We start from the raw sequence: 143,590 nt of genomic DNA on the forward strand, positions 1-143,590 counted from the left end.
CCCAGGCTCTCTGGTTCTGTGCTGGGAGGGAGAGGAGGTAGGGGCCTCGCTTCCAGGGAAGTCAGAGTCAAATCCAGCTTGTAGGTAGGGGAGTCCCACACTCACCCTCTGTGCTTCAGGGCCTATGTTGGGTGTCCGGGAAAAGGGACACGTGAGCTCTGACAGTATAGTCAGGTGGCTGACAACACAGTTGGGTGGGTGCTCCCTGGGAAAACTTTTCTCATCCTGCAGCCATTTCTCAGACAGCCTGGGGTTCTGTGGAAGGGCCCTGGCGGGGCAAAGCTTGCTCTTTGGAACCTGGATCTGCATTTTGGAAACAGCCCAATGTCATTAAAGTCACTTGGCTGCTCATTTGGGGAATGCTTTGGACGATCAAACTGGCTGATCATCTTTGGTGAAAGATGGCAGTGAAGGCAGTTTCTGAATGGTTGAATGAGCTCTGGAAGCATCACTCTAAGAGAGAATGGGATCTTAATCCCATCACCAATAGAGATGTCGCCCACCGTTTCTGCCCTAGTCCCTGCTTCTGAGCTCCTTACCACAGGCTCCCGACGTACGAGTTGGATGCCATGACATGGGAGGGTGCATTTGGGAACTGAGAAGGCTTGGAGTCCAAGGGAGCAGTTCCTGGTGTCCTCCACCCTCGCCAGGGGCTGGAATTGGCATTTGGGAGGGATTTGGGTCTGAGAACATGTGACACTGACCCACGTGCCCTTGTGTTTGGGTGTGGTAGGGAGCCTCCCGAGGCTGCTGCCCACTCTTTGGCTCTTCCCTCATTCGGCCTCCTGCCCCCCAAATGTGGCCCCTCCACCTGCCCTGCCTATAGCCCCTTCCTGAGTGCCTTGGAGGCAGGAACCCAGGTCACAGGCAGAGGCAGCTCTGGTGGGGGAGTGAGCAGATTGAAGTTTATATCCTGCTTCTGACCCTTGCTAGCCGGGACCCTCTTGGATCTGCTTTACAGGACCAATTTGAGGTCATCAAGATAGCAAACAAAAGTGGGACAAAGAAAGCAGTCTTGGCTGGGTTTTTCTTTTCTTTCTTAGGGAAACTGAGGATCATCCGTGGCCTCCTAGGCCCCAGAGCAGGTTGGTGCCTGGCCTAGAAGCTGCAGAGACGATTTTCTTGGGGCCAGTTTGCCTTTGGGGATTCTCTGAGCCAGAAGTGTAGCCTCACCTGGAAAGCAGCTGCCCTGGCTCCCCACCCCTCCCCTGCTAGCAAGTGCCGATCTCAGAGGGGAAAAAATGCTGGCAGGTTTTAGAGGCACACCAGCCTACCCTGGGGAGAGCGCCAGGCCCTGGTGGCTAGGGCCGCCTGGGCGTAGGGTGTTAAAGTGAGTTTTAATTGCTGCCCAAGGAACAACTCTAAATTATACTTTTTATATGTGTAACACTGTCTCCAAAGGGCCACTCATTCATTTTTTTAAAAACAAAGTTTATTAAATTTTTTTCCGATGACAGAAGCAAAACATGTTCATTGTAGATCACTTAGAAAATACAGAAGTAAATTTAGGCATTTTTAAAAGATAAACTTATTATTTTAGAATGGATTTATATTTTTAGATCAGTGGTTAAGATAGAAGTTTCCTTATACCCCACCCACAGTTTTCCCTAATGTTAACATCTAACGTTTGTAAGGTACACTTGTTACAATGAAAACACAATATGTTATTAACTATGTCCATCATTTATTCACATTTCCTTAGCTTTTACCTTATTATTATTTTTATTCCAGGACCCAATCCAAGATACCGTATTTCATCTATTCACCATGTTTCCTAGGTGCCTCTAGACCAGGGGTTCTTAACCTTTTTTTTGTTCCATGGACCCTTTTGCCAGGCAGGTGAAAACCATGGACCCCTTCTCAGAATGTAGGGGCAGATATGTTTATGGCACTCAACATCAGCAGTCAGAGAAAGTAAAGATAATAAGTTGAATTTTTTCAATTCAAGCTCATGGACCTCCTGAAATCTTTCCACAGACTCCCATGGGGTCTATGGACCCCTGATTAAGAACCCTGCTCTATACTCTAGGAGTTTCTCCGATTTTCCTTGTTTTTAATTTTGGCAGTTTTGAGCAGTTCTGGCCAGGCATTTTGTCCTTCAATTTGAGTTTGGCTGATTTTTTTTCACGATTGGAGTGGCGTTTTGCGTCCTTCAATTTGAGTTTGGCTGATTTTTTTTCATGATTGGAGTGGCGTTTTGCAGTTTGGGGGAGAAAGATGTAAAGTGTCAGTCTCATCACATTGTATTAAAGGTAGACTCTGTCAACATGACTTGTCACTGCTGGTGTTAACCTTGACCACCTGTCTGCGGTGGTGGTTGTCAGGTTTCTCCACTGGGAAGTTATTCTTTGTCTCCCTTTCCTTACTATTCCCTTTGGGAGGGAGTCACTGCCAGCATTTCCATATGTTACTTCCAGTCTGAACCTGGAGTCCTACCCCCAAAATAAAAGCAAAATTCCAACTAGCATTTGTTAATTCATGACGTCCCTCAATCTTGCCGGGATCTGGGTTCCAGTTTTGCCCCTTTTCTTAATTTCTGGGGAAACTTAGCATAGGCACATATTACCCCATTCAATGGGTCTGTATCTTGGTTTCAACCATTCATTAATGCATTATCAAGTATTTACTATGTGCCAGGCACATAGTAATGCTGAGTGCTTTCCTCACCTTATTAATCCACATTCAATCCTATGACAGAGGTGATGCTATTGTCTTTGTGCTATGAATGAGAAAATTGCAATTTGTGAAAGTGAAGTTAGTTGCCCAGAGTCACACAGCTTGCAAGTAGCAAAGCCATCATTCAAACCTTGGTCTGTGATTCCAGAACTCAGCACCAAACTGAGCTTAATTAGACTGGTTAAGTGTGGTAACAGAGAAGAGAGATTGAGAGTGCAGACTCAGGGGTTTGAATCATGGCCCTTCCACCTACTGGTTTTGTAACCTTGGGTAAATCATTCATCTCTCCATGCTTGTTCAATGGGGACACTAACAGCGTCTTCCTCATAGGGTCGTTGTGAGGGTTAAATGACTTAGAATAGTGCCTAAGCACTCAATGACAATTATTTCTACTCTTATAACTATTCTGTTTGTTAACTTCCTTATCCATCACCCATCTTTCCCTCTTCCTCTCCATCCATCCCTTCAACCATCTACCCATCCACCACCCATCTGTCCACCTGCCATCCACTCATCTGTCCTTCCCACCCTCTCCGTTTTTCCATCCATCCATCCATCCATCCATCCATCCATCCATCCATCCATCCATCCGTTTATCCACTATCCATTCTCTTTTTCAACCCCCTCTCTCCTTCCTCCCTTCTTCCATCCATCCATTCATCTTCTATCCATCATCCATTCATCTCTTCTCCCATCCTTTGCTCCTATTCTCCATTTATTCACCTAGCTATCATCCATCCAGGAAAGGCATTTCCTTCTCTGGGTCTTGGTTTGCCCGTCTACAGTGGGAATTGAACCAGAGTAGGGGTTCTTAACCTTTCTTATGTCATAGATTCTTTTGGTAGGCTGGTAAATACATGAAATACACAGGATTGCAAAGGAAACCAATTATACTGAGGTATAGTTATCAAAATATTAAAAAAATTAATTTGTACTACAGTAACACATAAGATTATAAATTCATTAAATAACAAGATCTAGGGGTGGCTACAATCATAATTACAATCTTGAGGTAGTAAAAAGTATAAAAAATATTCTGAGAGTTCTGCAATAAATGTAATGAAACATGAAAACACTTGTCATTACTCTTGATGACAAAGTCTCAGGTACTCCTAATTCTGGGATTTTAAAATTTTTTTCTTTTTTTTAAATTTTATTCTCTTTTATTATCTTGGGGTTTGTTTTTAAGTGCTAAATTAGCTACACATTAGCTAAAATGTTTCCCCCAGAACATTTCTTAACAGGAATACCAGATTGAGGCCTCCTCAATTGGAGGCAGCCGAGCAGCTCTCCTACCCTGGGGGCCCTCTGGGAGAAGGGGGGCATGCTCTGAGGATATTGACCCCAGGATGGGCCTCCTGCAGGGCTATTGGAGCCTCTGCCGGCTTTCCCGGATTGCTCTGTTCCAGAGGTTTCAGAGAAATTGGCTGGCAACTCCCAGTGGAAGCCTTTGCCCTCACTGATCAATGGCTGCTGCTGCAGATCTATTGACCGAGCCTTTTGTTTTCGGGAAACGGCCGGCCTTTCTCTTAACCCCTGCCAGCCTGGCTCCGAACAGGAACGGCAGGTGAAAGCTTGCATCTCGTGGACAGACGTTAGCAGAGGGGCGTTAAGGGCACCCACCAAAGGCCAGGTGCTGCGCTGGGCCCTTTCATCTAAATGCTTGGCTCATTTAACCTGTACGAGAGCCCCGTGGGCTACAGGCTCGCAGAGGTAGTCACTGGGGTCCCACACCTGGCTTCAAAAGCCAGGCCTGGCTGAACTCCAAAGACTGCTGTAGCTGGGGTACTGGAAGCCTCTAGCTCTGGTTCACCACACAGGTGAGTTGGGGTCTTTTCCACCCCAAGACACCAAGACACACATGTACCACCTTCACTGTCTCCAGCACGGACACTGGTGTACACACACACCCCTTCGGATTCACAGACAGGCCAGGGGCTGGTTTCACTCAGGTTTTGGGGTGCTAGAAAGGTGGGAAGGCCTCCTCTCTCCTAAGTCTAATTTTCAGCCCCAGCAGACTACTGCTGTCTTCACTGACAACTCCTATCTTTGGGTTCAGCTTTGCCCTACCCCAGGTATTTGTTTTAGAATATACACTGCCAAAAGCAATATGAACTTTTTGACCCTAACGCCCTTAGGGTTTGTGCAGGGAGCAGGGTGGAGTCCCTGAAGGGGAAGCTCTGGAGTTTGGAGATCCTGTCTGGGCAGGTTGAGGCACTGGGCAAACGCTCCAGTTCAGTCCCACAGACGGGCCGTCCGTTCTTGCTGGTGATGCGGCGATGAGTCAGGTACAGACAGACCCTGCTACAGAAGGTAAGTGAAAAAACAAGAGTCTTGGGGATTATAGTGGTTACACGTGCGGAGCCTGACTGTGGGGCAATTCGCTGCCTTGGGGAGTTGAAGGGAACATCACTGAGCAGTTAGCTGGGCTGGAAGGAAGCGTGTCAGAGGCTCAGAGCCAGAGGGAGGAGCGCCCCAGGCAGAGGGTGACTTGGGCAAAGGCCGGGCGTGAAAATGGGAGTTGGCTGTGGCGGTGGAATGGGGGTAGAAGTGGAGGAAATGGGCCACGGCGGGGTGTGGGGGTCAGACCAGGAGAGGCCTGGACTGTCACAGGCTTCACGGTTTGTCTTTTTTTTAATCTGACAAGGGTTTAGTAACCATGATACATAAGAACATCAAAAAACTCAGCAATAAACAAGTATCTGGTTAAGAAATGGGCAAAAGACTTGAAAAGACAACTGTCCAAAGAAGAAATACAAATGGTGAAGAAACACATGAAAAATTGTTCAACGTCACTAGCGATTAGGAAAATACAAATAAAAACTACAATGAGATCTTTTCACACCTATTAGATTGGCCACTATGAAAAGGTCAGAAAACTACAAATGTTGGAGAGGATGTGGAGAGATAGGAATGCTTATTCACTCTTGGTTGGAATGTAGAACTGTACAGCCCCTGTGGAAGACTGTTTGGCATTTTCCAAGCAATTTTTTTTTTTAAGAAAAAAAAGGTTTAATCATTATCTTTGCTCACAAAGGATTCACATTTTAGGACATAGAGGGGCCGGCTGGTGGTCTTGGCCCCAGGGGTCTGGTTGGGGAGCGTCTTCCTGGGGTATCTTCTTGTCCCCCAAACTCTGGTAATTCTGGGAGGGGTGAGAACTCTCAGGTCCCCAGGCCAGTCCTTGGGACCATGTCCAAGGAGGGAGCAGCACTGACCCTCTGCTCCAGCTCTATGGGAACCTTATCCCCAGCCCAGCTGGGTGGGTCCCAGAAGCTAATCAAATAGGAAACCCTCCCTGCTTTCCAGAAACTCCCATTTGGATGGACGTGGTTGCACAGCTAAACACCACACTAAGTAGAGCCTGATAGGAAACAGAGAGGAAGAGAAGATCTCCAGGAGCAGTGCAGCTGCCCTCGAAGGCCCTCACCATTCTGGGGGCATTGGAGGGGCCATATTCCCGCTGCGGAGCACGGGCCATCCTGGGCTGGGAGCGAGGGCTGTGTGCTGTCCCATGCTGCCTGCCAGTGCACCCACCGTTCCTCCACCTCAGTGCTTCCTGCTGTCTTCCATACATCGAGGTTGAAGACCAAAATCCCTGAGCGCCTGTGCCTTCTGGCACTGAGCCTGGAATTCTGAAACAGAGAAGGAAGTGGGGGCAGAAAGGCCAGAGAAGGAGGTGGAAACAGCCGCCGTCCCCAGGGGAGAGTCCCCAGGGAGACTCCACCATCTATCTAGCTGCTGGGGAGGCCTGAAAATGTGCTTTTCTGGGGTGTGTAAAGCTGGCTGGGGGCTGGTCGTTAGTCCCAGATTTGAGTCTACCAAGCCCAGGCACCTGACATGTGAAGGAATGAGCCCCAGATGATTCCAGCTCCCAGCAGTCAAGTCATTCCCCACCTTTGAGGCTTCCCAGTTGAAGCCCCAGACCTTGTGGAGCAATGACAAGTTATATCCCCCCACCTCAGGTGGCCCATTCACCTTTCACCTAGTCCTGTCTAAATCCGTGATCCAGACAATACATACACATTGTAAATGGTTGTGTTGAGTTGTTAAGACTTGGGGTTATTTGTTACACAGCAATAATAACTGTAACACAGAGTGAGAAGTGACTGGAGACTGGAAGGGCGAGTTCAGCAATACAATCTGGGAAATGGCAATACAATCTGCTTTCCTGAGTCCAGTTGCTGCTTAACAGCCTTAACTTGGCCTCATTTTCTGGTCCTATCTTCAGAGCTTCCCTTACTGGTTCCAGGCTAGTTGTCAATTCATCCTGTGCCTTCATCACCCCAGAAAAGCAAAAGGCATCTTCTGGTAAGGGTGTGATTCCTCTCATAGTCTATCAGAGACTCCTGAAGAAGGGAGCACATGCAATATTTGGGGAGCAAATTGCTTAACATAGCACCAGGCACATGGTGTTCAAGAGATGTATGTATCAAAATCATGGGAGTGGATGTGAGTGACTCAAGCGGTTGAGTGCCTGCTTCCCACATGAGAGGTCCTGGGTTCAGTCCCTGGTGCCTCCTAAAAACAAAAACAGACAACAAGCAAACAAATAAAAAACCAACTTAGGTGAGCCGATATGGCTCAATGATTGACTGCCAGCTTCCCACATATGAGGTTCCAGGTTCAATCCCCAGCTTCCCAAAAAAAAAAAAAAAAAATCATTATCCTTTCCCTCTCACTGCCAAGTGCCTTCTCCCTGGCCTCTGGATGGGGACAGCTGTCAGGGACACACTGCTTTGGCACCTGGCTCTTGGAACTCTTTCCTGAGGGCCCTGCTCTGTGCCTAGCTCTTTATCTACATTATGAAACATCATCCTTGCTACATGGATGGAGTACAGAATGGCACTTAAAATGTTGGATTTGGCATGGTGGCTCTGCCATGTCCTAGCTGTGTGACAATGGAGAAGTTGTCTGACCTTTCTGAATCTGGACCCCTTTTTCTAAAAAGAGGGCATAATATTTTGTATGATCTATGTGTCTTTAAAAAAAAGAAAAAAAAAAAAGAAAAAGGGCATAATAATAAATACGTCCGTCTTTGTCCAGGGCTGCTGTAGCAGTTTGGTATTATTTATGAATTCCAAAAATAGGTATTGGGTTATGTTTGTAAACTGGTCTGTCGGAGGTTTCACTTTTACTTGATTAAATTATGATTAGGGCTCTGATTGGGCACATCAGTAGGATGTTGAGTCTCCACCTCCTTGGTGGGTGGGGTCTCTTAGAGAAAATGACAAGGCACAGGAGTTAGTTGGAATTTGGAAGTGGAGCCCTGGACGTAAACACTCGGGAGAGAGCAGAGCAGCTGAGCCCAGAGAGAATCAAGCCCCAGGGAGAGAGACGAGACTTATCCCAGTGTAGAGCTGATATCAGGTGAAGTTGGGACCACAGAGCCTTAAGAGGAAGAGGAAGGCTGAAGGTCAAAAGCCATCTTGCTCCAACATGTGGCAACAAACTTTGGTGAGGGAAGTAACCTATGCTTTATGGCCTGATAACTGTAAGCTTCTACCCCAAACAAATACCCTTTATAAAAGCCAACAGATTTCTGGTGTTTTGCATCAGCACCCCTTTGGCTGACTAAAACAGCTGAAGTGAAGATGAAAAGAGATAATGCACATACAGCATTTCTCAGTGTGTAGTATGCCTCCAATAAACATTGGCAAAACAACAACAGCAACAAGAAAATAATGAGGGGAAGGGCTTCTATCCTAGCCATCCTAAGTTGAGTTTCTTAACAGAAGAAGGGCTTGAGGTCATAGAGATAGTAAGTGTAAGAGAGATGGTGCCTGGGTCTGTTGCCTCCTGCTCCCCCTGTTCTCTCTCTATTGTTAAAGCAGGGGCCTAGGGGGCTGGAGCTCATGCATGGCCTTGCAGAGCTATGTTGCTCCCTATGAGGTATGGTGACAGCCAACTACGGCATGTCCTCCAGCCTCAGTGGGTCTAGTCATGCCAGCCACTGCTGACAGGCTGCTGGGGCCACTGGAGGCCTGTTAGGCATCCCTGCCCTGCCTTCCAGAAGACTCTAGTTTTGTTTTTTGTTTTTTTTGTTTTCATTGTGATCCATACTGGAAACTACCTTTGCTGCAAGCAGAGTCTGACATTTTATTTTATATTTTATCTTATTTGTTTAATAGTTTTATTGAGATATGAATCCCATACTATACAATTCACCCATTTATTTATTTTTTAATACTTGTTTTTTCCAAGATACTTAGTTTACATAAATGTTACCTAAAAAATGAAGGAGATTCCCACATGCCCCATTCCCTACCCCTACCACACTTTCCCACATTAACAACATCCTTCATTAATGTGGTACATTGGTTACATTTGATGAACACATACTGGAGCACTGAGAGTTAAGTATGGATTATAGTTTACATTATAGTTTAAACTCTCTCTTACACAATTTTATAAGTTATGACAAGATATATAATGTGAGAAGCAGATGTGGCTCGACTGATAGAGCATCTGCCTACCATGTAGGAAGTAGAGGGTTTGGTACCCAGGGCCTCCTGACCCGTGTGGTGAGCTGGCCCACATGCAGTGCTGCCACATGCAAGGAGTGCCATGCCATGCAGGGGTGTCCCTTGTGTAGGGGACCCCCATGCGCAAGGAGTGTGCTCTGCAAGGAGAGCCACTCTGTGCAAAAAACACAGCCTGCCCAGGAGTGGCGCTGCACACACGGAGACCTGACATAGCAGGATGACGAGAATGCAAATGGACGCAGAAGAACACACAGTGAATGGACACAGAGAGCAGACAATGGGGGTGGGAAGAAATAAATAAATCTTAAAAAAAAAAAAAAGATATATAATGGTCTGTATCTGCCATTGCAAAGTCATTCTAAACAGTTCCAATGTCCTGAAAATGCTCCCATACTACATCTATTTTCCCCTCTCCCTCCCCTCAGAACCTCTAGTGGCCACTACCTCCACATCAATGATAAAAGTTCTTCCATTGCTAGAATAACAATAAGTCTATAGTAGAAGAACGATAAGTCTACTCAAGTCCATCGTTCATTCCCCAGTCCTGAATATTCTGGGATGCTGATGCCCACTATGTCTCTAATTGAGAGGGGGCTTAGATCCCATGGGGCAAATGAATGGGACTCTCTTGCTTGCAGTTGTAGACTCTCTTGGTTCTGTGGGATGGTCTTTGTCCATTATCATTTCCTTATTAGTTGTCCTGGGAGAGTCCAATGAACTGGGGTGTAGATGCTGCAACTCTCAGATTCAGGGCCCAACTGGCACATGGAAGGCCCCAAAATTTCCATCTCTTGGACATATACCTACCATTTCTAGTACTAACTATAGGTTCACATATAAGGGGCAGAAGAGGCATGTGTAGGGAAACCACAACTGAGTCCTGCTCTGTCACACTGGGGAGCATAAATTCCAAAGTATGGCCCACTGGCAGGGTGCCAAACTCCTGAGCCATCAGCCCTGTCTCTGGTGTCTGGATGTCTCCAGAGCCCTCAGGAGCCCTGCAATTTTAGGTAATATTTACTGTGGCAGTCAATGAGATCTTGCTGAGACGTCTATAAACGTAACCTCTGGAATAACCTCCTGACTCACTTTTAAGTCTCTTAGACATATAAACTCATTTGTCTTTATCTTTTCCCCCTTTTGGTCAAGGTCTTTTTCCAGTTGTATTGCTAGTTGGAGCTTGGTAGTAATCCCTCGACAATTCACCCATTTAAACTGTACAATTCACAGATTTACGAAACCATCACCAAAATCAATTTTAGAACGTTTTCATCACTCCAAAGAGAAACCTCTCACCTCTTAGCCATAACCCCCTCTCCACCCCCTCTCTGTCATTATTCTACTTTCTGTCTCTATAGATTTGTCTTAATAGATGTGATTGTTTATATACATGGAATCATACAGTATGTGATACAGTTTTTTGTGGCCAGCTTCTTCTGGTCAGCATGTTTTCAAGGTTCATCCATGTTGTACCATGTATCCGTATGCCATTCCTTTTTACTGCCAAATAATATTTTATTGCATGGAGAGACCACATTTCATGTATCTATTCATCATTAGATGGCGTTTGGGTTGTTTCAGCTTTTTGGCTATTATGAATAATGCTTCTGTGAACATTCATGTACAAGTTTTTGCATGGATATATGATTTCATTTCTCTTAGGTATAGTCTTAGGGTGGTTTTGCTGGGCCATTTGTCTTAAAGAACTTTCAGACTGTTTCAAAGCAGCTGTGGCATTTACATACCCACCAGCCATGTCTGAGGGTTCTGATTTCTCCACATCTTGGTTGATACTTGTTATTATCTATCTTCTTGGCTATAGCCGTCCTAGTGGGCATCAAGTGGTATCTCACTGTGGTTTTGATGGGCATTTCCCTAATGACTGATGAGGTTGGACATCTTTTCAGGTGTCTATTGGCCATTTGTATATCTGCTTTGGAGAAATATCTAAGCATTTTGTCCATTTAAAAGTTAGGTTGTCTTTTTATTATTGAGTAGTAAGTGTTCTTTATATATTCTAGATTCAGATGCCTTTAGGAAAGGCTACCTTACAACTTCAGTTTTAGTTTGTTAATGGCTGCCAATGCAAAAATACCTGAAATGGGTTGGCTTTCATAATGTGAATTTATTAGGGCAAAATCTTACAATTCTAAGGCTGTGAAAATGTCCAAATGAAGCATCATCAGAGATACTGTCTCAGCAAAGTTGACTCCTGGCAGATCATGGATTCCTGTCAGGCAAGATGGAAGTCAGACTCTGGTTTCTTTTCTAGGCTCATGTTCTCCCTGAGTTCAGCTGTGGGAATCAGGCGTATGACACGTCTTTCCCAGAACCTCACCTGCTTTGGGTTGCTCTGCTGACTCCACCCTCTGGCCTCTCAGCCTCTCAGGGTTTCTCTGTCTTTCTGCACTGTAGGCAATCCTGTAGTCTTCTCTCATGTGGCAAGGTAAAAAATGGCAGCTCTCTTTCTCTCTGTGTCTTCGCATTCAGGTCTCCATTTATGTAAGATTCCAGTAAAAGGATTAAGACACACCCTGGGTCCAGCAATCTAATCAAAGACCTTTAACTGAAGTGATCTAATTAAAAGTGATCCAATCAAAAGGCCCCTTAACTAAATCTAACCCAAAGGTTCTACATATAACAGGCTTACAAGGACAGGAATGGGTTAGCTTAAGAACATAATTTCCTGGGGTCTACAAAAAGCTCAAACCATCATTCCATGCTCTGGATCCTAAAAACACATGTTCTTTCATATTCAAAATACATTTATTCCATCATAATATTTCAAAAAGTCTTAAATCATTTCAGTAACAATGCTAAGTACAAAATGTCATCAAAATCAGTTATAGGCATGCAGTCTGTCTTGGGGAAAAATTTCCGTCTGGCAATAGACCTGTGAAACTTACAAAATAAGTTATCTGCTTCTAGTCTACAAAGGAGGACAGTCATGGAATAAACATTTCCTTTTCCACAGGGAGAAACTGGAAGATAAACAGGGGTCACAGGCCCCAAATAGTGCCCAAACCCTGCAGGGCATTCTCCACTAGATTTTCAAGTCTGAGAGTCATCTATAGAACAATGGTTTCTTCTCCTTGGGGCGTGGAGCAGGAGACCCACACATTTCAAGGGCTCTTCCAGTGGCCATGTACTTGGTTTTACCCTCATCCACATCTAGGTGGTGACTTGGCTCTAGGTCTCACCCTTCAAGAACAACAGGGTGATAGTCACACTCCCCAGTCTCCTTGGCTTGTACTCAACTCCCTCAGACCAGTGGGGTGGTACCTAACTCCCCCCAACTCCCAGGGAACGTGCTCCATCCACTCTAAAGGGGTGGCAGCACTCTCCCTCAACAACATGGAGGATGACCCACCTTCTTCAAATGCTGGGGCAAACTCACCCTTTCTGCACACATGGCTTGGGTTCCTCTCTTGGCCTGAGAAGAAGTCTTAAGTCCAGACCTCAACTTCCATGGTTTTGCCCTTGAAGTACTTTTTCCCCTAATCTTTTCCTTTTCCATTCCTTTTAGTCCAGGCTGACAGGTTTCATTCACACAGATCTCACAATGAAGCTTGTCAGTTTAGCATGCAGTTCACAGGGGTCGCAACATCAGATAACAGGACTTTCCACAACTCCTCTCTGGACAACTGCATTTCCAACTCTGACTTGCAAGAAAATGACTGATTGGTTCCAAGTTTAGTTAAGCCTTCACATGGGGCACTATTCTCTGGGGACTTGCTTTCTGGAAGCTCAGAATGTTCCAGACCATCAACTTCTGATGCCTTTATGCCCATGAGTTCAGTTCTCAGCTTATCTTTTCCTCTCACATTTTGCTAAAGCTGCAAGGATGTTGTAGCAGAGAGAAGTCAGGTGTCCACGGTATTGAAGGCCAGGACACAAGAAGCTGAGAAGGAAAATTTATTAACAGCTGGCTGGGCTCGGAGTACTCCTGTCCTAATGAAAAACCAAGCCCTGAATAGGATTTTTGGGTCCCTTTTATACAGACGATGTAGGAGTGGGGAGTCAAACACTGCTGATATGCAAAAGGACCTTTTTTATTAGTTTCTTAGAGTTTCAAGTGTTTTATGTGAGTACTAGATAGGTCTTGAACTAACACATACCCCCCACATTCCAGGTAAGCTTGAATTAACACATCCTCCCTGAAATCCACAGTCTATAGAGCTTGTACCTCTCAATTGGCTTTCCGGGACCTAGGCAAACTTGGATATAGAATAAACTTGAGTTTATGCACAGGCCATATTAAGGAGAAGCCAGGCTGCATTTTCCATTTAGTTTGGAAATCTCAGCTAAATGTTCAAGCTCCTCACTTTCAAATTCTGCCTTCAATCTAACATCCAGAATAAGTTTTGCCAAGTTCTTTGCAATGTTAAAACAAGGATCGCCTTTCCTCCAGTTTCCAATAATACATTCATCATATCCTTCTAAAGCGGGGTTGTTAACCTTTTTTGTTCCACGGACCCCTTTTCCAGTCAGGTGAAAACCACAAACCCCTTACTAAGTCCACACTATAATAATTAATAAATATATCACACCCACATCAACCAGTCCCCACAAGAATAATGTGTTTTTTTGTATTTCAACTCAAGTTAATGGACCCCTTGTTAAGAACCCCTGTTCTAAGGCCTCATCAGAAGTAACTTTAGGGTCCATATTTTTACCAATAGTTTCTTCAAAGAAATCTAGGTGGATAGAATGAGATGGTAAATATTGCAAAATGTTCAAATTGACAGATTTAGGTATCTGGGGAGGTGGGGGTATGTTGGTGGTCTCTGTATGTTTTGTTTTTTTTTCATTATTATTGCAACTGTCCTGTAAGTTTGAAATTATTTCAAAATTAAAAGTTTAAAATAAAAAGAATAAAAGCAGACAAAAACATGTTATTGGGAAAAAAATCCAGGCCTTTTCTATCAAGCATCTCACAATTCATCCAAAATCTCTCCCTTACCCACTTGTAAAACTGTTCCAAGTCCAGTCTCTGACCTCTCTCTCAGGCTTTCTGGGCTTCTCTAGCTTTCGGCGGCTGGAGTCTTCTCTTTCATGGCAGGGTAAAAAGTGGCAGCTCTCTTTTTCTGTGTATCTCTGCCTTCAGTTTTCCATGTATATGAGACTCCAGTAAAAGGATTAAGAACCACCCTGGGTCCATCAATCTAATCAATGTCCCTCAACTGAATTGATCTAATAAAAGCATGATCTAATAAAAATGTCCTTTAACTGAATCTAAGCAAACGTCCTACATACATGAGGCTTATGCATACAGAAATAGGTTAGCCTAAGAACCTAATTTTTGGGGGCCCATGATAGTCTCAAAGCAGCACAACTTCCCTGTTCCCAAAGTTACTGACTGGAGAGTTATGGCAGAAACAAAACATTGACTCATCCAAAAGGCAGAGCTGATACCCTGGGAAGCCTCAGCTTATCAACATTTCTGGTACTGGTAAAAATAGACGGGATTCCTCCTGGTTCCCCTTTCTCCTCGTTTTTCTTTCCTTCAGCTTTGCTGAAGTCAGTGGCTCTCAAGTGGCACAGAGTGGACGGGCATCAGAATCACCTGCAGGACTATTTCAACACTCATATCCCTCAGTATCCCCCAGTCTGCTGTATTTTCCTCCTCCCACTTTCTTTTCGAAATCCACTGTCCTAAGAGGAAAATTTTTGAGAGTAATGTTGGCACAGCACAAAATGGCCCCTGGGTGGCAGCAAATCTGAAATGAAGTCCCAGGGACTGGTGGCAAAGATCAGTGCTGATTCTCCGACAAAGAAAGGAACGTTCCCTTCTCATGGGTGATGGTGGGTGAAGCGGGGACAGAAGGTCAGATTGTTCTTTGCTGAAGCCAAGAGTGTCATGCAGCAAGACGGAAACGTACACTGGGGGAGGGAGGAGAGGATGGTGGCATGTATCTGCCTCCAAGGATCTCGACAGCACGATCCACTGTCCACTAAGCTCTAACGATGAGCCAGGGTTAGTTAGTGCTACGCATTTTATATTCCTTGTCTCATTAAATTCCCACGATAACCTTAGTGAAGTCAGATAAATTAAGTAATTTGCCAATTATCACCTAGTTAGCAGCGGGCAGAGCTAGATTCGAACCTAAACTGTCTGCCTTCAATACATGCACTCTTTTTTTCCCCATGAACCAGTTTAATTTTATTTGCATTTAACTTGATTATACAAATTCATGTGTTTAACAAGAACTACACTGTTACATTAAAATATAGCACAGCTGGGAAGCAGATTTGGCTCAATGGATAGAGCATCTGCCTACCACATGGGAGGTCCAAGGTTCAAACCCAGGGCCTCTTGACCTGTGCGGTGAGCTGGCCCATGCACAGTGTTGATGCATGCAAGGAATGCCGTGCCATGCAGGGTGTCCCCCGTGTAGGGGAGCCCCATGTGTAAGGAGTGCGTCCTGTAAGGAGAATCACCCTGTGTGAAAAAAGCACAGCCTGCCCAGGAGTGGGCCTGCACACATGGAGAGCTGACACAGCAAGATGACACAACAAAAAGAAACACAGGTTCCCAGTGCTGCTGACAAGAATACAAGTGGACACAGTAGAACACACAGCGAATGGACACAGAGAGCAGACAACGGGGGATGGAGGGGTAGGGGAGAGAAAAAAAAAAGTACAGCACAGGAGCAAATGTGGCTCAAGTAGTTGAGTGCCTGCCTCCCACACGGGAGGTCCTGGGTTCGGTTCCTGGTTCCTTCTGAAAAAAACAAAAACAAAAAACAAATGGAAAAACCAACTCAGGGAAGCCGATGTGGCTCAGTGGTTGAGTGCTGACTTTGAGGTCCCAGTTTCAACCTCTAGTTCCTAAAAAAATAAAATTAAATTAAAAAATACAGTACAATGACATTCATCATGAGGTACTTAATATTTATATATATTTTCCTTTGTAAATAATGCTGTAAGCTACTAAATTCAAGCAGCCTTATGCACAAGTTGCTACTGGGTTCTGAAATTTGCTAAGCTTATTTAAACACCTTAAAAACAACAACAAAAAAGAGAGAGTTCAGTGCAATAACTAGGCAGAAATTAGACCATTTACTTAAGTACTATTTTAAGATATGCTTAAAGACTGTTACGTTAGAACTGCTAGTCTAGTTACCCATTATCCTCAATATTTATGACAAAAATGACAAAGCCTGCCAGATACATTGAGAAAAGCATCTATAGTATATTCTGTTTAATAAAGTTAACACCTGCATACAAACTCCTCTCTCTTGTGGGCCATGGCACCCAAGCTCTTGAATTCAAATCCTGTTGATGTTCATTTCCATATTGTCAATTTCCCCAGAAATATGCGTGGGAGGCAGCTGAGCTGAGAAAGAAAGAGCCCTGAGCATGCATTCAGAAAACCAGCCCTGAGAAGTACTCCAGCACTCACAGGTTCTGTGTGATTTTGGTCAGTTACATCATCTTTCTGAGATTAAATTTCCTCGCTGCACAATGGAGATAATACACCTACGTCATCGGGTTATTGTGAGGGTCAAATGAGATTATGACTGTGAATATGATTTGAAAACTCTAAAGTGTGAAAAGTCAGGGATTGTTATTCTTGTTACATTGTTCGCTTAATTCAGGTCAAATCCTGTAATTAATGACCCAAACCTAGGAAACAAGAGGTCCGGGTCTTAGCCAAGAAGTGCAGGCTTGGCTCACTTCTTCTGAGCGACATTCAAAACAATAGACATGGGGTACCACCCAAGCATTGTATTTCGGAGCTTGTGGGATTTGGCTAATCCCAGAATCCCCTCCATCCCTCCCCAACCCCACTGACGCCTTCCGCATGCCTGGGCTGCACTGTCGGGCAGGGCTGGCTCAGCCTTGCCCCCTTGCTTGTCTCTGGGCAGGGGCTGTGGGAGTCTTTGTAGCAGAGATAGGATGTGCTCACCAAATGTCCACACATTCTCTGTTTCTCAACCTCCTTTGAAATTGGGTTGAGGCCGATGAAATGTGAGCAGAAATGACATGTGGACCTTCTAAGTTGAGGCAGTTAAGAGCCTGTGTTCCCCTTCTATCTCTCCTTGTGCCTCTCCAGAGCTACCTCCTCCAGGCTGTATCTGAGAAGGTGGTGGAGGCCTGGCCACTGGTCTCACACCAAAAAATAAACCTTGAAAAAAAAAAAAGAAGATAAAGTCATGTGTGTTAAAGTATAACTATCTACTATTAACTAATGTACTTTTTTTTTTTTTAAGTTTTTTAAATTTATTTATTTAATTCCCCCCCTCCTCCCGGTTGTCTGTTCTCTGTGTCTATTTGCTGTGTCTTGTTTCTTTGTCCGCTTCTGTTGTCGTCAGCGGCACGGGAAGTGTGTGCGGCACCATTCCTGGGCAGGCTGCTCTTTCTTTTCACGCTGGGCGGCTTTCCTCACGGGCGCACTCCTTGCGAGTGGGGCTCCCCCACGCGGGGGACACCCTTGTGTGGCACGGCACTCCTTGCGCGCATCAGCGCTGCGCATGGCCAGCTCCACACGGGTCAAGGAGGCCCGGGGTTTGAACCGCGGACCTCCCATGTGGTAGACGGATGCCCTAACCACTGAGCCAAAGTCCGTTTCCCAAACTAATGTACATTAAGACTGAACACTGACGATAAGTGATGGTTAGATATTTGTTAGCATTTTATTCAAATTAATTACTCATACTAATGTGGTATAGAAATGGAAAAAACAACAATAAAATAGAAATGTCTTTGTTGTGGTAAGCACTGAGATTTGGGGGTTTATTTGTTAAGCAGTGTACCCTGACAAATACATTTCCTGCCATCACTCTGTATGGAGAGGAGGATGGAAGGCCCTCTTCCAGCCAGGGCAGCATGAGTGAAGATGAGGCATACTAAAAGGAGAATGAGAAAACCAGTGTGGATGGGGACACTGAAGTTCCTTGTTCACACGGCCCAATAACCTAGCAGTTAAGGCCCCGTGGTTTGAGTCCTGGCTCTGTCATTGACTGGCTGTGTGCCTAGCATGTTACTTTCATTGAGACTTGGTTTTCTTTACTGAAAACTGGAGACAGTAACAGCATCCGTACTGTGGAGTTGTGAAGACTGAATAAAGGCTTAACTCAGGGCCTCAAATAGGATAAAAGACCGATAAAAATGAGCCATTTTGGGAGCAGCTGTGGCTCAAGTGGTTGAACGCCCACCTCCCACATGAGAGGTCCTGGGTTAGGTTCCTGGTGCCTCCTGAAGGAACAAAAACATACAACAAGCAAAACAAATGAAAAATCAACTCAGGGAAGCCGATGTGGTTCAGTGGTTAAGCGCCGACTTCCCACATAAGAGGTCCTGGGTTCAGTCTCCGGTCCCTGATACCTAAAAAAAAAAGCCATGTTAAATATCAGTCATTGTTATGTTGAGGAAGGACTGGGGAACTGGTTCCAGGACAAAGAAAAGTGCTGTCTCTTCTTACATAATCTGGAGCCTAAAATGGTAAATATGAGAAGACAAGGAGATGAACAATCTGAGGGGATCCAGAATGTATTCAGCTACTCTTCGTTCCATTCAGCCATCCATCCTTCCATCCATCCATCCATCCACCCAACATACAAAAAAATTTAATAGATGGCATTCTCTGAATCTGGGGGAATTTCTCTAACCAACAGGGTGATAGAGCCTGAAACACCTAAACAGGAGCTAGAAAAAATAGAAAATTCAGGAAGGGAGCCAAGGCCAATAACGTCTTGTTAGGAAGGGCAGCAACAGGAAACTGGCATCAAGGCTAAGCACAGAGCTCAATGGGGAGGCATGGAGATTTTCCAGTCCAGTGCACCATAGCCAAGGGGTCTCCTGCTGGCAGTCCACTGGGCATCGGGACCAGTGAGAGGAGGGTGGGATGGTGGGAAACCAGGCTCTGCTTCAGTGAGGTTAAATCACCATTAATCTCTGCAGCAACCTCTCTGGAGGCCCACTGGGGGTATTAGAGGAACACAGGTGGGCAGAGCTGTAAGGACTGCTCAGAGTGGACCTGGTGAGTTTTGCCTGCCCAGTATTCTTACCCAGTGTATTAGTCAGCCAAAGGCGTGCTGATGCAAAGTACCAGAAATCTATTGGTTTTTATAAGGGATATTTATTTGGGGTAGAAGGTTACAGTTATAAGACCTAAAGAGTCCAACTCAAGGTACCAAAAGAGGTACGTCCTCACCCAAAGTCTGTTGCCACATGTTGAAGCAAGATGGCAGGCAATATCTGTAGGGGCTCAGCCTTCCTTCTTCCTCCTTTTTTTAAAAAGTTTTATTTATTTATTTATTTATTTATTTATTTATTTATTTATTTATTTATTTATTTATTTATTTATTTATTTCTCTCCCCTTCCCCCCTGCCCCATTCGTCTGTTCTCTGTGTCTATTTGCTGCATGTTCTTCTTTGTCTGCTTCTGTTGTTGTCAGAGGCATGGGAATCTGTGTTTCTTTTTGTCATGCCATCTTGTCGTGTCAGCTCTCCGTGTATGTGGTGCCATTCCTGGGCAGGCTGAACTTTCTTTTGTGCTGGGTAGCTCTCCTTACAGGGTGCACTCCTTGCACATGGGGCTCCCCTACACAGGGACACCCCTGTGTGGCATGGCACTCCCTGTGCACATCAGCACTGCGCATGGCCCAGCTCCACACGGGCCAAGGAGGCCCGGGGTTTGAACCGCGGACCTCCCATGTGGTAGACAGAGGCCCTAGCCACTGGGCCAAGTCCGCTTCCCCCTTCTTCCTCTTAAGGTTCTGTGGTCCCAGCTTCTTCTGATCTCAGCTGTAGGCTTGCATAAGGCTCATCTCTCTCCTCAGGCTCATTTCTTTCCAGGCTCAGCTGCTCTGTTCTCTTTACAGACTATGAGGCTCATCTCTCTTCCCAGGACCCCTGCCATATCTGATGAGCTATCTCTTTTTCTGTGTAAGTCTCCACCTACCAAGGGGGCAGGGACTCAGTGCCCTACTGATGTGGCCAAATCAAAGCCCTAATTTTAATAGAATCAAGCAAACATAATCTTTGAATTTAATACAATCAAAGGGTATCACACCCAGAGGAATCAACTAGTTTACAAACATAATCAATATCTCTTTTTGGAATTCATAAATAATATCAAACTGCCACAGAGGCCCACATTTTTATTTTGCCCTGGGTCTTACAAGTTATGTAGCTAGTTCTGCTATACAAAGAACACTCACCTATCCAAAACATAGCCAAAATAGCTGCAGGTGGAAAGTGGCTTCTGTATAGCTGGAAAAAAAATTCAAAGCTTAGGCACAACATTCACCGAATGATAAATTCACAGATCATCTATCTCCATAGCCTACTTACTCTTACTTTACACAAAATTTCAAGGAGCAACTGTGGTAATTTTATTGTTCAAAAATATTAACTTCTGCTTCCTGAAGAGACAGGGTTCTTCTTGTTCACTCCACTAACATTTGGCTTGATTTGCTTTAGCCAAGGAACTGTGTTTCTTCTGAGCAGAAGCTGTAAGACCCTGCACAAAGTTCATGGTGTTTTATTTTCCCTTCCTTACAAAGCCAGTAATGTCCCAGATATAAGCTCCTCAATCAACCAGGATCGTGGAGTGAAGAAATGCTGCAGGGAAGAACCACAGCTAGCCTGGGGTGAAAATGTAGAGTGAGCAAGGGTTAAGTTTTTGTAGCTTTAAGCTACTGGTATTCAAGGATTATTTGTTACTGCAACAGAACCTAACTTATCCTGACTAATACAAAATGACTTTTGTTTCCCAGGACCACAACAACTTAAAATCAGCACATTATGAGCTCCAGGAGGGCTTTCATCTTCTCTAACATACAGATCCTGGCTTTCCATCTAGATAAGAAAAATCTGTTGACTTTTCCTCTGAATCATATCCAAGCTCCATCTATATTCAGAATCCTCCACAGTTAACCTTTACTGTCTTATCTACCACTATCTGCTAAACAACTGATTTGCCCACTCATCTCCACATACTTCTCATTCATTCATTCACTCATTCTTGTGTCCAGTATTTACTGGTGCCTGCTCCATCCCTGGGATTGTATTAGGTGGAAAAATGTCTATGTAGACATGCCCACTCTGCCCTGGGGATTCCCAGGGCCCCAGACCTTGGTCACGTCATTTCCTTCTGCCAAGAGCACCATTCTGCTCCCTCCCTGCCTATTTAAGCTACTAAATATGCCCACCAGACACAACTCAAACTCCACCTCCTTCTGCTCACCCAACTTCTCTGGCGCACACTCTCCCTCCTCTCCTCCACCAATTATTTTCTTAAAAATTAGTTGGAATGAATTATATCCTGCCTGCTGGCCTCTCTCCTATTGAGTTTTGAAGGGCTATTTAAATCTCATTATCAGAATATTTACACTTTTTTTTTTCATGTCCTTAAATAACCCCACAGAAGCAGCACATTGCTTAATGCAGACGGAGTTCATTAAAGGTCAAATGAAATAGCCTTATTTATATTACAAGTCCTGTTTATAGTCCACCAACTTTTGACCTAGAAAAATGGCCATTTCCTATGGTTCAACCTAATAGTGCTATTAAGAAGAGCAGCCCTTGAGTTCCCTGAGTTTCCCCCTCACTTGGGTTTTGAAGGGAGAACGCTACAGCCTGTCCTTGCAAAGGTCTCACTCGCCCCCTCTTCTGTCATCCTCCACTTCCCAAGCCCTAGCACCCTATAAACTCGATGTCCCTGAGAGAAGCCATGTCTAGTATTGGGAAGGAGGATTGTTTTTGAGACAGCTTCTCCTTCCAACCTCTTCTCAAACCTTCCCTTCCATCCAGCACTAGAAAAGTTGCCAAAGATCCAGCTGGGGGAAAAAAAGGAAAACCCAGACAGGGAGTAGTGATATTTGCTGAGCATGTACACGGGGTCATTTAATACTCCAAGACAACCTTTAAAAGTGAGTATTCCCCATTTTCCAGAGTAGCAAATGCACTCAAAGACCCCAAGTACATGCTGCAGCTTAGCCACACACGCTAGTGTCCATTTGTGACATCCATGCATCCTACCTGTTGTTCTCTGGGAGCGTGTTGCGGTTTTGTGAAGCTGCTCATGGACTCCTCCCACCTGTCCTGTTGAGAGGGGTGGAGGGGAAATGATCTGTATCCCACCGAGACAGAGCTGGCCCTGAGAGGTTAAGCCAAACCTCCACAGTCACCCAGATGATGGCAGAAAGATGGCTTCAAAGGGGCACCCAGCTCAGCCTGGCAGCCTTGTTGGCACGGCTGTGCTGGCAAGGGGACGCTCATGCTGGGCGGCTGAGCGGCTGAATAATCAGAAGCAGCAAGACCTGAGCTCTAATCACTATCATTTTAGAGATTATTACTCGCAGTTATTTCAGCTAATTAAGCCTTGAGCACCAGCCAGCTGGGCTTCCCAGCTCAGAAAGAACACGCAGGAGCTTCATCTCTGCTTGCCCTTCCAGCTCCACTCTCTCTTATTGGGGAATCCAAACTCACAAACCTCAGGGACTGTGGAAGGATGGGGGCATCCCGCCACCTCCCATCAGGCAAATGATGGGAAATCCCCTGACCTAGCCTGTTCTTTAGAAGCTTGGCAGGAAGAGCTAGGAGAGGCTTAAGGTCAGGACAAGTGAGTTCTGGTTCCGGTTCCATGGTTTAGTAGCTGTGATAATTTGGATAATCCTCTCTCAGAGCCTGTTTTCTCCTCTGAATTGTATCTGAAATTTAACTTAAACACATAAATCAGAAGGCAGCTGTAGGAACTGGGCAAGGGGGTGGGGGGGTACCACCCCACCAAGCCCAGAAGACAGCTTGAAGCCAAGAGGGTTCTTCTCAGAGGTTGAAATCAAATGGAATTTGCCCTGCAGGGTTGCAGACTTGCTTGGAACCTGGGGCCCCTTTTGCCCTTTCAATATCTACTTTTTGGAATGGGAGGATCTATCCCATGCCTGTACCACCCCTGTCTTTTGGCAGCAGATCATTTGTTTTCTAGTTGCACAGGTCCACAGATGGAGAGGAATTTTGCCCTGGGATGAACCATATACCCCAACTCTCACCTGTAATAGACAAAGATGAGGTTTTGGACTTAGGCTGCATGGTGGAATGAGTTAAGATTTGGGGATGTTGGGGTGAATGTGTTTTGCACAAGGGAAGGGCATGGATTAATGTGGGGAGGCCAGAGAGCAGACTGTTAGGGACTGAAAGATATGTTGAATTCCTAATCGCCCCCCCCTTAGAATGTGATCTTATTTGGAAATAGGGTCATGGCAGATGGCATTCATTAAAATGAGGTCCTAATGGAGTAGGGTAGGCTCCGAAGCCAACACGACTGCTGTCCTTTTAAGAACGGGAGAAGGGGCAGACAGGGGAGAAGGCCACATGTCAACGGAGGCAGAGACTGAAGGGCTGCCGCTGCAAGCTAAGTACCGCCAAGGACCGCCTGCACCCCGCCAGAAGCTGGGGGAGGCAAGGGAGGATTCTCCCCGACCGATTTCGGGGGAGAGCTGCATCTTGCTGACTCATCGATTTCAAACTTGCAGCCTCCAGCCCTGTGACACAATACATTTCTGTTGTTTAAGCCACCTCATTGGTGGCACCTGGCTAGGGCAGCCCGAGGAAACTCGGAAGCTCTGCCCGACACAGTAGCTATGTTCCACGTGCAGCTACTTACATTAAATGTTAATTACTTAAAATTAAATGAGAGTAAATATTCAGTTCTTCAGTGGCACTAGCCACATTACAAGTGCTCCATGCAAATATGGAACGTGTCCATCATCCCAGAAAGTTCTGTGGTGCAGCACTGGTCCCGAAGCTTGACTTGTGGAGGCATGTCCAGCTTCACTGCTTACTGGCTGGTGACCTTGGACAAGCTCCTTAACTTCCTTAATGCTCTCTGTAGAGTGGAGAGTTACAGGGCCCAGCTCAGAGCGTCGGTGTAAAGCCTAAATGACAAATAGATGGAAAGCACTTAGAAGAATGCCAACAAATATCAGCTCCTATTATGTCTATGGGTATGTAGATACTAATTCACACTGGTACAGGGCTTTACCATTTTACAGAGCGGTTTTGAAATCACTGTCTCATTTGCTTCTCACCATGACTCTAGAGGCAGGCAGGGGCCTGAAGAGTCAGCTCTTCCATTTTACAGTGTGGCAGGCTGAGACCCAGAAGTTAAGTGACTCCCCAAACTGATGGCAGAACTAGGACTGAACTAAGTTAAAAATCTGACAACGAACATCCGTGGAGCTTTTTCACACCCAATGTCTATTTCAGCCTTAGCATAATGCGGTGAGGCCAGGAACACTCTCCCCATTCCAAGAGTGAGGTTCTGGGAGGGAAGAAATCCTAACAGTCGCACTTACTCCATGCCAAGCACTGTTCTGAACTCTCTCGTTGAATCCAGTGGGGATTGTTCTCATTTTACTTGTTCTCATTTTACTCATGAGGAAGATGCAACACAGAGAGGGTAAATAACTTGCCCAAAGTCACACAGCCAGGCAGTGGTGGATTCAGGACATGAAAACCCAGGAAGTCTGAATCCAGCCTGATTTGAGAGCTCTCACACCTCACTCACCCATATCCGAGTCCAGGTAAAGGAAGCAGGAGGAGGACAAAGCCCCTTTCTTCCCAGGGGCTTTTTCTCCTCTCCTTCCCTCACCCTCCACCACCTGTGTCCAGGGAGAGAGGAGCGCAGGTTCCTCTCCCAGTCCCCTGGGGACGCTGGGGGCAGACGGTGCATTAAGTACCCAGGGGCCCTTTGTCAGGTGTGTGGCGTGAGTCCATAGGATGGCAACTACCCTGGTGGCAGGTGCCTCTCTGTGCCTCTCCCTATCGCCCAGGCTGCCTCCATCCTGCCCTCTTGCTCCAGGAGGCAGATCAGGGCAAGAAGCTGCAGGAGAGCACCAGGATCTGTAGCCAGGCGTTCCAGAACGTGCCCTGGCACTCCAGGCACACACAGCTGCCTGCTCTTCTCTGAACACACACTCTTTTGTCCCGCTTTGCTTTGCACATGCTGTTTCTTCCTCCTGGCCGGCCCAAGGCCCTCCACCCCCTCTTAAGTCTCACTTCAAGGACATTGCAATGGCCTTTGGGGTCCGGGGCTGACTCAGGTCTATTTCTGCCGAGCTGCTTCTCACACTGCACTCTCCCTTTTCTCCTTGCTCCAGACACACGTGCTCTTTGAGTTCTTCAAACGTGTCTGCCTCTTCCCAACCACAGGGTCTTGGCAGTTGCTGTTCCCTCTGCCGGAGATGCTCCCCCATCTCCACACCCCTCTTGGCCTACTTCATTCCTGCTCCTCCTTCCACTATCAGCTCAAACGTTTTGTCTTAGGAAAATCATCCCCTAAGACCTCAAAGCCACGTCTGGTTCCTTTGTCATTTTTTTCTCGTAGAATAATGCTCCTATTCTAGCCCACATGTTATTCTGAGAAATCTGGAGCCACAGCTCCCATTAGACTTCAACTCCTCGAGGCCAGGGACCATATCTGTTTGGGGTCACCATTACATCCCCAAGTCTAGCACAGTGTATGGCACAGAGCAGATGCTCAATAAATACCTATTGAATAAATGAATGGGTGAATGAATGAATGAATATTACCTCCTTTTACCAGCCTTACTTGACACTCCTCTTTCCCTGAGAGTCAGCCTTCTTTTTTCCTCTTAGTTCCCATGACATTTTATTTTTGTTTTCTTACACAGAACTGCTCTAGTTATATTTGTCACTCCCTTTAGACTCCTTGAGGGTAAAGCCCAGCCCTTACTCATTTTCCTATCCCAGGAGGCCAGCTCAGAAGCTGGTCCAGAACAAGTTTTCCATAACTGTGTGTGGATGGAGTAAAAGAATGGAGAGTGGAAATGCATCCTGGTGATGAGATCTCCTATCTAACTGTTCAGCGAGTTAACATGCTCTTTGGAGAAGCAGGATATCAATAGGACTCAAAAAACTTGAGATCTCAGGTGGGCTTCAGGTATGGTTGGATCCAGGGGCTCACAGACATGGCCTCTGTCCTCTCAGCACTATGTTTTGCTGTGTCAGCTTCACTCTTAGGCAGACTTTCTCCCTGTACTAGCTTCCAGAACTACAGGTCTATATCTTCCCAGCTGTGGGGCCAGTGAAAAGAGAGATTCTCTTACCCAATAGTTCAAACAAAAATTCATAAATCAAAACCCGTTGGACACTTTTGGCTCATATACCCACCCCTGAACTGATCAAGTGGCCGGGAAGAATTGATGCTGGGGTTGGCCAGGCCTGGCTCGCGTCGGTCCCACTGAGCCATGGCTTTTAGATGCTTAGGAACTAGGAACCAGGAACCAAGGTGTGGTAGTTTGATATTATTTACGAATTCCAAAAAGAGGTATTGATTATGTTTGTAAAGTGTCCCGTTTCTCTGGGCATGATACTCTTTGGTTGGTTTAAATTCAAAAGCTTTACATTTACTTGATTAAGTCAAGAATAGGGCTTCACATGACCACGTCATTAGGGCGTGCAGGGGTGAGTCCCTGCCCCCTTGGTGAACTGATAAAACAGACACTTACACAGAAGCAGATTCACAAGAAAAGAGAGAAAACTCTATAGACAAGGAAGAGGCTCCTGTGGCCCTGGAAGAGAGGTGAGCCATTTACCTGATAGTTTACATCTGAAGATAACAGAACAGCTGAGCCCTATGCTGGCCTACAGCTGAGATTGGAAGAAGCTGGGACCATGGAACCTTAAGAGAAAGGAGGAAGTCTGAACCCTTGCAGACATCTTTCCAAAGTAAACTTGGAGAACGTGGCTTGGTGTCTCCTTGAAGTTCATTAGTAAAATGCTAGACAAGTCAGAGAAGCTGAGAACTGAATTGTTGAGCACAAAGGAAACAGAAACTGATTCTGGAAATTTCAAGCCTCTAGAAATCAAGCTCCCACATGATCATGTCCCATTTGAGGAATTAACTAAACATGGAACTTCTAAGTCAGGATAAAAAATGCAGTTATCTAGGAAAGACTTGTAGAAAGTCTTACTGTCTGATGGCTTGTACCCATGCTTCCTGCCTGCTAAACCAACAAACTTCTTGTGAAAGCTGTGTGAACAAAACCACTATCAGTTTGGTCTAAAAGGGACATGGAAGGAAGATATGGAAGGGAAAACAACTTTTTGAAGAAAATCATGGAAGCTGAGATCTGGAATTAAGACATCTCCTTGGGCCAAGAGAGAAACCCCACCCAGTTTGCCCTGGCAGTTGAAGAGGGTGGATGTTCCAGCCCAGTGTTCAGGTAGAGTTTTGCCACCCCAGGCTACAGAGAGGGTGGAGCATATTCTCCAATGGTTGAGGAGAGTGAGGTCAACACCCCATAGGTCTGAGTGATGGGCCTTCCCCGCATATATCAGGGAAGGCCAGGTCACCAACTCATTGTTCTAAGAGGGTAGGGCCTGTATGCCTGAGATAAGGGGGAATGCTGCTATCACCTCACTGTATTAAGAGGGCTGAGATTGTATGTACCCCAGGGACTGGCAGAGGTATGGCCATCACCCCAATGTTCTTGGAGGGTGAGGTCTGGAGCTCGGTCACCACCCAGATGCTTGATGAGGGGGATCCAAGAAAATGGCTGTTGGGCAAGCCTGTGAAAAGGGAGGGCCCCCATGAGACCCCAGGAAGAGAAGAAACCATCATCTTAAGAATGACTCTTAGACTTTGAAATTTAATGGAGTATGCCCTGAAGGTTTATGGAACTGTAGGGGACCCAGGACTCATGTTTCCCTCCCAATTTTTCCTTATGGTAACGCAAATGTTTATCCTTTGTGTGTCCCTTGGTATACTGGAAACAGATAAATTGTTTTGTAAGTTTCAGAGGTCTATGCCAGATGGTACCTTGCCCCAAAACAAACTCTATTTCTTTAAACTGATTTTTTAAAAAAGATTTATTTTTTATTTATTTCCCTCCCCTCCTCCCTCCGCCAGTTGTCTGCTCTCTGTTCCATTCCCTGCGTGTTCTTCTGTGTCCATTTGTATTCTTGTTAGTGGCACCCAGAATCTGTGTCTCATTTTGTTGTGTCATCTTGCTGCATCAGCTCTCCGTGTGTACGGTGCCATTCCTGGGAAGGCTGCACTTTTTTTTTCGCAATGTATGGCTCTCCTTAAGGGGCGCACTCCTAGCACGTGTTTCCCTATGCGGGGACACCCCTACATGGCACGGCACTCCTTGCGCGCATCAGCACTGCGCGTGGGCCAGCTCATCGCACGGGTCAGGAGGCCCTGGGTTGAACCTTGGACCTCCCATGTGGTAGGCTGACACCCTATCTGTTTGGCGAAATCTGCTTCCCCACAATCATTCTTTTTTTTTTTAATGTTACATTCCAAAAATGAGGTCCCCATATACCCCCCACTCCCCTCCCCCCACTCCTCCCCCCATTACAACAACCCACAATCCTTCTTAATGAAGCCATTCTGGGCCCATCAGTCCTGAAAAATCAGCTGAGTATGTACATTGACTTGGCCAACCTACGGGACCGTGATCCTAGTTGTGTAAACTGCCCCTGGGAACCAGTCCCCTGGGAGAGAAAGAGGGAAGAATTTCTCCATTGGCTGCTGTCTCCCATTGGTCAAAAGTTTGCCCCTGGGGCACTCCCTCTTCTGCCCTTTTGGGTTGTGCAGGCGCCAAGCAGGATCCAGCAATATCCACAGGGAAGCCCCAGATGGAGGCAAGATGAGTATGGCATGTGGTGGGAAGCTGCCAGACTGCTTTTTTTTCCATCCCATCAGAGTCTCCAATGAGCTGGATCAAAAGGTAGATGAGCCCAAGAGAGGCTCTGAAGTGGTGCCTAAGAGGCCTGTGACGCAATCACTAAGGGGAGAAGGAGAAAAGAGACGCTGGGGTTCAATGACCAGCTTTTACCATGCCGTTTCAGTGAATGACATGCCTATTCATTTAGTTCCAGCAATGGGGAAACCTGAGAATTCCTGACAGCTCCCTTTTCCTTATGCCAGAGCCCATCCAAAATATCTCTCAAATCACTTTGCTTCTATCCATTTTGACCTCCATACCCTTAATCCAAGTTCCTCACAAATCATGGGGCCTAATGGCTCTGAATTGGCCTCTGCATCCACGCTTGTCTCCTTCCTATCTATTCTCCACACACAACAGGATCATGTGACCAACTGGAACACCAACTGGATTATGTGACCACTTCCTGGCTACTTAAAACCCTTCAACAGCCTCCCATTTTGGGAGGACAAAGAGAAAACTCAAGACAGCTCATAAAGCCCTCAGTGGTTTGGCTGCTGACCTCTTGTAACACAGTCTCCTTTGTCCTCTCTTTCAGACCATCTGCCTTCTTCAGACCTTCAGCTTCTCCATTCTATAGGCTGCTGCAGGACCTTTGCACATGCTCTGCCCAATGCCTGCCATGAATCTTTGGTCGCCGTTTTCACTTACCCGCCTTCTCACTGTGCAGCAATCAGGGCAGCTGCCATATCCATAGGAAACCTTCCTCGGCTTTCTGAACTAGTCATACCCCTATTATATCTGTTTCTGGTCCTGGATTTCCCAACAGGCAGATTAAGTATTCATTTTGGGCATTAACAAAGCAGGATCACTTAAATATATATATAAAAAAATGCTATTTGATTTAAAAAAACAAAACAGTATCAAAGAAGTCATGGGAAAAATAAGACTTTTTTTGGATTTCTTTATACTTATCTTTTTTAATCTGTTTCTTTTTATTTTAAATTGACTATGGGAATGTCATATTATTTTCAGTACCTACTGCCCCTAAAAGTCAGACACTAAAACTCTGTATGTGGATATAACCCTCCTTGTAATATTTTCCACAGTTGCAGCTTTACTTTTTTTATGTCATTAGTTAATAGATGTCTTTCTTTCTAACAAGGCTCTAATTCTCTCGAGGGGAGAGGCCTTGGTGGTGTTTTGACTCACCCCAGGACCTAGCACAGGTTTTTTCCTTACAGAAGAGACTCTCAATAAACATTTATTGAGTGAGTGAGACTCAGGTCTGTCCGCTCGCCTGTTGGTGCTGAAGTTCACCCGTCTTGTTGGAGTGGCTAGTTCCCAAGAAATGGAAACATGTATTTCCAGAGTGGAAAAGCAGGAAAGTGAAAAGGCACAAACACATGTTTAGAAGACAATAAGATTAACTATATATCAGGGTCCCAGGGCTAAGACCGGAATAACTTGGAGGGGGGCCACGGAGAAAGAACATTTCCATTTACATGTTTCTTGTCTGGGTCAACCCAACTGTGCTAAAATTAGCAGGAGAGATTTCATTACAAAGCTCGTTGAGGAAAAAAATTCCAGATAAGGGGCTTACGAGAGGCGCTGAGGTGATGGGGCATATAGGAAATGCCCTACAAGCCTTAGATGGAGGATGAAATGAGCAAGGGTGGTCTAGGAATTGCTATCGTGCAATTAGCCACAAGGTGGCGCTGAGGCCCAGCAATAAGACTGCTTGTCTTCAGGGACGTGTCAAAAATTAAAAAAAAAAAAAATCAATTGCAGTTTTTCCCTAGTCCATAATTTCCCTTATAAAACAGAGTGACAAATATTTTCCCTTTCATGAATTATCTTTACAGGGTGACATGTCTGAGGAGCAGTCATGAATCATATTGAGGTTGATTCAGTCTCTGTCGTTTTTACTCCTGCACCACCCAAAGAGAAAATGACAAGAACAGTTCTTTTCCTATTTTCATGTCATAATATGATTATGGATTATTACAGTGTAGTGGTTCTAACCACCTTGTAGGAGAGAATCTGTAGCTCAAAACACCCAGCTGGGCGGAGGGGCCTCGGCTTGATTCTCTAGTTGATTCTCTAGGAGACCCGGGGTGGCGTGGTGGGGGGTCCCGCGCCGGGTGCCTCTGGGGCTCGTTCAGCCTCAGGATCAGCCGGTTTGACTGCGGGTGAGTGCCCTTTGCTAAGGGTTCTTCCAGCCGCAAAGCGGTAGGATTCCGCGGCGGCAGATTCAGAGCTCAGGGGAAGGAGAGGCCAGGTTGGGCTGCGCCCCTCTGGAAATTCAGCCTGTGCCTTGGGGACGGCGGTGGGCGGCGGGCGGTCCGCCCGAGGCTCAGGGGAAGGCCGAGGAGGACTACCGGCCCATGGCCACCAGAGGGCAGCATTGCCAAGGGTCAGTCCGGCCTAGGCTGCACCTTGGAAGAAAGCTTTGAGCTCCCATCTGTCACGGCTCCTGTGTCCTGTTTATTTCCACCTCTTTAACCAGAGCTAGGCCCCAAGTGGTCGCAAGGGTGGGAGATGCTGCAGCACCAGTGCCGTGCCTTCGGGGCAAGGGTAGATTGGCACTGAATACCTGGGGCATCTGGAGGCAGCTACCCCTCTGCGCTCACACGACGCAGCTGATTATTGGACTGGCTGCAGCCAAGAAACTAAGAAAACTTAGAAAAGACGGAGAACAGAAAAAAACATGGCATCACAAACTGTTCAAGGTCATGACCTGTATACCCTTGTGGCTAAGACTGTGGGCCCGGGAGCCTGCCCTCTTATGTTTGAATGTCACATCCTGTTCTTAGAAATCGAGGAACCTAGACATGTTTCTTAGTCCTTGTGCCTCAGTTTCCACGTCTGTTAACTGGGAATATTAACATTTGCATTTATCATTATCAATACTCCCTATCCCATTGGATTAATTGTGAGGACGACATGAGAGAATTATTACAGGCAGTGCTGACTGAACTTTATTCTGTGCTAAGCATGGACCTAAGCCTTCCAGGCTAGTATCTTATGATTCTGATGACCGTAGTATGTTATCACCCCATTTTTACAGTTGATGAAACTGAGGCTGGGAAAGGTATAGTACACTGGAGCCAGATTGGGAACCAGGTATTTTGCCTCCAGAGTTTACTCTTTTAGTCACAACCTTCATTAGAACAGTACCTGGTGACATGGCGTAAGCATTCAATTAAAAACATTATTATAATTATTACTACTACTACTATTGCTATTATTATGGCATTGTTTGTGGCTCGAGTGCCACGTCTACAAGGCACAACCACAAGGCATGTTGGTCTTGCCAATTCTTCTTTTACCCCGATAGCCATGAGTCCTAGGCTGGCAGCCCAGGTGAATTTTTCTTTCCTCATCCTGACAGTCCTGCAGATGGACTGTTTAAAAATGGGCCCATGCTGTGCTGTGGGAGAAAGCCTAGGAGGTCCCTCTGATCTCCCGCTTCAGCAGAGCAATAGCGGGCCGTCTTTAGGTACAGATGATGGCCCTGCCTAGGGAGAGCACATGCTGGCTGTAGCGCTCTTGGGCTTCTAGTGTCAGAGTCAAGGGTTCGAATCCTCCCTCTGTTACTCAAAAGCCACTTGAGCCTGAACCCACAATGTAACTCTCTTTACCTTGGTTTAAAATAGGCATTGAAATGTAATTTACCTTATGGCATTTCAGTGAAAAATAACTTGGGAAGATGCCTTTGAACGTGCTTACCCAGTACCTGATGATAAAATTTGCCTCTTTTATTGCGATAAGCTTTACCTGTTACTAGTTGCTGTGTTCATGTGGGGCTCTAGTTTCCGGAGGAGAAAGATCACACCTCTCCCTGATGCTATCTTGTGACAAGCTGCCGCCGACTGGCAGATGTAAATCTGAATTGTCTGCTCAATAGAGTCTGGACAACCGCATCTGTTTCCTAATGAGCCTCCAGTTCCAACCCACCCTCAAACAGGCCTCCAGAATGAAATTCCTAAAGCTTTGATCAGATGCTTTAGCTCAGTGTCGTCCAAAAGGAGGATGATGTGAGCCATGCATATAATTTTAATCTTTCTAGTAGCCACGTTAAAAAATAAAAAGCAGCCAAAATTAATTTCAATCATGTATTATGTATCCATAATATCACTTTGACATGTTATCATTAATGAGATGTTTTGCATTCTTTTTTCATACTAAATCGTTTAGACCCAGTACTCATCTCCATTCTCACTGGCCATGTTTCCAGGGCTCAAAAGCCACAAGTGGTCAGTGGTTAACGTCCTGGGGGGAAGGCCTAGCTATTTAGTGACTTCTTATGGCAACAAAATGGTGGTTGACTTCTCTAGTCATATGTAATTCTAGTCCCTGGATGTTTTAAAGCCTTTCTCATCTCTCCACCTTTGCTCACACTTCTCATGGAATTCTCCGGGTGCTGTTGGATGCTTTACCTCTATCCTCTTGTTGAATCCTCACACCAGTCCCATGAAGTAGCTACTATAGTGACTCCCAGTTTACAGATGGGAGAACCAAGGCTTGAAATGATGGGTGCTTTGTCCAAGGCAACATGATGGATAAATGGCAGCACTGATCACCTGATTCCAGCACCCTGTGCTCTGAACCACTCTGCTCTAGGGAAGGTGACGCTTCTGGATGAACAGTGATGTTCCAATGTGGAATGGGCTGCCAGGGGTAGGAGTGAGTATCTGGTCAACTGAGCTCTTCAAGAGGCTGCTGGATGGCCCTCAGAGTGGGGTGCGATCGAGAAATTTCCTGAGCTGGCATGGGGTGGGGGAGGCAGACTGGGGACACATTCTACAGCTCAGTGAGCCTAGGATGTCTTCCCTTCTCCAGAGGGGGCCTGTTCTGGGCAGCCTGGCTGTGTCCAGCACCCGCTCCAGCTCAGGGTGCAACTCTTGATTTCCTCCCTTAGCTGTGCAAGGCTGGCCTTCACACTCCAATCAGCCCCGTGCAGCCCTGAAGGCTGATGGTGTTGATCTTCTCCCCTGGAGGGCCCAGCCCCACATCCTCCCATTGTCAACCCTGATCCACTACCTCATTAATTTAGACTCACTGTAAATATTTTTGGAAACGGCCCCTTTTCTCTCCTGAAGACTTGTAGGGCTGGGTGTGAGTTGGGCCAGGTCCCATCCGCCTCTTCCTGACCTCCTTCCTGCCCCCTGCTTCCTGTCCTGGCTGCCCCTGCCCAAGCCCCTCCTCTCAGCTCCACAAGGGTGGGCGCCCAGGAGAGAGGTTTCCCCTGGATGGAGTCTTAGTGGATGGGGTGGGAGGAGACAGAGTGGCACAGGGGACGGCTGGGACACCTGGACAAATCCCTTTCCCTCTCCCAGCCTCTCTTTCCTCGGCAGTAAAGTCAGGTTGTGTGTAGTAGATTGGCAGTTGTGACCTCTTCTCCATCAAAGTCCGCTTTGCTTGATTTCCTGACCCCTGCCCCTGCCAGTCATCTTTTTGGAAGGCTTCTGCTTGCTTATCTAACCTACCTGTTTATTAAATAATAATCCATCTTCTCATTTTTTATTCATCAAAGGCATTCTTAGTGGCATGAAGGAACCAGAGTCACCATACCCCGAGCAGCTGAAATCCAAGCATCAGGGGCCAGCTCTTGACATTTAGAGGCTGGGCTATCTTATTGAGGGGGAAAATGGGCTCTTTCAGAATATGCTATGAAGTACTGATGCTGGCACCAGACTGCCTCCTCTTCCCCTCACCATTACAGTCTTCTGGGGTCTAGGACCTTAGCCTGGGGAGTGCTGGCCTAAATGAGTTTTAGGAGTCTTTCCAGTTCTAAGTGAAGGACCCTAGCCCTGCACCGGGAGTCTCGATGAAGCCCTGACTGCTTCTGAGCTCCTGGGAAAGGTGGTGACTTTTACTAGAGGCCCATCGTGGACAGTGTCCTGTGCTAAGTAACGGGGTGGGTGGTGGGCGAGGGGGTGAGGGGGAGAGGATGGGTGAGGGGGTGAGGGGGTGTGGCGGGTGAGGGTGGGTGGGTGGTGGGTGAAGGTGGGTGGGGGTGAGGGGGTGAGGTTGGGTGAGGGGGTGAAAGTGGGTGGTGGGTGAGAGTGGGTGGGCCTGAGGGGGGGAGAGAGGGGGAGGGAGATGAGGAAAGTCTTCCAGCCCTGTTGCTCATGGTCCACGGTAGAAGAATGGATTCCGTTCTGACCCTACCTGTCCATTGACCTGCTCCACCGAGAGGGCTCCGTTTGCCTCTCTCTTTTGACTCTATAGCAGCAAACCCAATTCTCTAACCATTCCTGTGGCCACAACTACAAATTTCCAGAACCACAGAAAGCTAGACTCGGCTGGTACAGGTAGGGAAACCGAGGATCAGAGAAGGAGAGAACCTGGTCCCGGGGCACACAGCAAGCAGATTACTCACTCAGGGTTCAGCTCCACGTCACTGACCCCGAGGCCTCCCCAGTGGACCCATCCTGAAAACACCCTTCCTTTCATTCTCTCCCTCATTACCAGGTTTATCTGTCTTCGCACTGCTCATCACGAGCTGGGCTCCTGGCGTTTATTTATTTGTTCGTGTGTTTTCGTCTCCTCCTCACCTCCAGAGGTAAGTGCAGGAGTGTGGGGACAGGGTCTGAATCGTCCCTGTACCCGGGTGGGTGGCAGTGGCTGGTGCGTGGTGGCTGCTCGATAAATATTTGCCGAGTAAGTGAATTAGTAGGCAAGATGGAACTGGAACTCGAGGTTCCTGGGCCAGTGGGCTTGGCAGTATTTCTCTGAGTTTGAAGTGGTGCCAAATGGCTCCGGATAAGGGGTTGCCGAGGGGGAGCTTCTTTAATTGTCAGGAGGCAGCTGCCCATTTGTTTGTGGTCAGATAAGCTGCTAAAGTGTGTGTTTAGGGCTGGGGGTGGGCAGTGTGTGGCTGGAGAAAGGGGAGGGGGGATTCCAGATTGCGGGGCTGGGCCGCCCGGTTTCAGGGGCCTCTGTCCGCGGCCCCCTTCCCCTCAGATAACACGGCCAGCTGTTAGGGACCACAGCTGTGGCTGCCTCCTGGGAAGGCGCGAAAAGGGCCCCGCTAAGCTACCCGGGTGAGTTCCGAAGCTGTGCAGTTCAAAGCAGCGCTGTGAAGTGCGGGGGCCGCGCGGAGGGCTGGGGGGAGGAGGTGAGAAGCCAGCCAGGGGCAGCGCGAGGCCGCCTTCCGCTTTGATGTCCACAGCCCGGGGTTTTGGGCGAAGTGCGAGGTCTGGGAGAGGAGGTCCGGGGGCAGAGGGCTTTGGCTTTGCTCCCCGTATCCCAAAGCCTCGGGGAGATCCAATTAACCACCCCTTCCTGTCCTCCGCGGAGGATGCACGCGAGAGTGCCCCCCACCCCCCCCCATAAGCGAGTACACCGGTGCAAGCGCTGGCACGCGCGGGGCCAGGGCACACTCACGCCCCCACGCGCACACGCCGGGCTCGCCAGGCCCTGCAGGCTGCGGCCGGAGCCACCACACCGCGCACACACGCAAAGCGCACACAGACACACACATCCGCAGGCCCGGGGCCAGGCCAGGCTCTGCTTTCCAGGCCAGGAATAGATCTGGGGGGCAGCGTGGGGTGAGGCCTATTGAATCACTGACTCCAGCAGCCTCCAAGCAGTCTGGGCTCGCCTCAAAGGGCACTGTGGCAGGCCTGGAGCACTGTTCTGCCAGGAGCTGTTCATCTCAGACTCACCGCCATGCTCTGAAGAAATCACCCAGGAGAGAGCGAAGTCCCCAAGGAAACCCATTCAGGGTGCTCCAGGGCAGACCAGCCCTGAGGAAGCTGGCCAGCAGTCCTGCCTTAGCTGGGTAGATCATTCTGGTCCAATTTAGCAAAAAAAAAAAAAAAAAAAAAAGTCTTTGTTTTGCCATGAATGAGTCTGGGCGAAGACCCAGACTTCCCCACCCTTCTTCTCCCAAGTGAATCTCTATCCCTTTAATTCACCAGGTGACAAGGAAAGGCAGGTACCTCTGGGCCCCCTGCCCCCCCCCCCCCCGTCCTCTCTAACTACTGAGCCCTGGAGCACATGCTCAGCCTTCTGCCAGTCCTATGAGTCTTTCATTTTCCCCCTTGGATGGTGCAGCAGGGACTGAGGAGCTTGGGCTAGGAGGGAGGCTGGTGGATTCTGCTTATTCTGCTTATTTTCAGCTGCCAAAGCTGGGGGCCAGTTGGCTCTTGGGTCAAGGTGGGATCTTACCAGCGCTCCATTCCCTCTGGCCCCAGTCAGTAGCCTCCCAGCCCTGGCCCCATTTCCCTCCTTCTTTAGCACCTCTGGGGTTGAGAGTCTGGAGACCAGAGAACTAAAAAGATTCATCCTTATCTTCTCCTACAGGGTGTCCCGGCTCCCACCTGACATGGGATCCAAGCGGAAGCAGCTTCAGGGAGGGAGACCCTCCAAGTCACTTGCTCCCCTCCTTTCCTTACTGCAAAGGGCATGGGTGCCTGCATTTTTCTGGGAGAAGCAGGGGAAATGTGGTACCATGGGGGGACTCAAACTTGGCTCTAGTCTTGAGATGTCCTGAGTAGAAAATTTCATTTGTATTAGGGCCACCTATTGTGACTTGACCTGAGCCAAACTTTTCCTGCACAAGTCTGAGGAAGAGAGAGCCACTGAGCGCTAACCATTTCCACCCAACCTTGTGGTCGGGTAAGAATGAAAGCCACCTGCCACCTGCCACCTGCACAGACTCCTGGTAGACATCATGAAAGCAGGTCCCAAACAGTTCCTACCACATGTTCTGGGAGCTCCGTGAAGCCCCAGCTTTGGGTCCTTTTGGGCGCCTTGACCACCATTTTGCAAATGGCACAGATTCCAGTGGGAAGTACTGTTACCCTCCCGGCTGGCATCAGGCAGCCAGGAGTACTCATTTCTAGTGGCCCCACACAGGGCAGTTTCCAGAACAAGCTGAGGGCGCTAACTCTGAGGGCACTACCTCTAAGGGCGCTGACTCAGCAGACCATGTAGCTGGTGGGGAACACCTCTAAAATATTTTAGCTCATCTGTTTTGAGTTTCACCCAAGAGCGCTCACTCAACAGTAAATCACAGGTATCCTAGCATCACCCCACATTTCTATAATTTAACAGATGATAACACCCTACTTGTGACAAAGGGTTGGGATTTTTCTCTTTGGGGAAATAGTGGTGTAGTCCATGGGTTCAAACTCTGTCCTGGTTCAAACTGTAGTTCGGTCAATTACGAGCTGGTTGAGCAAAGTTACTTCACCTCACTGTGCCTCAGTTTCCTCATCTGTAGATTGAAGCTAATGAAAGTACCTACCTCCTGGTGGTGATGTGCCAACTGAAAGAGATAATAAATGTCTGACACACAGTAAGTGCTCTGTCCTGTAATCTTCATGAGAATCACTGATTTGTTAATCTATTCATATTACCTTTAGGATAAAGGCCACCCGAGGCTCTCAGGAGCTTTCTTATTTTTCCTTTCCATCCTCCTGTCCTGTATCTCCCATTGGCTTTCCTGCTCTATTCTTGGCCGACTCTTATTCAAAGGGAACCAGTTGGGGTCCTGAGGACACGTGTTACTTGTCCTGCTTTATTTTCTTTTTATTGAATTAATTTCCCAAGTTAACGAATAAGACATTTTCTCATAAGCATCCAGAATTTGAAATTCTGCTGAAAAATGCAAAAGCATGCTAATGCTGGCTTCCACGTTTCTGCATGGCACCCAAAAGCTGGAGCTGAGGAGGCCTCCTTGTGATGGAGAATGCATGCTCCAGATTGACACAGTCTCCCCCACTCCCTATTGCCTCCAAACTGGCTTCTTCCTATCATTTACATACTCAGCCCACAACCCTGTGGGCACTTGGGTTTGAGAACGTGGCTTTAAGATTTCACTGCAAGATTTCTGGCCAGCTCTACCTCCAAACAATGGCTTCTAGATGTGTAAGCCCTTTGCTTTGTATGTGGCTAATACTCATCTCCTGATTTTGCTCCATATCACCTCTGTCCAACGTTAAGTGACCTCTGCCACTTTGGAGGATGGTGGAAAGAGTGCTTATTCTTTATCTTACCTCATGCCTCTTTCTTTCCTCCTTGGCCAGAGGTCCTGGAGAGATGACCCATGGGGCAAAGTGAGTTCTATCTAGGGGCCTGGGTCCATAACAGCTGCTCAGAGACGTCCCTTTCCCTGTCTCTTCCTGCAGCCACAACCTCCTAACCTCCACAGGATCTTATAGAAAACCTCCTGGTCTGTGAAGAGCAGAGGCGAGGAGTTGGAAGAGGGTCCTAGAGAGAAGTTGGGTCTGGATGGGGGTTGGGACTGCATGAGGGGAGCAGAGAGGGGCCAGACCTGCCCGCCAGGAGGGCTTGCCAGATGCTTGGCTCCTCTTGCGAAATCTCACACCCTCCTTCACCCCCACCCATCCCGGCTCCAGTTTAGGCTGGATTTCAATCTGCATAATTTGACCCATTTAACAGGATGGGAGGGGGCGGTGAGAACAGTTGGGTAATGAGGACTGAGGAGGGGGTCCCCCAAAGGATAGGTGTGGGATGGTGACCAGAGGAGATTCTCAGGGGTTGGGACAGAAGCTGGGCTGAGGTGGGTGTGGTGGTCAGAGGGAGGGGGCGGGGTCCGAGAGGACAGCAGTTACGCAAACCACAGATAACATTCTGCCCGGCACGGCAGGGGTCAATTGGGTCCACTTTGCCCAGTGACAAGAAGGGAGAAAAAAAAAAGTGGGCTGTAACTTAAAGATCTTAAGACTCACAAGTGAGGGGTTGGTCTGGAGGTGGGAGGAGAGAGTGACAGCCAAGGAGGAGACAGACACTCCGGAGGGTGCACGGCGGTGTCTTAGCTAAGGCCAGGGCAAGGCAGGAGAGGTTGGAGGGGCGTCTGCACAAAGGAGGCGTCCTCCGGGGCCTGGGGACCCCAGAGGCAGATCCTCCTGCACTCCGGGAAGGGCTTTGCCCGCTCTGAGCCGCCCTGAGCCCTCCTCACCCTCCGAGGCTCAAGCTGGAAGCTCAGGGTGCTTGCTGAGTTGGCGACACAGCCACCGAGCTGGTACCCCCGGGGTCCCCTGCCCAGCATGGAGGAAGGTGGCGATTTCGACAGCTACTATGGGGCAGACAACCAGTCCGAGTGTGAGTACTCGGAATGGAAGTCTTCCGGGGCCCTCATCCCTGCCATCTACGTGCTTGTCTTCCTGCTGGGCACCTCGGGCAACGGCCTGGTCCTCTGGACCGTCTTCCGGACCAGCCGGGAGAAGAGGCGCTCGGCTGACATCTTCATCGCCAGCCTGGCCGTGGCCGACCTGACCTTCGTGGTGACCCTGCCGCTGTGGGCCACCTACACGTACCGGGAGTACGACTGGCCCTTCGGCACCTTTGCCTGCAAGCTCAGCAGCTACCTCATCTTTGTCAACATGTACGCCAGCGTCTTCTGCCTCACCGGCCTCAGCTTCGACCGCTACCTGGCCATCGTGAGGCCGGTGGCCAACGCGCGGCTGCGGCTGCGGGTCAGCGGCGCCGTGGCCACGGCCGTCCTGTGGGTGCTGGCTGCGCTGCTGGCCACGCCGGTCATGGTGTTCCGCTCCACGGGGGACCTGGAGAACACCACCAAGGTGCAGTGCTACATGGACTACTCCCTGGTGGCCACCTCCAGCTCTGAGTGGGCCTGGGAGGTGGGCCTGGGCATCTCGTCCACCGCCGTGGGCTTCGTGGTGCCCTTTACCGTCATGCTGACCTGCTACTTCTTCATCGCCCAGACCATTGCCGGCCACTTCCACAAGGAGCGCGTCGAGGGCCTCCGGAAGCGGCGGCGGCTGCTCAGCATCATCGTGGTGCTGGTGGTGACCTTTGCGCTGTGCTGGATGCCCTACCACCTGGTGAAGACGCTGTACATGCTGGGCAACCTGCTGCACTGGCCCTGCGACTTCGACCTCTTCCTCATGAACGTCTTCCCCTACTGCACCTGCATCAGCTACGTCAACAGCTGCCTCAACCCCTTCCTCTATGCCTTCTTCGATCCCCGCTTCCGCCAGGCCTGTGCGTCCGTGCTCTGCTGGGGCCAGAGCAGGTGCGGGGGCGCCTCCCCCAGCAGCAGCGGGGAGAAGTCGGTCAGCTACTCCTCCGGGCACAGCCAGGGGCCTGGCCCCAACCTGGGGAAGGGTGGAGAGCCGACGCAGGAGAAATCCATCCCCTACAGCCAAGAGACCCTTGTGGTTGACTAGGGCCGGGACCCCTGCCCCGCCTAGCCTTTGTCCCCTGTGCCCTGAAGATCAGGTAGAGTGACCGCGCTTTCCCCCTTGCACTTCTCCCGCTCAGTCCTGGCCTCCCCACTGGGACTTGCGGGCTCTCGCTGCTTTCTCTCTTCCCACAGCTGGGTGGCATAGTGGAGGAGGCTGAGCCTGCAGCCCAGGGCTGCTCACTACCTGCCAGGCTGACCTCGCCTGAGTCCCTTTTTTATCTGCTCTGAGACCCAATTTCTCCATTTGGATAAAATGGGGGTAGTCGTACTGACCCTAAAGTGTGGAAGTGAGAGTCCTTGGCTCAATGAGTTAGTTTCCCTCCACCCCTTTTCTTGTATCTCCGGCACTCTCTCCGCTCTCCTTTCCTTTAAAAATCTCCCTCACTTCTTCCCCCTTCTCTTTTCCCTCTGCCCTTCCCTTCTGGCTCCAGTCCCCTCTTCCACAGCTTGCCCCCAGCCCTCCATCCCTTCTTCTCTACGTTTACCTCCTCCTTCTGAAGGGCTCCTAAAGGCTGAGCGTATGGAAGCTTGCCAAGGCTGACCTTGTTTAAGCTCTTTATCCTGATCCCTGAGACAGAGTTGGGGGGGGGTAGGGGTGGTGGTGGTGGTTGGTGTGTGGGCTGTGTGCCAGCAAAGAAGTAGCTCTCTAGTCCCTGAAGCTGGCAGCTCCAGACTGTTCCCTAAAATCAGATCAAGTCACTGTCATTTCAGGCCCTGGGGCTAGAGCCATCTCCAGCTCCTTGGCAGGCAGCCCCCCTGTGATGCCAGTTGGGTATCCTTTTTGCCAATTTCCTTAGACCCTTTTATTCCATCCTCTGTTTTTTGTGGGATTGGGAGGCCATGGGACTGAAGAAACTATGGGCCCCTTGGCTTCCTTATTGAATGGGACTTTGGAAAGAAAGGAGGGAAAGGGGAAGGAGGGGTTTGTGGGTTTGGCTTTTGTATTCTTGGCTCCCCTCCCCCAATCCTCATCCCTCCAAGTTCCTTTGAAACTGTGGGCTGGGGGCCTTTCCCTTGTCACTGCAGCCCACCTATCGTCTGGTGCCATTTTCCTTGGGCACTGGCGCTTCTTGGTGCCAGGAATCACTTTTGTGGGGATGGGAATGCGAGCCGTGCCTGCGTAAGCCCTAGCTCAGTCCTCCTGTGTCCCCTTTCTCTACTCTTTTCCACACCTCACACAGTATCCTCGAGGGAAGAAGGGACATGTGCAGGCAATCTAGGATAGATATGAGTCCACCCCCCACTGGATTTGGGGGCTCCCGCGGCTGGTCCGTGCTTGAAGGGAGAAGTCTGTGTTTGTGCTGGCCTCCCCGTAGGACTGCTCTTCCAAAAGGGGCAGGCGTCCAAGGCTCGGGGGAATTCCTGCCCAGCTGGGTGTTCGTTCCTTCGCTGGTTCTAGGAGGGAGCTAGGGCTGGGCCCCCTTCCCAAGCCCCCCCACCTTGCCTTGAATTTCTGAGCTTTTCCCCCATCACTCTCCCTTTTTCCCTGGGGCAGTGGCCTGATCCCTAAGGAAGCCATCTCCCTGCTGGAGGGTGTGGAAAGCACTGGCTGGTTTTGCTCTTGCTGTCAGGCTGGGACCTCTTGGCTTCTCCTGCGGGTTGAGGGGCTGGGAAGGGTGACTGCAGTGGCCGTCCATAGCGCCAGAGAGGCCTTGAGGAAGAAATGGATGGTGGGGACGTTGTGAGCTGGGGGCGGGGAGTGTATATTCCAGGTTTTGTTCTTGGAGGACTTTGGACATGAAGACAAGACATGAGCTGGGCGGCAGGAAGAGCCCAGCTTGATGGGTAAATGGACGTCTTGACCGTCCCTGGCAGAGAGCCAGGGGAAGGGGGAGGGGCTCCTCTCAGCTTAGTCTTCCCACCACATGCTGGAATCTTCCATAGACTCACTTTTTCTGCCCAGGGCTGGTTTCAGAGTATCCAGTCAGGAACGGCAGAAGCTTCTGCAGGGGAACAGGGGGTCCCTCTGAGGCCCTCCTGGGCAACCTCCAGAGACTTGCTGCCTGGAGCTCACCGGAGTGAGCTTCTCAGGAGAGAAGGTGAGGACGCTGGCTGCTGGGATGCCCCTCATCTCCCCACCTGCCCCTTCTTTGGAACGTCTGTGCTATTTTCTGACCCTGTTAGTCACTGTGGTTCACCAAATAAATCGTTTTGTGTACCTCTTGTGTTCAAGCTTCCTCTCACTAAAGTGTCTTGGGAAAAGGAAAGAATCCTCTGTTTGCAGATGTTACACTGAGGTGGTGGTGGGGTGAGTGTGGCTGGTTGGAGGAGGCAGCAGGGAGCAGTGGGAACTAAAAGGAGGGAGAGAAGTGGAAAACTGGAAGGGAAATGGGGGAAGGGAGAGGGGAGAAGATGGAGGAAACAGATCAGGAAAGGGAAGGATGGGGAGTTAGATCACAGGAGGGCAAAGGAAATAAAGGACGAGGGGAGCAGCTGAGTTTTATGCTCTGAGGAGCTATAGAAAAAATGGCACATATTTTGGAGCCCTGAGCACAGGTCTGGGGAAAAATCCCAACATTCCTTCCCTTTATTGCTTTATTCATTTGTCACACCCTATTGACTCATTCATTCCTTCATTTAATATCCAGTGAGCATCCACCCAGTTGGAATCTAGGCCACAAGTTCAAATCCCTTGCCTCCCAACAGAGTTACTCTGGATGTTTTTGAAAGTAGCCTTTCCTGGATGTCCATTTTTCCCTTTGGAACTAGAATCTCCTGGACTGGCCTTGGATTCGACGATTCCAAAAAGTCCCTTAGATGATCCCTGGGAGAACCGGCTTTGGGGATAATATCATCACCGATAGGTACTGCCCAAATGGAAGTTGCACAGGAGACTGGAGAGCCAGAGCCAGAGAGGAGTGGCCCTGCTTGATGAACTATTTCTGGGAGGAAGGGCTGAGATGATTCTTGGGGGAAATTCTCAGTCCAGAGGTATTCACAATCTCCAGTAGGAACCTCCTGAGTTCTAGGAATGTTTGCAGAGAACAGACAGTAAGGAGAGAGCTAGCAGGGATTGAGTTTTCCCACCGTGTTAAGCATCTTTAAAGCCCTACTTCATTGAATCTTTGCAGTTGTCCTCTGAAAGGAGCATTTTTAACCTACTTTGCTGATAAGGAAACTGAGGAACAGAGAGGTTAGCTCGGTTCCTTGACCAAGGCCACACAGCTAGAACATGGAAGAGCCCGGCCTGGGACCAGCCGAGTCTGCACAAAACCCATGCTCCTCACCACTGCTCGGTGATGCTTCTGCCAAGCACAACAAAGCAGTACTGGGTGGCTGGGGAAAAAATATGAGGTTTCATCTGTGAGGTGCCTGGCACACATGGAAAGCCCTCCCAGAACTGGGGCTGGGGAAGGAAAGGAATGAAGAGGAGTGGTGGGAAATGCTTGAAAGACAGAGAGAAAGAGAAAGAGGAGAGAGACAGGGAGATCAGACAGTAAAAGAGAGAGAGAGAATGAGGAGTGAGAGAAACAGGACAGGGGTAGAGAGACTCAGAGATAATAACAGAGACAGAAAGAATGAGGAGAAAGGCAGGAAGAAATTGGGAGGCAGGAAGGGAGATTGAGGACAGCTATCTATGCTTGTTTTTCTTCTTTTGAAACACACCTGGGAAATCCCTGCAGGAACGCTTAACAACAAGCTGCTTGAGCTTTTTCCCCCACAGATGCTGCCAAACTCTTACCAACTCTCCTAGGATATTTGAGGTAAGTTATCAAAAAACAAACAAAACAAACTGTAAGTACGGAGCACTTAATAATCCATTTGTTATATATTCACTCATTCATTCATTCCCTCATCCAACAAGTATTCATATATTACTTACTATGTGCCCAGCACCATGCTGGACACTGAGGATCAAATGATGAGTAAGATGTGGTGAGCTCACAGCTGGTGGTGGAGACAGGCAGTTAAATGAGTGATTATAATCAAGCATGATGAGTGTAAAGAGAAGGAATGTACAAAGTGTTTTGAAGGCCCATGTAGAGACCATGGAAAAAATGTAGGGAAGGCGCCAGGGGACACTCTTTGGAGACAGTGCATGCCAGGAGCTTGCTCTCTGAAGGGTGGAGGTCTTGTGGACAGTGGGGGGATGGTCTGAGCACAGGGACTACCCAGGGATGAGAGCGCAACCCCTCCGAGGTGCTGGGAAGGGTGCTCAGAAGGGTGCTCATCCAGGTTTGCACCTTGCCCACAGCAATGGGAGGTGGGCCATCCAGAGGCACAGAGAAAAACTTGTCCAGGTCTCAGAGCATGGATGATGAGCAGATTGGGGGCTGGAACTAGGATTGTGTGTCTAAAATTGTGGTGGGTCAGGGCTACTTTTGGTTTGTTTTCAGTGATTTCAGTTTCTCCTCTCTCTTGGCTGGAGATGTAATGTACCCTCCAAGGTCTGGGAGACCTGAGCTTTTTGGAGAAAGATGTTAGCAAGAGGCAGATGGATCCCTTGGGAAGACCAGCACTTAGAAGCCAGATGACACCCAACTTGATGGAATCTGAGAGTGATGCTTATGAAGTTATCAAGAGCAGGGGATAATGTGGTAAAAAGACACAAAGATATAACTCAGAGTTTAAAATCAAGTGCTCAAGAAAAGAAGTTCTGGGACATTGGACAAAGTCTCCAAGTTTCAATTTATAAGTAGAGTGTTAGATTATCAAAGCAAAGTGAATTTATTTATTCATTCAACAAATTCATCTCCAGTGTCCACTAGGTGACTGGCACTGTATTAGTTGCTTGGGGCACTGTGATGAGGCAGCCACCATCCTTGCCTTCAGGGAACAAATTAAAGAGCCTTCTAGTCTTACCCACTTATTGAATAGATGAATAAACTGAGACGGTGAAGGAGGAATGATTTATACAATGATTTATAGTGGGATAGTGGCAGAAATGGACTAGAACCCTCACATCTCATTGCCAGATGAGAGTGTGTTCTGTGGCTCCAGGCTTAGAAAGTAGAAAAAGTCTTCTCTTGTTGAGGATATGAAGAGCAAGTGGAGTGATAAATGCTTCATTTACTTTTTTTTTTTTTAAAGATTTATTTTATTTATTTCTGTTCCCTTCCCCTCCGCCCCAGGTTGTCTGTTCTCTGTGTCTATTTGCTGCGTATTCTTCTTTGTCTGCTTCTGTTATTGTCAGCGGCATGGGAATCTGTGTTTCTTTCTGTTGCGTCATCTTGCTGCATCAACTCTCCGTGTGTGTGGCTCCATTCCTAGGCAGGCTGTACTTTCTTTTGCCCTGGGCGGCTCTCCTTATGGGGTGCACTCCTTGTGCGTGGGGCTCCCCTACGTGGGGGACACCCCTGCGTGGCAGGGCACTCCTTGTGCGCATCAGGACTGCACATGGGCCAGCTCCACACAGGTCAAGGAGGCCCGGGGTTTGAACCGTGGACCTCCCATGTGGTAGATGGACGCCCTAACCACTGGGCCAAGTCCATTTCCCACTTCATTTACTTTGAATAGTTATTTATTTATTTTTAAAGAAGCTTTAGATTATGTAAGTGTTACATCGAAAATACAGGGGATTCCCATATACCTCAGCCCCTCCACCTCCCACATTTTCAGATGTGGTACATCTGTTACAATTGATGTACACATTTTGAAGCATTGCTACTAACCATGGCCTGTAGTTTACATTATGGTTTACACTTTGCTCTGCACAATTTTATAGGTTTTGACAAAATGTTTAATTGCCTGTATTTGTTCATTGCAATGTCATGCAGAACAATTCTGATGTCCCCAAAATGCCTCATGTTACACCCATTCTTCCCTTCCCTTCTTCAAAACCTCTGGTGACCACTACTTTTGTATCAATGTTACATGTTCTTCCATTGCTAAAATAATAACTCTACTTTAGTCCATAGTTGCATTCCCCCCTTACATTTGTTTATTCCTCAATCTTGAGGATGAATAGTTTTAGATATAAAAATTGCTATGATGGCACAGAGAGTTCCCATATACCTTACATCCAGTTTTCCCTATTCTTAACATCTTACATTAGCATGACAAGTTTGTCACAGTTTATGAACCGATTAGTAACTAAAGTCCATACTTTTTTTTTCAGATTTCCTTACTTTTTACCTAATGTTCCTTGTTTTTCTGTTCCATGATCCCATCCAGGGTCCCACATTACACTTACTCATTCTCTCTCCTTAGGCTCTTCTTTTCTGTGACAGTTTCTCAGATTTACCTTAATTTTGATGACCTTGACAGTTTGGAGGAGGGCTGGTCAGGTATTTTCTTTCATAAACTTATTTATTTGAGAAGTTATGAACTTACAAAACAATCTTGCATAATCGTGCAGAATTCCCATATGTCACTCTCCACCAATACCTTACATTGTTGTGGACCATTTGTTACAGATTATGAAAGAACGTCATCAGACTATCCCCATTAACTATGGAGCACTGTATACATTTGGTACATTTTTTCCCATACACCCTGTTATTAACACTATGTATTAACATTATACATTTGTTATAGTTCGTGAAGGAACATGCTCACATTAACCCCAGTCCATCCTTCACCACTTGTGTTTCATATACTTATTTTTTTTAGAAGGTACTAAGGATTGAACCCAGCGACCTTGTATGTGGGAAGCCAGTGCTCAACCATGAGCCACATCAGCTTTCCTGAGTAGGTTTTTTTTTTTTCAGGAGACACTGGGAACTGAACCTGGGACCTCCTATGTGGGAGGCAGGCACCCAACCACTCGAGCCACATCTGTTCCCCTGTTTCCTATAATTTTTAAACAAATATTTTGAATTTCTCTGTAGCATGTGCTAGGCAATGAGGATAGAGCAATATATAAAATACAAGTGATTTCTGTTCTGCTAGAGTTTAACAATCTATAATAAAGTATAGTTAGCAAGTGGTAGCAAATAATGAAGTGTTTATTGCAGGGGAAGCCTGAGACATCATGGACACAAGTACCCATCTGCCAGGGTGCACCACAGAGTGATCTCAGGACTGAGTTATTCTCAAGGGTATCCCTTCAGTCCCTCCAGGGTCAGGCATTCTCCCATGCACAAAGCCAACCTAGTGCTTTTTTTTCCTGCTTTAATATCTGGAAACTGGGAGACATGAGGCAAAGGACTCTGCCTGCTTAATGAGCATCTGACTCCATATCAAGCTGCACCTCATGATTTAGTTGTGTGATACATCTCTTGCCTATCTGGGGTTGCTTCCTATCTGGATGATGGATAACCATATCAGATTCTTCAAAACTGTATGGAGTACCCTACTCAGCCAGAACTCTAGTACTCTCTCACCCTATGTTCCTGAGCACTGGGAAAGCACTTCTAGAAGAGTCGAGATTCTGCTGCTCTGTACTGGCTCTCTGCTTCTGTTCCACGGGCAGCTCCTCTAGTGTAGGGTATGCTTACACATCTTTCTATTCCCAGTTGCAGCATGTGTCAATGAGTATTTGCTTAAACAACTCAGTGACTGGATAAAGAAGGTGCAGGAGGAGGAGTGAGAGAAACTAGTTTTTGCTTAAAACAAATAACTTGATTGCTTTGAAAAGAGCCCAGAAAGATGGAGTAGAGATTGGTGCCACGAGAGAGGCATTGGGATGGATAAGTGCTAAGTTATTAACTGCTGGCCCATTTAATCCAAGTAGCCTAGTCCTTTTGGAGCTGCCCTTTGGGGACCACAGAGTCAGAACACAGGGCTAGTTGGATCATATTCTTATAAGGAGACTTCCTCACGTTACGGCTTTGTTTTGGCCAATTCTGTGTTTTTGCTGGAAATGGTATGCAAGACTGGTTGGCTTCCTGGGGAAGTTATCAGTGAGCCAAGTGGAGCTGGCCCCAAGTCAAACAGTTTCTGGAAATCTGTGTCTGGGCTCCACTGCTCATTGGAGGAAAGAGTCTTGTGATGTTGGGGATGTACCTATTAAATAGAAAATAAAATCCTAGACTCCCCCTCTATCAAAATACTCAGAGGAAACTTCTCTTCCGGTTCCTGTGAAAATCTGGACCAAGTTTAAGGGCATCCAAGAGGATCTGGTCATCTTCCTTCTGGGTCTGGAATATGTCCATAAGTGCATGAAGTCTAACTCTGTGGTGGAGGGAAGTGGCTTCTGATGAGTAGACAGGGACACAGGTTTCACTCTAAGTGGCTGTGTCAAGTCCCTTTGCAGAAAAAGAACTTTGGCAGCAGGAACAACAGTGATCCAGAGTCTGGGGATTGTCATCCCAAGGCACCTGGATTGAAGAGCATGGACACAACCCTTGTACTTAGGAAGATGGATACACCAATATGATGGTTAGTTGGTTTCCAGGATGAGATGTACAAGTCCCTGAATATCCTTGGGATCCAGCTGGCTGCAAGCTCTGAAATGGGGGTGCTGCCAGGCTGTCAGGGCCCCTGGAAGGTGGTGGGTTTTTTGCTGTGCTAATAATAAGTCATGTTTATGTTTGGTAAAAGCAACTCAGCAATTACTAAAGGAGTTGACTAAAGATAGACATTGCAGGCTGGAGAAGGAAGTGGTTTCCACTGTGATTGGGTCAGGAGCCCAGGGAGCCCAACCTGCTGGCGTGAGAAGCACAGCGTAATCGAATTGGAAAGGATTGTTCCTCCCCTCTCACTTCACCAGTGAAAAATGGTGAGGCCCGGGAGCTGAGGTCACTTTCTGAAGGTCATTGCTAAGCAGTGGCTGAGTTGTTTGACTTGTTACTCCTGACTCCAAGGCCTGCTGCTTTTCACGTCTCTGAGGGACCTCCTTTCTATGTTGCTGATGGTTTGGGAAGAGACATTTGTCAGAATAGATGGACAAGCAATGAAATGAGGCTTTAACTTGCCCAAGTGTGTGTTAGCAATGACTTAACTGGTCTTCAGTAAAACCATGGTGTTTAGGTCTCTGTTGTTCATTCTGTTCAGAACACAACCAGGCAGATTTGGTTTGAATCCCAATTCTTCCACTTACTTGGCTGTGCCATCTAGACCAGTGCTTCTCAAACTTTAGTGTGCAGAAGAATCACCCAGGGATGTGGTTAAAATACAGATTCTTATTCAGTAGGTCTAGGATGAGTCCCAAAAATCTTATTTCAGAAAACTCCCAGGTAATGCTAGATGCTGTAGGTCCATGGACCATACTCAGAGGAGCAAATATCTAGGGCAAAATATTCATCAGTGACTGTTTCCTCATCTATGCAATGGAATAATGAAAAGAGTTATTCCTTAGGACTCTTTTTTGAAGGTTGAATGAATCTTGTACAGTCTCTGGAACATAAGAGGAAATCAGTAGGCTTTGATTTTCTTCCTTTATTCCTTTTCACCTCTAGTGTTAGAGAAGGAAAAGTGATTTGATGAACTCCTTTTCACTACAGAGAATTTGGGGGAGTCTTTGCATTTAAACAGAGGGCCTAAGGGAAAAGGGTGTGCCCAACCCAGAGAATGTGGCAGTTGATGATTCTTCTTCTTGTATTTAAAATATTTTCATCTCGGGTGGTAACAACAGAGTAAAACTAGAAACATTTGACAGAAGTTTGCATATAAAATTAATCTGGTCAAGGTTTGCTGGAAAGAATGATTAAAAATAATGTGCTCCTAGTTTTTTCTTTTAATTTAAGATTCACAATGTCAGTAGTTGTTCAACTCTGTTAGCCTTAACTTCTCTGTCTGGCGGTGGCCCTGAAATAATTCCACACTGGTAGTCCACAGGCACGAGTTCTGTTCCTAGCCCTGCCTCCAGTTAAGAGAATGGCCCCTTGGAAGTCATGCCACTTGCCTGGACCTCAGTTTTCCCATCTGTAGTGTGAGGGGATTGAACAATATCAGGCAAACCACCCTTGTTCCCATTGTCATGGAAGTCTTTCTTGTTTCATTGAAGTCCTAGACCTCAGAATCCTGAGGATGAGAGCAAGAGCAAGCCACAGGGATGTGGAGAGGGGATAATTGAAGTCTTTGAAGGGAGAGGATGGGCTCTGTGGAAGGACTGACCTTTACTAGACAGAAGAGAAAATGTTCCTTCAGTATGTCAGGAAGGAAGTAGGAGAGGATGGTAAAGAAAGTTTGGTGGTGAGAAGAGGGGGCAATCCTGGTTTTATGACTTCTAGTGTCTAAGTGAATTATAAGATTAGGTTATCATTTAAGCATGAGATAGGGAAAGGGGTATGGAAAGGTTTTAAGGAACAAAAATATTATCTTGGAGTATGGAACAGCAAAACTCCTAGTGAAACATTCAGTGCAGATTCTCCACTTGATGTGTTCATGAATTTTAAGTGAAACCACTTAACCTGGCTGTGTGATTTTCTCTGGCAGCATTCAGCTGGTGTGGTACAGGCACAGGGAAGGTGCTGGAGTTTTGGAAGGTGGTTGTGACAGAGGACAGAGATGTAAGGGCGTCTGGGGTGTTGCAAGAGAGTAATTAGAAAGAATTTATGTAAGGATCTAATTTATGTAAGGAAGGAAGCAACGGCAGGAGGTGGCAGCCGAATGGTGATATGTGGTGGGATCAGTGGAGTCATGGTTAGGATAAAAAATGAGAAATGTGGGAGTGGGGGCTACTAGAGCAAGAGAGATGGAAGGACAGGAAGTGGAGGTCAGAGAGCAAGCTTTCAGAATAGAGATTTCTGGTAATGACAAGTTCAATAGTGTGACTGCTAAGTGGGTGACTGTAGTAGAGTGGAGTAAATGGTTGTTGGGGCGGAGGACACCAAGGAACTGAGAGAACAATTTGCTGGTGAGTCACAGATATAGCTAGCAAAAATTTTGAGATTATGATAGGAAGTGGGCAGTGCATATGACTGTAATTAGGAGCTAACATCTATATTGAAGGAAGAGGATGACCAAGAGGTGCTTAGAAAGTTTACCAGCAGGAAGACAAGGGTAAGAAATAGCTGAAAATGGGGCATGGCTAGCCCATATGATGCCTTTGTGCAAATTAGGAAAAGAATGTCCCTCCTTTAGGAAAAGCAGCCCGACCTCAGGGTACACAGCTTGGAGAGTGTGGGTTGGATTTCACTAACCTGCAGGTAGGTGTCTGTGGCCAAGGCTCAACCCACCTGCACAGCCTGTACAGCCATGCCCCATAGCCCTGGTTAAATAGCATCAGTGTCAAAGGAACCCATTTTTTCTTTTTTTCTTTTGGCAAGAGAAATGGCCTGAAAAAATTATTGGGAGAGCAAAGACCAACCCTCTGATTTTAGAAACAGGGCAACTGAGGCCCAGAGAACAGAAATAAACTCTAATATATAGGAGATGGGTAGCAGAATTGGATATAAACTCTGCTCTCTGGACTCTCAGTGTTTTCTGCCACACCACATAATGGAACTGATGTTTTAGCGAGCACTGTAAATCACAAATTCTAAAACATGCTGTCCCTCAAATTCACTTCTGCAGGAGGTGACAGACTTCTTTCTAGTGATGCTGCCATTGTTCCAACCATTTCTGGAAGCTCCTTCAGATCCAGCTTCTGAGTCACAAAAGACAGCCCACTGCACCATAGAAACTTATTTAATATGTGGTATCAGAACAGTCCTTTTCCTACTCTAGTGTTGGGTCTGAGAGCCCAAGATGCAGCCTGGGAACAAGGTCTCTCACGGCCTTTCTTCATTTTATTTCAGCCACTCTTAGCCCATGGAGATCCCAGTCTAGGTGGGGGTTCAGCTTTGCTGTGAGGTATGTTCAGTGTGTAGAGGTTTTGTTTTGCAAGCTGGCATGTGTGAGATTTTGCATCCATCAGCCCTCTTAGATGCAAACATCGCCCAGCTTTTTATGCAGAGGATGAATTTAATAAGGATATTTGGTAGTTCACAGAATCTCTGAAGAATGAGGCTTGGGGAAGGAGCTGTCCTCAAATTCCCAGGCTCTAATAGGGACCTTGTTATTTGCACCATAAAGTTCTTCCTGGGCTTGGCCACCAGCATTTCTGCCACTGACATTCCCCAGACCTTGACAATTCCCTGCTGCACTCCCTACTTTAGCCCAAAACAGGACTCCACGAAGCTCCTGTACCCTCGGGTCATTCTCTTTCAAAGTGAATTTTCGCATGTATGTGCGAGATTGGTGGTGCGCTGGCCACATGTTGACAGCTGCAAAGGAGCCTGGGAAGGGGGTTCCAGCTTCTAACCAGGGAGGCAGTACTCAGATTGCAGGAAGATCCTCAAATGCAGGAAGTTGGTTCAAAAGAGAGTAGGCACTACAGATATGGATTCCAAGTCTGGTGGCTTCCTTGGGCCCTTATGCCTAGAATTTGGGAAAGCTGGTCTGCATCCTTCTTGGTCCATTGGCTAAGCTTCATGAAACATGAGTACCAGGTGAGTGATCATAGCACAGTTATGCTTGTTCTATTAAAAATGTAGAGTTCTCTTTAAAACTAATGTAGTTAAGAGAGAGACAGAAAGTCATATATTCAGTCCCCTGCAAACGGTTGTCAAGGTCAAATCCTCCCTCTGAACCTGTCTCCATGAAGAAAACTGCAACATTGTGCCTGGAAATGCTATTCTCAATGACCGAGAATCCCCTTTCTCTTGTCTTTAGAATAGTCAGAAAGATGACCCAGCAGCTCCCTGTGAAGGCTGAGAAGCTTTCACTTGATAATGTCATAGACTTATGACAATAACATATTGAATGCTTGCTTGGTGTCAGACACTGGGCTTGAGCCTGGACAGAGGGTCCAGGTTGTTTCAGAGTTGACTAGACTCTGTCTACAGGAAGCTCAGTCTAGTGTGGGAGACTGACAGGCACACAGAATGCAGAGAAAAAGGGCCTTGGAGTCTCTCAACCAATGGGATCATATTCTGGATCTTATGAATTAGTTTTCTCATCTGCCAAGTGAGGATAAGACTTAGCTCCCGTGGTTGTTTCAATGGGTAAGTATGTAGAGCAGCTAGTGCCTGGCACATAGGACATGCTCAGTAAGCAAGCGCTGCTGCTTCTCCTCCCCTCTTCTCCCTGCTCTTCAACGTGAAGTGCAAAGGGACCATAGGCAAAGTGTGGTTAGTTCTGTTTGATGGATTCAGGGAGGGGTCCTAATGATGACGGGATTCTTTGGGTGGAGAGGAGAGGAAGATACTTCAGGCGGCATGCTGAAGGCATGGAATACTGTGTTTGGGGAATGGTGGGCTGAGTGATTGGTTGGAGATGTATGAGCTGGACAAAGGACGGCTGGATGTAAGGTTGTAGAGGGAGTTAAAGCCATACCGAGAGTCTGAGTATTCTCATCTGAACACTGGTGCTCAATGAATAGTTTTAAGGTAAAGGACTATTTGGGTTAGTCCAGAGCAGCTGCTATTTGACTGGTGAAAATGTCTTTCTTTTATTTACAACTGCTCTGGACTTGGAATTTCCCATATTTTTGCATTGAGAGAGAAGAATGCCCCTTTACTTCACCTTGGGGACATATATGGTTGGATGTCTTAGAGAAGTTCTTAACAACATCATGATTTAAAATAAGAACAATGGTAATACCATTTGTTGAACATCTCAATATACTGGTAGGTATTTTACACAAAGTATCCTGAATCCATTTAACAATCTTGTAAAGGAGATATTATCATCTCCATTCTGCCATCGAGGAAACGGAAACTCTGAAATGTTAGGCAATTTGCTCAAGGCTGTGTAATCAGAATATGACAGTGCCAAGATTCAAAGCCAGGTTTGCCTAATTATAAAACCTGTGTTGGTTCCATGCTCCTGAGTCTCTTTATATTACTTTTTTTTAAAAAAAAGATTTATTTTTATTTATTTCTCTCCCCTTCTCTCTCCCTACCCTAGTTGTCTGTTCTCTGTGTCCATTCACTGTGTGTTCTTCTTTGTCTGCTTCTATTCTTGTCAGCAGCACCAGGAATCTGTGTCTCTTTTTGTTGCATCATTTTGCTGTGTCAGTTCTCCATATGTGTGACGCCACTCCTGGGCAAGCTGAACTTTCTTCCGTGTTCGGCGACTTTCCTTACGGGTTTCACTCCTTGTGCATGGGGCTCCCCTATGCAGGAGATGCTCCTGCGTGGCATGGCACTCCTTGGGCGCATCAGCACTGCGTGTGTGCCAGCTCCACATGGGTCAAGGAGGCCCGGGGTTAGAACCGTGGACCTCCCATGTGGTAGGCAGATGCTCTATCCATTGAGCCAAGTCCACTTCCCTCTTTGTATTACTTTTTAAATTGATATGTAAACTCATAATATAAATATTCTATATCTATATACTTCTATATATCTTTATAAATCTCTTTTTATCTTTTTAAGGAGGTACAGGGGATTGAACCTCATACATGGGAGGCAGGTGCTCAATCACTGAGCTACATCTGCTCCCCATATAAATCTCTATAGCTATCAATTATATATCTCTATAATCTATCAATTATCTATCTATCTATTAATCTATCTCAAAGAAATGGCAGAAATTTACCAAGAAACTCAAAATCTCTTGCCATTCCAACATCTCTGGGAAGTTAGGTGTATTCTCCTTTCTGGGAGGACAAGTTAAAGTGAGGTTAACTGTTGTCATTAACGGTGTCCTACAGTGATGATATCCTGCCTGCCACCTGAAACACGGACAGATCCAGAACTGGTCCCATGAGAAGGATGTTTTGGGGGCTGACTTTTAAGGCATGATAGACATTCCTTGACCTTCCTGCCTCTTCCTGTAGATCCCTTTAATCACTCAGAGATGCCTGAAATCCCTTTGTCTTTCTGTCGGTTGTGGTATAGAGTGGTGAAATGCCTGCAAGCTTTGGATTCATGAGAGCTCTCCATCTCACCAGCAATTGGGGCAGCCTTGGGTGAGCCCCACTTGTTGGCAAAGTGGGGATGGTAACTGTACCTACTCTACAGGTTGTTGGTAGAATAAAACTCTGGGCACACAGATGCTTATCAGGTCTCTTCTTTAAACTTTTCTTTTCCTGCCAGCACTCCTGGGGTGGAAATGTATTAAAATTTATTAGATGGGAATTTTGGATTATTATTCTGATTCTTGTCTTAGAAAAGGCAGAAGGGGGTGAGATCTAAGGGCATTTGCCCAGCAATGACCTTGAGTAAAATTAGAGGGTAGAGGAAGGGAAGAAAGAACAAAGAAAGGGTTTATCAGAGGCAAAGTTCAGTGACTGCATAATTTATTCCGGATTTAGGCCCATGAAAGCAGGGAGCAGATGGCCTGGGCAGCCCCTTTTGATGTAGACTGTGTCCTGAAAAGGTTGGATGAGATTTTCATCAAGCCATAAATACATTCTGGGCTCCAAACAACAATCTTTCCTTAAAGGGCAAAATGCTCTCTGGTAGAGAAGCGACTTTACTTGGGTTTTCCTGGGGTGGGCGGCAGCTTCCAGAAGGCTCCTGGCAGGAAGTGGCCCTGGTGGCTCTTGGCCAGGCCGGTGGAGACCTCTGACCTCCTCTCTGGTCATCAGGAACTTCTGCTTCCCCAGGAGGAAGGTGGCTGGAAGGAGGGGAAGGCACCGGAGGAGCAATGAAGCCGTTTCCGGTCAGCCTTGGGCAGGCAGGGAACTGAGGTGTGTGGGAGGATCTCGATTGGACCGAGAGCCTTCCCGGCTCTTCGGTGCTTTTGGTTGTTGTTTGTTTCCTTTTAAACTTTGGTTCTTGAGCACATCTTGAAGCCTTTGAGTAACAAAGGATTGTCAGGTCTCATCGCCCTGTTTTGCTTTAGAAAGGGGAGGTGAGTAGTCCAGGATGAACAGTTATGCCCTGAACCCTTCTTACTACACTACAGTGGTCTGCTGGGTTATTTTGTGTAATTAGTTCAGACTTCAGCTTGATTGCTAATAATAATAATAAGAGTAACAGCAGCAGCAATTAAAATGAATTGAGCACTTTCTGAGCTAGACACTGCTGAGTACTTCATGGGCTTTATTTCATTTAATCCTGAGAGGCGTAAGTGCTATTTTACAGCCTGAAGCTCAGAAGACTAAAAATAACCTGCCAAACTTGAACCAATAGCCAGCAAGGGGTAGTTAGGATTTGAACCTGGGTGGATAGGATCCAGGGCCTGAGCGTTTCTCCATCACCATATGCTATGGCTGAAGGTGACCTACTGTGCTTTACTCAACTCCATGCCTTCTGAAAGGCTTTGGATGTAAAGATCAAGTTGCTCAGTAAATTATCTTACATAAATGATGAACTTTTTTTTTCTTCCATTTTATAGATCTGTTTGGGTCCTGGTGCTGAGAATGCATACTAGGCACTCAAAACTGGTTGATTCAGCAACAACAAAAACCCCTGATTGATTCAGTATTCCTTTTCATGGGCCACGAGGGACTGGTTTGGAAAGAATAGCCGTTAATGTGCATTTATAAGATCCGTGGCCTCCTTGAGTTAAAAAATCCGGCAAGAGAGATTGTCACTAACCGTTATTTCACATTCATTCAGTATGTTGGAGAAAAGTAAAGGGTATCGAACATGCTTGTGCCGCCAGGCATTTTAACATCTGTTTTCTCACAATCATTGCCTGGAGAGGGAGGGGCTATGTTATTACTCTCATGTTACAGGTTAAATTTAGAACTAACCTAAATAGAAGAGTCAGGTTAGGGACCCAGGAGAACTGCATCCCTAAGTCCACTATACCAAGAACTGCATGCCGGGTGTTGAACAAATGATTTTAAAGGGGGAGAACCAGATTTACTTCTCCCCGTGCTGGGATGAGACCTTAACAAAGGTAAATGAGAGGTCTCTTTTATTTATCTGTGTCTTCTGAAAGGAAGATAGCTACTGCAAACGAGAGGGAGAGAGTGTGCTTATGAGGACGTTGCTTGGATCCAAAATGAGGCAATGGGAGGTACTGTATTAAGGAGCTTGGGCCCGTGGACCCTAGCGTTTCCTTCTCCAAGGACCCACTGTGGACCGCTTTGTGCTCAGAAATATTTGGTCTCAGGCAGAGAGGGCTGAATAAGAACTAATGCCTAGATCACCTCATGTCACCGAAAAAAAAAAAAATGAGGCTGAAACAACAGAACGCCCACCAGAATTCTGGACTTGCCTGAAATGTCTGTTGAGAACAATGGGGACTGTTGTTACCCGCTCTAAAGGAGAGGGACTGCCTGTTTCTATTCACCTGTGATGCTTGAGCTGGTCCGGCATTCTTGGGCCATTTTGAGATATTGCAAGGACCTGAGGACCTCTCTCCAGCCCGGCTACACTCCTGGGGACCTGGATCTCCAAGACTGGGAGGTGAAGTGTTTCCCTCCTATTCTCATTTGTCTGCCCACTGTCCCTTGTCCTTTCAGGCAGGATAGATGGATTCTGCTGGGGTGAGGCAGGGCATGCGGAAGCCCACGGGAGTGTGGGGTTTCCAGGCTGCGGCATCTGTAATTCTCCTGTCATCAGGCATTTGAAGAAGCTGAGAAGCAAGTTTACAATCTGGGAGTCTTCAGGCCAAGGGGACTTGAGGGACCAGGGGGTGGGGGTGGGGATCCCTGAGGGCATGGATGGCACGGAGGTCGCTGGTAGGGTTTCCATCCTGGGAATGGACAGAGGTGGTTTTAAATGCAGGGCCATCAACTGCAGAAGTTAGCTTCTCAGTGGACTCAGTCCAGCCCTACTGGGGAGGGGGGGCTGGTGAGTGTGTGCGTATGAGTTTGTGTATTTGCGTGTGTGCTGCTCCTTTAGGGTTGCTAGGCCACGCTTGGACTTAACCCTTCAAAGCCTCTTTGAAGTGGAAACCAGAAAGCTCAGTGCCTCCTTCCTCTCAAAGCCGAGCAAGAACATGGTGGGGAAGGCATTTATAAGCTATTTTCTCACTTTCACATTGTCTCCTCTGTCCAAAACGGTGACACAAACTGTTTCAGTGAGAGACCCCTGGCTGCTAGGCCTCTCTGGTTTCCATGGAAACTATAAAGCCCACTTGAAGGGGGTTGGAGGGGGGGGGGGAGGGAGAGAGCCTGGAAGCTCCAGTGGGTGGGAGGCTTCCTCTCTAGACAAAGGGGAGGAACAAAGGTCTGGGGGGAGCAGGCAGGAGGGGTGTGTCATCGAGGATGGGATTTATGGACCTGTCTTGTGGCTGTCTAAACTGATTACAGAATCGTGGAGCCTCAGGGCCTGGGGAAGAAAAGCTGAAGGAGAATTGTGAGGCCAGGTCTTGGGTGAAAGCCTGATTCAAAGGTGGCAACAAAGGGGCTGGAGGAAGAGCCCGCGCCCACCCCATTGCGTGCAGGATACAGTCCAAACACTCTGGACCGCCATTCAAGGCTCTTTGGGTATCTGACTCCACCAGAGCTGCCTAGTTTCCTTTCCTGGTGGGACCCTCCTCGTGACTCAGATTTCCATAGGGCAGCGTCAGTCTCGTTACCGTAAGCTCTGCCAAAGGCAGCCACCTCATCTTACTTATTTCTGCACCTCCAGTGCACGGCCCCCAGAGCTTAGCTGTATACATTGATAACCTGTGCATGCTTACATTTGCTCTGATGGGGCTCCCTGCCTGATTCTTCTCCTCTCTCCCCAAATATATCTTACCCTCTTTTCAATGTTTACCTCAAGTCCTCCTTTGTCTCTGAAGTTTTCATAGCCTACCGTTATCATCAAGGTCTTCAAATGGTGAATATAGTTCCTCGGCTTGCAAGTGCATACTAAAATCTGATTTTTCTGAACACCTGTGTCAGTCCTTAATCAGGGTCTGTTTGTTTTCAAAGTGCAGGCTCTTCCCTCCTGTTGGAAAAGGCATGGAATTTGGATAACAAAACGAATAGTCAACTTTAATTCAGTCCCTAGCATGAATGTTTTGCATGCAAGGTATCATTTGAAGTTAAAAAAAGGCTTGAATTTGAGGCTTGGGTGAGACATTTCAAACCTTGGTTTCCTCATTTGGAAAATGGGAATAGTAACAATTTCCATGTCTACCTCATAGGGTTGTTTTGAAGTTCAAAGTGCACTGTTCATTAGGACAGTGTTTTGAAACTTGGCAGACGCCCTGGTGATGTGAGTTGTGGTCACGGGTAGGCGTTCTTTGAGTGCAGGGAGCATGTGCTGATTTTATGGCCTCTCTCTGCCCTCTACATGCACCACTGCCTCTGCTGCCTCACTGGAAACATGCAGTTAATGTCTGTTTAGTTGCACTCAAGATTTGTAGAGGAAATGGCGCTGGAAGTGTTGGCAAGGTCCTGGTGGACACTGGAGTTTGGGGATTAGCAGGGGATTTTGTTAGGGATTATTATTATTTTTTTGTTTGGGTAACGAAACTGCAGAGGCCAGAGATCACAGCCTGCACTGCAATTGTTAAAATTTGGGGGAAAGGGCAAGATGAAGAAATCCTAGGGAATGGGGGTTAGGTAAGCTCAGACTTTAAAAATACTTAGGCAGCTGCTGCCTGTCAGCCACTTTCATTTATTAATCATCATCTGGCATACATTTCCCCACAACCTGGTGAAGTGGGTGTTACTATCCCCATTTTCAGGGCAAAGACATAAAATACAGAGGATGCCTGGCCCAGATCTTTAGCACCTCCCTGTCCCTGCCCTGGGGTCTTGAGGTCCCCTCACCCTTGATGGAGCTAGTGTAAGGCCCCTTGAAAGATCCACTGAGTGGAGCGTCCCTGGGGGAGGGAAAACCAATAGGTGCGGTGACTGTAAGAAAACAGTTGGCTGGAAATCACGGCTTGTCGTCCAAGACTGAGCTCACACCAGGGAGAAGAAACCTATAGGAGCTTCCTGTGCTGCACTGCAGGTGGCCTGGTCCCTGTGCTCTCTGAATGAATGCCTGTCCAATTCAACTCATGAACATCCATCATCTCCGGCACAGGCTGGAGAGGCATGGAGGGGCAGGGAGTGTAGAGGGGGATGGGAAAGTCAACTGGTGATCACTGCCAGCTGGCCTCCCTCGGCCCCCTCCTCGCTTGGGCCCCAAGGTTCCCAGGGGCAGAGGTGAGTCTGATTAAGAGCCGTCTGTCAGGACGTGCCCACCAGCTGCCGGGCGACCTCAGAGGCTGTTTTATGTTCAGCAACACAATATCAGTCACAACCTTTGCCCCGGCTACTCCACTGGAGGATGGAGCGTTATGTCTAAGAGGAAAACATCTTTAAAATAGACACTGGTCTCCTCAGCCCACCCCCTGGCTTTTCCTGCAACTTCAATGCTCTCCTTGGAAGCCTGGAGATGGGTGTTTTCCCTGCTTCACTTGAGTCAAGAAAAGGGCCAGGTGGAAAACTGACCAAATAGAACAGACCGCCGGGACTAATTGTTGTCTTGGAGTCCGTGAAAATATTTTGATTTCCAATGGGATGTCTTAGAGAGCCTCTACTCTTTTAATAAAGGGGGGTCTTCAGTGGGGGAGGGCCCCTTTTATTTTCACTCCTCAGCTCCTGCCTGTCACCTTGAGGAATGTACAGTTAAATGTACATTTGCATGTGCATCATTTAAAATGAAATAAGATCAAACGTGCACCAACCATGTTTCAAGTGTTGAACAGCCACATGTAGCCAGTGCCTAATGGATACAGACCATTTCCATCATCCCAGAAAGCCCCTTAGGACAGGGGTCTCTACCCCGGCCAAACCTTGAAATCCCTTAGGGGAACTTAGGAAAAGTCCTTATGCCTGGATAATTCACTGGGTCTGCAGTAGGGGCTGGCACTAGGATTTCTCGAAAATTTCTCCCCAAGTGATCCCAATGTATGACCAGTGCTGGTTTGGTACATCCCCAAAACAGACTCCTAGGGCTCTTCCTCAAGGATTCTGATCGAGCAAATCTGGGGAAGATCTTGGGAACCTGTTTTTAAAAAAAATTTTTTTAGTAAGCATGCCAAGTAATTCTTACAGTCAAGCAGGTTTGGGGAAAATTGGTGCATACTAGAGACAGGAAGCACACCACTCACTGGCACCTACCAGGTCAGGAATTGTGCTGGGGCTTTACCCATGGCACCCTGATGGCCTCACGAGCCTGCAAGGCAGGCTTTTTCTGTGCTTTATGTCCAGGTAAAGAGAATGGAAATTCAGGAAAGCTAAAGTCACTCAGCTGTAAGTGGTGGCACTGGCCTTGTCTTAGTGTTTAAGAGAGGGAACTCTGAGGACCTTTTGGGGTTCAAATAACACCTCTAACTAGGTGTGTGACCTTGGGCAAGACACTAAACCTCTCAAAGTTGAGGTTTTATAGATTTTTCCTGGTAAAATGGGAATAATCACCGTACCTACCTCTTAGAAATGTGGTGGGGCTACCGTGAGATAACATATGCAAAGGGTTTTGATGGTGCCACAGGCATTGGATGTGTCCAATGAACTTGGCTCCTCCAGTGATCACAAAGATAATGCCCCTCCAGGCAGGCCTGCTCTTTCCATCTCTTGGTCTTTATTCCAAGAGAATCTCCTGTGCCTCTCTTTCTCTCCTTATCTATGCTTTATTCTTTGGTAGGGAGGTGTTGGGTCTGCTCCTTCCTGTGGTATGGCTAGAGCTACTGGGTGTGGGGACCAGGTGGAATCAGGCTACCTCCTAGCCCCAAGTCCTCTGCGCCACAGGACTGCAAATACAACTTCAGCAGAATAATAAAAAACAGTAATAGAAATGATAATAATGATAATTTATAATACAGTAGCAGCTAACAATTTCCTGAGCGCCCCTTGAAGCCAGGCACCATGCTAAGTGCTTTATATATCAGTGTTTTAAATCCTTGCAGCAAACCTACAAGGCAGATATAATTGCCTTCTCTTTGCACACCAGGAAACAGGCTTAGTGCCGTCAAAACACTCATCTGCAGTCACAAGGTAGAAACTAGCAGAACTGAGATTTGAATCTAGATTCTTACCCCAAAACTGCTACCCTATGCTGTCACCTGAACTGAAACAAGAGAAAACATCTACATAATGCAACCAGAATTTTGTATGTTTCACTCTATTAAGCAGGTCCGTGCACATGGAATCGCTGGATTCTGGATTCATGGAATTGCATACACGTGGTGTGATGGGGAGGGTTAGGCCCAATTCCAAGGTTAGGAAAATGGGATCTCTGGAAGGTGTGAAATACCAGGATTGCCTGGCTAGTAGGGATGGAGTCGGATGTTGAGGTCACCGTCTTTCGGTTGCTGCAGCTCTGCCCTTTCCAAAATGACTTTCCCGAAGGGAGATTACCTTGTCGTTGCTTCTAGTATGGATTATGCTTAACTTTCTTCTACCTAATCCCATGAATGATGAGGAGCCAACCGTTCCTCTCCTCCGAGGTGGAAGTGCCAGGGACTTGGGTAATGCCTGAGCAAACACAAGATGGGGGTTATTTCATTATTCCATCTTAGTTCTGATTCTTTCCTGGGAGTGAGAGAAGATCCTGTGACCTTTAGGGAAATGCTGGCTCCTGGGAGGGCCTCTTCCCCTTGGTTCACTGCAGCTCTCCATTTATACAGAATGAGAATGAGCTCATGGGCAGGCAGGCAGCACGGGGGCAGCAGCCAGAGAATGGGTACTGGAAGCAGGCAGATCTGTTTTTGAATCCCTGTTCTGTTGCCTTCTGGCTGGTTGACCTTGAACCATTTAACCTCTCAGGTGCCTTAGTTTGCTTTACCCTAACACTGAGAATAATAATATTTATTTTACGAGACTGTTGTGAGAGTTGGATGAGATAATGGCTGTCAATGCACTGGAGCCGTTGAAATGGGGTCATAGCCATCTCTCATCAGAGGAACTGGCCAGGCCAGAGAAGGGGGAGTTGTCCCAGGGCCCTTTCTCTTAGTGTTGACTGGGGACAGAGGAAAAGGGGGGTTGGTCCTGGAGAAAGGACAGAGGCCCTTTAATGAGCTCAGGAAAGCCATCTCCTCACAGTAACAGCCTGGGACTCTGCAATAACATCCTGCCAGCAGAGGCAGCGACAGGATATGTGCTGGGGGTGGGAGCGTGTGGCTGCCCCATGCCTGCCCTCCTGCCCGCTGGTCCTTGGGCTCCAAGGAGGCTCGGGAAGTAGCAGCCGGGGATCAGAGGAAGATGAAGACATCCCCCTCCGCAGGCATCCGGCACCGATATGGCGCCTGGAATATCGCCTCTCTCTGGGCAGATGCTCCTGCTGGGCAGGTTGCTAAGGCCTCCTCCGTAAGCTGCTCCCACCCCCATTGCTGTCCCTGCCTCAGCTAGAGCTGTCTTCTGGGTCCATGCTTAGTGGGTGTCTGTGGCTTCTCTGAGCAATGGAGCAGGATCAGTGAGGGAAAATGGTCCTCACTTGTCAACTAAAAGTCCATTCCCCTCCCAATTTTATTGATGCATATTAATAAAGCATGAATCCATCCAAAGAGTACAATCAATGGTATTTGGCGTAATGATGTTTGTGCATTAATCTCCTCAATCACTCCTGGAGCACCTTCATTATTCCAATAATAATAATGAAAACAAACAAACAAAACTCATTACCTCTCAATCTCTCTATGCCTCACCTGGTATACATAGCTGCTGTTCTTTTTCCTTCTCTCTAGTATATTTATATTTATATTTTGTAAAAACAGTCTTATATATGTGGTATCTCCCAAATTCATGTTTTACATGAGGTTTTACTATCTTATACAGTCCCATGCTACAATTTTTAGCTTTCCTTCTAGTAATATGCATGACCTTAGACTTTCCTTTTCAACCACTGTCACACCCATATAACAGCACTGCTAGTTACAAACACTATGATATGCTTTAACCATTTCTATTCACTTCCAAAAATTTGCAAACAACCTTTTTACCAATTCTGCGCAGATTAAAAATGTCCATTTTTGGTGAAGGCCTTCTGTGTGTTGACTTCTGAGCCTGGCTGTGGAAATACAAGAATGATGGAGAGAGATACTGTCCTAGCTTTGGAAGTTTAAGTTGGGTGGGGTAGAGAGATGATAAGCAATTACAACTGAAAGTGAGCCAAATGGAAGTCTAGAAGTCCAGAAGAGTGTTTTGGGGGTTTTGTGGGGCATGGGGGTGGGTGGTGGCAGGCTTCTTGGAGGAGGAAGATGGGCACTGCTAAAGAAGGATGAGCTGCAGTTGGCCCAGTGAAGGAGTGGGGAACAGGCCCAAAGTGAGAGGAGCTGAGAAGGGCTGAGCCGAGCTGTAGCTTGGAGTTCCAGGGCGCTGTGGCTGGAAGTCATGGGTCAGGGCATGAAAACTTTGAAGGCCTCATCAGGAAAGATGAACTTTATCTGCAGGGTGGTGGGAAGCCCTGAAGCCTTGTAAGTGGGGAAGTAACATGATCAGATTTGCATTTTGAATCTTGACATGCCCTCTCCCGTCAATGAACAAGACTCCTCTCTCTGCCTGGTGTGGATCCAAGAGAGTCCGGGGAAATGGAGGGCAGAGATCTATATTGGATCCCGGGTTGCTGGGCCCAAATGTTGGTTCTGTCCGTCATTCTCACTGTGGCCTGGACAAGTCACTTTTGCCCTCTGCACCTCATTTCCCAGATTATAAACCAAGAAGCTAGAACTAGGTGAATCCTAGAGGCCTTTTCAGAGCATCTATTCTTTGGTCCAAACCTCAAATAAACTTCTGCTCTCAAGGTTCGAGGGTGAATGGCTGAATGAGGCAGTAATACTCGGTGAGTATTGACTGACCTAGAGAGCATGAGATTACATCTGTTGGACAGGAGGTGTTGGGCTGGGGGAGGGAACAGAACTCTCCATCTCCTGGAAAGCAGATCTGCCTGCAGAGAAGGGGGGGCTTGCCACAATATACTCTTCCTCCTGCTGGAACTGAGGCTGGATTCCTCATTAATCCCAATTGGGAGGCAGGGAATACAACAGGCTATAGATTCCCTCCCCAGGGGAGAGTCCAGGAACTTGCTCTGGAGACCTTCTTGATGAAGAGGGAATTAGCCATCCCAAGAGTCTTCAGAGACCAGGGCCAATGGAGGTGTCAGGAGGACCCATCCCTACAAGGGTGGAGGCAAAGGGGAAAGATGCCAATCTGAAGTAGGAGACCTGGACTATACTTCTGGCTCTGTCTGGAAGTGACAAGCCACGTGACCTTGGATGTGTGTGTGTGTGTGTGTGTGTGTGTGTCTCTCTCTCTCTCTCTCTGGGCCTTTGTTTTCTTATCTATAAAACGACAAAGTTTTTTTCCTAAGTAATAGCTGTCTTCCAGGGCATAAAAGATAAGGTACTTCCTTGGGAGCCTTCAGTCAGATGGGGGAGACAAGTATGGAAACACATACAGTTGGTGCAGGGCGCTAAACATAACCCTAGAGGGATGTCCTGGGGGCGGGTGGTGGTGGTGTGGAAACACTGGCATAGGGCCCTTAGCCCAGTCAGGGAGCAGTTGGAGGGCTTCCTGGAGGACATGGCTGCATTCACGTTGTCTTGAATGATCAATACAAGTCAGTCAGTAGAAGGAGGTGGGGAGGCACTTTAGACACTTCCAAAGAAACGAGGACCCTGTCTAGTCATCATGTCATTCCTCAGCATAAGCTCCGATTCCCCAAGCTGCCAGTGCTCCTCGAATTCATCCCTCTGTACTGCTGGCTGGGAAGGCAGCTGTCACTGGAGAGCTCTGGGGGTGGACTTCTGAGCTCCCTCTGTCAGTGTGAACTCAGAGAACAGCCCACAGTTGGCTTTAATTCTCCAGCTTGCCTTTGGCAGTTTTCCAGCAGTCGGCAGCCTATCTCTTCGGGAGCATCAGAGAGTTAGGTCAGAGCCCGTTGAGCTTTAGTCTCTGTCAGGGTTTGCTGGAAGAAATGCCATCCTCCCCTCCAGGGCTGGCTAAGGGGCAGAACGGCCAGCACCACCAGCCCAGCTTGGGAATATTAATGAACGTAGACTCCTGGGTGGGTACTTGGCTAGGCACTGGCCCCTTACAGCCTGGAGGGCAGCAGGGAGAGACAGAGAGCAAAGAAATTCTCATCAATGAACCCACATTGAAAGACTGTCTGGAAGGCTATGAGGAAAGGGTCTAAAACTTATGGGAGGGTCTAACCAGGCAATTCGCGCTAACCTGGTGAGTTCCTGGGACCACCCCGAGGACCAGTACTTGAGGTGAGAGCTAGAGGAAAAGAAGCTCTAGTTGAAGGGGGTGGGGTGGTGTGAGGAGTGGCCTTCTCAACAAAAGGAATAGCATGGACAAAGGCTCTAGGCTGGGGAACGCTGTCCACTGAAGTGGCGAAAGAAGGCCAGGTGGCTGGTGTGCAGAGGGAAGGGGAGGGGATGTGACCCGATGCTGAAGACTTGGCATGGGTCAGCCATTCGTATCCTGAAGGTTGTGCAAGGGCTTTGGGTCTTTATTCTAAAAGCAATGGGGGAAGCAGATGTGGCTCAAGGGATTGGGCTCCCATCTGCCACATGGGAGGTCCAGCGTTCGATTCCTGGGGCCTCCTGGTGAGGGCAAGCTGGCCCACATGGTGAGCTGGCCCACGCTTGAAAGCTGGCGCAGCAAGGTGATGCAGCAAAAAGAGACACAGAGGAGAGACAATAAGAGACATAGGAGACCAGGGAGCTGAGGTAGTGTAAGAGATTGAGCACCTCTCTCCCACTCCAGAAGGTCCCAGGATCAGTTTCCAGTGCCACCTTAAGAGAAGACAAGCAGATGGAGAAGAACACATGGCAAATGGACACACAGACAACAAGCAGGAGGACAGAAATAAATAAATAAATAAATCTTTAAAAAGAAAAGCAATGGGACTGCATCTCAGCAGGGGCTCATATGATGAGATTTGTGTTTTGAAAAGGAAAAGGATACCATGAGAAGAATTTTTGTTGGAAGGGGAGATGCATGTTTCTGGACCACTCAGGAGGTTATGGCTGTGGTCCAGGTGGGAGATGAGGGGGGGCTGAACTAGCAGGTGACAGTGGAGAGGCTGAGGAGGTCCTGTTTTGAAGGTGACTGAAATAGGTGATGGAGGGCAGGCAGTGGGTTAGGGTGAGGGCACGTTAAGAACGTCTTCTAGTTTCTGAGATGTCAGCGCTGTGGAGCCTGAGACATCAGCTAGTCCAACTCCTCATCTAACTGCATAAGGAAACTCAGGCTCAGAGAGGGAGAGGGACTGGCCCAAGCTGGCAGAGTAGGACAAGCATCAGAGTCACTCATTCTGTTCTCTTCTAGTAGAATCCCAGAATTCTTTCAGGACAGGGAGTAACCTTAGAAATCAACTTGGCTAATTCTTACATTTTATCAATAAGGAAACTGAGGCCCTGAGGGGTGAAGGCTTTATCAGCCAAAGGCCACCCAGGAAGTCAATTAATTAATCAGTTGAATGGTCCAAGCAAGCATACATAAACATGGCTCTGTTGACATCTAGATAGTGGGGCTTGTTTGTTCAGGAGGCAGATAACTTGGCAGCAGTTCCTCCGAATGCATTCCCAAGCCTCCTTGCACCCCTGGCTCTTCTCTGAGCTGGCTGCCTGGGGCTAGGAATCCAGATGTTTGGGCTCTATAGATCATCAGCATGGCTGGAAGCAAGTATGGGTGCTGGGAAGGAGTGCCAAACTGTTCTTCCAGGAGGATCCCCAGCAGTGGAGTTTAGCAGAGAGGGCTGATTTCATTAGGGTGGCCTCAATGTATTGACACCCCCTGCCCCCCACACCCCCCTGTAGTTGGGCAAATCCTTGTGGCTAAAGCCAGAACCTGCCAGTTGCCAGTTGCACAAATACAGGGACCGTGCTCTTTGGAATAAAATAATGCAATGGGCACTGACAACTGTTATCAGATATTGTGCTGCTTCCAGATGTGAGAGATCATTTGGGAGATGTTGGGATTTTCATTCCAACAGGGAGAATGTTTGAAATTGGGATTGTACTAGGAAATTTCAGAGCATATGTTTTGGCAGCTGTCTGAACCGTCCACTGTCAGCCTGACCTGGCCTTGTCCCCGGAGAATTAATCCCTGGGGCCTAGAGAGACCCAGCGACTTGGGAACATTTAGGCAAGGGGGGACATGGCACAAGTGTTTGTGCAGGCTCAGGGGGCTGGGAAGCCTGGCAGGTGGAAAAGCACAGAGTCTTTGGGATGCCACAGCTTGGGGCTGGGGAGGTGGGATGCAGAGGGGGGCAGGTGTGTCCCGGCTTCACCACGTTTTACCTATGTGATATTAGTATTTGCCTCAGTTTCCTGTTTTGTCAAGTAGGGATGAGGATACCTATTCTACAGTGTCGTCATGAGTATGAAATGAGATAATTAATGAAAAGCACTTAATGGGTTGTCTAGCATAGAAAAAACCCTCAGTAAATTGTTCTGATTTCTTACTCCAGGATGTTGACATTGACAGAGATAGAGTCGGATTGATTCAGATCAAATGAACCTCCCTCTTTGGCTCTGACCACTCCCAGATGCCTCTTGGGGTTCCCTGCCATGGCAACAGATCAGTGAGGAGGCCATTCGGGGCAGACAGAAGGCTGCCTGGCCTGCTGGCGCCACATCCAGGGAGGGCAGCAGCCTGATTAATGGCTGCTTCGTCCTGCTGGCCTGCTGAATCAATATCACCCGGGGAGGGGTAGAGCCTCACTGAGTGGGATGTGCCAGGACCCTGCCCATGGGCACAGTTACAGGTGCCACAGAGTCTTAGAGCTGCCGAAGAGTATCAGAGCTGGAAGGTCTTTGGAAATGAGTTATTCCTGTCCCCTTTCTTTACGGCTGAATAAAGAACAAATGGGTAATGAATGCCCTGCAAGACTACACAGTATGACGTGCTCCCATAGGTTAATTTCTACCATGACCCTGTGGAGCAAGTATAATTATCCCCAATGGAGGTGGAAACCAGGGCCCAGAGCTGTGAAATCTTTTGTTCATGACACACAGCTTGCGTTTGCACCCAAGACTTCTCTCATTTTAGGTTCTGAGCTCTTTTTTTTTTTATTTCGTGGAACTTATTGTTTCTTCATCCCTTGGGAACTTGCCTCCTTTCACCCCTACTCTATACCTGGGGCCTCCCACAGTGACTTCTACATATTAGGGGATCAATACAAGTGGTCGAATAAATGCATTGTCATGGCCCATAGGAACATCGTTTTGGCAAATAGGTCCTTAAAGATGGCCTGGAGGGGAGCAGGTGTTTCTATCAGATGCTAAAGGAGTGAGGGTGGAGAGTGAGGGATTTCCTGCAAAAAGCCTCACTTAGCATCCCAGCTCCCCCAAGGGGCTGTTCTCCAACAAGTACCCTTTGTTCCAGTCTTCATATTCCACTCTGAACAGGTCCCCTTCCTCTCCTCGCTGCACCTTTCCTTCTACTTTCTCCCTTCCTGCAATGTCCCCATCCCTGTCTTGATTTGAGGAAGCCATATCCATCTTCTGGTTTCAGTTGTCCCCACTTTGTGAATTCTTCTTCAATGCCTTCCAGATTTCATTTCTTCATCCCATAGCACTTGCAGGTTTCAAGTCCCTCATGGCTTCTGCGTTGTGTTCTGTCTTCTTGTGACTGCCCATTTCTCCCCTGTTAGACCAGGAGCTGCTGGAGGGCCCTGATCCTGTTTCCTTCATCTTGGCATCACCTGGAGCTTCCAGTGCACGGGTACTCCCAGCAGCTGTGAGGAAAGTTTGTGGAATAGAATAGAATTAACTGGGTGCAGAGCTCTCTATTCTGGGTCCATTTCCACCCCTGTATGCTGGTGTTGGGCTGGATCAGAATTCAGCGGTGATGAGGGGATGGGCCCCTGCCTTTCTCCCCTCCCCCCAGCATAGGCTGAAAGCAGCCCCTCTCCAGGGACTTCCCTGACTTCAGCTGACCTTCTCTGGGGCTGTTTTCTCCCTCTTTTGGATCAGGCTGAGAAAAACAGGAAGGATCATTAAGAAACAGAGCCTTCCAAGCCAGCAAAATGACTGCAGATTCTTTTTACAGACACCGAAAGCTTTGTTTCTGTGTGGTGACAAAGGAGTGGACTTTTCCTGCTGGCCCCAGCGAAAAGCCTCTCTGGACCTCCTGGATCCACCCCAGGCACCACACTCCTTCATCTTTTTCCTTCCACAGAGTCCCTAGTGTTTTCCACACTTAAAAAACTGCAGAGTTGGAAGACCCTCAGTTGCATCCAGAAACTCTAAGAGACCACCTGACGCCTTGCTACTCAGAATGTGGTCTGTGGATTAGCAATGCCGCATGCTTATTAGGAACGCAATTTCCAGGCTCTCCCCAGCCTCCTGAATCAATATCAGCACCTTATTGAGGTCCTCGAGTGATTCTTTGCACATTAACATTTGAGAAGCTCTGCTCTAATTAGTTTTTTTTTCCTTTCTTTCTTTTTCTTTTTTTTTATAAATCAGAGGTATCATCTGAAGCCCAGAGAGGGAAATTGAGAAATTGACTTGCTATTTACTGGCAAGACTAGGACACTAATATGGTTTAAACAATATTTGTTGAATACCTGTTTTTTTTTTTTTTAAGATTTATTTATTTATTTAAACCCCCCCCCCCCCTCCCCGCTCCCAGTTGTCTGTTCTCTGTGTCTATTTGCTGCGTCTTGTTTCTTTGTTCGCTTCTGTTGTCGTCAGCAGCAAAGGGAAGTGTGGGCGGCGCCATTCCTGGGCAGGCTGCACTTTCTTTTCGCGCTGGGCGGCTCTCCTTATGGTGTGCACTCTTTGCGCGTGGGGCTCCCCTACGCGAGGGACACCCCTGCGTGGCGCGGCACTCCTTGCGCGCATTAGCGCTGCGCATGGGCCAGCTCCACACCGGTCAAGGAGGCCCGGGGTTTGAACCGCGGACCTCCCATGTGGTAGACGGACGCCCTAACCACTGGGTCAAGTCCGTTTCCCTGAACACCTGTTTTACAGCCAGTCCTGTGCTAGAAACTATGTATACAATTTAAAGTTGGGATTCTAGGTGCAGGGATCCTCTTTCCTTTAGTTTTCAGTAATTCTTTAATGCACCTAGCATTATCTTGCCTTTACCAGGGTCTTGGCAAGTGTTTGTTGAGTAAGTCTCTTGAATTCCAGCCCAGTGCTGCTTCTGCTTCACTACAGCTGCCTTCTGTAATTACCAGCTTCTTTGAGTAAAGTATAGCACTTTCAAACAGAAACAAGTAAGTTTTCTAAGGTGGATTCAGAGAGTGGGGCTGCATCCTGTCAATTCTGGGCAGCAGAGTCCCAAGACTCTAATAATGAGGGAAAGTTCCATGCAATCCAGAAATCCAGAGATAACAAATGATAGAATGGGAGGGTCTATGTCAAAACAAGGAACTGCTTACAATCAACTAAATGTCTATATACAGGATATAGAGTAGGTTCAAATACCATTGGTATGGTGACAATCCTCATCTTGTGGTTGAGGATCTGTGCAAGGTGAGTCATCTGGTGTTCCATGCTACTCTTCTTCCCTGAGAGCTGATCTCTGTTGGAATGTCTTTTTCTTCCTTCAGGGGCTTTATTATTGATTTAGCATTTGCATAAAGTCATATTTAGAAACGATCTTGATTCCTAAGGAAGGCTTTGCCTCTTCCTTATCTAGTCAGCCAAATGGTGACTTGTGCAACGCAGCTACTCGTCTCTCTGTAATTCTCCAGCTCAGTGTCTGCATCTTTGGCTGCTGTTTTCTTTTTGGGAGCTCAATGTTCTTCCACTATTGTGGAGTTGGATGGCGTTTTAAACTTTCTTGTGCATAAGGAGTCACATACTACTTGGCGTCTGAGGTGAAAATAACTTCTCTTTTGGGGAAAAACATCACCACTACCATACTTTTCTCTGTGGCTATGTTATTCTGCAGGAGTCAGAATGACTCTTCAAGCCCAGTGTGAGATGAGTTGCAATCTTCTTCTGTCATTAATGTTGTGTTGGCCTTGTATTTTAGTTTCCCGGCTGCTAAAATAAATACTGTACCATGGGGTTGGTTTAACAGCAGGAATTTATTGTCTCAAGGGCTAGAAGGCTTACTTCCTTCCCAGGGTCAGTATCTTCTGGTTGGTCCACAATCTTTGGGGTTCCTTGGCTTTTCCATCATCTGGCAGTGCATGTGGTGGCATCTTCTCCTTTCTCTTCTGGGTTCCATTAACTTCCAGCTTCTGGCTGCCTCCTGGGCTTCCCTCTCTCTCTGTCCAAATTTTATTCTGCTTATAAAGGACTCCAGTGACTTGGATTAAAGGCTATCCTGATTCAGTTGGGCCACATCTCAACTGAAGTAACATCTTCAAGAGATCCTATTTACAATAGGGCCACACTCACAAGACCAGGGGTTGGGACCTAAACATGCCTTTTGTGGTGGACATGAATCAATCCCCAAGACTTTGTTAAACTCTTTTAATAGTCCCATCTTTACAATATTGTATGTTGGCATTTCTAAAGCAAAGTGAAGCTAATTTCCAGCAGTGTCATTCCTAGGAAAGTTAGAAACATGAAGTAGGGATTTCATGTATTTCTTTGAATTGGCCAACTTAATTGTATCTAAAACAATTATATTATTCTTAGTAAAAATTAAAAAAATGGCAGTGCTAATTTTTATTGATTTCTTCCTATGTGTCAGGCACTACTCTAAACTCACTGACAGGGATTATATCATTGAATCACAACTACAACACTATGAGATAGGCAGTATCTCCATTATATAGAGAAGAAAATGAGTCTCTGAGTTATTGAGTCACTTATCTAGCTAGTAAGTGGTGATGGCAGGACTTGAACTTGGGTGATGTGGTGTCGGTGTTGTAACAACCAGAAAGCAAATTGAAATCAAAAGTAACAGCATTCGGAAGCAGGGTCTATATGGCTTCAGCTTAAATGATCAGTGCAATTTACTGACTTGCTTAATAGCAGCTTTCAGTACAGTCTCATGCACAATAACCAGGTCAGGGCACACAATACCTTTCTAGAGTAGAGGATATCAAAGTCTTTGAATCCACCTGCCCAAGAACTGTTGGATTGCTGGTGAATACTTTCTAAAGTGAATTCAAGAGGCAGGTTTGACGTGGCATCAGTGGACTAGCTAAAGCAATTGCGTGTAGAAGCCACTGGTCGGACCTGCAGGATGTCAGGGATAATGAGAAGCAAGTTTCTTTGTACAAAGCACAGGCATTATTGCATCTGAGAAGCAGTGACCTGAGGTCAACCTGCCTCAACCTGATGCTCACGTGGGCAGAATTTTCACTGAGTTTTTATAAGAAATGCCAGTCCATATCATTTCTTTGCACAAACATTGGTTATCACTTACTAAAAAACATGCTTCCCCACCCCACATTCTATCTGAGATCAACATGTTTATAATATTTTGATGTTTTTCTCAATTTGTTGACATTCTATTTTGTGGTCAAAACATGATTACATGATTGGGATTTGAGATCATTAATATCATTTCAATACACAACAGGTGGTTTGATGCCAGAGCATGGGCTGTTGGGCTCTATACAGTTGGCTCCTGGGACGGGATGGTCATTCTGGGTTTCAGCTTTATGTTGCTGGCATGTTTGTCCCCAGTATGTCTTTTCCTCATAGCCCAATGTTTCAGTTGTCTACTGTTGCACAGAAGGTCACCTTGTTATATACAGGCTTAAAACAGCTAATTATTTGTCACCCCTGGAGCTTAGCTGAAGTGTGCTTCTGCTGGTCTTTCTTGGGATGTCTTGTGGGCTTGTACTCAGAGGGTGGCTGGAGTTGGAATACCCAGATGGATCCACTGTAATGTCTGATTCCTGGGGGGCATGGCTAGAAAATCTGGACTCAGTTGGGTACACTGAAATGGCTAAGCCTCTTTTTTGCCCATGTGGTTTCTCTACATGCACTTCCTGTTAGGGTAGCTGGGTTTAATCCACGGTGGCTCAGGGATCCGAACAGGACAAAAACAGAGCTGCTGGACCTTCCTAAGGGTTGGTGCTGGAACTGGCACAGTGTCACTTTCACCACCTTCTTTTGTTTAAGTCGAGTCACAGGGCCAGTCCTGATTCATTGTGGGAGAGGACTACTTAGTTCCTCAAGGGCTTGGGAACTGGAGACCATGTTTGGAGATTAGTTGCCACAACCTCCTAACGTGGCCTAGATTGTCCGTGATAGTAGTTTAGCTCATGGGGTATGGAGGGCTCTGCTGCATTCCTGTCACCTGACCTTGGGCAAGGTACTTAACATCCCTTAGTTATGAATGATAGTAATTGCTACCATTAATTGAATATCACTCTTTGCCAGGCCTTGTTCCAAGCACTTAAATATATTACTTGATTTAATCTTCTCAGATACCCTATGAAGTGCTTACAACTGTCCTCTCAAATTTATGAAGACAAAGAGGTTGAGACACAAAGAGATGAAGGCCACACAGCTAACAAGTGGCAGTGCTGGGATTTGAACCCCCTAAGTCTGTGCTTTTAATTATGCTCTGTGTTTCTCAATAGTTGCTATCTCCTAGGGTTATGGTGAAACTTCAGTGAGATCTGTAAGTATCTGGGTATGGAAGCCTCCCTGGTGTTCTACCTTACTTTTTTCCCCACCTTTTGAACATTCTCTATATAGCATCTGGAAAGATCTTTGAAAAATATTATCAGATCACGTCAGCTCCTTGCTTAAAATACTCCCAATAATTGACTGTGGTTACGGACAGTCACAGAATAGCAACATCCTGAGATTCCCAGCTTGTCACAATCACCTTCCCTGCCTTGACTAAGAGCAGGGCAAGCTGTTTGTCTCCATTTTTCTTTATATGATTTTATGTAACATTCCCATTTCAAACACATTTGGGCTTATCTCAAATATATAGTTTTCCCCCTGGATTTGCTTCCTTGTCTGTAGCCGAGAGAGCCTTATACCTTTCTTCTAGGAAATCACTTAGATCAACGCTCTGCCTCTAACCTGTCCCTGTGGATAGAAATCTGTCTTTTCTGAAAATGCTGCTGAATATGTAGGTTTTAGTTCTAATTCCTGTAGCCTCATTGCTCTGCTTAAGATCCACTGAGATGCTTGCCTTCATCCTGCAGAGTTTTTAAACCAGTGCTATATGTTCATATTTTTCTTCCCCCGTGTCTGGGCCCTCAGGATTGGGCTGTTTCCTGACATTATGAATCTGTTTGTATATCTGCTTCCTCTTTCTCCCTTCCAACTTACTCATCAGGGTTTTCTGACATAGTGATTGTTGACTGTCTCTGGGTATTTTTTAAAATAGAATTAAGATAGCCTTATCTGCTACTTATGTCCGGCTGAGCAGAACTGTAGCTGAAGTAAAAAAAAAAAAAAAAGGCATTATCCTTGATTCTTCTTTTGTCCTTTCTTCCCATAGCTCATGAATCAGCAAGTCCCATTGGCTCTGCTCCCAAAATATATCCCCTGCCTGTCCCCTTCTTGCTCCTTCCACTGCCACTCCTTTAGAACATTTTTCACCTGGACTCATGGAGGGGTCCTCTTCCTGGTGACCCACCTTACATCCTTTCCCACCTTTTAAACATTTTCCATGTATAGCATCTGGACTGGTCTTTGAAAAATACAATCAGATCAAGTCATTCCCCTGTTTAAAATCCTCTGGTGGTTTCCCACTGCATTCATTTTAAATGTGAAGCCTGACCAGTGCCCCCAGCCCTCTTCCAGCTCCATTTTCTCTGAAGCTCCTGCTTCTATCTGGAATTACTTATTTTTCTTTTTTCTTCGCTGATCCCTCTCCCTTCCCTCTTCCCTACCTTATGCCTAGAAAGTAGACACCATGGGACAGGAGCTTTGTCTTGTTCATTCCCATATTCCCAGCACTTGAAACAATGCCTAGCACATGAAGGTGTGCAATCAATATTTTTGAATGTATGAAGGAATAAATTTCTCTCTTATAATCGAACTCTCGGCCACCTAGTCTTTCTATATCAACCACTGCCATAGTTTTGGCTTTTAAGTTACATGGACATAATGCAGGGATCTCTCTTGAATACTGGCTTAGATATAGGAATAGAGTCCCCATTTTAGTAAAATTTGGCCACATTATTATGCATTTCCTAGGACTTCATGCTGTGTTCTGAGCATGAGCTAAGTATAAAGCTGGGAGAAGACACTTGATAATATTCTTTTTCTCTTGACCTGTCACAGTGGTATTTTTATCTCTTACTAATCTCTGTCCTCCATGTTGAGCTGGTTGGGAGTAATGGTATAATATACACAATGTAGCTAACATTCTCCCCTTGAGTAGCCTCTTCACCACCACCAATCTCTCCAATCTTTCTGATGGCAGACTATCCCTGCCATATTATTTCTGGTAAACTTTCTGAAATCTGGATACAATGATCTAACTGTTTAGCTTGGTAGTGTTTTTTATGTTTCCTTGCTTCTCATCACAGCTACCATTTTCAATGAAGTAGCTCATTTTCTTCATGAAATTCATGTTGCATAATTGTTTCTGTGCCTTAAAAACTTTGGTGTCAGCCAAAATTGATCCAAATCAGGGTTTTGGTGCTTTAATTCGACCAACATCCACATTCTTCTGATGATGTATCACGATGCACAGCACACCTAGACCAAATCTTGTTAATAGAGTGAGTATTCTGGAATGGGCTGAGGCTTGTCTCATTTTTAACAGGTAGCCATAGACAGCAATGCTTAGAATGCTTTATTTTCAACCCAGGACTTTATGAAAAAAATAGATTGATTGAGATTGAGTCAACCCATCTCTGAAATGACAACCATACATATGCATTGACTGGGACAGAGGTTTCTATAGGTTCATTAAACCCCATTTCTTTTTCCTCCTCAACACATAGCTTGATCACATCTCTCATGTTTCTTGTGAATACAAGGGTCCAAATTGCAGATAGGTTCTGGCCAGTGAAATTTGGCTTTGGGTAAAGCATTCCTTTTTCAGGTGTGGCCCTTCAAAGTACCTCTGCCTGATTCTCCATACTTCTTTTATCTCTGATTGGATGCAGATGATTAGTGGCAGATTGGTGTCTGAGATTGTGGTCCTGCAATACTAATAATGTAAAATAAGGGCTTGGTTTAGCAGTTGAATGGCAGGCAGCAAGAAAACCGATATCAGAAGCTGGCAAGATGGAAACCCATGTTATAGAATGTCAAATATTTGATAACACTTTAATCTATGAAGACTTGCAAAGCATACCCTGGACCTATGGAATCTGTACTCTGGAGGGAAGTGGTTGGAATTAATCAGAGTTACTTCAGGCTGCCTACTACTGTTAGTAAGACAGATAGCTTAGTAAGAATTAGTCAGTTTGAAAGCAGAAATGAAAAAAGAGAGATAAGAGTAAAACATTGGGGGCATTAAAAAATTGGAAAAGCTGACTTTTTCTAGACCTAAATAATAAGAGATAAAATTGAAAAAGGCTTTCAGAAACAAAGTTTCAGGAAAAAATTTTCAGTTAAAGTAACTCAGCCAAGAGGAAACAAATACGAATAAGAATTGGGCCTGCATATCTATTGTTTCATATAATTGCAAGGTTGCCATTAAGTTAAGACAGAACGAGACTGGGGAAGAGAAAGAAAGGAATTAAGGTAGGCTTGAAAACACTTTTTGGGAAAGAACTTTGTGTGTGCACTGGAAGGAACTAGAATAGAAGTCTCCTAAGTTTTTAGGGAAGTAAATTACTAAGAAACCATGAACATGGATTCAAAATGCCTTTGACCATTGAGACCTAAAACAAACTTAAGATTCTCCTAACTGAACCAGAAGGAGGCTAGCTGTGGAAGCCGAGCATCACCCACGGAATGCGTATTCCCCAATACTCACTTTATACGTGGCCTTGTTAGGTAATAGAAAAGGAAGATCCTCCAAGAGGGAAAAATCAAGGGCTACAGAGAACAATGACTAAGAAATTCTTCCCAGAAAACAGAATCAGAATCTAATGAACGAATTTGGTCTGGGGCCTTCATAATACTCTCCCAGCAGGATTCAGAATTGCTATGGGCCATGACTACTGTGTGGTTTTGTTTTCCTTCTTCCCAACAACAGTTTTTATTTGCTCTTACCTTGTTCCTGTGCCACCCTATATTTTGGGCATGTGTGGATGGGGTAGGGTGTCTGTGTATGTGTGTGGTGGGGGAGGTGGAAGGGAAGGTAACTTTCCTTTTTAGTTCATAGACTACTGGATCACAAAGTGATCTGATGGAAACTATTGCGTCATTGGAGATCTTGAACGTTGAGCTGTATGGGGTGACAAACAGATAAGTGTGGAAGGAAGAGTGAAACAAGTATTTGGTGACCAATAGAGCAGATCATGACAGAGACTGGTGGTATTTACCAGATGCTGTTTCTTTTGCCCTCTAGGTGCACAGCTAGTTTACATTTCCCTGTCTCCTTTGAAGTTAGATGGAGCCATGGGACTGAATTCTGGCCAGTGAAATGTGGCTGGAATTGCTGTACAATACTTTCAGCACTGGCTCTCCCAAATATCCCTTGAAATCCTCCATATTTCAGGGATCAGTGGAGGATTCTGTGGCCTCAGGGATGGCTGAGCCACTAGATGGAATGATCCTGGGTTCCTGGATAACTGTGTGGAGCTGAGCCTCTGACATAACTTAGCATGTGACATGAGCAGGAATTAAAGCTTTACTGTGTTAATAACTCAGTAAACAAACCTTTCTAGGGTTGGTATTTTTGGGTTGTTTGTTATCACAATTAACTTACTTAAATCAATGCACTACTCAAAGCTACATGCAATAAAGCATATAGTACATGTGTTGATTTTAACTATTACCGTCTAATTCTCTTTTACCAAGTACTTGTAGAGGACCTCTCTGGCTAAAAGATTTCTTTTGATTGAGACTGACTTTCCATTTATGTGTCCTGTATTGTTTTTGTCCCCTGAAATTGGTCAGTTATTCAGTATTACTTAGTGTCTAAACCTGGATCTATTACTCATTAGCTGTATGACCTTAAGTAAGTACTTAGCTTTTCTGTGCCTCAGTTCCCTAATCTGTAAATTGGATATAAAAATAGTATTGACCTCAGGTTGTTGGGACCATTTTTTTTTTTAAAGATTTATTTTTTATTTACTTCTCTCGCCCCTCCCCAGTTATCTGCTCTCTGTGTCCATTTGCTGTGTGTTCTTCTATGACTGCTTCTATCCTTATCACCGGTACCAGGAATCTGTGTTTCTTTTTGTTGCATCATCTTGTTGTGTCAGCTCTCTGTGTGTGCGGCACCATTCTTGGGCAGGCTGCACTTTCTTTCGCACTGGGTGGCTCTCCTTATGGGGCGCACTCCTTGCACATGGGACTCCCCTACACAAGAGACACCCCTGTGTGGAACGGCACTCCTTGCGCGCATCAGCACTGAACATGGGCCAGCTCTACACGGGTCAGGGAGGTCCGGGGTTTGAACTGCGGACCCATGTGGTAGGCGGATGCCCTAACCACTGGGCCAAGTCCGCTTCCCTGTTGGGACCATTAAGTGAATCAATCCACATAAAGTGCTTAGCAGAGTATCTGGCACAAAATAAGCGGTCAATAAATGTTATGTCATCATCATCAACTTCATCATCATCATCATCATCATCATCAGTTGCTAGTTATGTGCTTAGCACCAGGAGTAGCAATGAATGAGATATACGAGGTCTGATCTTCTGTGAGATGTCTGCTTCTTATTTCAGGGCCCTTATTTTTGATTTTTCACTTGCTCATTTTAATCTCTGTTGAATAATTCATTTTAGGAGAAAGATTTTGCCTTCCTCCACTTTACTCCAGAAAACATTATTTATAGTTGGGGATTGTTTTCTGTCTATCTGAATGCTCTGAACCAGTATCTGTTCCCTTTAGTGGCTCTACTTTGTGAATGCAGTATTTTTCAGTACCCAGTGGCAATTGGAGCAAGAGGAGTAGGGGGTAGTTAAAATTCCTAATGGGGTTTTGTAAGAGCCACTTCCTACTTAGAGAACTGGGATAAAAATGGTTGTTATCATACTTAAAGAATTGTACTTTCCTCCTCCTATACTGTCCCTGTTCCCAAGATACACTGCCCAAACTTCTCATTTTCAATGTTGTGTAGGCAACACCTGTGGGATTCAGTGGGTTTAGATTCCCTTCTCTTCTCTATTAACCTATTAGAACACAAACAGAACATCTATCAGCAATTGCCTTTTTTTGCCATCCACTCTATGCATTTGGATGCCAGGTTTTCCTGTATGCCTGATTTAGTGCCCTTTTGCCCATGGTGCTGGCTGGGGCCATCTCCCTGGCACACGAACCTTAGTGATGCTAATTAGGCAGATACACCCACTTGCCTTGGCATGTTTTAAGGATGACCCAAGCTGCAAACACCAACATGTCTAAGACATATGCTCTCTTCTTTGTGTAATTTCATGCATCAAAATATGCCTACACACAGGGGTGTGTGCACACAGACACACTTGTATTCCTTTTTGCCTGGTAGAAATAGGCTTTTGCGATGTTCCTTCTACTCCCACACATGCCCCTCTGTGGCTGGCACCTCTCCTAATTACTCCCATCTACTCCCTCCCCATAGACCTTTTGTGGGTATATTTTGGCACACATTTGCTTGGTTCTGCCTAGTTCCTTTCTCTTTCTTTCTCTGCCTCCCTCCCTCTCCCTCCTCTTCACAACTCTTCAGAAAATTTGTTAAACTATACACTTTATTATTAATGTAACATTTATGAAAAATTCTTCACAGTTACAAAAGTACATGGTTATAAAATCACCTTCATACAAAGGTTGGCATCTTCCCTTTCCCCAGCCCTCCCACCCCCAGATATCAGCACTCCACTGGACAATGGTTAGAAAACCTGAGAGCTCTGTGGATCCAGAGCTCTCCACCCAGTGCCAGGGCAAACACAACAGTGATTTATGAAGGACCCTGCAACATGCCTCCCTCACTTCCCTTTTGCCTGCTTCTGGGGTAGGGAGAACAGACAAATTCCTCTAGGGGATGGTGTCCTTCTGAGGAATAGACAAAGGTGTCTTCTTAACCTCTTCATCATTGCTGCAGTGATGTTAACAAGGACATCTAGGGGAAATGGGGGCTATAAGTCTTCCCTGATAGTTGAAGAGAAATACCTGCCTTGACCTGTTCATATTCCAAACGTCAAGCTCCTGGAAAGGTGCCAGAAAATTCTACAGCAACTCTGGGGACCTATTTTTGCAGGGTTCCTTGGGAATCCTTGTAGGAATGAAGAAGCAGACATGAACATTTGTCTGAGGGAGACTAGAAGCAATAGTTCAGAGAGGTATGGTACAGATAATGGGGTCTTTTCTAAAAAACAGTTTTCTTGACCCAAAGTTGGCCATCATAGCCCTATTGGTTAGCTATATACTTGGTCCCAGTATAAAAGAAGCTTCTGTGACTAGGACATGTCTCTGAAGGGTAGAGAGTGGAGGGAAGCAGAGAGGAAGCCTCTCATTAGGTTGCTTCAGTCACTGATTTTTTCCTTCTTATATTTATTGAGCAGCCAGCACCACCCCAGCCCTGATGGGGTTCCATCTTGGTTTATCAAAAGATGTAACAGCCGTAAGGTTGAGAAGACTGTGTGTCAGATACCTGAACCCAAATTCCAGAGATATGTGCCCCACGTTAGCAGATACCCAATACACATGGAACCTCAGGGACAGATACACTGACTCAAAGATACCACAACACATACATGTTAACCAGTCTAGAAAAAATTAATGAAACTCTTTTGGAATACCAGTACAGGTTCTAGGCCACTGAGTGGTGGGAACTGTTCCAATACAACCAGGATTGTTAGATTACCTATAGAAGCATGCCACTAATTGCTTGCTTCTGACAGCCCAAACAAGGCTGTGGTGTTGTGGGAAGGAGCAGGGAATCCCTTGAAAGTAGGAACTTGAATGAGCCATGGCATTTCCCTCATTGTGCTTCAGTTAACTGGGGACTTTCTAGCAGCTGGAGAAACATCTGTTCTTTAAAAGCCCATGCATCCTTCTCAGAAAGGTTTGCTATTAATGGAGACCAAATTGTTCCACTAGAAAGGACATCTGATCTCAAGAGGCACTTGGCATCTTGTTTGGTCCTAGTTATATGCAAAAAAAGCACATTATCTTGAAATGTAACCTATACTCCAGCAAACAAGAGCCCCTAGGAGATTATCATAGGTGTCCCTCTGTGGGAGGTGTAACTATTTTAACAAGTATGTCTAAAACCTCCTTCTCAAATACTTGAGGCTATCAGCTTTAGTGACAGAGAGCAGCCTCAGGCCACCCCTCCCTGATCATGAAGAGATCAGTGTGAAGTTCTGCTCCAAAAGTCAGAGGAGCAGGGCCCCAGCCTAGGTGTTGTAATCAGAGATTCAGGGGACACAAGGTTCAAGTTCCCCAGGTCTAGCAGAGTCTCTAGGGACTCCTTTGATGAACTCAGGGAAGCATCAGGGAGGAAAGACTCCTTGGAAGATGATGCATTATCCTATGCCATACCTTGCATACTTTTCACAGGAAAGGATGGGGTGATGAACACTTGCTGGAGCTGGGGATAAGGTAGAAAGCCCCTGTCCTAATTCTGATCCCAGCTAGCCCTGCCAACATTTAAATTGTGCCATGAAATCCCCTCCCCATTCAGCCTTATTTCTTGTCTCCTTGGTCCCACTTTACTTCGCTTACCCGGCAGAGCTTTTCACCCCACAGCTTTCTCTGTACCCTTGGCATCTTTTGGGGCATAACACAGCAGGGCTGATTAAAAGAGCTTCCTCTCCTGTTTCCCAAAGATCTTATTTTTTACACGACTGCCACCGTGGCCTCCAGTTCTAATGATTTATGCACTGTAAGGCAGGTGTCTCTTAGTCAGATGTTTCCTGTGCTGCCTCTGTGTTTCAGAGGCTATGATTTGCCCTGTGGCAAGCATATCTAAATCTGTACAGTTGCTGGGTTTTACTGCCCTTCATTTAGCTGATGTACTAGCATGCTCATGGCTGCTGGAACCCAGAGGCCCTCAACCCAGCCCTTCAAGGCATTTTCTTTTCCATGCACCTGGGAATGCACTGGAAAGAGAAATGAGTTAGAGTGAAGAGTCTCAGTCTTGACACTTAGGCAAGCCATGCCCTCTCTGCAGCCTGCATTTTCCCATTCTGTAATATAGGATTATCAAGATTTGGGTTGTCTCTTGCACAGGGTTGTGAAAAAGCACTTCATTCATGAACTCTCCTGTGCTGAACACATACAGGGAAGGTAATGATGAAGCTGCTGAAGGTGATGATGAAGATGAAGAAGACAACGATGATGATGACATGATGATAATTGTGCTTTGCACACAAAGTTACTTAATTTTTGACTGACTGATTAGACAAGGTGTCCCTGAATGGAGCAGCAGTTACCTTCCTTCTAGGGTTTATCCAGATAACTTTGGGTGAGTCAGAGCTCCCCGAACCACAGTTCATTCATGCGCCAAATGGGAATAATAAGAACCACCAGGCAATGCTGCTGTGAGAGTCGAAAGAAATGAGCCAATATACGTAAAAGTGCCCAGTGCAGTGCCTGGCTCCTTATGAGTAGCTTCATCAGCACTACCTGATTTTTTTTTAGGTACAGGGGTGGGGATTGAACCTGGGACCTTTTATGTAGGAAGCCAGTGCTCAGTCACTGAGCCACACTGGCTCCCCTGAGTTGGTTTTTCCATTTGTTTGCTTGTTGTTTGTCTGTTATTTTGTTGTTTTTAGGAGGCACCAGGAACCAAACCCGGGACATACCATGTGGGAAGCAGGTGCTCAGCCTCTTGAGCCATGTCCGCTCCCTGAATTTATGTAACTTTAGAGGGAATAGTGATTGTGATGGGGTAGTGCGAAGAGCACTTTATTTTGCTCATTCAATTGCACATGACTTTAACCTCTCTGAGCCTTAATTTCCTCATCTGTCAAATGGGAACAGTCATGCTCTCCTCCAAAGATTGCTATATGCCCTGAAGGGCATTTTCTGTGGGGAGAGCCTACCACTGCCTGGCCCTGGCAATGCTTGGCATTTAACAACTCTCTCGCCCTTGTGCTCAAATGGATAAGTTGCTTCAAAGAAAGAGCAGGCCCTCCTACAGCTGTGAGTACAGTGGCTTTCTACCACTTCTGCCCTGGGTCCTGCCATGCTATAGGTCAGTAGCCCACAGAGCACTTTCCTGGTGAGATATCTTGGCCTGAGCACTGGGGCAAGAACAGGTGACATGGCTCAAGGTCCCAGGGTGCTGGGACTCTTGCTAGACTTTCTGCCTCGCTCTTCCAAAGCAAAGACTTGAGTGAGATGCAGGAGCCCAGGGGCAGGAGAAAGGACACTGTGTGTCCACCATCACCTTGCTGCCTGAGATCTCGCCTGCAGGATGCAGTTGTTGACATGGAATGTGGGAGCTGTCACTGGGAGGTGGCCTCACCTGGTGGCAGCTGGTAGGAGGAGGCCCAGGGGCTGGCATGGAGGCCTTCTCACTCTCTGGAGGCCGTGGTTAGCAGTGCCAAGAACTGATAGACTGGTTGTCCAAGGGGAAGTTTTGGTTCTTCTGTGCTGTTCCCCCTTAAGTCACAAGGGACTGTTACTGTTCTCCACCTGCCACGCATGTTCTAGGACTCTGCCATTTGCTTATGCATGCCTTTTCTGGTCTACTTGACAATTTCCTACTCATTCTTCATGACCCAGTTCACCAGTCCCTGTTACTATTATAATTTTCTTGGACTTTGCTTGGCACAATCAGTGACTCCCTCCTCCTAGCTTCCATAATTGTATGTTCAGAGTACTGACATATTGTCTTAAAGGGAAGAGTTTTTGAATCCCTCTTTCCTAGTAGAGATAGAAGCCTTGAGGGCAGGGACTGAGTCAGGTTCACCTGATATTCCTAGTTCCCAGCCCAGTGCCTGGCCCAAAGTGGAAGCCCACATGAAATTAGTTTTCCGACCTTGCTTGAACCATGACCATGGAGGCCAAGGTATTAAGGACCCAGAGTGAGGGCAATGGAGGAGGGTGTCCAGTGGTCAGCAACAGCAGTGAGCAGCATGGAGGACGTGTGGCCCTCACCTCAAATCTCTTCCTCTTCACTGGCCTTGCTCCAGCGGTGGCAGCAGTTGGCTGTGATGCCTAGGAGGAAGTTGGTGGCCACGGACGCGATGGAGACCACGAAGCCCACGAATGCGATGAAGAGGTAATCGTCCAAGGTCAGTGTCAGGTGGCAGGCCTTGAAGCTCTCTTCCGTCAGGGAGAAAAGCGGGGCACCCTCTACTTCAGGGGGGCCCCGGCACTCGGCCAGCTGAGAATCTGCAACACAGGACCCAGGGAGGGTGAGGACCAGGTGGGGAGATGGACTGGATTGGAGAGCCCCACCCCTCATATATTCATTGTGGTTTCTTCCATGTGCCAAATATGTTTGCTTATCTTATTTTCTAATAACCATTCAGGGCAGGTATTTTTATACCTCTTTTTATAGAAGCAGAAATCATTGCTTGGTGAGTTTAATAACTTACCTAAATTCCTCTTCCTAAACTAATAGTAGATCTGGGACTTTTATGGGTATCATTGTCTCTTACAATATCCTCTCAATTGGTCTCTGGGTTTCTGTCCTTAAACCATCTCAACACAGTGGGCTGCATGATTCTTTTAAGCCTCAAGTCCAGTCATATCACTCTCTGCTTGAAATCTCCACTGGCTTCCCACCTTCCCACAAAGCCAACACCAAAGTTCTCCCCTTGGCCTCAAGGTTTCTTCCTCTTTTGTTTACTCTGCTCTAGTCACACTCACTTCCAGACCATTCCACCATGTCCCCTTTCAGGAGGCCTTTGCATTTGTCCCCCTACTGGAACACTTCCCCCTCAGATATCTGCATGGCTCAGCCCCTCTCTTCCTTTGGCTCATTGCCTCCCCAGCCCACATTAAATAGTAATTCCCACTTCACCTGGTCCCAGGCACTCCCCATTATACCTGCTCTGCTTTATCTTGCTCAATAGTACTTAGTACTGTCTGACAATTGATTTGCTTCTTGTCCTCCTCCCATAGTAGCCTTAGCATCAGAACAGTATCCCACCCATGATAGTTGTTCAACGCATCTTCCTTAAATGAATGTGAATGAGTGATTCTGCCCAATACCAAAGCACTGGATCTTCCTATTACCCCATGTGGCTCTGGGTATGAAACAAGCTCTGGCTTCAGAGCAGCCATCCATTCCCTTGTCCACTGTATAAATATCAATCAACCTCTCATCTTGGGAAAGTTTGTTTTGCCTTTCTGGCTCTAGGGTTCTTCCTCTTTAAAAAGGGGATAATCCGCCCTGAATTGTCTAAGAGAGTTGGTGTGAAGATGTTTTGTAAATGGAGTAGTGTGTCAATGTTATTTATTCAATCTGTAGTTTTTAAGGGCAAAGAGAAAGTGGTGGATTTGGACTGACCCTTTTGAGAACTGGAGGAACATCAACATTGTAAGAGTCAAGCTCACAAGGAGGACACAACTTGCCCCAAACCCCAGGTTGCGTGTTCCCTGGAGGCTGGGTACCTAGGGCCCCTGACCTTCCCCAGCAGGCTGAGATCCTGTCTGGAGTTAACTATTCAAGGGACTTTCCTCTGGACACTGGGAGGCACTGAACCCCAAGTCTCTTGTTCAAGTGTGTGTGTGTGTTAGCAGTGAGAGAATGGGTGTCTGGGGGATGGCATCACATGTAGGGAACATCCAGAAGACACTGGGAAGGGAACCAGAGGGGAATCAGCGGGATGGTACTTGGGTGCAGGAAGGGAGTGGGGGGCTGACAAAGCTTCCTGAGGTTGGGTTATGTCCTAAGGGCTCCCTTAGTTGTCTCTCTTGGAGTTTGTCCAAAAAGCATGGATATTAGTGCGAATTGCATGAAGAAAAAAGGAGGAAGAAGTGAAAAAGGTAGTCCTGCCCACACCAGCTTAGAAGTCCAAGCGCCTTCTATGCAGAATCTGCATTTCTAGCTGTGGCCTGTTGGCTTTCTCCTGATGGGCCTGAGGACAGTTATCTTCCCGCTAGAGCTGGAGGCCCTCATCTGAACCGATGGCCTCTTGAACCGCTTTGCTGCTCTCTGGTAGTCTGTGATTCTCCCGCAGGGCAGCAGGGAGCTCACAGGAGGAGCCCGTGGGTGCAATGGAAGCTGAATGTCTGGGACTGCCCTTCTTGTCTTCAGTGCAGGGAAGACAGAGGGGAAGGCACAGCCTGCAGAGGTTGAGCAGGCGGGAAAATCGCTCCAGGCAGCCTTCCCCCTCCCGCCCCCCACCATCACCCCATCTAGGTCCCCAGCTATTTTGGTCCCAGAGAAGTTCCTCCCACAGCTCTGTGGAAACACTAGAATCGTGACCCACGGCCTCCTTAGCTATTTTGGTCCTGGGCTCCCCACTCAGTTCTCCTCTTCCTCCTACCTCATTCTGTAGCCCCCTTCTTCTGAACACAAAACGTGGAGTCCAGGCTCTGGGGAAGCGTCCCTAGCCCTTCCTGTCATTCTACTGCTGGGGGCTTGTGACCAGGTTCGGTGCTGTCACACTGATGACGGCGGTGGAGGTGGGGATGAGGGGCAGGGAGACAGAGCTGAACCCCGCCTGCCTCCAGGTCAGGCTCGGGCACCACCCGGTGGTTCCAGAACCCATCAGGCCCCGATTTGGCCTCTGGCTGGGATCGGCTGGTCAGGCTGTCACATCTCATTCCTCCTCTCAGCTCTCCACTCCTGCCACACCTTGCAGACCTCAGCTGAGGCCCTTTGACCAGCCTGGCACCCAAGCTCTCACTCTTCATGTTAGTCCAGAACCCGGCTCTTCAGGAAACAGCCAGAGGACAACCAGAATGCCCAGGTTGGAGTCCTGCCCCCAACACCCAGCAGCGACAGGACTGTGGGCAAGTTCCTGAACTTCTCTGCGCCTCCATCTCCTCCTCTCTAGAGTGGGGGCTTGCTTGGTTGTTGTGAGGCTAAAATGAACTAATGGTGCAATGCGCTTAGAATAGGGGCTGGCAGCGTAAGTGCTATAATAAGTAGTGCTAGCCCTGACTATTTCTTAGAGAGTTTTCTCAGTGCTTAAAAAAGCAGGCTGTAAAATAGAAGAAGGCTTGGAAGTCAAGTAAATCAGGTTTCTCTTCACAGCCCCGCCTCTTTCTAAATGAGTGACTCTGGGTAAGCCTCTCAATTGTTCTAAACCTCAGTTTCTTCAACTGTAAAATGGGTATAATAAAAAGCGGGGGTCTAGTGAGACAATGCATGGTGAGTTCGTAGGTCATGGCGAAAGCTCTGTAAGCGCCATCTATTGTTCGCTCTTCTTCCTCCTTTACTATCTGTCTGCTCCATTAGGTCATAAGAGACACAGAGGCAAGGGCCACCCCTGTTTCCTTACCAGTGGGTACCCGAGCCCGGCATGCCTACTATGTGCTCAGCAATACATGTTGAATGAGAGAGCCGATGGACAAAAAAGGGCGAGCACAGATCAAGGCACATAGGATGTGCTTGAGAGCTCGAAGCCTCTCCCTTTTCTTTGGGAATCTTGGCCATCGAGGAGGCCAACTCCCCCGCCTCCCGTCCAGTAATCCAGTCCTGCTCTCTGCCTTACCCGCTGTGCAGCGCTGGATCCGGTTTCGCAGCCACTTCAGCAAGGGCTCCATGGTGCAGCCGCACACCCAGGGGTTGCCGCCGATCTGCAGGGTCACCAGCCCCGGCAGACCCTCGAGGGCCTCGAGGCTGAGGAAGGCCAGGCCCCCGTAGCTGAGGTCCAGGTCTCGGAGCTGTACCAGGCCCTGGAAGGCCTGGGGGTGCACCCTGCGCAGCCACGGGTTGTGGCTCAGGTCGATGTGCACCAGCCCGTGGGCCGCCTGGAACATGTCCGCCGGCACGTGGCTGAGATTGTTGTAGCTCAGGTCCAGGTGTGCCAAGCGCTTGGCATGGAGGAAGAGGCCGGGGGGCAGCTCCACCAAGGAGTTGTTGCGCAAATCCAGCACCCGCAGCTCCATGTAGCATGTGAGATAGCCGGGGGGCACGGCGGCAATACGGTTGTGGGCCAGGCTGAGGTTGCGGGTGTCCATTGGCAGGTCTGGGGGCACCGAGAACAGCCGCTGGCCACTGCAGTCCACCACCTGGTGACGGCACGTGCAGAGGACTGGGCAGCTGGTGCCAGCGTCCGAGTGCATCACCCCCGCTGCCAGGAGGAGGGAGACCAGCAGCATGGCTGGGTGGGGGGGCCCGGGCCAAGGCCGCTGGGCCCAGGTGTCTCCCATCTTAGGCAGTTGGCAACAGTTGTGCTGAAGGGAGCTCACTGGAGCCCGGGCTGTGTCCATGGACTCAAGAGCCGCAGAAGGGCAGCTATATCAGGGGCTGGAGCCCTGCAAGGCGGAGATTCTGAGCATGTGGCATCGTGGTGCAAACCTTTCCTGGGAGCCTTTAGGCGCAGAAGGGATCCTTAGAGGGGACCCACGGGAAGTCCTTTTCTGCAACGTAGGGCTCAAGAAATCCAGCTGAGCTTCCCCAGGGTCTGAAAAGATGATCAAAACTTGAGAAAGGAACGGGGAGAGGATGGGGCTGGACCCGTCGCCAGCAGCTCCCGGAAGGGTCCCTGCAGGTCTTTGGCGTCCCTCTCACCCATGGCTGCTGGGAGCTTCCTCCTGAGAGGTGGGAGGGAGGGGGTGAGATGGATGACAGGTGCTCTATTAAAGGTCCTGACACTTGCCCTAAGAAACCTTAGGCGCTGCCCCAAGTCTGGGGCTGATAAGGAGGCCAGGGCGGCACCTGAGCCCCAGTATTCAAGGTCTCAGAGGTTGTCTCTCCTGGAGGCCCAGGGGGCTCAAGTCCAAGGGGGTCCTGGAGTGGGTGCTTTGGGAAGTGAGCCCGGGAGTAAGTGGGTCTCCATGGGCATCCTGAAAGCCCAGGGCCTCACCCTTGCAGCTGCTGGGGTCCCAGGCAGCACCCACTGTCTAGGCCTCCAGGGCTGGGAAGAGCCGAACGTCTGGGAGGTGCAGGGCTGGGGGTCAGCTAGGAGCGCCGTGGCCCTTTCTCCCAGCCAGCGCCTCCCGCAGGACCTTTCTGTATTCTGTATTCTGTATTCAGCAGGCTGAGGCCGAGGCAGAGTTCCCTCTGTCAACAAGGAAAGCACTCCGGCTGAGAAGTCCAGCACCCTCTCTGCTACCACGACCTCCTTCCCGGGTGCCTTTTCCCATCTCTCTCTCACTCCCCCTTTCTTTGTACCCCAAAGTGGCAGGCTCAGACCTCCTCCCATGCTCATCATGTTGTCACCCCCCCCACCTTCCCCACCCCACCCAGCGGCCACCCTCCTTATCCTTCTTCTCCTTAACACCCACCCCCGTCAGTGCAAAACACCCCACCTTGAACACCCACCTAAAACAGAACGCGGACCACTCCACACTCTGACACACTCTCAGCGCTCCTGCCTCTCTGGGTCTCACATACACACTTGCACACATGTGTGTCGCTCTTCTCCTGGGAGCCCCCCTCCCAGATTTTGCCCTGCCCTGTGCTCATGCCTCCCCAGTTTCCTCTCCCGCTTCCGTCTGCACACACGCTCATGCCAAGCCCCCTTTGCAGTCTGCTCTCACCATTGTTCACCCCCAGCACACACCCCTAATCCCAGCATCCCTCCCCATGAACACAGCACACCCCTGGCCGCCCCCCAGCACGAGCCCACGCCCACACTTGGTCCTTTGGTCCCTTCCTTGCAGGCTGAGGGACTGAGAGCAGTGACACACCTGCCACCTATCTTGGACCCTCCGTGGCCCCCAGCTCCTCACTTGTCCCCTCCTCACTGCCTCCTTCCAGCCCTGCCCCTCTTTCCATCCCTGCAGCCCCAATCCCACCCGGTGGGAAGTCACCCCAGCTACCCTTTATACAGACTTGTCTTTCGGAGCCCCAAGGTCTCCCCTCCCACTCCCACTCCCTCTTGGGTTTACTCACTCTCTTCCAAGGACAGAGCCATCAATCTGCAGCAGATGCGGGTCTCCCTCCCCCTGGAATCCCTGCTTGCTTCAGGAGAACAGATTGCCTCCCGGTCTCTTCCCCTCCCCCGGCCTCTCCTCTTCCGTGGCTCCTGGATCCCGGGGCAGCATCCTCTGTGGTTTCCCGTTCTGTGGTCCTCCTGCCCCTTCTTTTACCCGAAAGGGTAGTCACAGAGAGGATGCTTAGAAGAAAGTTGGCAGAATCAGGAAGCTTCTCTCTCAAACTCAGCCGGTGCTGAGGCTGCTGGGCTTTGTGGCTTCCGCCAGGTCTTCCCCTCCCTCCCTTTCCCTCCCTTTCTCCCCCCTCCATCCTTTCCCCTCCTCGCTCCCTTTCTCACTCCCCCCTTTTTCCTCGAGGGCCAGGTACTGACGTTTCACTGTCTCTTAGCAACTGCCTCCATATCTCTGAGCAACAGGAGAACTGGCTCTGGACCCCACCAAGATGAGCGAGAAGAGAAGGAAGCAGGCGGCAGAATCCACAGCCACACGCAGGATCCCGATGACAAGGCAACGGGAAGAAGACGAGAGGGAGGAGGCAGGGCAGGGCAGGGCAGGGCAGGGGAGGCGCAGCCGTGAGGGAGAGGGCCGGAGGGTCCAGGTGGAGGCCGAGGCACGGATCTGGAATGCAGACATAGCAGGGAGCGCCTAAGGGCATCAGATCCAGCCGGGAAAATTGGGAGGGCTTGGACCCGAGAAAGGAACTTCCGAGGAGGGAGAAGAAAAATGGGGGTAGGGGCGATGAAGATATGAGAGGGATGGAGAGGAAAAAGAACTGTGCGTGTGACAATTTGCCTACCTATAAGATTCAGTCTCAATTGATATGTGGCAACTGCTTCCCTGGGTCCGAACGCATTTGGTCACTAGATACCAAGTAACTGGCTCAGGGCTTGTCAGGGACAATCATAGGAAGCAAGGTCTTCTGTGTGTTCCTTGGTTTCCCTAAGTCCTGACCGCATCAGCTCTCTGGGGCTAGGTTTTGGGCTGGAACAGAGGGACTTACCCTGGGCTTAGGACCTGAGTGGCTTTTGGGATGCGAAGGGCCAACTGTCAGTTCCCAGTAGGGTACCCTGGCTCTAGAGACACTGGGGTCTGCCTCTAGGGGAGTGGGAGTTGCTGGCAAAACCTCGTGGTCCTTTCTTGTCTCTCAGTCCGCAAGAACTCTGCTATCCTGTCCCAATGGCTTCAAGTCTCCTGTCCCCCCATCCTCACCTCTACCGCAGACTGACTTCAGATGAGGGTGAAATCTTTGCAACACCTCTTTTCTTGATGACCCATAAAACATATCTCTAGCTCTTGCATTTTTTAAACTGGCTCGACTGGTTGGTTTGGTCAAAGAGCTGACTCATTTCTTCATTTTGATATTTCTTTGGCACTCACTGTGTGACCTCGGGACTCTTGTATTTAAGTCGAATCTTAGGTCTTTGAGGGAAACCAACAGGGAGCAATAGGGTGAAGTTATGCAGATTTTGGTCACTTACAAAGTTTGCAAAATCGTTGACGTTGCTCTCTCTATGGTTCTTTTCCTTACATGGTCACAGAAGGTCTGCCTTCCTTCCCACTAAGCTTTCACAGTTTGCTCATTTTGAATTTTTCATGTTCTCCAATGTACAATGTCTATGCAGAGTAACACGGTAGCCACTTAGTAAATATTTATATGTCAGGCTGACTTAGATAAATATGAGTTGCCTCCCCCTTTAGAAAATGGAATGGTGGTTCAATACCACTTATGAGCTTAGAAATGAAATCCTACTCTTAACCCACAAAATGCAACACATTCCAAAAAGTAAACCCATTATAAACAAGTTCTGTCAACTCCAGGGAAGCAAAGCTGGCATAATACCTTATTATCATATCACTAAATGAAAAATGGTAGAAAATATAATTATCTCATTAGAAGCTAAGAAATGTATTCAGCACAATTCAGTATTTTATGTTGACTAAAGGCCATTAAAAATAAAAAAGGAATGGAACTTTTTCTTTTATTATATGATGGGAAGATTATATTTACAATTAAAATGAATAATATGATAGAGGAGTATAATTAGTGACAGTTTCCTTAAAAAATAGAATCTTGGCAACATTGCCATCACATTGTTCAACAAGGGATAAAATTAATGGCACCTAACTCATGCAGTTGCTTTTGGTTATATGAGCTATTATTAATAAAGCACTTAAGAGAATACATAGTGCTGTAGTATGTATTAAATCATCAAATTGTTCAATTAGTTATGCAGAAAGGACAACAAATCAGTTGCATCAAAACAGGTAATAAGAGAGTATCGTATTTGCAGATAATTTGAATGTATTCTTGCATGAGATAAGTCTCAAAACCTTCGGGAAAACAAACTCAAGGGCATTTCACTGAGTGGAATGTCTTCTGAAAAAGTGAGGTTAATTGGAGCAGCCATCTTTTAAGTGAATTTTTACCCTTAATCATTTTATAAATTAAGTATTAAACCATTATTTCCCAAACTGGTGTCCCATGGAATACGGTATACAATGAGAAAAATGTTTGCTCTCAGATAAGTTTGAGAAACACTGAATTAAAGAAAATCAAACACTTTTTTTTTGTTGTTACAAAATTTCTCAGACAATTTAATACACAAATAAATGCTCACGGTGAGTCACCAGGGTGGGTGTTGGGGGTAAAATGTGTGTGTTATCCAGCATTTCCTAAGCGATCTATTATATATATATTTTGTCAGACCTCCAGATATTAATATACCTGGAGCATGGTTTGGGAAATACTAAATTAAATTCACTATGGACTATGCCTGGTTTAGATGGTGTGATGGTTTGAAGCTGTATTTACCCCAGAAAAGCATATCTTAAAACCAATCCGCCATGTCAGTTGGCCCTACTTTGGAGTTTGTGGTCCTGAGTGTGATGGAGTTGGACTCGGGTGTGATCTTTGTTCACAAACCTCTCCTGTCACTTTTACCAGATCTGTGGTTGGCACTGGGGTTTAGTGTATACTCAGGGGACCTGAATCTCTGGACTGTCCATGTGATAGCCAGGCCCTGAGCCTTCACAGACTTGCAACTCCTATCCTCTGGTTTATTGGACTTACCCCAGCCAGCTAACATGGAGGTGAAGAAAGTCAACCACCACACCAGGGAGCCAAGAGTGCCTACAACTGCAAACAGGAGAATTGCATCCATCATCCAAGTGGAATCGAAGCACCCTCTTGATACAGAGATGTAGTGGACATAACCATCCCAGGGTCCACAGGATGGTGGTATAGAGTATAGATTAGAGTGGACTTACTGATACTCTATTCTGGAACTAATGTGATTAGTAATGGAAGTAAATGTAGCACTGAGTTGGAGAAAGTGGCCATGGTAGCTGCTCAGGGTGTGAATGGGAAGAAGAGATGTGATGTGGGGGCATTTTCAGGACTTGCAGTTGTCCTGGGTGGTACAACAGGGACCGTTTCTGGACATTGTATGTCCTCCCATGGCCCACTGGGTGGACTGGGGGAGAGTGTAAACTGTAATGTGGACCATTGACCGTGTGGTGCAGCAGTGCTCAGAGATGTATTCACCAAGTGCAATGACTGTCCCATGATGATGGAGGAGGTTGTGGTTATGGGAGGAGTGGGTTGAGGGGGGTGGAAGGGGTATATAGGGACCTCATTTTTTAAAATGTAACATTAAAAATAAATAAATTAATTAATTAAAAAAAAAAAACAAACCAATCTGTTCCGGGGGGTGTTACCCCACTCTAAGTAGGACCTTTGATAAGGTTATTTCAGTTACGATGTGACCACCTTGATCAGGATGGGACTTAATCTTATTACTGGAGTACTTTATGAGCAGAATGAAATTCAGATGGAGAGAGAGTGCGCCACAGGAAGCAAGAAGCTGAACATCAAGGGGACCTGGAAGAGAGCAAGGCCAGGAGACACTGCCTTGTGCCAAGCTAAGGACCAAGATAGCCGGCGGCAAGCCCCAGAGCTCCAGTCTTTGGGAAGAAAGCATAGCCTTAATGATGCCTTGGTTTAGAGTTTATCCCAGCCTCAACCATGAATGAATAAATTCCCACTGTTCAACCAGACCCATTTTATGGCAATTGCTTGAGAAGACTAGGAAACTAAAACTGATGACCTGGATTTTTTTCCTTTCACCTCTAGCACTAGTAGTTGATTTCTAGAGAGTTGTTTTTTTTTCTTTTTTTAACACTTTATAAGAGTTATTACATATACAGATAACACAAATTCATGTTGAGATACCTTGGCCTGGTGGCTGTTCTCCTTAGCAGAGTGATTTCTCTTACACAGCAGTCTTGCAGTGGCAATAATTCAGTTTTGAACCCCAACAAAAGGATAAATTATTACGTATTTTGGCCTTTTAGGGTCTCTTGCAAATTTTTGAAACTGTGACTGTTCATGAATGTCAAGGGTTTATTCTACTGGGAAAATAACACAGAAATCAATCAAAGACTTGCAGAATTCAACTGAATTAAAAAGTCATTTTAATTATTTTGATTCCCTGACATACTTGGTAAATTTGTCATGATGACAATAAACTTTTAAATATATGAGCATTAGCGTAAATTTATTTAAGGAAAATTATGGAACTGTAGTAGAATGAAGATATGGAGAGATGAAAAACAAATCTCTTTAGTGCTGGGTAAGTCTTAAAATAGAAAAAATGACTCTTTTCTAAATCATAGTAAATTAATGAAGTATTTAGCAAACAGGATGAACTAGTAGTGAAGTTCATGTGGGGAAAATGAGCAACTAGGCACAGCTGATGTTAATAAAGAAATGATGATGATGATGATGATGTTGTTGGTGATAAGAAATACTCAAAAGTAGTGATTGCAGACTTACCTAACTCATAGATTAAAAAATATACTGCAAACTGAAAATCACTCATCTGCCTTACCCTGAGGTTCATCCAGATGAAAATATAACTGGCAAATATTGATACTTTGATTTCAGCCTCATGATGCTCTTGGTAGAGGATCCAGTTATGCTGTGCCTGTACTTTGATCTACAGACCTGTGAGCTAATAAATGGCTATTGCTTTAAGCCACGAAGCTTGTACTAATTTGTCATGCAGAAATGGAAAATGAATACAAACACCATGTAGAAGAAGGATGGTCTCTCTAGCAATTCAATACATGAAAATAAGAGCCAATTTGCAGTAATATGTTAAATCAGCAAATAAATACATTTTCAAAATTGCATGTTCTGGGTATGCAGGAATTAGCTACATGCTAGTTCCTGGCTGGAAGCAAGGGAACTGGCTTAGGGCCCAAACAAAAGGAAATGGTTCTTCCCTTTGATTTGGTAATTAATAAGAAATTAGTTCATACAAAAATATTCATAGCAGGAATATTTAGAATAATAAAAAAGATGAAATAATATGAATGCCAAGCAACAGAGAGTGCTAAGAAAACACTTTATTAATGTTAAAGATACACCAAGCAGAACATCTTTAACTATGGTGCTTGGATGGGCAAAGCTGCTGCCTGTAAAGCTTGTAGAAACATGTTCATTAAATAAAGCAGAGCAGCCATTAGCTGCTACTTACTCCCCCACTCACTGCTGTGTGGTCTTAGGCTAGTTACTTATTCTCATTGTGCCCATCTCTAACAGGGCATGAAATTAGTTCGCATCTCCTGGGGCCACTGGGAATTTTTTTTTATTTTTAACAACTCAGTTTTATTGATACCTATTATTAAAGCATAAGTCCATCCAAAGTGTATAGTCAATAGTATTTGATATAAACACATAGTTGTGCATTCATCACTCCAATCATTATTAGAACATTTTCATTATTCCAATACTACTTCTAAAAATAAAAAACAAAAAAACAAACAAAAAAACTCATCACCTCTCCATCTCTCTATGCTTCCCCTGCCATACATAGCTGTTTCCATCTCACTAGTTTATTTATATTTATATTTTATGAAATCAGTCTTATATATGCAATATTACCCATATTATATTTCACATGAGGTTTCATTATGAAGTTATATAGTCCCATGTTACATTTTTTTAGCTTTCCTTCTAGTAATATACATGTCCTTAGAATTAATTTCCCTTTCAATCACTTTTGCACCCATATAAAAGCTCTGCTAGTTACAAGGCCACTGGGAAATTTGGAAAGAGGCAATACATGTAGAACCTGGTTCTTTAAAAAATGTCAATGTATTAGTGATTACTATGACTATAATTATTAATATCATTACACAAAAGTAATTGAATGCTTTCTGTTTTGACTCTTTAAAATCTCGATTCAATCCGGGAGGCAAAATATTACATAGTGGGAAGTTATGTAACATAATGGCTATGAGCAAGGGCTTTGGGATATTAATAATAATAAAATAACTGACATAGGGTGGTTGTAAAAGTTGAATGAGCCATGTAGAATGTTTAGCATAGTACTTGGCACATAGTCAAATCCCAATAAACCTTAGGTATTATGATTACTATTTGGGGGGAGGTTGGCGGAAGTGAGTAGAGAACAACATCCCAAATGCAATAACCCCATTTTACCCGGGAGCAGCTCACATTTTTTCTTTCTGGTTCTTGGTTTCTGGGTCTGGCCCAGTTCCTGAGCTTCTTTTCTATCTGTTTCCTGTTCTTGCACTGGTGAGCCTTTAGGTCATCCCTTTGAATTTGGACATGGACATTATGCATCGTTTCTGACCATTTCAGAAGTTGTGTATGTATGTTTGTGTGCGTGTGCATGGGAGGGAGGGAGCTAGGGAGGGTAGATCTGGCTACATTGGAGGCAAAAATAGTAACATCTCATTATCACATGCCCCCAGATAAGATGAATTTATATATAGTGTGATTGGCAATTGGCTCCTATCCTCTGCTCAGCCCTGGATCCCCCTTGGAAGGAGCAAAACAAGCAGAGGAGGCAAGGCCAGATGGGAAACTGGGAGAACTATTTTGCTCCATTTTCACCCAGTGCTCTCTTGGCCCAGTCTTCCCTGGAGTCACTGCTGCTGTCTTGCCAGGCCCAGGCAGCCAAAAGGTGCAGAGTAGTCCCCACTGATATAAAACCAGAGGTGCCAAGTGCTTAATAGGTGTGCTCCTCTGAAAAGTTAATTTCATTAAAGTGAGAAAACACACTAAAATTTATTAAGGATTGCAATTCTCTGCCATCTTAAGTGTCTCTCCCTGCTCAGGAGTTCTCAACAGAATTGTTTACCTGTCTCTATTGCTAGACTGTGAGTGACTTGTGGGCAGGTACAGTGCTTTATTTATATTTTTCTCTAGGGCCCAGCACATCATAACTATGGAAACGTCACAAGTATTGGTTATATGAATGAGTGAACTCACTCATAAAGATCAGGCCAGCTGCACTCGTTGGTAGGCTCCCTTCTCTGGAAGAATATAACAGCTCAATGGCCAGGGCAGGCTTGCGCTGATGTTAAATGTATATCTAGGGATACTATTGTTGACCACTGGTGGAAATTTTCAGAGATGCTTCTGGATGTTGCTAGAAATAATAGATCCCCATTGACACTTAATTCCCAGCATGGTGGGAGGTGGAAACAGCAGAAGTCCATGGCTTTGAGGCCTGTGGAGCAAAATAAGATTTGCCCTGATTGGAGAGAGAGGCTGGGGTGGTCAGAGGAAAGGGAAGGCTTCCACATGTGAGCAGAGGAGCTCAGCCTGGGGGCAGAAAGGAACTGGTATATGCTGAATAGCTGCAAAGTGCCATTTTACAGACAGAGTGATTGAAAACCAGCCACTTATTTAACAAATATTTATTGAGCACCTATATATATTCCAGTCCCTGCCCTAGGTACTGGAGTACACAGTCAGGTTTGATATGCAATCAATATGTATCTGTATGGCACATGGGTCAATATCCATGCTGATTGGCCAGTGCCCAGAATGCCTCGTTGTTAGATATTTTTGACTGTCCCTTCTGTTGAGCAGTGAACAAAACAAAGTCTCTGCTCTTTTGCTGTTCACTTTCTGGCTGGAGGAGGCAGACAATAAACACACAAGCAAACACATATAGTCAGGCAATGATAAGTACTGTGAAGACAACCCAATTAGGGTAAAGAGGTAGAGGTTAAGCAACTTGCCTGAGATTTCATTGCTAATAAGAGGTGGAACCTGAATTTGATGGATTTGAAGGCTGTTTGACCTCTAATGAAGGAGCGTGGGAGTAACTAGTCATGAACCTTACTAGAGTCCTACCCAAGGGGAATGAGAAAGAGAGACCCTCCCTTATGCCAATAATCAGATATTTACTGAGCATCTATTAAGCACTAGGTGCCATGCTGGCCATTGGAGATGTAGCAGTGAACAAGGTCCATCCTCACGGAAGCAGTACATCTAAAATAATTGTACACTACAATGTAAACCATTATCCATGTAGTGCAGCAGTGCTCCAAAATGTATTCACCAAATGCAATGAATGTGCCATGATGATGAAAGAGGTTGTTAATGTGGGAGGAGTGGGGTGAGAGGGTGGGGGGGTATATGGGGACCTCTTATATTTTTTTGAATGTAACATTAAAAAAAAAATAAAGAGAGAGAGAGAAAAAAATAATTGTATAGATACAGAGTGCTTCCAAGGGAGAATACAGGATGGTACGGGGAGGCAAAAGCAGGGCTCTACCCTAATGTGAACCGGTAGGGGGAGATCTCCCTGAGGAAGCCATGCATTAACTGAGGGCTGAGTGTGTTTGTTTGGTGATCCTACTCTTGCCTCGTGAGGCAAAGTTCTCCATAAGCTTGCTGACTTTGAAGACCATGAGCCTTTCCTATCCAGCTCTGTATATATTCATTTCCTTGTGGGTTCCCGCTGAGGCCCTGTCCTTCCAAGCTCCTTTCCATTTGTGTTTCTGGTGCCATCCAGAGTGCCTGAGCTGTCCAGATGCTCTATAGCCTGACCACTGAGCTGCTCCTATTACCAGCCGCTGGCTCTGAGTCATCCTGCTGACCCATTCACTCAGGGTGGTTGCCTTCTCCCAGGCATCCTTGGAATTCTGGGAAGAGGATGGTGGGAGGGAGTCTACCTCCTGCCCTGGGATCTACTGGAAAACAAGAGCAGCAGTGACCCAGGAAGAAGAGATAAGGGGCAGGAACTAGAAAAGCTGCCGGATTCCTTCTCAGGTCAGGGGAAGCAGGACCTATTTATAGGATGATCTTCAATAATTTTGTCAAGCAGAGCTTCACCTGGAATACCCTGGAACTGCGATGAGGTCATGCCCATCTTTGGGCCCTGTGTCCTCTCTCTCTCTTACCTGTTTACATGGATAAGCGTGCTCTGTCTCTTGGATTATGCACAAAAACGCTGCCCTATTTGGAGTGATTTATTCCTACCTGTGCCAGCTAGGCCACTGTATTAGTCAGCAAAAGGGGTGCTGATGCAAAATACCAGAAATTGGTTGTTTTTTTAATAAAGGGTATTTATTTGGGGTAGGAGCTTACAGTTACCAGTCCATAAAGCATTAGTTACTTCCCTCACCAAAATCTATTTCCGCATGTTGGAGCAAGATGGCTGCTGATGTCTGTGAGGGTTCAGGCTTTCTAGGTTCCTCTGGGTTCAGCTCCTCTGTTTCCTCCACAAGGTCAGTTGTAGACTATGAGGCTCTCTAGGCTTTGCCTCTCTCCACAATGTCAGCTGTAGACTATCAGGGGGAAGGCTCTGTCTCTTTCCCTGGTCCTCCAGCTTAAGGTTCCAGCATCAAACTCTAACATCAAAACTCTATCATCAGAAACCCTCAACTCTGTTCTTCGCCATGCCTTTTATCTGTGAATCCCCACCCACAAGGGGTGGGGACTCAATGCCCTAATCATAGCTCAATCATGCCCAGGTACAGATGAGATTATAAGCATAATCCAATATTTCTTTTTGAAATTCATCAATTATATCAAACTGCTACAGCCATCAATGCTGATTTCTTTTTTTGCTCACCATTATCCCTCTTGCTGGTGGTGGTGGTGGGGGGTGTCTGCTGGATTAGAGCTAGATGACCTTGGTCAGAGCCAGACAACCTTGGTGGGAGCTCTAGCTCTGTCATTTCCCGGCTTTCTGCCCCTGGGGATGTCAATGCATAGCCAACATACATCGAACACCTAATCTGTGCCAGGTGCAAGGCTAAGTACATTACATGATTTATCTTATTTCATCCTTATGGCAGTTCTAGGAAGGAGGTGCTTCTTTTCCTTTTTAATTTTTTAATCATCATTTTACAGATTAAAAGAAACTGAGGCCCAGATAGATTAGGCAATTTGCTGAAAGTAACTCAGTCAGTTGATGGATGAGCTTATGGCTGTCACTCATTAAATGCTTGCTCTGTGTTCAGTACTCTGCATCTTTTAAAATCCTTTTAAAATCCTTGCCATAACTGGAGACATAAGTATGATAACTCCACCTTTACACTTGGGGAAATCGAGGTGTGAAGAAATTAATTAACTTGCCAAAAGTTGTGCCACTCCTAAGAACAAAGAAAGACTTTAGCATGGTCATTCTCCCGAAGCCCTAGCCTCTTACCAGCCCGTGTCACTGTCTCTCTGTACTTCAGTCTCCCCTGTTGGTTCAATGGGGCAAATGATTCACCTGGTTACTGCCCAGAACATCCTTGTAGGAATGGTAAAGTAGAGTGGAGACTTATCATATTTTGGAAATGGCACACCTTCCCTGTCCCAGGTCTGCCCCAGACTTTGGGGCCAGAGAGGGGCAAGAGCCTCAACAGAAGAGACAGAAAATATGGGCAGCGCCAGCGTCCCTGAATGCTGGTTACAGGGAGGGTCTTTTGGAACCATGTTGGGTTTTCTTAAAGATCCCAAAGGAGCTGGCATTAGAGAAACCTGCTCTGGACAAAGCAGCTCTTGGCAGATCCTGTTTGGTTAAGGGAGAGGGGGTTGCCGAGTCCACCTGTGGCCAATTAGGAGCGATGTTAACATGGCTTTTCTCCATGGCACCTGGTGGGAGGGCAGGACTCCAGTTCCAGGGCCAGCAACACTGACCCCAAATCCCTGGGCTGCTCTTTACCAACTGTGTGAACCTGGAGTAGTGTCCTAACCCCTCTAAGCCTTAGATTCCCTCTGTGGAAATGGGGGAAAAAAGGCTCTTCCTCTCTCAGTGAGTTGCTATGAGAGAGCATTTCATAAGTTATTAGATATTATATGTGATATTAATTTCCCCTCTGTTTGGTAATAAGCTAGATATGCTGAGGTCTCTTGCATGACAGGTTTCTAGATCTGGCTCCAGGATCTCATGAATGTGTCTTGAAATAGGGTATGTCAAAGCCTCCAGAATCCAAGAAACAAGAGATGAAACAGATACAGAAATTTCCAAGATGGCGTTCCTCCATTCCCATGAAAGTCATTGAACAGTCATTCACTCATTCAATTGCTAAAATTTCCAGCACCTCCTGTGCACCTTTTCCTAGGCTTTGCACTGTGAGGGGAAGAAGAAGAGTCATTGCCTTGTCTGAAAAGTGCTTAGGGATTTAGATGAGGAGACAATACTAACTCCAGTTCAGAATAATTAGACGTGGAATTGAGTGAAGCACTAAGTAATATGGGGAATGGAGGTATAGAAGTTCTGAAGAGGGGAACTGATGGAGGGATGAGAATAACCAGGGAGAGCCTCCTGGTGGAAGCAGGGCATGAGAAGGGCTGAGAGAAGCAGGGAAGGCAGTAGTGACTGCAATGACATTCGCCCTTGCTGCATGCTGCAGAGGCACTGCCATCATCCCATCACTAAAAATCACTGAGCTCTGACTATCCCAGGCATGTGTCAAGTCCATTCTCTCATTAAAGCCTCCCAACTCTTTGAGGGCAATGCTACCATTATCCCCATTTTACAGCCGAGAAAACAGGCAGGTGAGTTGAATTGTCCAAGTTGCACTGGGTCAATGGCAGAGCTGGAATCTAACTCGGGTATGTCTGGAATGTCCAGAGCCTATGACCCTAATCACAGAGTTGAACACGGAGGGTGTGAAACACTCCTCATTGTTGACCCAGGCTGAGAAGGTGGGTGGAATGGAGAGGAGGTTGGGATGTCTTAGGAGCAAAAGAGAAGGAATGTTTTTCTTATCCATTCTTTTGTTTTTCCCCTCTCTCCAGGGGGGTCATTTGGGGCCATGGTGTTTCTGCCTGGGAGGTGCCTTTGGCTCAGAGACCTAAGAACAACCTGCCACAGTAGATATCTGGGGTCTGGACACTCTGGGCTGGCTTGGACTCTGAATCTAGAAAAGAGAGGGGGGACCAGAGCTGTGTGTGTGGCCTTCAGAATGGCATTTGAAGGCAGGAAAGGGGGCTGTAGCAGGAATCCCTGCCTGCAGCTGCAGCATGGCCTTTGCCGGGGGTGGGGGGCATAGGGATGTGAAGATCAAAAGCAGATCTAGACAAGGAAGGCCAAGTTCAACTGGCGCCATGAAGAGAAAGCCTGGTCTGCCAAGAGTGAGGAGCAGATGGTTTCCTGATCCTAGGCAGCCCAGGTGAAGGAGTCCTGAGTTGAGAAACCATGCAATGCCCAGCTCTCCCTAAAATTGGCTGTGGGATCTGGAGCAAATCAGGACCCAGCCTTGGACCTCGGTTTCTTCATCCTTAAAATGGAGCACTTGGACCAGATGAGTTCTTAGGTAGGTTGAGTGACTTTAGAGTTCTAATAAGGACAATGACTAAGCATTTAGCATGACTGGAGGTGATAAATCATTTTCTTTTCTTTAAGGAGCTGATTTCCTTCTTCCTGACTGCTTGACTGTGATGTCTCAGGTTTCAGACTCCACATCAATAAGGAGCTAGAGATAGGGTGGGGGCTCCATGCTACCCTGAGGAAGGGGGGCAGGTTGGGGCCAGGGTAGTGGAGCAGCCGCTCCCGGCATCCCAGAATAGCTGCAAACCTCCTGGCATCTGCCATCCTAGCTGCAAACTCCCACCCCATGGACTGCTTCCTCTCCCTCTGGCAGGCGCTGCTTTCCAGGTTTTTGTGGCACTGACTAAGCAGCCCTCCTTACGTGCCGCAGCAATGCTGACTTCTTTCTCTCAGCAGCTGGGATCATAGCACCTCTTCTCTGGTTTCCTCCACTCTGCCTCACTTCACTTCCTGATGGCTGAGGACAGTGGGTAATTTAGGAGAGTGGAAAGAGGCCTGAGTTGGTGTCAGGTGTCTTGAGATTTTGTCACCAGTTCTCCATGTGACTGGGCACAAATTTAAACATATCTTTTGGCTTCAGCATCTTTACCTGTAAATCAGGGGCCATCAAGCCACCCTTCCACTGATTCTGAGTGCACATCCCAGTGTTTTGTGGCTGGGATCCATTCTCCTTGACCAGTGCCCATGCCATTCTGGTTGTTGAAGATTTGAATGTCACTCCAGGGGTATTGGCACCTGGGAAGGATGTATGATTTAGTGGGGGTAAATAAAAGATGAGAGCAAGTGCTGTGGGAACTGTGAAGCCATAATCGGATGTCTAATATACCTGTCTTCCCAATAGCTGTTTATCTCCTTTTAACTTGGGGAGCAGCTACACCATACTTTTCTACTCACCCATTGTTAAACATATGGCTCAAATGGAGCTTGTTCCATCCATAGCTGCAAGTCTGCATTTGGCCTAGGTCTGGGCAGCCAAGCAGTTCTTCCTCTGGACTCGGCCGCAGTTTGGGGAATGCACTTGAGATTGGAGCCAAACCAAGAGACCCTTTCAGAGCCAGTCTTGGGACAGGAACCAGACCGACCAATTAGAGTATGTATTTTCTTGCTGTAATGGCTCAGGGCTGGGCATGTGACCTGAGTTAGGCCAGCAGATTATTTCTCTGAGATTATTCTCCCTGGGGCTGGTGAGAAAGGTCTCTTCTCACTTAGGGAAGGATGTGACTTAGGCTTTTTTTCTTCATGTGGAGAAAGTCTATCTTGGCTGAAGAGAGTGGAAGCCTAGCAGAGACAAAGATAAAAGATGGGGAGAGAGAGAACTGGTTTATGCAGTTCTTCCTTAGAGGAAGGAAGAATAAAAGAGTAAAGAGTAAAGGATAGAGAGCGGTGAAAGGTGGGGTACGTGTTTGCTGTTTTACGTTGGTGATGAGAGAAGGCTTCTCTGAGAAGATTAGATATGATCTTAGGTCTGAATAAAATAAGGGAGTGAATCATGTAAAGGGGAAGCAAATTTCAGGCAGAGGGAATGGGAGGTGCAAAGGCCCTTTGGCAGGAGGGGGCTTGGTATATTTAAGGAACAGCAAGGAGGTTAAATGTGGCTAGAGCGGAGTGAGAAAATAATAACTTATCACAGACCCTCTTCCTGGGGTATGGCAGACACAGAGTTACTCTGCCTGAACCAGAGTTGATGCTGGGACTTGAGCCCATAACTTCAAGGGATTTGGTGCCTGTAGGCTGCCAGGGGCTAGGAAGATCAGTACTGAGGCCTTTTCAGGCCTTGTATTTTGCATCTGTCAATATCCAAGAGATATGACCTTCCTTCCAGCTTCCTCTAATAACCCACTAAGACTCTATCTTTAAACCACTCTTTTTACAGGGACCCAGAGAAGTTAAAGAATTCCTTGTGGCCAAAGTTGAGAGAAAAGCTTCAATGAGAAGGGTTTATTTCATTACAATCGCTGAGGTGTGACATTCCATGAACACACGTCAATTGGTTCGCTGTGTGTTTGTTCCTTTCCCCATTCATTTAACAAGAATTTATTGAGTATCTGGTATCTGCCAAGGTATATAGAAAGGCACTGAATCTACAAAGATGAATCAGTCATTTCTGCTCTCAAGGATCTCAGTCTAGGGTGGGTGTGGAGGAGGCAGACATGTAAACAGATAATTAGAGAGAAGCATGGTGGGTGCTGAAACCGAGGTAGGAACACAGAGCCATTGCCGGAGCCTGGAGGAAGAAATGAGAGTTTTCCCTAGAGGAGCCAGAGGTGGGGTGTGTGTGTTTGGGGGGGGGGGGGCGGGTGGTCAATACAGAGAAGGTGACCTCTGAAATGAACAGTGAAGACTGAAGGAAGTTTGAGCAGCGAGAGCAGCCATGGTGGGACAGCATAGGCAAGAGAGTGGAGAGCAAGCAGTTATAGGGAAGGATGGGGTTAGGGAATGGCAAACATTCAGCAGAGAGGGTTTGGGAGCTTAGGAACTGCAGGACAAGGCAGTGAGGGGGGCTGAGGTCAACCCAGACTGTACTGGGTGTTTAGACTTTGTTCTGTTGAGTTGGAGAAACATTGGGGATTAAAATAAGGGTGTAACGTAAACAGATTAGCTTGTTAAAAATAAAAGCATATTTCATATCCTAGCATATCATAATATAATTACTGAAGATGATCTGAAGAGTAACTGGTTTGTTGTTTGGGTTGAGACAGGGTCATAAACTCCAACAGGGGCCAGGTGGCTAAAGGAAAACAGAGAGATTGGCAAGTAGTGGGGTCCCTGCCCTGTCTCAAGAGGGGAGGTGCTAGTCAACCCAGTTGATTTTGCCCCAAAGGGACCTCAGGTCCACCGTTGCCAGAGTCTGATTTTTCAAGAGCAACTGGAAATCTAGAACTTTATGTAAAAAAAGATCACCATTTTTAAACATTGGCAACTAATTTAAATTTTTACAAAATGCTATGTAGGCCAAATATAACACATCTGTCAGCTTGATCTGTCTGCGGGCTGCTAGTTTGAAACTTCTGGGTTGAGAAAAGAGTTTTATTTCTTCCAAAGAGAGATGCAAGTGGTTTGGATCCCAAGGTTGCCTGGAATGACCTTCCCTCACTCTGGTAGCAAACCCCTAATCATTTTTTAAGACACGATTCAATTCTCCTCTGTGAAGTTTTCTCCATTATCCTCCAAACACCACTGCATCTTTTACATGGCCTGCTACTTGCAAGACAAAAGCTGCAGAGCAGTAGAGAAGCCAGGGCCAGAACAGACATAGAATTCTTGATTAATGGGTGGAATCAAGATTGTAGGAGAAGTAGATGACTCTCACCACACAGGTGCTCAGAGGTTATGGTTAACAGCCAAACAAGGCCCAAAGGAGTGAAAGGAGCATGTTCCATCTGAAAGAAAAGATGAGATGTTTGAGAACAGGTTGGACTTTGGGGACTTAGAGACCCAATATTGCTTGTTTTTGTAGACTTGATTCTTAAGCAGGGTTATGCACCGATCTTGAGTCTGGAATCATGTCAGCCTCTGGTTACCCCTGACTCTGAGATACTGAAGACCCACCTGGAGTTCCTGTGAAGGGGTTTAGGATACAGGGACGGTGTGGATATCTGCTGTTTCTGTTGCCTGCATTCCTTTCATCCTCCTCTTGGTTTCTCTGGGGATCCATTCTTCTCCCGCTTTTGGTTCATATGCTTCAGGCTCGAGGGTTGAGCATGTGACTCTCAAGCCTTCACATTCCCTTTTACACAGTGATCAGTACAGGGATGGTCACATAGCACAATTAGCATCAGGGAGAATCAGGTTCAGGACTTTAGGCTCGAGTGAGACAGTCTCTCTTTCCTGCTGGATTTGAACCTAGGAGGGTACAGGTCTAGAGCCACTGACAGCCACCATGAGGAGCCTAAGGAGGAAGCCAGGCACAGAGAAAAGAGCTGAAAGATGGAGAGACATGTGGGTACAGATGGTATCTTTTGAGCCCCTTGATCCAACTGTGAAGCTAGCTAACTCTGGATATTTTGGTTAAGTCCCCAGTAACTTTTTTCCTTCTTTAAATACTTAGAGTTAGGTTTTCTTTGGTCAGTTGTAACCCAAAGGACCCTTGAACCTCAGCGTAAGGCATGGAAGAATGATCACTCACGACCAGTGCTTTACCATTTGCAAAGCATTTTCTCATTCATTGTCTTATTTGATTCTCCTAAATGTTCCCAAGAATTATGTAAAGTGGGAATTACTCCTGTATCACAAAGAAGGTAACAAAAGCTTAGAGAGTTTAGGATCCATAGTCAGACAGCTAGGAATGACAGGATGAAAATCCTGTCCTTGTGAGTCTGGTTCCAGAGCTTCTCTGCACCGATAATGTTGTACTAAATTAAACTTGGATAATGCTGAACGAAATTACTCTAAAGTACCCCCTGGAAATAGCCTCTCAAGTCATAATTCACGCAGGGTAATTACAAAATTACTTTCTTCTCATTACTTTCCTACTTACATACCTCCAAGGAAAGGGTTGGTGATAAATGTCAGGGTTGGGACAATTTAGGTAATTATTTGGATGTCTGACTGAAGGATTCCTTTTATCATGGTGCCTCTGTCTCCCTGCTTTTAACATCTGCCTGATAATCAACAAATTGGAGGCTTTCCATTTGATGCCCCCTCCACAGTCACATTGTTTTGTAAAGAAGTTGTTGAGAGACTTCTTCAATGCTATTTCATCTTTCTGGAATGTTCCTCTCTCCACTCTTTGTCCACTTAGCTCCTGCTTACATTTCTGGTCTTTGCTTCCACGTCATTGACTTAGAGTATTGTTCCTTTATGAAAAAGTATTTTTAAAAAATTTTTATTATCTTTTAAAAAAAAGATACGTAGATAACACAAAATGTTAAATTAAAAAATATTAGAGGTTCCCAATATCACACTCCCTACCCACAAAAAATAGTGTTCTTTTCCTTCCTCACCCTCAATTTACCTCATCTTAGGCCATGTTAAATTCTTCATAACACTTTTTTAAACTTCCTAATTTCTAAAAATTTATTTAAAATGTCCTTCTTTACAACAGAATGCCCAATGGCATGCACGTTTCACTTCTCTGTCCCTAGCACCTAGTTGGGCTCCTGACATGTAGATACTCAGTAGATCTTTATTGATAAAACAAACCAATGAGTGACTGACACATCCAAGAGTATGCAAAGGAAGGTGACTTGAGGATTGTGGAAAACTCGGGGCAGATAGGGCTTGGAGGTTCTAGCACAGTGGTTAGCAACAGGGAAGCTGGGGTGGAAGGAGATGAATCCTGAGAAAGGACAAACCCTCCAGGAAAGACAACCTAAGAGAAGAGAAGCAGGGGTCAAGGAGCGAGTCCTAGGGCATGTGTGAGAAAGCAATGAGAAGCCAAGGGAAGGGGACAGGGGTGGCTGGAAACCAGAAGAGCACTGGACAGAAACCATGTTCTAGAAGCCAGGGCAGGAGGGGGCCCAGGAAGAGGAGGGGATAGATAACAGTGTTCCATCCCTCTGCTCAGTGCCAGGGCAGCTGATTCACACCTGACTTACTTCTCCAATTATTTTTACCCTGATTATAGCAGTTGGCAGGTTTCCAAGTGGCAGTGCAATTTTGTTTGCTGTCTGCAATTCCCACCTCTCTTGGTTAGCAGGCACGAGTCCTCTGACCTTGCTGGCGAAGGTGACACCTCTTAATTTAGCTCTATTTGCAAATGTCGCTGAGATACTGCACGCTCTCTCTTCCTGGTCTTTAAGAACATTTACAGTTCAGCAACATACACACACATTCCCCACAATATTTTACTCCCCATACCCTCTGGGCCCTCAGGAAGCAAGGGGATTTGCCACTGTGGCTTTCAGCCACTCTGCAACCCAACTTTTTGGTGGTTGTTTTTTTTTTAAACGAGCCTCTGATACTGTTGTGATAAAGGGAATATGGAAGTAATTTGTGGGAGGAGTCCTTTGTCTAAGGAACTAAAACATGGCAAACCTAAGTCTTTGTCCCTCTCCCAAAGGGTTGTCTCTAGAATTCTAGGAGTGGGTCAGAGCTGAGTCATCATACTCCAGAGAGTGACACATATTTGGATCCCTTGTTTCTTATTATTTTATTTTATATTTTATTTATTAATTTTTCCCTTGTTTCCTTTTGAGGAAACAAGACTTCTGCAGCCTGCCACATACCAATGATGGCTGGAGATTTTATTTTTTTTGAATATTACAATGGGCTAAGCATTGTGTAAGCCTTTTTTTTTGTAAGCAAAATTTTTTATTGTCTTTTTTTAAAAGATTCATAGATCACACAAAATGTTACATTAAAAAATATAAGAGGTTCCCATATACCCCACTCCCCCCACATACACTCTTTCCACATCAACAACCTCTTCCATCACTGTGGCACATTCACTGCATTTGATGAATACATTTTGGAGCACTGCTACACCGCATGGATTGTAGTTTACATTGTAGTTTACACTCTCCCCCAGTCCATTCAATGGGTTATGGCAGGATATATAATGTCCTGCATCTGTCCATGCAATATCATTCAGGACAACTCCAAGTCCCGAAAATGCCCCCATATCGCACTTCTTCTACCCTCTCCCAGCCCTCAGCAACTCCTGTGATCACTGTTTCCACATCAACGATACAATTTCTTCCATTGCTAGAGTCACAGTAGTTCTATAGTAGGATACAGTAAGTCCACTCTAATCCACATTTTGTTCCTCCATTCTACAGACCCTGGGATGGCGATATTCACTCTACCTCTAAATCAAGAGGGAGTGTGTAAGCCTTTTAAATACATGTGCATTTCAGTTACTCTTCCTTAGGACCTTGTCAGATTATTACTATTGGCTCCACTTTGCAGATGAGAAAATTTGAGGCTCTGAGAGGTGATATGACTTGCTCCAGGTCATACAGAATCTGCACAGGGAGTTGGGAATCAAATTCAGGTTGTGGCTTTTCTGGAGGAAAGCCTGGTAGTGGAGGCATTGAGTCATATTGATGGCTACTTGATGGCGATTGTCAGTGTCTTTTATGGTAATTGGCTAATGGGACCTGGCTCTGTGCCCAAATGTTGGCAAGAGTTGCCAACTGGAAAGCAGTGCCAGTTTCCGGTCAAGATGGCCTGATGCGTAGATTTTCTTTATTACCCTCCTACTTTCCTCTTAACACATTCAGGGTTGCTTCCTGGTGGAGGCTGGGAATTTCCCTCCTTAGAGGAAAAATGAGTTTTTCCCTCTTTATCACTGACACAAAATCCCTGGCTTCTGTCTCTCGTTGTTCCGTGTCCCTCAGCTGGGCTTACTTCCTTGTCAGCAAGGCTTAAGTTCACACAGGTCATTGCTGCCTTGGCTGTTGTCCATGCATCGTGCTCACCCTGCCCAGTTCCTTTAAGTGGCTAGGGCTTCTCTGTGCTACATAAAAACAGATCCTGGGTACCAGCATCCTGTTCCTGGTTCACCATTTGCAACTGGAACTGCCTGTTATTTTCCTGGCTTCTGGTGCAACCAACTCCCCTTCTACCGCCACCTCCATGGCTGGCTCCAACCCATGCAATTAGGAACCTCCCAAGGGGAAAAGCCCTGTAACATATCTACTGTGGCTTTCTCTGCTTGGTTTTCCAGACCTTTCTGAGGACCTCCTGATGATCAACTGTATTTCTCCACATTGGGAAAAGATGGAATAATCAAACCCAATTCAAATCCATTCCATGTTTCTCCAGCACCCCCTACTTTCTCTTTGGCAGTTCTTATCAGACTTACACTCATTCAACTTCAATTTTTCCTAATCTACTGCAACCACAACAGGAACAATGGAAACTAGTTTTTTATTGAGTATCCACTATGTGCCAGGCACTGTGATATGGGTCCTGTGTACATTTCTTTATTTCCTCCTCACAGCAACTCTGTGAAGTTGGTGCATTTCTTAATCCTGGTTTGCAGATGAGGCCCTGGAAGCTCAGAGAGGGTAAGTAAGCAGTGGAACCAGGCACAGGGTAAAAGCTCACATTCTCTTTGCTGAATGAATTGAATGAATGTGTTTGGGTGGACTAAGGATGGATGGGCTGGGCAGGTGTACTGGTCAGGGAAGGAGCTCCTGGAAATAGATAGTTTCGGACAACCATAAGGGAGAACTTTCCAGCAGCAAGAACTCTTGGATATGCCCCTTGGATGTTCAGATGAGGCAAAAGGCAACCTTGGTAAGAATGTTGGCACTGAGAGTGAAGCCCCAGGTGGGTACCAGGCAAGATGACCTTTAGGAGCTTTCCCAGCTCTGAGAGTCTAAGGTGCTCATATAATACTTAAGAAACTCATAAAATTCTGTGCAAATAGGAAGCATTTGCAGCCTCAGCTCTATGCTGTTATTAATAGGAGCTGAGTGGATATTCATGCGGAGACAATAAAAGCCAACACCGGTAAGGCCTCAAGCCCACTCAGTTCTGATCCAGGAATCGATCTAGGAGGGATGTTAACAAGAGCTGACATTTATGGAGTGTGTACTACGAATCGAGGAAGATTATAAGTCCTTTACATGCATCAACTTGATTCTCACAAAAAACCTCTGAGGTTTGTGAGTCAGGCAAGGCTGCTGTAAAAAATTAACCCTGAATCCTCTGTGGCCTAACACAATAGTTTATTTTTCACTTTCTCAAAGTCTGAAGGGGTTGGGCCATTTCCCCCCTTCCCTGTCTGAAACATGAGGCCTCCAAGGACTCTATGGAAAGGAAAGAGATGGAGGGGCGAGGCTGGGGCTTGCAATCCAAGAATCTTAAATGACATACCACTTACCCACACTGTAATTTGCCCACACAGTAAAGCATTGGAAGTGCCTGGCCAGTCACCTCCATACTTAAAATGTCAATTGTGATAGTTAGATGAAAAAACATGCCAGATGTGTTTTGAACTATGTCTGGCACAAAGCAAAGGCTCAAGGACGCAGCAAGATGACGTAACAAAAAGAGACATAGATTCCCGTGCTGCTGACAACAACAGACGCGGACAAAAAGAAGAACGCACAGCAAATGGACACAGAGAACAGACAACCGGGGCGGGGGGGGGGGGGGGGGGGGGGGAGGGGGAGGGAAGGGGAGAGAAATAAATAAAATAAATCTTAAAAAAAAAAAGCTAATGCTGATGGTGATAATCATCTATAAGGCCGGGAGCTGTCTAGGAGCCCCATGCTGCCTGAGCACAGAGGTTGGAAGGGGCAGGAAGGTAGAATCTCACACTAGCTGAGCCCTCCTTAGCTTGAGTCAGCCATCCCCCTGCCAGGAAGCTCAGGCCGGTCCAAGATTTAGAGGCTGTCTTGACTAGGGCTGGTATACATCTGTATCCTCAGCTCACTCTCTGCCAAGTTTACGGTACTTGGTGATTCGGCATCAGCCATGCCAGCCATATGCCTGATTCCTCATAGATGGCTCTGTTTCTGGCTAAGTGTATTAGTCAGCCAAAGGCATACTGATGCAAAGTACCAGAAATCTGTTGGCTTTACAAAAGGATAATTATTTGGGTGTAAAAGTTCACAATTATATGGCCCTTAAGAGTCCAACTCACGGCTGCTTTCTCACCAAAGTCAGTTGCCATGTGTATTAGTCAGCCAAAGGGGTGCTGATGCAAAATACCAGAAGCTAGTTGGCTTTTATAAAGGGTATTTATTTGGGGTAGGAGCTTACAGATACCATGCCATAAAGCATAGGTTACTTCCCTCACCAAAGTCTATTTCCATGTGTTGGAACAAGATGGCTGCTGACATCTGCTAGGGTTCAGGCTTCCTGATATCCTCTCTTTCCAAGGCTTGCTTCTTTCTGGGCTCAGGGTTCTTCTCTTCCCAGGGCTTGCTTCTCTTTCTTATGTGTGCTTACTTCCTGGGGCTCCAGCTTAAGACTTCAGCATCAAAACTCCAACATCATAGCTCCAACATTAAAAACCCCAGTCTCAAAAAGCACCAACTCTAAAGAAAAAAAAAGCTCCTTTGCCATGACTTTTATCTGTGAGTCTTCACCCACCAAAGGGCAGGGATTCAACACCCTACTGAGATGGCCCAATCAAAGCCCAAATCATAATTTAATCATGTCCAGGTACAGACCAGTTTACTAACATAATCCAGTATCTATTTTTGGAATTCACAACTATATCAAACTGCTACACCATGTGTTGAAGCAAGATGGCGGGCAATCTCTGCCTGGTTTCTCCTTCCTTCTTCCTTTTAAGGCTCTGTGTGCCCAGCTTCTTTTGATCTCAGCTGTAGGCTGGCATAGGACCCATCTCTCAGGGCTTCCTATATCAGTCTGGCATAGGGCTTGTTTCCTTCCAGTCCTTATCAGCTGCAAACTATCAGGTGAATGATTCATCTCTCCTTGGGCTTTAGCTGTTTGAGCCTTCTCTCCTCTGGCATCTATGCAACTCTCTCTCTTCTTGTGCTTCTTCTTGAGTGAGTGTCCTTTTATATCAGCCCACCAAGGGGGCAGGGACTCAACCCTGAGTCACACCCTACTGATGTGGTCAAATCAAAGCCTTACTTTATCAAGTAAACTTAAAACCTTTGAATACATTACAATCAAAGGGTATCACACCCAGAGGAACAGACCAGTTTACAAACATAATTTTTCACTTTCTCTGGGATTCATAAATAATATCAAATGGCCACACTAAGCATTTCCTTTGGCATTCTGGTCCAATACGCTATCTATCTATTTATCTATCTATCCATCCATTCATCCATCCTCTATCATCTGTCTATCATTATCATCTATCATCTATTAATCTCTATCTATGTATGCATGTACCTATCTATTATCTCTCTCCCTATCTCTCTATGTTTTTGCTGGGGTTGGAAACTTTCTTGAATCCTTGACAACTTGACATCCACCCTGTCTGGCTCTTGCTAGTGCCCAGAGTCATGATGCTGGAACCCAGGAGTTTGGATATGTGTCTGCTGGGGCTGACAAGCTCTCCCTGAATGTCATTTGCTGATTAAACCACCCCCTCCATTCACGTGCTCCATATCATCTGGCTGCCCTCAAGACAGCCAGGCAGTTGGTTTCGCCTTATCCTCATCTTTGCAAGTTGTGTCTTTCTACCTTTCCCTACCTGTCTAGTTGCCTCATGCTTGAGTTGGTCTGAGTCAGGGATTTGACAGATACAGAAGGCACTAACATTTATTCAGAGGTCATTTTGCAGAGGGTTTGCAAGCTTGGATGTGGAGTCAGAATGTTGGGTCAAAGTTCCAACTCAGCTGGTTTCTTGTGGGTGACATTGGCCAAGTTATTTGTGTCTCGGTTTTCTTATTATGAAATGGGATAATAATGTTATCTGAGGGTGTTGTTGAAAAGATTAAATGTGATAATACACATAAGGCGAATAGAACAGTAGCTAGCATATGGTATTACCTCAGCTTTAATAATAAAAGTAATTGTCATTATGATTCTAATCCAAGTCTGTCTCTTTCTAAAGCTTCTGATTTTCTACTCTGGTACACTTTACAAATGTGTCCCCTGATGGAAAGCCAATCTGGGCAGATTAATTTTTATTTATTTTTCTTTCTTCTGCTAAATTCACAGGGGATACTGGAGAAGGGTATTTTTAGGAGGCAATTCTGAGAAGCATAGTAGGTGGCCAGATGGCAATGACAGGAAACATGGAACTTTCTATCTGTAACTAGAGCTGAGTGGCATTCAAGTATGGTGTAAGAGAAATGACATCATACTAGATACAGAGAGAAGAAGCAGGCACTGCGGAATCTTGTCAGAAATTGTAAGTCTGAGGAGAGGAGCAACAAGAGATCATTGTACCCAATCTTGTACTCTATTAGTCCTTTCCTTGCCTTAGTGCTGACACCTAGGGATTTACCACCACCACCACCCTCTTTCAAGGCTCTTCTCCAGAGGAGGATGATGAGGTCATATCCTGATGATATTCTTCTGTGACTTGTTCTCCTAACAGTGCTGACTCCTTGTTTACTGAATCATTGGCCCTGCTAGAAAATTAAGTTATTCCATTGGTGATAATATGTCTGTGGGAAAGAAAATTTCCTTGGTTCCTGAGCTTCTATCTGGTGTCTCATTTATTCTTCTGCTCTTATTTTATTTTATTTTGCTTTTAGTTTTTGAGAGGATGAGATGGGTCTAGTGGACATTTGCCCATTTCTTGGCTGTTGGGAATGAATCCCTTTTCCCAACCTTATTGTCCAAATCTTCACGGAATATACACCCTCCACGATTATGTATGAAGTTTTTGATAGGAAAATGATTCCTAGTGTCCACATTCTTTCCTTAGGGGACGCCAAGGAGAACCAATTATTTCTTTGTCCACTCTTAGGAAAAGTCAAGAGTGGGCATATGTCTAACCCCCTTCTTCTTTGGGACCGTGAATATTTAGTTTATGACTTGGGGCATGGAGATGGTTGGAGAACCTGCCACTGAAGACTGAACTAGATAACTCATGGGTAAGTCTAGCTTGGGGTTCTCGTAGCTTAGCCTCTCCCTTGAGGCTTCTTTTCACTTTGGTTCATTTTGATTAGAGGTGGAAAACTCAATATGTTTAATATGTGAGGGGAGAGTGAAAGAAAAAAGAGAAGGATTGGGCCTGTGGTGAGTATAGTGGATATCTACGATTCCTAAGGTGTTTATATTCGTTTGAAATGTCTCATAAATACAAACATTTTATCATCCAGACTAAATCCCCTAGAATACCTCTTGTTCCCAAAAGAGGCCTTGTATTTTCTAGGCGAACAGAACTGATAGGAAATATCTGTAAATAGAATGAGATTTTATAAAATTTCTTATGTGACAGTGGGGCTGCACAAGACCAAATTCCATAGGGCAGGCTGCAAGCCAGGGACTCCAATGAAGGTCCTTCATGAGTTCCTCAGGAGATGCTGGCTGTCTGAAGCAGAGATGGAAATTCTCTCTCTGAATGCAGAATCACTTCTCCTTTTAAGGCCTTCAACTGATTGAATGAGATGTCACTCAGAGCTGAAGACAGTTTCCTCAGTTGACTGTAGATGTAATCAGCCATAGATGCAATCAACTCACTGATGATTAAAGTTCATAAAATGTCCTTATATTTAATTAGCCCAGTGCTTGCTTGAACAAACACCTGGGCAACATTACCTGGCCAAGGTGACACATTAACCTAACCATCACAGGCCTCCAAATCCTTTACAGATTATGGATGCTGATTAGCGGGTCAGGAAATTAAGCCTCCACAGCAGAGGCAGACAAGGCCTTTGTGGATGAAGCTCTGAGCTGGGACTAGAGCTGTACTCAGCTACCTGGGCCCAATCCTCCCTCTCCATCTCCATCTATCTCCTCTGAGAAAGGCACCCAGTTGTGCTACTCAAAGGACCTAGGAATGAGCTCAAGGGATGCCTTTAACTGAGGCCAGGAAAGACACTGCAACGCTTAGAGCTAACAAATGCTGGCTTATAAGAAGGAAACTTACCTCCTAGTCACATTATAATGTGAGCCTGGGTAGTCCAGGGCTGATTAGGTGGCTCAATGGCCCTGGGCATTTGGCCCTTTCCATCTTGTTGCTCTGCCATACTTAAAATGCATGTTCCATCTTGGTGGCTAAGATGGCTGACTCAGCTCCCGCCAACATGTGGCCATTCCAGTAAGGAGGACTAGAGAGAAGGGAGATCATGCGCCTCCTTTTGAAGGGCCTGACCCATAGCTTCTGCTCACATCTCATTACCTTAATCTAAGCATTTGGCCACAGCTAGGTTGCAAGGAAGATTGGGAAAGATAGTCTCTGGCTGAGTGGCCTGTGCCCAGATAAGACATCTGTTTATAGAAGGAGAGAAGAATGATTGTTGGGGAGATAACCAGCAGTTTCTGCTACAACATTCATGTACGTGCCCACAATTACCTAATAATTACCAAAATGTCTAGGGCTGCCTATATGTTTTTCATACAGAGGGAGGTTAAGTGACTTTCACAGTGTTCCATAGGCATTCCTAATGGTGAAGCTTCAAGTATTCAGCAGGCAGCCAGAGGAGGTATTTTCTGGCAAGGACCCCAGACTGCTCTCTTCCTGTATTCCCACATGGGCAGTTACCTACCTTTTCTGTTGGACTTTACTGTGTCTCTCCTTCAGCTGGACTTGTGCTCAGACTCTGTAGCCCCTTATTGCAAAGGCTACCCTGAACAGATGTCACTGTCTCTAATAGTAAACCTTTGCTCCCCTCTGCTGTTGGTCCCCACCCCACTACCTCTCAGGTTATGCCGATGACCTCTAAGTATCCAGTCTGCACGCTCACTCCCTAACTTTTGGTGGACCAAGGGTGGACATCTGAGGTATCACCCAAGGGGAAGCAGCCCAAAGGTCAGGCAGGGCAAATAGTATCTTTTCTCTGGAGAGATGGAACTGAATGACTCCAGGACCAAATCTGTTGGTTGATGATGGGACTTGAACAGAAAGCTCATGTAGAGTTGGTGTCTGAGTTCCTACAAGGACAAATCAAAGCTGCATGTAAGCCAAACCCTGAGAAACCCCCAAAACTGGTCTGCTTCATGAGATTTCTCCATTCCCATTCTATCCCCATGACCCTGAGCTCTCTTTTATTGCCTGCCTTGCCTATATGTTGTGTCCTTATAAAGTGGGACTTGGGAGTGTGGACTATGGAGTCAGGAGCTCTGGATTCAAATTACAGCTCTGCCCCTAATACTGTGACTATGGGTATTGACCAATTGGAGCCTCAGTTTCTCATCTATAAATGGGAATACTGTGAGCACTTCTTTCATAGGATAGCCTGAGGATAATGCATGTAAAATGCTTAGTCCAAGTGAGACACACATAAACACTAGACATTATTTTCCTTTTGTAAGCTAATGTGGGAAGGTTTCTTTCTTTTTCCTTTTCTTTCTTTTGCAACCAAGATTCTAGACAAAGGGTAAGGGTCTGAGTTACCTGGCAGATCACTTTCCGCCAACTCCCTTTGCCTACATCCTCTTTGAGGTATGAGCTGTTTCTATGCGTGAATTCATGGAGTGATTCACCCAACTTTTTTGGGCTCTTTCCATAGCCCTATCCCATCTGCCCTACTGTGGATGGGGAAAATAAGGCCCCAGGAGGCTGGGTCATCTGCACTTAAACCTGAGCACAATATATCCTTACTCAATGGTAGGCTGGGTCTTTCCTCCTTTCACCTCCGTCCATATGGAAAGAATCGGACACAGTGTGTTTGAAGAGCCTTCCAGAAGGCTGCATTAATGAATTTTTATTCCTTCCCACATGAGGAGTTGGGACCTTCTGACCTCAATATGCAAAGTGACGCCAAACATGCAAATCAGCTGCACTCGGTTCATAAAAATAGCTCAGCAATCCTTCTCCCACCTCCCCCTCTCATCTCCAGCAGCAGAACTCCTGCCCCTAGTTCCTGCCTCCTTTCTCTTACCTCCTCTCTCCTTCATTATGAGCCTCCCTTACCCACCCAGCTTCCTCTCTTCCTGTCCCTTTCCCTCATGTGTTCTCTTTCCTTTTCCCCTTCATAAGCCCCTCTTCCTTCCCTCTGTCCAGCCTCCCTGTCTACATTTCTTTCTCGCCTTGCTTTCCCCTGCCATCCTGGCCAGGGTGTGGATGAAAAGATAGGGCAGGGCTCCCACCTAGGCCAGTGTGGATGAAAAGATAGGGGCAGGGCTCCCACCCAGGCCAGGGTGTGGATGAAAAGATAGAGCAGGGCTCCCACCCAGGCCAGGGTGTGGATGAAAAGATAGGGCAGGGCTCCCACCCGGCCTTTGGCAGACTGACCAACAATAGGCTGATGTTCTTCTGAGGAATTCTAAAGTCCTTGGGACCCTGTAGGCCTCTGTGTAGAGTTGTGGGGCTGGGAGGGGAGGCCTTTGTCATGGTGGTGGTGCTGTAGGTCCTGGAACAGGATGGCCAGGATGCAGGTCCCAGCTCGACCTTGCGATTGCTGTGACCTGAGGCATGTGACTCAGCCTCTCTAGGTCTCAGTTTCCATCTGTAGAATGTCAACAATAATAGCACCTATGACAAACAGCTGTTAGGAGGAGTGCCTAGTCAAGTGTTATCAGGTATTATTTTCTTAAACCCCAGAAAATGTGGTCCGAAGGCAATGCCCAGACATAAGGAAGGGAATACATGGGGCAGTTTGGAAAAGACTAAGTGATGAATACAACAATGCTGGCATGATCTCCTGGGCATACCTGAGGTCTTGGGTCCTGGCTCTGCCTTTTTGTTGCCATGTGATCCAGGGCCCCATAAAAGGACATTTCTAGACCTTAGACCTTCAACTGCAAACCCAGTATGTGAAGCACTGACTTTGTCCCTGGATCATGGCTTCCCTGAGATAATAAACATACAGGATGTAGCACAGAGCCTGGCAGATATTATTGTCGTTATCATTATACTTTTAACATCTGCCTTGATTCCATTTGATGACTTTCTACAAAGGACCTAGACCAGAGTTTCTCAATCTTTTTCATTTTCATCCCTCCAGCAACATTTCTTTTTCCTAGTCAACTCCCTCCATGAATTTTTATTACCACAAATATACTGTATACCTGTTTGTCTACTCTTGGCATATCTGTGCTTTATGCATAAAGAGGAAATGAATTCTTTACCCCAAGTACTGATTTTCTCCCCCCTGGGGGTGGTCTCACTTCCACTGAGAATACATGGGAGTTCAGTGGTTCTCACGGTTCAGTGATTCTCATCTGAGGGGAGAGATCGCAATGTCTGGAGATATTTTGGGTTGTTGAAACTTGGGCGGGGGGCGGGGAGTGCTACTGGCAACTAGAGGGCAGAGGCCAGGGATGCTGCTAAACATCCTAAAATGTGTACTCTTTGCCCCTACTGCAAAGAATTATCAGGCTCCCACTGTTAATAATGTCAAGGCTGAAAAACCCTGCTGTAGGGTATTGCTTCCTAACCTAAGGATGCTTAGAAGAACGTGTGGGTCCCCTTGATCAGACAAGGTGGTGACTGCCTCAGGGATTTCCATGCTTTGTCAGTGTGAGTTGAGGCAATTTCTTAAAGGCTCTGAGCCAGGATGGACATATGAACGAGATCACGTGTCCTAGGTCCTGCCATGGTCTAGGATGTTTAGATATCACTGCCTTTGCCTCTTTTCACCTGCCTTCACTCTTTTAAAAAATAGTTTTCACAGTGGGTGATGTGTTAGGTAAAACAGCAGTCAGGTAGGTGTATAGACTTCTTTTCCTGAAGGGGCCTGTGGTCTAGTTGAGGGCAAGACTTCTTATGCAATAACGATAATTGCTAACATTTATTGCACACCAACAATGTCAAGAATTGTGTTCAGCACTTTACATGGATGAACTCATGATATTTTTGCAACAGTCTTAGAGGCAGGTGCTATTACCATCCTCACCCTCATGTACAGATAAGGAAGCTGAGGCTTAGGGCAATGAAGTAATTTGCTCAAAGTTGTACAAATAGGAAGTAGGTCAGCTGGGATTTGAACCCAGGGCTTCAGACATCAAAGCCCACAAGCTTAACCACTGAATTATACTGACACCTAAACAAGGAGAAAGAGGCAGAGGAAGAACTTTCCATGCAGAGAGCACTCCTTGAGTAAAGGCATGGGAATAGGGACATACTGGGAATTATCTTCTTCAGCAATTATTGTGCCATTAGGCACATGGGAGCAAGCATTGGCCAACAAACTATGTCCCAGTTTGTAGCCCAACAGTATCTAATGCCAAAGAGGGCCTAATGGTCAGTTGTAAAAAGGGCATTTGATGTGACTGACAGCCACAGACTGTGAGGGTTCCTCAATCTTGGCACTATGGACATTTAGGGCTGGATAATTATTTGTTTTGGGGCACTGTCTTGTGTATTATAGAATGTTTAGCAGCATCCCTTCCTTTCACCTGCCCCCTCCAGTTGAGACCATCAGAAATATCTCTAGATCAGGGGTTCTTAACTGTGTTTGTTCCATGGACCCCTCTGCAAGTCAGGTGAAAACCACAGACCCCTTACTAAGTTCACACCATACTGTGTGTTATTTAATAAATATATCACACCTGCACCAACACATCCCCACAAGAATAATGTTTTTTTTAAAAATTTCAATGAAAGTTCATGGGATCTCTTCTTAAGAACCCCTGCTCTAGACTTTTCCAAATGTCCCCTGGAAGACAAAATCACCATGATTGGGAAGCTGTGTCTTAGATGCTGGAGAGGTGGGACAGCTGGGCTCTCATACAGCAATCAGTGCTGTTTGACACCGGGTGAGGTGCGTCCCCTCTCTGGCTGTGGTAGGTGGTTCCTAAGGGCCGATTCTTTGTAATGGCTGGATATTGGCCCCAGAAGGGCGATCAGCCACAACAGCTGCTCCGTTATGCAGCGTGATGACACTGGCACCCTGCTGGTGCCTGTCCTGTTGCCCCTGTGGGCCAGTTGGCAGCAGCTGGTTCTGCACTGAGCCCAGGGCTGGGCCCGTCACTGCCTCCTGGAGCAGGTGTGAAAAGGCTCCTGGTGTTGTTTTCCACAGCCACACTGGTGACATGCTTAATTATAAGCAGGGTGAGTAGGGCTCAGGAGGTGGGGACGAGGTGCCTGGGTGTGAGAAAATGATTAACACCAGAAAGCTGGCCAAGGGGGCTGCTGAAGTCATTTCCTAAGGTCCTGATGGGAGCAGCACGGCCCTCTCATTTCTTTAGAGGAAACCAAGTTCTCGCCTCTGCCCTTTGTCCTGGGAACCAAGCAAATGGGGTCAGGGGAGGCCGTCCTGGGCTCATTTGGCTTTGGAATTTAGAACCATGGGATGGACAATTGGAGTGCGTATGGGCTTGAGAGCTGCTTCACTGTGTGGAAAGGGGCAAGAGATTCCCTGAAAGTCAAAGTCAGCTGGGCTCAGGCAGAACTCTGTGGACCCCCGTGTGGCTGCGGAGATGATGAATGAGCACAGTCTTCACAACATGCCTGGCATTTGTCATGCACTATCTGTGTCCTTCTCCCAGTGACCCTTGGAGGGAATGTTCTTAAGCCACGTTGTAGACATGAGGCTCAGGGAGGTTGAAGTCAGTGGTGGGAAGATGATTCAAGGTCCAGAGGTAGGAGTGCAACCTGGGCTGATGCCAAAGCCTGCATCCTAATGTGGGTTGGAAGTCCCAGCCGTCGCCCTCTCCCCTGACTGAGGGCCTGCCAATCATTCTCTCAGTGTGTCTGTCAGAGCCTGGAATGCAAATCTCTGAGCTGTTACTGTTTATTCTGGGCCTCTATCTAGAAGCTAAAAAACAACAGTGTGTGTGGGCGAGGGGATGAGCAGATAAGGGGCAGCAAGGGGCATCTGGGTAGGGGCTGGAGAGCTGAAAGGGCTGGGGTAAGGCACTGGGGGAGATGCAAGGGAGCTGGGAGTGGGTGAAGGAGGAAAAGAGGCAGGTAAGTGGTAGGGTGGGGGTGGTCCACAGGGAATAAAGGGGGAGGGTATAAAAGGGAGAAGTAGAAGCAGGTAAGAGAGAGTGGATGGAGGGAGACAGACATCAGGACAGATGTGAGATTCTGGTGTTTCTGCTTCCCAGATGGCCAGGCCTGGTCTAGAGTATGCGGGGATCTTATTTTCTTTATCCTAAAAATGAGCTCCAGACTTTCCCCAGGACTTGGGCCTCAGTTACTCCATGGGGATCAGATTTTATGGTGTTTAGAGGTAGGTGCTCAAAGGAAACCTGCCCTGGCTGTGGGCACTGGACAAACTCCCTCCTGCCTCCTCTGCCCACAGGAGGGCTCGCTTCGTCCTTGCCTCCTTCCTTCTTTCTTTCCATCCTCACTTCACCCATTCTGCAAACACACTGCTGAATTCTTCTTTAAGTTCTGAAGATGTAGTTAAGGTGACTGTACATTCCGGCAGATGGAGACTGAATATCAACAACCCAATAGATAAGTAAGATGCTTTGAGAGAACTACAACTGTCATGAGGAAAATTGAATTGGGTACAGTGACAGGGTGGGATAGGTGGTGGGTGCTTGGGGTTGACTGGTCAGAGCAGGCCTTTATGAGGAGGTGACTTCTGACCTGAGACCTACTGGCAAGAAGGAAGTGGCCTTGAGATTAAGGGAGTGCAACCTAGGCAGAGGGAACAGGGAATGCCAGGCCCTAAGGTGGGAATGTGTTTGACTTGCTCAGGGAGCAGGAAGAAGGCAAGCGGGGCTGGATTTGTAGTGCAAAAGTGGGACTGTGGTGTGATGAGGTTGGAGAGGTGAAGGGGCCAACGCATGCAGAACCTTAGAGTCCAGATTTTATCCTGAGGGTAGAAAGAAACCTTCCAGAACTTCACTGGGACAAGCATTTGGTCAGGTGAAGGCTCTGGAGTGTAGCGGAAAGAACCCTGGACTGGTCAGGACACCCAGGTTCCATCTCTGATGTGCCTCCCAAAGCACATTGTGACCTTGGGTAAGTTGACTCCTCTCTCTGGGCTTCAGGCACTTAGTTGTGAGGAGACAGGGTAAGTTTTAGGGATCTTTAATGCCCACTTGGCTCTGAAGTTCCATAGACATTTATTTCTCCTCCCAGGTCCCTTATCTTGGTTCATGGCACCACTATTCTTCCAGATACTCATGCTCATTCTCAGAGTTATCTTGGACGTCTTCCCACATCTAATCAATTGTCAAACTCTATCACCAAACCTCTCTAGTCTCATTTCCCCCATTTTCATTCCAAAAAATTCTTTACTTCAGGCTTCCCTCATCTCTGCCATCAATCACCACTACTTTCCAAACACTGTCATCAGAGTGATCTTAACACCTATTTCCAAGAAGTCACTTTTCTGCCTAAAAGTCCTCCATATCTCTCCCATCAATTCTAGGTTATGGGATAAAACCCATTCCCCCTGCTTGCCTTAGAAGGCTTAAATAATGTAATTCTAACCTTTTCCAGGGTCTTCTCCCACCATTCTCCCTCCCAGCCCCAACATGCACCAAACCTTAATTATATCTGTTTGTTCAAACTTCCTTGAGCATGAGTCACTTCTAGGGAGTCTCAACTTAAGTTTTCTCCTCTGCCTGGTAACCACACTCCAGTGTTGCTCAGTAAAGCTCATCCATACTTGGAATCTGAACTGAGCCTCTGTATTCCCTGGAACCTTCCCAGATATGTACTAACGTGTTGGATCTTATCTCTTTCTTTCTCATACTCTCATTTAAAAAAATCCTTACAGTACTTATTATATTTCTTATTTATGTATCAATTCTTCTCCCCAACCAGACTTGTGAGTTCCTGGAAGGTAGGCACTGTATCTTTGGTCGTCTTTATATTTTTGACTAGACAGTTTAAGAAGTTTCGTAAGTCTCTCAAACCTAACATAGCTAACACAGGACCCCTGATTCCCACCCCTCTACACACATACACTTCTATCTCATTGTCCTGCACAATTCTGTTCCTCTCCATCCTCTCCTTCTTGGTTAGCATCATCATCACCATTCATCCAGTTGCTCAAGCTCCAAACCTGAGTGTTGTCCTTGATTCTTCTTTTTTCCCTTCGTCCCCCCACCCCAAATCAGGTACATCTACAAGTTAGCTCTACCTCTAAAATCTATCCAAAATTTGTCCACTTCTCTCCATCCACCCTGCAACCATCCTATTTCAGGCACTGTCTTCCTTTCTCTTGGATTCCTATAATGATTCCCAACTGGGCTCCTTGCTTCTGCTCTCACTGCCCTGTACTCTATATTCCCTCTTGAAATGAGAATGTTCTTTTAAAATGTACATCACTTCATGTCACTGCCTGACTTAAAACTTGCTGGCTTCCTGTCACATAAAGTTACATGTAGCTGTCTTACTGTAGTTTCCAGAGCCTTGCACATCTACATTTCTAACCAAACCTCACACTAATCTTCCTGATGCCCACACCACACCCTTTAGCCCCAGTGATTTTTTTTCCTCCAATATTGCAAACTTATCCCTGCCCCAGGGCCTTTGCACTATTTCCTCTACAGCATTGCCTTTCACCTGGCTGTCTCTTCCTGTACTGTAAATCTCAGCATAAGTATTACTTCTTCAATCTGAATTGCTCACCTAAATATTCTATTGTATCTCTCTACTTTAAAGCTCTGCATCGTACATAAAATAATCCAATTAATTTTTGCCCCTCTGATTGTTTCTGTTAGATTGTAAATGAACTGCATGAGATAAGGACCTTGTCTATCTTAGTAACATTGTATTGCTAGTGTCTAGCATAGTGGTTGGCACATAACAAGCATTGATTAATCTTCACAAAATCCTACAAGATCGATATTATCATCCGCATTTTTTCCACTGTATAATTGCTTGACACAACCTAGGCATACAATTTTGGTAATAATGATAATTGTTATTGTTTCTGCTTGTTCAGTAATTCATGGAGGGAAGCAGACTTGGCCCAATGGATAAGGCATTCGCCTACCACAAGGGAGGTCCGCAGTTCAAACCTCGGGCCTCCTTGACCCATGTGGAGCTGGCCCATGAGCAGTGCTGATGCGCACAAGGAGTACCCTGCCATGCAGGGATGTCCCCCGTGTAGGGGAACCCCACACACAAGGAGTGCGCCCCGTAAGGAGAGCTGCCCAGCGTGAAAGAAAGTGTAGCCTGCCCAAGAATGGCGCTGCACACACGGAGAGCTGACACAACAAGATGATGCAACAAAAAGAAACACAGATTCCTGGTGCTGCAAATAAGGATAGAAGCAGTCACAGAAGAACACACAGTGAATGGACACAGAGAGCAGACAACTGGGGGGAGGGTGGAAGGGGAGAGAAATAAATAAAAAATAAATCTTAAAAAAAAAAATCATGGAAAGTGTTTGCTATACTATAACTCTTACCATTTTTTGTTGTCCAGTGTTCCCTAACTATTAATAGTAAAATGCTGAGTAGGACTCAAACATAGGCCATGCTTTTACTGCTGCATGGAAACTACAGAGGAGAATTGGTAATACTCTGGTATATTTTGTTTGCTATTGATATATCCACAGATGCTTTGTTATGCTTAGTGTTTGCATGATAAATATGTACATACATATGCATTTCCTTTCTTTTACTTTTAACCAATATGTGTCTTTGTATTTAAAGTGCACCTCTTGTAGTAAGTAGGTACTTGGATCTTGCCTAATTGGCGGAGATGCTTTTGTAATTTTTTTTTACTATATTGTTTGGAATTACTTTATTAGTGATTTCTCTACAGATTATGATATATACTTTAATTTATTATAATAGCATGAAAAATTAACTTCAGATTATTTGATAAGATACAGAAATTTTGCTCCAATATAAGTCCATATCCTCCTTCTTCCTTTGTGCTATTACTGTCATATATAGTACATCTATAATATTATAATCCAACAATTCATTGTCATAATTATTGTTTTGTATAATCTTATATCTTTTGAAGTAGTTAAGAAAACAGAAATTATATGCATACAATCTTTTATATTTTTCCACTTACTATTTTTGGTGTTCATATTTTCACGTGGATTCTAGTACCATTTTGTATTATTTTCTTTCAACCTGAAGGATTACTTTTAGTCTTTCTTATAAGACAGGTCTGCTAACAATGAATTCTTTGTCTTTATTTACCTGGGAATACCTTTACTTCATCTTTAACATTGAAATATTGGTTTACTGAATGGTTGACAGTTTTTTTCTTTTTCTCCTTTCAGTACTTTGAATATGTCATTCTTTGCTTTTGGGCCTCCATTGTTTCTGATGAGAAATCAGTTGTTGGGTGGCGGACTTGGCCCAGTGGTTAGGGTGTCTGTCTACCACATGGGAGGTCCGTGGTTCAAACCCCGGACCTTCTTGACCCGTGTGGAGCTGGCCCATGTGCAGGGCTGATGCGCGCAAGGAGTGCCGTGCCACGCAGGGGTGTCCCCTGTGTAGGGGAGCCCCACACGCAAGGAGTGCACCCCGTAAGGAGAGCTGCCCAGCATGAAAGAAAGTGCAGCCTTCCCAGGAATGGCACCACACACACGGAGAGCTGACACAGCAAGATGATGCAACAAAAAGAAACACAGATTCCTGTGCCGCTGACAACAACAGAAGCGGACAAAGAAGATGCAGCAAATAGACACAGAGAATAGACAACTGGGGTGGGGTGGTGGGATGGGGAGAGAAATAAATAAATAAATAAATAAATCTTTAAAAAAAAAGAAATCAGTTGTTAATCATATTGTTGTTCTTTCATAAGTAATTTTTCTTTTTCTCCTTTCAAGGTTTTCTCTGTCTTTGACTTTCAACCATTTGGCTATGTTGTGCCTTATGGTGGATCTCTTTTTTTTTTTTTAATTTAATTTAATTTTTTTAAAAAATATTACATTAAAAAAATATGAGGTCCCATTCAACCCCACCGCCCCCACCCCCCACTCCCCCCACAGCAACACTCTCTCCCATCATCATGACACATCCATTGCACCTGGTAAGTACATCTCTGAGCATCACTGCACCCCATAGTCAATGGTCCACATCATAGTCCACACTCTCCCACGTTCCATCCAGTGGGCCCTGGGGGGATCTACAATGTCCCGTAATTGTCCGTGAAGCATCACCCAGGACAACTCCACGTCCTGAAAACTCCTCCCCATCTCATCTCTTCCTCCCATTCCCCGCACCCAGCAGCCACCATGGCCACCCTTCCCACACCAATGCCACATTTTCTCTGTGGACATTGGATTGGTTGTGTCCATTGCACATCTATGTCAAGTGGGGGCTTAGATTCCACATGGATACTGGATGCACTCCTCCTGCTTTCAGTTGTAGACACTCTAGGCTCCATGGTGTGGTGGTTGATCTTCTTCAACTCCATGTTAGCTGAGTGGGGTAAGTCCAATAAATCAGAGTGTAGGAGCTGAAGTCTGTTGAGGCTCTGGGCCTGGGTATCATATTGTCAGTCCAGAGATTCAAATCCCCTAAATATATCTTAAGCCCCAGCACCAACTACAATTCCAGTAAAGTAGCATGCAAGTCTTGTGAAAAGAGATCCCCTCTGAGTCCAGTTCCATCATGCCAAAACACCAGCTCCAAAGAAGGGCCATCTGACATGGCAGTGAACCCCATCTGCCATGACCATAGAACCCGTGGGTCTCTTTATCCCTCAAAAGAACCAATACCTGGGGTTGTATCTACTTTATCTGTCTCTTAGACTCTGCTCAGTTGTGCATAAGGGCATTCCTTCTGACAACCTCCAGACTCGGATCTCTTTGTGTTTATCCTACAAGTGGTTTGTTGAGCTTTTTGGATCTGTAGAATGCTTTCTTCCTACTTGGGAAGTTTTGTCCATTATTTCTTCAATTATTTCTTCTATCCCTTTTTCTCTTTTCTTTCCTTCCAGGACTCCTATTACAGGTATGTGTAGGAGAACAGTCTGATGCAGTGTCTTATGTCCTAGAATATGGCCACAAAGGTCACAGAGGCAAAGTAGAATGACAATCTGACCCATGTCTGGATGGAATATCCTGTAATTCTTCCTAGAATGAATGGAGAAAAGCAGCCTTGTGGGGACCTGCCATGAGGAAATTTATCATTCATCATCTCCCTAACTTGCAGGAGAGTTCCACAAGGCTGTCTCTCATCTATCCACCCCCAACTCTTGTTTCAACTGAGCATAGGACTTTCTACCTTGATGTCCCCTTTAGGGTACAGTTGCAGGATTCTATAAAGTAGTTGGCTGTAGTTTACAGGAAGCTTCTCAATGGAAGGGCAATCCATTGCCCGAGCAACTGGTCATCTGGACCCTCTGGTTTAGTGTCACCCTATGGAACTAGGGACTAGGGACATTGGAAGCACACACTGTGCTGACCTCACTTCTGTGCAAGTAACAATCCATTTAGCTTGTTGTTTCCTTACTGGCCAAATCCATGAAATTATGGTAAGCCAACTAAACAGCTCCAGTATTGATATCTGTAGTCCTGATAGCCACTGTGCTGGAGCTTTGAAACTGCTTGACAGTAATGTTGGGATGTTTGATGATGTCCATCAGGTCTCTGAGGTTCTGTTGATTATTTTTTTTGAGGTAGTGGGGCTCAAGATTGAACCCTGGACTTCATATTTGGGGAGCTGGCACTTAACCACTGAGCCACATTGGCTCCCCTAGTTGTTTTATTCTTATTTTTTTGGATTGTTGTTTGTTTTTACACTTTTAGGAAGCACCAGAGACTGAACACAGGACCTTCCCTGTGAGAAGCAGGCATTCAACTGCTTGAGCCACATCTTCTCCTCATTTATTTCTTCATATTTTTCTCTTTGTCCTTCATATTGCATAATTTTCCATTAGTCTGTCTTCAAGTTCACTGATTCTTCTGTCACCTAAAATCCACTCTTAAGTCTCTCTAGTGAATTTTCCATTTCAGTTATTACAGTTTTTTTTTTTTTTTAGTTAGGCCAGTAAAAATAATTATTGGGAAATGGGGGAAAAGAACAGAGCTTGCAGATAAATGGGAGAGAAGGACAGAAAAGTTATTGCACTTTTAAACTCTAGAATTTCCATTGGGTTCATTTTTTAAAATTTATTTCTAACTCTTTATTAAGATTCTCTGTATGCGAAGTCATTGTTATATTTTTCTTAATTCTTTGAATATACTTTCCTTTAGTTCCTTGATTATATTTATAAACTGCTTTATAGTCTTTTTCTTCTAGCTTCAACATCAGGGTTCACACAGAGACCATTCTTTTTTTTTTTTTTTTTTTTTAAGGTTCTCAAACTCTAAAATCATTTATTTTTTTTATTTTTATTTTTTAATTATTTATTATTATTTTTTTAAATTACATTATGAAAAATATGAGGTCCCATTCAACCCCACCGCCCCCGCCCCCCACTCCCCCCACAGCAACACTCTCTCCCATCATCATGACACATCCATTGCACCTGTTAAGTTCATCTCTGAGCATCACTGCACCCCATAGTCAATGGTCCACATCATAGCCCAGACTCTCATGTTCCATCCAGTGGGCCCTGGGGGGATCTATAATGTCCCGTAATTGTCCGTGAAGCACTATCCAGGACAACTCCACATCCCGAAAACGCCTCCACATCTCATCTCTTCCTCCCATTCCCCACACCCTGCAGCCACCATGGCTACCGTTCCCACACCCATTCCACATTTTCTCTGTGGACATTGGATTGGTTGTGTCCATTGTACATCTATGTCAAGTGAGGGCTTAGATTCCACATGGGTACTGGATGCACTCCTCCCGCTTCCAGTTGTAGACACTCTAGGCTCCATGGTGTGGTGGTTGACCTTCTTCAACTCCATGTTAGCTGAGTGGAGTAAGTCCAATAAATCAAAGTGTAGGAGCTGAAGTCTGTTGAGGCTCTGGGCCTGGGTGTCATATTATCAGTCCAGAGATTCAAATCCCCTACATATATCTTAAACCCAGCACCAACTACAATTCCAATAAAGTAGCATGCAAGTCTTGTGAAAAGAGATCCCCTCTGAGTCCAATTCCATCACGCAGAAACACCAGCTCCAAAGAAGGGCTATCTGTCATGGCAGTGAACCCCTTCTGCCATGACCATAGAACCCGTGGGTCTCTTTATCCCTCAAAAGAACCAATACCTGGGGTTGTATCTACCTTATCTGTCACAGAGACCATTCTTATTGACTGGATTCTTTTTCCTGGATGTGGGTCATGTTTTTCAATTTCTTTTCATGTGCCATATTTTTTATTGTTGCTGAAAACAGGACATTTTATGTAATGCAGCAACCTTGCATTCTGGTCTCCTCCAAGGGTGGTGGTGGTTGTTGTTACTGTTGTTTGCATAGTAACTTGCCTGGAATAAATCTGTGGCTCTGGTCTCCACTGTGCTATGTTACCACTGATACCTCTGCTCAGTTTTTAAAATTCTTGTTTTTATTTTAAGCCTGACTTCCTAAGGGTTGCTCCCATCTCTTCATAGCTTAATGGTCACACAATGTTTGATCAGTGGTTGTGCTCAAACTCCTTGTACTTGTTTTCTGTTGCAGCAATAACAAATTAGCCCAAATTTAAGGGCTTAAATCAATAAAACTTATTATCTTACAGTAGGTAAGAAGTCCAGTATGGGTGTTACTGGGCTAAAATCAAGTATTGGCAGGACTGTGTGCATTTCTGGAGGCTCTAGGGCAGAATCCATTGCCTTGCTGTTTCAAGCCTCTTAGAGGCCACTAGAATTCTTTGGTTTATGGCCCATTTTTTTCATTTTCAAAGCCAGCAACAGTGGGTCAAGTACTTTTCACAGAGTAACTCTCTGTCCCAGCTGGAAAAGGTTCTCTGTTTTTAAGGACTCACCTGGGTAATCCAAGATAATTTCCCCATCTCATCTTCAGAGTTCCCCTTGCCATGTAAATCAACATATTTACAGGCTCTCAGGATTATGATGTGGACATCTGGGTGTGAGGTCATTATTCTGCCTACCACATACCTCAAGCCAGTAAGGTTGTCATCGTCTTGCAATGTATCCATGTGGGTTGGGGAGCGCATTCAAAGTTCAGGTAATGTTTAAGTTTGCTTCAGGTTTTACTCTCCACTAGGCCTTCTCGTACCTTATCTGCATATGTGCATGGCTTCCAGGGATATGTGGAGGGTTTATCTAGCCCCTCTAAGGCTGTCTCATTTCCTGGATCTCCTTATTAAATTTCCAGCTGGCCCTTTGATATATTGCTTGCTCCAACAGAGACTGCAATCTCAGACTAGTAGAGTGGCTGAACTTCCCCCTTTGTTTGCCACCAAGATTGCTAGTTTTACTGACAATGCTATTGGATATGATTTTTTTTCTGGCTTCAATGCCAAACCAAGCGAGCCCCATCTGGCAGTGAAATGACTGTTTTTCATAGCCAGCCCACTTTGCTAGAAATACCTTGCTGTCCAAGCTAGTGTGTGTGTATGGGGGGGGGGGGGGAAGGGGAGGCAAGGGGAAGAAAGCAGCCCTAAGAAAGAATTGTACCAATTTTCACAATTCTTACACAACTTTTAGTAGTTTTTTCATGAATAAGCACTTCTTCATTATTTGTTGTATGGCTTCAGTTTATTTCCAGAGCCCCAAAATGGTAGTCCTTGACAATATTCTTTTTTAGTCTTATAGCTGCATTTGGGGAGAGGATTTGCCACGCACCTCCTCTTTCTGCCATACCAAAAGTCTTACTTCCTATCTAATTGGTGTGATTAATCCATTTACATTTAGAATAATTTGTGATGTGGTTGGGTTTAATCTACCTTCTTGGTATTTGCTTTTCTATTTGTCCCACATTTTTTGTCCCTCTGTTCTTTCTGTCTCCTTTTGGGTTAATCAAATATTTTTTTAGCTGTCCATTTTAATTTCTATTCCTTCATGGTGATTCCCTAGCTTTTCACTCATTATGACCATCTTTTCCTTTTAAATTCATGTACATATTTTTAATAACTCTTTAAAAGTGCTTGTCTATGTCATTTTGGAGTATATTTGAGTTGAATGTTTTTTTTTCTTGATTATAGTGTACATATTCCTACTTTTTCACGCATGCAGTAATTTTTTTGTTGTATGCTGCTCATTTTGGATGATACATTGTAAAGTCTATATTAAGTCATTTCTCTTATAGGATGTTGATTTTTATTATGGAAGGTAGTTAAGTCTCTTGGGTCCTGCCAGGCTTGATTGTATTCTCTGTTAGGTTGGATCTATTTCATGTTTGAAGATAACCATAAATCCATGTTTGATCCTTATTCCTAAGGTCTGACCTTCTTGAGGTCTTAATTGAATGCCTGAGTTATCAGTAAGGTTCTCCACTTTGTGTGGGCCAGAATTCCCAACCATCCCCAGAACTGTGTGACCTTTGGTATACCCATTCAGTTCTTAGCTCTGCTGTGGACAGTCTTTCCTTGGCCCTCTAGAGATTTGTTCTGTACATACACAGTTCAGCCAGCTGCTAAGAACCTTCCATGAAACCCACACAGATGTCTGAGCTATTCCTTCTGCACAACTACCCAGCCCTGGAAATTTCAGCTGCTTCCAGAAAAATGCAGCTCCCATATCTACCTTAGCTTGGTGAAATAGCAGTTCTCTTTGGCACCCACCTTCTGAGACCAGAGTAGGGGAGTGCATGCAATCAGAGAGATGGGTGACTGTGGGCACACGTCTCAGGGATTGGGGTCCTTTATTGTTCTTTGTGTAAAGCCTGAAAATGTTTGCTTCATATATTTTGCCCAGTTTTATTATTGATATCAGTAGGAGGACAAGGCAGAAATTCTTACCTCCATCTTTTAAGCTAGTTTAATTATTATATTTAAAAATACACAGAGGCTAGAATAGTGCCTTAAAAAAATAAATATTGAGTGACTAGTCAATGGTAAAAAACAAAATGTTGACAAAAGTAAGTATTCTTTCTTTTTTCTACCCCAGTCCTTCTCTGAGTTGACCATTGTTAGTGTATCTGGCATATTCTTCCAGATTTTTGTGTATGTACAATTACACATACATATATAAAATTTTATTTTTTCCCTCCTAAACAAATGGGGCCATACCATAATTCGGTTCTGAAATTTTCCTTTTATTTTTTTCTTAAGTATTTATCCTAGGCATCACCACACCAGCACATGTAGACTTTTCTCATCCTTTTTAAAGCTGTGTAGTTTTTAAAAATAGTTTAATCAACCAACCCCCAAATTGATCTACCCCTTTATTTGAAGCCTTCTCTAAATTACAAAACTAAAGTTCACCTGACAGGCAAGGATATTCTTGGCCATTCTTCAGAGAGAACTTAGCCTTCTTTTTTTGTAGGTTCATCTAGTAGCTGCTATTTGCAAGGCACCATTGTACATCCAGAATAGTCTATAAAAATATTAGGGTAACATTTCTGCCCACACACATAAATGCTTTCCACCTGAGGTGGATGGTGGCAGATGCTGTAGAAGAAAGGTAGAACATGTTCTGGGGAGCACAGGAGAGAGGAAAGGTAAATTCTGCCTGGGGATTGGTTGGAGAAATCGTCATGGTGTCAATAAAGCTTGATTTAGATCTTGAAGAATGTTTCTGATTCCAGAACGGGGACAGTGCTTTTGGGAGAGGCTGCTCCTGGTGGAGAGAACAGCCTGGAAACAGACACATATAAGAGTCTGCAAGGTGGTAAAGGTGGCCCAAGGGTCCTGCATATGAGGAGAAACAAGGATGAGAAAACTAGGAAAGGAGGCTGGGACCAGGTGGCAGAGGGCATTAAGGGCTAGCCCAGGGTTGTGTTTTTGTTTCCTAAGAACTGAGGAGGGACTGAGAACTTTCATAGATTTCTGCTTGTCAGGAGCCAATTATAAAATGGAAAGGACTAGATTAATAGATTAGAGGGGCATTTCCTAGAGGAGAACCTCTTATAATTAAAGTTAATTTCAATAATTTTGTTGTAGAAACTCCCCTCCTTTTCTCCCATTTTTGTTACCCGGACCCATTTCTCTTGCTGATTTTTCCCCAGTTCACTGTTTTAGGGGTGTGTCTGGGCAGTTGCTGAGGCTGACCATGGGCCCACGCTGCCTCCTGGTGCTGGATTTGGGCATAGCACTCAGAATGAGCATGGCACAGTCGTTGAAGAGGCCTGAGGGCTCAGAGAGGAAGTCAATCTTTGTCCCATAGTGCTCACCAACCCCATTTACTCAATTACACTCTTGCGACATCTCAATTCCCTGTTCTGCTACATCTTCTTATTTTCTCAATATTTCAGACTGACTTCATCAGCAGTAATATTGGGTTGTGCATTCACGTTTGTTTCCACACAGAGTCACATCAAGGGTTTATGTTAGGACCTGCCTCTACCAGCTTCCTGGGCTCCAGGCAAGGAATGGGGACCTCTGATCTCCTCCTGTTGGCACAGGTCCTATAAAAATGTCCCTGTTCTTTAAGCTACTGTTACCTTTTTGGAAAGGGGAGTGAGATTATTTTCTCTCTTCTTCGACCTTATGCTTCTTTTCTAATTTTGACAAGAATTTCTAAAGCAGTTTTTGGGTCTTTGGGTGGGCTTGGTATGAAAAGAACAAGACTTCAAACCTTCCCTAATATATAGGAGAACTGTCCCAAGTCTTCAGAGGGTCCTCATGGCCTGGAAGATAAAGTTGGAATGACTTCAGCTGGACTCCAAGGCCCACCTGGATTTGGCCATACCTTGCTTTCTAACCTCAGTTCTTGACACTTTCTCTCTATGCATCATGTGCTTCAGCCAGAAAAATGTTTCAAATATCTGCATATGTAGTCCACCTGCCTGGAAGACTCTTTGCTTAACCTTTATTCTGCCTCAAGTTCTATCAAATATACTATTTCTGCAAGTCTTTCCTGGCATGAAGTCAGCCCCAGCTTCCTTAGGTTTCAATGATTTGTACATATCTCGTCATGGTATTTCTAGTGCCTGACATAGTGGCCTGGCATATTGTAGGCATGCAGTGAAGGCTGGTGATTGAGTGCATAAACTGGTCGCATCCATGCTTTGGAAAGGAGTGAAGATGGTGGAAGGGCAGTGGTTCAAAGAGGCAGAAAGTTGAGGAGAAGGAAGCAATGAAAAAACAGGTGCAAGAAAAATGCCTTATACCCATTCTACCTCTCCAACACCATGGAAAAGAACGGGATGCCCCTCACCTTTTAATTTCAGGTTGTTGTGCTGGATTTCCTTTCCTGCTTCAAGCTCTCCTTCATGTCAGTTCCCCCTGAGTTCACACCTATATCTTCATTAACTCTACCTACTCCTCACCCCCAACCTGGCATTGACTTTGGGAGCCAAGTGCCCTGGATATGTTGCACCTCAGAGTATTTTCTTATTGTCTTGTTGGAACCTGAAGACCCGGTTCAAATTTAGGATCCACATCTTATTTATTGGTGTGGGATCTTCGGCAAATTAAAAAAAAAAAAAAGATTTATTATTATTATTTCTTTATTTCTTCCCCCTCACCCCATTCCCCCTGTTGTCAGCTCTCTGTGTCCATTCATTGTGTCTTCTTCTGTGTCTGCTTGTATTCTCATTAGGTGGCTCTGTGAACTGATCCTGGGACCCTCTGGAGTGAGAGAGAGGCAATTACTCTCTTGTGCCACCTCAACTCCCTGTTCTGCTACGTCTTCTTATTTTCTCTCCTCTATGTCTCTTTTTGTGTCATTTTGCTGTGCCAGCTCTCAGCGTCGGCTGGCACTACTGTTCAAGGCAGCATTCCCGTGTGGGCTGGCATTCTGCATGGGCCAGCTCTCTGTGTGGGCCAGCTTACCCTCACCAGTAGGCCCTGGGCATCGAACCCTGGACCTCTTCTATGGTAGACTGGAGCCCAGTTGGTCGAGCCACATCTGTTTCCCTTAGGAAAACTTCTTTACCTCTCAGAACCTCAGTTTCCTCATTTGTAAAATGGACACAGGATTTTTTTTGCTATGTATCTCTGAAGGCCACCATGAAAAATCATATCTTTTAAATGGACATCAAAATTCTTGTTAATTTTGGAAGTGCAGTTGAAGATTATTTGTTTAATGATAGTTGATTAAAAAATGCATGGATTATTACTATTCCCTCATTCTTTCATGAAAGCCGAGGCCAAACGAAAGGTGGAATCAGGGACAGAGAAATATTACATTGGCCAATATGTTTAATCACCCTGAAGAAATCAAGCAACTCTTTAGGGCTTCTTGTCCTTTGTTAATGGGAAACAGAGTGGGCTAGACTTTCTGAATCTGTGAAGCCCCTACATTAATGCCATCTTGGAGGCAGTGTAGCTTAATGATTACGAGCATGGGGTCTGGAGTCTAATGACCTGGATTCAAATTCCTTTTCTGCTGTCTGGGCAAACTTACTTAACCAATAGCTTTGTCTCCGTGTCCTCATGTCTTTTCAGTGAAATGGGAATGATTTGAGTACTATTTATCTGATGGGCTTATCCTGTTGCCATTATATGTGGTGCTGTCCTATAAAGCACTGCAGTGGCTGATGTACAGTAAATGTCAGCTTTGATCATTTCCTCTGTAGACTTTCTGCTCATGAAGCTTGGCAATTTTGCTCTTGCTCCCACCTTGAATTAAGTTAAAAGGCTCAATCAGTCCCAGACTGAAGGCAAGGAAAAGAAATCTCGTAATGGACTGGCTAGTAACCAAGGATAGAGAGAATTTTAGAACGCTCGAGTCCAATTTTCTCATTTTAAAAATGGAAATCTGAGCCCTAAGGAGGAAATAACTTCTCCAAGATTGCACAGCAAATTCAGTTCCATTATTGACTATTTACTCATGACTATTATATGGCAAGCATTATGCACATTTCTATGGACAAGTGAATGAATAAGAGGCAGTTCTTGCCTTTGTACAATAGTTCCCAAAATTGTTACATACAAAACAAAGTTATTATGGCCAGAATTTAACCCAGAAAATTCTGGGTTATTGCTCATTTCCAAGAGGGAGTTTCTCTTGCAGCATGTCTGTTTTTTTTTTTTTTCCCTTTCTTTCTCTTCCTTTGAGCCCATCTTGTGGGATTTGTAGTCTGTGGAGGATCCTATGGAAAGTATATCTCTAGCTAGAAGTTTTCAGAGTATTTGAGGGGAAATATTTGAAAACCGATTTATGAAAAGTTCTTTGGTGATGAGGTGACAACATGATGCAGAGTCCTCTACCCTCTGCCTCAAGTATTTATGCACATGAAATGAACTACCAAGAAAAGTTTAAGAGCAGCTTTCATCAATGCCCAAGAGCACACACTTTAGGAGTAACAGTCAAGTGATGGAGGAAGGAAGAAGAAAGAACAGAAAGTTACTCAGACTTGGGCAATCAAAAGGGGAGGACAGACATGGGATGGAAAAGGATACCAGCTACTACTTATGTGATACTTACTGGGTGCCTGGTGTGCTTTTACTTGTCATGCTACATTAAATTCTCTTATCAACCCTTTGAGGTAGTCTCTGTTTTACAGGAAAGGAAACAGAAGCGGGTGGTTCAATGACTTGCACAAAGTCATCTAGCAAGTAAGTAGAACTTAGATTTGAACCTAAGCAATTAGCTCCAGCCTGGGTTTGGAACCAAAGATGGAGGAAGAATTTCTTTGGATGTTGTGTGTATTTTCCCTTGCTTGCATGCTATGCACTAGCGTTGTACGAGTTATTCAGGAAATTGTACCTGTTAAGCACTTGGATCTGCCATTGCAGCCACAGTTATTGGGATGGAGGGATTCAGTTGGGAATGAGCAGTGTATTTAGATGGGTGTTGGGGAGAGGAGAGAGGAAAAATCCTATCTGCTTGTGTCTCCCTTTCTCCTCTTCTAAGACTTGCTCAGATGGCACCCTCTCTGTCTTTATTGCCTTCTCTATGCTTAGTACTTTGTTTACACTCATCTGGACACTTCCCATGATGCACCTTGTTTTTGTTACTGGCATCCATGGATGCCTAGACAAGTCATAGCCTGCTTGAAGGCAGAGACCAATTCTCTCTCCCTCTCCCTGATCGTCAACCTTAGGGCTTTGCTCAGTCATTATTGTTAAGTGAATAAATGAATGAATTCAGAATCACTGAATAGAACTAACTTATAAACCTCCCTTCCAAAGCAGAAATACCAGTTATGGAATTATGGAAATCATTTAGTGCTATTCACCAAATATTTCCATTTTTCCACCTTCCAGGCACATGAAAAAATGGCACTTCTTCATCTCCTTTGAAATTAGATATGATCATATTGCAAGGGTAGGACAATGAAATGTCAGTGAAAAGAATACTAAATGTTATTTCTGGAAAGAAGTTTTAAGAGCCAGTGTGCAGTTTGTCATACTCTTCTCTGCCATGGTGGTGGCAATGTTTTAGATGGCGACCACTCCACCAGCCTGAGTTCCACCAGCCTCCAGCTCACTCACAATGGACTTGTAGCATAGGCAAGCATTGAACCTTCATGATTTGAAGCCACTGCAATTTTAACAGTTTGTTTCTACAAACTGTTTATCTGGCTTATCCAGACCAACATACATAAGGTACATTATAAAAGATCATTCCGGGAGATCATTTTGAAAATGAACATCACCCCTGCTGAGCAGCAGGAGAGAACAGAGAGGAAATGGAGAGCTTGGGCTAGAGGCAAAGCCTTGCTGCTTTCAGTTCAGAATCTAGTCTTAAGAACAGCAGAAGGGTAAGAATGGACTCATAAGTGCTGGGAACTTCAGAGGTGCTAAATGGAACTGGAAGAGCCATTCGTGCTACGAGCCATGTCTAGAGAGGTGGCAGAGAACAAGGCCTGCAGATGTCCCCTGGAAGGGGAGGCTGATGGAGGTGGGCAGAGGTCACAACATGTGGTTTGTGTTCTGTTCTGCTCATATTGTGCTTTAAAAGTCTTGAATTCATTGCCATTATTTAGAAGTCCAGATTTCAAGCTTCTCTGCATAAATCAGGAGATCCAGGAGATGTCGTATGTGCTGCCCCTTTAAACATGGTGTACACATCCCATTTCCCTACCATCTAGGCCAGTCCTGTTTCATTCATTTCTTTACCTGCCTGTTGCCTGGAGCCATTGGAATTGGAGACCCCTGTGTGATTTGGAGATTCCTTATAGCTCCTTACTTACCTTATAGCTCTTAAATATTATTGGTGGCCCAACAGTGTACACTTTCACTTCTGGAGTGTGGCGACTGCTCTTGGCAGCACTAAGACACAATTATCTTATGGTCAGATTTAGGGCTGAAAAGGACCAAGATGGGCAAGACTTTGACACCTTCTGGCATGCACAAGACAAAATCATTCTGGGATGTGAGATTCAATATTGGGGTATCAAAACCAGATGCTTTGAAAAGTGAAAATATCTTTAACTAGAGAAGTCTGGGAAGTAGCTAGCTCCAGCTCTGTTTATAAATTGGTCAGGCCCATTTCCCCTTCCAATAAATGGGTAAGATTGAGAGAAGATAAGGGTGAAGGCTGTTGGAAGAGAAAGTGGAAAGCAGACAGAGAGGAGACTTCTGGGGAGCTTTGGGTGTGGAAGAGAAAGTTATATAAAAGCTTCAGAGAAACTTTACGCTAGATTGTTTCGGCTCAGCAGATGAAAGAAGATGTGGAACAAACACCGGGAGAACAAAGGCAGTAGAGGAAACCCAGTCAGGGTCAGCAGATAAGGCAGAGGAAGAAGACAAAGGGAGCTAAATTTAAACAGGAGAGAAAAGATGCCACAGTGGGGCCAGGAGCAGTCTATAAATACCTTGAAGGCAACAAGCTCCAGAAAGAAAAAAAGGATTGTTCACCCTCTCTGAGATGTAGGACAGACAGGGCCAGACGGCGTCAGGCTGCTGGGCCCAAGGGAATAAACTATGTTTGTGCTGTGGGAGGAACTGGGCAGAGAGCCTGGGCTCTGGCTCTGGGCTCCTGGGTGGCTGCTCAAAGTGGGATCTCCTCCAGGCTGCCCAGAGGCCAGTAGCCCCTGGCAGGGGTTGCATCTTTGTCCCCCAACACGGAATCCTCTTGGATGGAATGGAATCCCCTCGCTATAGGGTCCAAGACTGTCGGGATGCCCTTCCAAGTCATGTCAGTTCTCTAGCTTCTCTTTCCCAGTAACAGTAAGCGGGAATGCTTTCTGTTCACCTAACAGGGATTTCTGAGGGCCAAGTGAGATTTTGTATGTGAAAAAGTTTTGGAACCCTTTGAGCCTGTGACAGGTGGGAGAATTTTGTTCTGCCTCTAACTGCCTGCCTGCCTTTTCACAGGTCCCATTACTAAGCAGGTCAGGGAAACTAGGAATAGGAAAGTTTTATCCTTTCCTATTTTTCTTCCTCTCTCCCTCACTCCCTCTCTCATTATGTACTTCTTTCTTCAAATGTTTTTTGATGCATGAGTACCACTCTAGACCCTGGAGATATGCCTCTGAGCAAGGCAGAGTCCCTGTGTTCAAGGACTCAACAGTTTCAGCAAGGAGTGATGGACACAAGCCCAGAAAACATCCTTTCTGGTGTGACAGAGGTCACAGCAGAGGCAGGGGCTCAGCAGGGAATGACAGGGGAGGACAGGTGCGCTCCAGATGGGAGGAAGAGGCTGCACCCACGTGTGGACATGGGAAGCAGCACGTTGTGAGTAAGGGGACTGCAGAGTCCAGGGAGGGCTGGAGCTGGAGGGCTGAGACACTGGCTATATCCACCATGGAGCTGTGGGAGAGGAGGCTGGAGGGGTGTGCAGGGTTGTGTCGTGCAGGGTCTTGCAGGCCTGGCCCAGCGTCTTTGTCCTGATGGCAGAGGGGAATCAGGGAAGGGTTTGGACAGGGCAGTGCCTCAGAGACCTTTGCATTTTAGAAAGCTCTCTCTGTAGCCAGTGTCGGTGGTGGACTTAGGTCAGCGGTCTGAGCAGGGCATGCCCCGAATCCTGTTGTGCATTTGCGACAAGCAACGTGAGAAAGCTTGAGCCACCAGAGCTCATGGCGAGAGGTAAAGGGTTCACCTCGAGGCTGAGCTGCTCCTAATGGATGAAAGTGCTAATTAGATGAGGGCAAGTGTCCAGGAAGCTGCTGAGATTGTGCTTCCTTCCTTAGGCTGAAGATGGTATACCACTCCCACCCCCTATTTTTCCTTGGAGGAAACACCACCCTGGGGCCCAGTTTCCGTAACTGAGGAGCCCAGCCATGTGCCTCCTTTAGTCTCTTTCTCCTGCCTGCTTCCATTTCTGTTTGAAAAATGAAGTGTTCATGATTTATTTGGTTATATTTTCCACATCCTTTTGGAAGGGGGTGAGATGTGTAGCATGAGATGTCGGAGTGGGCAGGGTAAATAACGTCATCATTAAAACTCCTTAAGTAGAGGATTTCATGGTGGCAGAAAGCACTGAAGATCATCTCTAGTAGCCATCCCAGCCCTCTACTTGGAGAATAGTCTTTCTGTCTTGCCATCCCCATCCCACAATACAGAAATGGACTCCTGTAGCCATAGTTTTATTACATATTCTTGCTTCTTCTTCAGTTACAGTTGATTGGGCGGGGAGTGGGCACCTGACTCAAAAAAAGCCAACCCAGAGGCTTGGGTGGTCCAACCAGATCTTCTCCAGAGAATTTGGAATTGGGTTACAGAGAGAATTGGTTAGTTTTCCCTGGGTAATGACCTTCTCAGGCAATGTAGAATTGAGGTCTGGGGGAGTCATCTTGTATCATAATGGGACAGACACAGGTAGAAAATTTCATTTGTAAAGAGAATGGATTAGAAACAAACTGAATAATCATATGATACAGTGAAAAAGAGCAAGGAAGAGAAGTGAGGAAGAGAAAGAAAGGAAGAAAGGAAGAAAAAGGAAAAATAAGAATGGGAAGAGGGAAGGAGGAAGGCAGAAAGAGGGAGAGAACTTGTTGACCTGCCTTGATTCCTGATGGCTTTTTGTTTTTGGTATTCCTGCTCTTGGTTTCTTTAAGGTATTCTTTTAGGAAACTCCATTTACTTTAGTTTAGTTGAACATGTTCTTGTTAACCAAACAACTCCTAAGGCAAGAACTAGTCTTGTTCTTCCACAAGCAATAAAAAGTTGTACCAAAAATTGCCAGAGTTTTCTTTTTTTTTTTTTTTCTGCTTTGGAAACCCTCTTTTGAAAAGAATTCCATCATAGGCTTTCTTGGAAATACTTTTAATATCGCATATCTTTCTGGTTGGAAAGCCT

At 46.0% G+C, this 143,590-nt stretch overlaps 2 protein-coding genes and 1 non-coding gene across 12 annotated transcripts; 2 read left to right on the forward strand and 1 right to left on the reverse strand.

Annotated features, from left to right (window-relative positions):
* The first annotated feature begins 4,868 nt into the window (after nt 1–4,868).
* LOC101432507 (uncharacterized) lies at nt 4,869–37,250 on the forward strand. Of its 2 annotated transcripts, XR_011649905.1 has the most exons (4): nt 4,869–4,989; nt 35,288–35,378; nt 35,780–35,859; nt 37,124–37,221. It is a non-coding gene; the product is annotated as an uncharacterized protein (transcript). The 2 variants fall into 2 exon arrangements; XR_011649906.1 differs by lacking the exon at nt 35,780–35,859 and having other exon boundaries at nt 37,124–37,250.
* Nucleotides 20,256–91,990, reverse strand: LRRC55 (leucine rich repeat containing 55). 9 transcript variants are annotated; one of them, XR_009187561.1, is made up of 5 exons: nt 91,486–91,816; nt 89,138–90,182; nt 85,623–85,859; nt 59,408–59,581; nt 20,256–24,046 (listed from the first exon to the last, which is right to left on the reverse strand). XR_009187561.1 is itself a non-coding variant. In XM_058305436.2 (4 exons), the coding sequence occupies exons 2-3, from the start codon at nt 89,856–89,858 to the stop codon at nt 85,624–85,626; spliced, it is 957 nt and encodes a 318-aa protein (XP_058161419.1). In that variant the 5' UTR covers nt 89,859–90,182; nt 91,486–91,816; the 3' UTR covers nt 54,380–59,581; nt 85,623. The 9 variants fall into 9 exon arrangements, 4 of the variants coding, with proteins under 4 accessions (XP_058161419.1, XP_058161422.1, XP_058161421.1 ...); XR_009187562.1 differs by having other exon boundaries at nt 59,447–59,581; nt 89,138–90,052; nt 91,486–91,806; XR_009187564.1 differs by having other exon boundaries at nt 84,988–85,859; nt 89,138–90,052; nt 91,486–91,763.
* Nucleotides 39,529–43,152, forward strand: APLNR (apelin receptor). The gene has a single exon (XM_071218009.1). The coding sequence runs from the start codon at nt 39,835–39,837 to the stop codon at nt 40,975–40,977; it is 1,143 nt and encodes a 380-aa protein (XP_071074110.1). The 5' UTR covers nt 39,529–39,834; the 3' UTR covers nt 40,978–43,152.
* Nucleotides 91,991–143,590: the final 51,600 nt, after the last annotated feature.

The sequence above is a fragment of the Dasypus novemcinctus genome, chromosome 10 (assembly GCF_030445035.2).
Source record: "Dasypus novemcinctus isolate mDasNov1 chromosome 10, mDasNov1.1.hap2, whole genome shotgun sequence".
Taxonomy (NCBI): domain Eukaryota; kingdom Metazoa; phylum Chordata; class Mammalia; order Cingulata; family Dasypodidae; genus Dasypus; species Dasypus novemcinctus.

Bases quoted from the DNA above. Each gene is read 5' to 3' on its own strand.
- LRRC55 (XM_058305436.2), bottom strand. From the start codon at position 89,858: ATGGACACAGCCCGGGCTCCAGTGAGCTCCCTTCAGCACAACTGTTGC. The intron at 85,860-89,137 runs GTAAGGCAGAGA...CCTGTGTTGCAG, and splicing joins GATCCAGCGCTGCACAGCGG to ATTCTCAGCTGGCCGAGTGC.
- APLNR (XM_071218009.1), top strand. From the start codon at position 39,835: ATGGAGGAAGGTGGCGATTTCGACAGCTACTATGGGGCAGACAACCAG.